Genomic DNA, 144,179 nt, shown 5'->3' on the forward strand with positions numbered 1-144,179 from the left:
GCCGAGCCCTGCCCCCTGCCCGGGATGGTCTCTGGGACCCTGCAGGGCTCCAAGGCTGACTGCGCCCGGACCCCAGCCACTTGGTCACAGGAGCGGCAGGAGCCTGGAGCCCTGCATGGGGCTGGCCCGAGTGGCCCTCAGCTGTCCACAGTGGTCTGAGAGGTCGCTCCTCCCTCCCCTCCCCTCCCCTCCCCTCCCCACTCCACTTCCTGCCCCTCCGCCTGCAGCCCTCTGGGCGGTGCTCCGAGAGGCAGCAATGATGGAGAGGCTGAGGCAGAGGCTTCTGAGGGGAGCCCATCCCTTGCTGAGGCCTAAGGGCATCCAGGAGTCAGATTTCCTGTCAGTGAGGAGAGTGGTCCCAGCAAGCCCTGTCAGCTTGGAGTCCCCTCTCCCCTGCCTCTGTGGCACGTCCCCTGGGGACCAGCTGCTGTGAAGACCCTCCTGCCCCGGGACCTCACGTGAGGAAGCCCCAGGTGGGGCTGCCCTCCTCTCTGCTCCCTGTGGCTCTGAGCCTGGCCAGGGGAGGTGCGCTGTCTGACCCCGAGAGGGACCTCTCGGCCTTGGGGATGAGCCGGAGTAGGTTCTGAGCAGCAGGGCCCTGGGGCATGTGGAGGGAGTGGGCCCATACCTGGGAGGAGGAGGCAGCTGGTACAGCTGCCCGGGCTCAGGCTGGACACACCCTCACCTCCCCTCGCCCCCGTACTGCCAAACCTTTCATCCCTGTGGTCATGGACACGAACTGCTTCCAGAAGGGGCCAAGAGCCCTTGGCAGGAGGCAGCCCAACTGTGATTACGCCTCGGGTTTCTAAGTGCATCTGAGCAAGTCAATGAACAGTTCTCCGCCTCCATTTCTCCATCTGTAAGATGGGTGTGATACGATGTCAGGTCAGCTCTTAGTGGCAAACAAGTAAACTGCAGCTCTGCCTCTGCAGCTGAGGTGACAGCTGAGGGCTGTCCTGTGTCCTCTGCCTGCTGGGGCAACGTCACCTCAGAGGAAGTGGGGAGCCCACTCCCTCAGGAACAGCCTGGGGTGGAGCAGATGGCAAGGTAACCAAGCCAGTGCCCTTGCCCATGGGTAGAGATGGAGGACCCTGGGGCACGGAAGCTTCCAGAGCTGAGCAGTCATGACATGAGGTGCAGGCCCGGTGAATCAGGACTCCCAGGGCCTTTCTTCTCTCCTAAACCCATTGTCTGTCAACGTTTCAGCAAAGGCCAGACCGGCCAGCCAGGCGCCCTTCTCCATCCTTTCAGACCCAGGGTGAGACCAGCCCTGTGATGAAGAGTGGGAGCCAAGCGTGGTGGGGCTGGTGTCCTCCATCAGCGTTTCTCTTTTTCTTCCCTGTGGTCACACCCGTGTCCCCAAGGAGCTTTGACGGTGCAGGAATCTCCCTTCCACCTTGACCACCTGGCCACCCCCAGCTGCCTTAGTCTCTGGGGCCGGACACCTTTTGAGCCTGTAGGGAGAGGCCTTGCCAGGAAAACAGTGCCCAGGGCAGGCAGGGGACACAGACCGGGAGCCGAAGGCCCCAGTGATGGGCTGGGTCACCGCGGAGGGAAAGGCTCCAGGTCACGGTGGCCTCTTGCTCTGAGGGCTGTGCACCTTCTGTATCCCTGACTGCCCAGGCATGGGGTGGAGGGGTGGCATCCCTCATGTGCCCTAACAGCCCGGGCTGTGTGTAGGGGGCCCTCAGTGTGTGTCCCAGCTTCGGGAGAGCTGCGATGGGAGGAGGAATTCATGGGACTGCTGAAAGAAGGAAGTCTGAGGTCAGACCTTTAAAAAAATCTCTTACCTAAAAGGGGGTAAAGCAGAGGGAATGTGTGTGTGTCCTATGGGGAGAAAGAACAGAGGTGGTAATTCCTAACATCGCTCTTTTACCCTCTTATCCTTAGTTTCCCTGCAGAGCCCGGGGGCAGCCTGGGGACCAGGCCAGGAGTGTAATTGTGGGGTGCACACCAGGGAGGGTTCCCCTCCAGCAGGCTGAGCAGGACCTGGTGAAAGGGTAGGGCAGCCTGGGGAGCCCCGACCCTCTGGCTGCCCCTGCTTCTCTCCTGGGAGCCAGCCATCCCCTCTCTCCCCAAGCCCCCTCCAAGCAGGACAGACCTGGAGCTGGCGATCTAGCATCCTTCCCCTACCAAGGCATCCAGCAGAGTTAGAGCTCACGGTTGGGGGCGGGGGCAGGGGGCAGACCTGCTTTCACATTCCCCATGGCTTCTGTGTTCCCGGCAGCCCTGGGCCTCTGCCTGCTCTGCCTTCCAAGCAGCAAAGATTAATCTTCTTAATGTGGCTATTATTCACAGTATTTATCACGCTAATAGATTTAGATTTGAATAGTGTTTTCATCTTTTCCAGCACACTTTCACATCTATTATCTTAATTTTTACCCTGCTGATAGGGTAGGTATTTTTACCCCTGTTTTGTAGTCAAACTGGAGCACATAAAGATTTGCCTAAGGTCACATAACTGGTTAATATGTATCAGTTATGGAACTAGATGTGTATCAGCCATGCCCATGCAATGGGCCTCCCCATCCATGCCTTTCCTCGTGCCCCTGGCACTCCAGATGCAACCTTTCTGAACCCCAACATTTTCTTCTTTCGTAGGGATAGACACAGCATATAAATGTCTCCCTCCCTCCCTTCATTTTGGAATACTACCGTGGACTTTGTAGGGGAGTCCTACCTATAAGACGGGCAGTCCTGGCCATCCTGGAGCAGACCACCCAGCTAGGCAGACGGGCACAGGGCAAGGCCATCAGAGGGGACGAGATGCCACAGAGGGCAAGGCCAGAGAGAGGTGCGTGTCTAGGGCCACGGGGTCTCACTGCTCACCCCTAAGCATTCAGGCCCACAGCTGCTCTGTTGGGCTGCAGGTTCACGGTCCCAGCCATCCGGCCCCCAGAGCCCTGCATGCCTGCCTCACAGCTCTGCCTTCCAGAGTTGGGGTGCCCTCAGCTCACCACTGGTACAAACCACCTGAGTATCAGTATGGTGGCTGGTGGCTGGGAAGGTCTCTGACCTGGCCCTTGTTCTTGATCCCTCCTCCCTTCCATGGAAGCCAGAGCATAAATGCATTTCCAGAATGTGTACTCAGACCCTGCCCCGTGCACAAAGTTCTGGGCTTCTCACATGTGCCAAGGCCATGGGCTGGAAGTACATAAATGTCCTCTCAGGCCTGTCCAGCTGCCCTAGCCAATCTGGGTGACCCTCTCTGAGATTCTGGGCTCTTCAAGACCGGAGCCTAGCCCAGCCTGACAGGCCCCTGGAAGGGGCTTGTGGTACAAGTGATGGGTGGCTACCATCCCGCCCAGCGATGATGAAACTGATCTCTCTGAGAAGCCAAGTCCGAGTCCCCTGTGCTTTGAGATCTCTTCTCTCCCACGCCTGGGGCCTTCGTGCGTGGGCCAGGTGGTCTTGATGGGGCCAGAGGGGCTGCTTCTGCAGGAGCATAGGCCTAGGGACCCCCAGAAGAAGGAGGAAGGCTGGGCTCAGAGCCCAGACCCACTTTGGGTGGGAAAGTGTGAGACTCCGGTTGCCTGTGTGTGTTTAGACTCTGACCGTTACGGACCCCGAGCCAGGGAGCCAGACGTTCACGCTGCCTGCCATCCTGTTGGCCCTTGAGGAGGGCTCGGGGCCCCAGTGTTCTCGTTGGAGTGTGAGTTGTGGGCAGCCAGAGCTGCTTCCCGGTTGCTGAGCGGAGGAGAGCACAGGCTTTCCTGGCACTCAAGGGGCTCTAGCCAGCAGAGGGGCAGAGAGAGGGTGACTTTGTGCTGCAGCCATGGCAGCAGGACGTTTTAAACTTACTCTGCCTCCCAGAAAAGTGCTCTGGGAGAGCTTGAGGCAGCGCAGGCCGGTGTCAGGGCGGTCCTCCCGCAGGTGGACCGTGTGTGTGGGAGCCTCAGCCTCAGCAGCACCTGGCCTTGAACAAGTCCCTTCCTCTCCCTGGACCTCAGTTTCCTTATTTATAAACAGAGATTTGGACTAGAAGGGTTTGGGATGTCTTCCTGCAATTAGTGTCTTTGACTTAGACAGCTCAAGGCGTCGCACGGGGTGAGACGGCTCAGACCCCTCTTGGTCATGAGGCTGTGGAGCCTCCCCACCTTCCTGAGCATCTTCCCAGTGGTGGCCCCCAGCCAGACTGGCCGCGGGAGGGAGAGTCAGCTGTGAGCACAATTGTGTTAGAAGCATTCTCAGAGAGTTCTCTGCCCCTAAATATCTCCTACTGCAGCCTACGCGAATTCCAGTTGTCTGTAGGAGGCCCCTCTTATGTAGGTACGTAATTTGGGAGGATTCTAATGGTCACTTTAAGGGGGAGAACAGGAAAGGAAGAGTCCCCGGGCAGTGGCATAAGGGGAATTTTCATGACATCAAGTGAGGGGCAAGGTCCAGAGTATGACTTAGGGAACACGGCAGAGTCTTCCAGGGTGAGAGTTGGAGGGAGAAGAGGATGGCCAGCTCCACCGGCTCGGCTTCACTGGGGCAGGGCCCTGCAGGGCAGCCTGTGTGCTGGAGGGGGAGCCCGCAGATCCAGGCTGGACTCTGGTGGCCCACGGAAGAGGCCAGCCTTCTCTGTCCCTCCTCTCGTTTCTTGTCTTCTGGGCCGTGCAACTGCTTGCAATCTCATCAAACAGAGCCAAGGCCTAGGAGGCCAGAGCTGTGAGTTGTTCCCACTGAAGCTCTTGGCCTCCCGCAGAGCAAAGCTCAGTTCCCCAGACTACAGCTGCAACTCCAGAAAATAGGTGTTACCTTCGGCAACTGAACCAGGTGAGCTGTATGATGTGACTCGTCAAAGAATCATCCCCAAGACTTGAAAGTACTCAAAGTGTACATTTTGAAATGTAAATTTATTTTTGGAATTATTTTTAAAAATCACCTTAGGGGGAATTCCCTGGTGGTCCAGTGGTTAGGACTCTGCGCTTCCAATGCAGGGAGAACAGGTTCGATCCCTGGTCAGGGAACTAAGATCCCACGAGCCTCGCGGCATGGCAAAAAAGAAAAGAAAGAAAAAGAAAGATTGCCACTTTCTCATGCCTCTGTTTTAAAGGTCATTTTTTCAGGGAGGCCTTGCCTAACCATCCCATGTAAATTAGATCTTATGTGGCCTTATTTTTTTTTTTTTTAATTTATTTATTTATGGCTGTGTTGGGTCTTCGTTTCTGTGCGAGGGCTTTCTCCAGTTGCGGCAAGTGGGGGCCACTCTTCATTGCGGTGTGCGGGCCTCTCATTATCGCAGCCTCTCTTGTTGCAGAGCACAGGCTCCAGATGCGCAGGTTCAGTAATTGTGGCTCACGGGCCTAGTTGCTCCGCGGCATGTGGGATCTTCCCAGACCAGGGCTCGAACCCGTGTCCCCCGCATTGACAGGCAGATTCTCAACCACTGCGCCACCAGGGAAGCCCTTATTTATTTATTTTTAAACACACACTTATCTGATCTTGTTACGTGCCTGATACTGTTTTAAGGCTTTGCAAGTCTTGACTCATTCAAGTCACCACAACTGCCCTGTAAGGTATTCTTATTTGCTCTATAGTTACAGGGGACACCAAGGCACAGAGAGGTCAGGGAACTTGCCTAGGGTTGAACAGCAGGTGAGCGGCAGAGCTGGCATTCAATCCCAGGCAGTCTGGCTTAGAACCAGTGGTCTCAGCATGGTGTTCTGCTGGCCCCAATCCGAGCTTTCGGTGCACTCCGTCCGTCGTCCCGTAAAATGCTGAGCAACTCACCCTTGCACCCACTTTGCTTTGCATAACGGAGCGCATGCTCAGATGCATGAGGAAGGGGGAAGTTGTCCATCATCCAACTACCTCAGCACAGTAATTTTGGTAAGTTTGACAGATTGTAGATCTCCAGACCGTGGGTTGGGAACTGCCCCTGCCAGTCCTGTCATCATCGCCTTTGCGAGGACAGAGCAGCCGGCTGTGCCCACACACCTGGGGTGAGAGGTGGGCGAGGTGCCTCACGCCTGCCTCGTTCCTGATCGGCCTCCGCCCGGCGCTCTTGCCTGATCTTGCCCCTGCTCACTTCCCCGCTGTCTCTCCGAGCCTCCTTATCACTGTCTGCCTGTCTCGGCCACCTCTCTTTTTCCCATCTGTGCCTCCAGACCCTCTCCAAAGCCACTGGGGTTTGAGTACATGAAACAGAAGTTTTATTTTACAATCACTAGCAGGCGGTATAAAACAAACATTAACACAGCTGGCAAAAAGTGCAGGCAGCTGGGTATTTGGGATCCTAAAAATCAGGATAAAGTTGAGTGATCTTTACATTGTGGATTCAGAAGCTGCTGGAATTCTGAGTTCTAGCCGATCCCTGCACTGGCTGCCCCTTGGCGGTGGTGTTGCCAACAGGTGGTTTGAGGCTTTGGGTACCCTCCCAAGTTTCCATCACTCCTGAATGAAAATAGTGTTTGCTATGAAAATACAACTACAAAATGAATCCCTGCACCCACTTCCATCCACTGCCCATAAGCCCTCTCCCCCCGCCCCCACGCCCACCCCAGTACCAACCCTGGAGCCTCCAGAGCTCCTGGCGGGAGCCATCTGTTCTCTCCGTTTGGATAGTCATCTTGCCTTGGGCCTTTATCACAAGTGAGGCTCAAAGGCTCAGTTTGCTCATTCATTCACTCACTCATTCACTGATTCATTGCTGGTCCCAGGCTCAAGTTGACAGTTATCTCACACACATCGCATGGGCAATACAAAGCAGTAGAGGGGACCCAGGAGGCAGGGTTCCTATCTCAAGGAATTTCAGAGGCCAGCTGAAGAAACAACCTGTATGGATGAAAAGTTAAACGGCAGTGCAGGGGTTAACCGACACTTCGTTGGCAGCACTGTCTATCAGAGGCGGATGTGATGTGTTTCAAAGGCACACATGACAAATATCAAGAACTGAGTCCATAGGCAGGAGTGGAGGAGGAAGTCAGGCTTTGTGGAAGGGTGGATTTGCTCTGGGCCTGGAGGATGAGTAGGAGATGGACAGCTGATGAGTACGGGGAGGGCATTTCAGGCAGAGGACCAGCATGGGGCATGGCCGGCACAACCAGAAGTACGACCTGGTTACATCATAGTACACTGTGATAAACGGGGCAGGCGGCACGTCTGACGAACATGCCTAGGGTTGGCGGTGAGTGTGATGCTGAATGTCACGGATGCCCACAAACTTAAAAATAAAAATTGCTTGGGAACCCAATTGTGGTACACAGCACACAAACCAGTGTGGGAGAAAACCACACATGGAGCCATTCTAAGACACACTCAGTAAGAGGAGAGTACAGATTGACGCGGCTCACAAGTGATCAGATGTGGGCTGCCATCCTGGGGCACTCCCAGGTCACGGTGGGATGGAGGCTGGAGATCCAGCATCTTCAGGTGCCAGGGTCCCCTTGGTAAGTGACTCCAGGCCTCACCTGTGCTGGGCCAGCTGCAGGGCCCTTCCAGTCTCTGGTCCGGTGCAGAAGTGACTTGGCCTTGGTTTCAGAGAGGACAAGCGTGGTGGTCTAGGCTGGTCTGGGCATACGTCTCCTTTAGTAGCCCCCTGGGTCAGTCTCTCCCATAGCCTGTTGGTCCTCACAGATCCCTGACCCCCTTGGAAGCCCAGAGATGAGTATGATCTACTTCAAACAGTGGCCTAATGCTGGGGCTTCTCTGTCCCCTGTCCCACCAGAAACCAGTGGGTTCCAAGAACAGTTTTCTAGCCCAGCCTGAACCTGCCAGTCCAGTATCAGCATAGCACCAGCCATAAAGTGAGCACCAGTAAATATTTGCTGCTGGAATCCCCACTCCTCACACCACTGACAGCTGACAGCCTCCTGGATTCCTGCCCAGGCAGCTGCACCCTCTCCCCCACCCTCCAAACCTTGGCAGAGGCCGTAGCTGCAGCCTCTCCTCGTTTGCTGATGTGGAGGAGCCGCCTCCATTGGTGTCCTCATTGTGGGTATACTATCCACAAGCACCTGTTGCCAATTTCTCCCCACCCGGGTCTCGGGGACCCAGCCTCCTGGGATTCCCACCTTGCTGGCTGGCCCCCACGGTGGCTCCTTGGGAAGAAGAGCTTTCCATCAAGGGTGGAAAACCGACAGGGAGACCTAACTGGGGGAGAACTTGGAAAGAGGAGCAACAGCATTGTCTGTCCAGGAAAAGAAAGCTGTCTGAAATACAATTCAGTGTGTCTGTCTCTGTATACGTACATATGCGCATCGAAGTTTATGAGGCATCTTTGCATGAATGTGTGGGTGTGTGCTCCTATATTGGCCACATGGATTTTTCCTACTGTCCTGTCGACTTTTGTCCGTGTTAGCATGTCTCGGGGTTTGGGGTTTGGGAATCTGATCTGGGAAGGGGGGATGAGCAGCCCCGTGATCCCTCAGCACCAGAGGCCCTCCCGTGGAGGCAGAGCGACGATGTAGTGTTGTTTAGGGCCTTGCAACATCACATGAGAAGTGGAACCAGGTGACCACGGAGGTCCCTCTAATTCCGATGAATCTGATTCCAGACCACTTTGCATAGCAACCCAGACATAATTAAGTGGTTGTTGATGTGTTTTGAAGGTTGTTGTTTGAGGCACATCTCCCAACCTTTCTGTGTCTCAGTTTCCTCACCTGTAAAATGAGGGTAACGATAGTACCTATAAAGGGTTGCAGTGAGCGTGGAGGGGATAGCATGTAGGAAGCTCTTCGTGGGTGACGCGTGGTACGTGTTCAGTCAGTGCTGGCGGTCGTGGTGAAGGTCAACCTTCTGGTTCTTGTTGGAGAACCCCATCCAGGACACTTCGGTCCTCAGATGGCCCATCTGGCTCTGTGGGGTCAGTTTCAACTGTCTCCCCAGCTCCCAGCCTTGCTCCTGACCTAAAACTCCCCTGATGGAGGGAAGCGCTCCCACCCTTGAAACTCCATCCCATAGTCGGTTCAGCTGGACATCAGGGCAACCCTGGCCAGACCCCACTCCCACCCTGATAGGTTTGGCCTCACCCAGGGTCCCACCCTGGAAGGGACAGACCTTCCAATCCCAAACTCGGAGGCACCATTGCTTCCTGCCCGGCCAGGGACACTCTCCTTTATTCCCTAAACTACCTGGGGTCCAGGATATGTCCCCGTGCTCCCCGTCCAGGGAGGGTGAGGATTCTGGCTGGCAGTGGCTCAACCTCCGCTTTCCGGTTGTGCAAATGACACTTATGCAAACAAAGGGCTCCTACTCCCTTTAAGCGGGCTTCCTTCCCGGAGAAAATGGCGAGGCTCACTCCCCTTTGTGCTGGTGGAGTGAGTCCCTTGCAAGGTGGGGATGGCCCCACCTTGCAGCTGCCCACCCTGGGGGGCCTGAAAATTAAAGTCTGAGAACTTGGAAGGGATCATTAGCTCCAACCCCATCGTTTCAAAGATGGGAAAACTGAAGACGGGAGAGAGGAAGAAAGTTCCACTGTTAAAGAACACTGGTTGAGGAGGATGTGCTCACCCCGACTCCACCCCAGGAAAAATGACTGCAGCGTGCTCTCAATTGTTCATCAGTTTTGCCTTTTTCTATGAGACTTCTTTTTTGAGAGGCCTGAGAATCTCCATGCAGTGCTCTTTCTGGAAAGGGCATTTTATTTATTTATTTTTTTATATAAATTTACTTATTTATTTATTTTTGGCTGTGTTGGGTCTTCGTTTCTTGTGCGAGGGCTTTCTCTAGTTGCGGCAAGCGGGGGCCACTCTTCATCACGGTGCGCGGGCCTCTCCCTGTCGCGGCCTCTCCCGTTGCGGAGCACAGGCTCCAGACGTGCAGGCTCAGTAGCTGTGGCTCACGGGCTTAGCTGCTCCGTGGCATGTGGGATCTTCCCAGACCAGGGCTCGAACCCATGTCCCCTGCATTGGCAGGCAGATTCTTAACCACTGTGCCACCAGGGAAGCTGGAAAGGGCATTTTACTTAGAAGATTTTACCTTTATTAGGAGAGAAAACTTGGCAGCCCTACGTTGCTGCATCTCTGCTCCCAGACCTGGGAAGATGGGAGCCCTGAGAGCCTTGTTTCTCTCTGGGGAGGGGTCCCTGGGGGAGAGGAGTGTAAGAGGGGTGAAGGGAGGAGAGAAATGATGGTCCTTTGGCTGCCTTTTTTTTTTTCTTTTTTTAAAATTAATTTTTATTGCAATATAGTTGATTTACAATGTGTGTTACTTTCTGCTGTACAGCAAAGTGAATCAGTTATACACGTGCATATACACACTCTTTTTTAGATTCTATTCCCATATAGGTCATTACATAGTATTGAGTAGAGTTCCCTGTGCTATACAGTAGGTTCTTATTAGTTATCTATTTTATATATAGTAATGTGTATATGTCAATCCCAACATCCCAATTTATCCTTCCCCTTTCTTTCCCCCTTGGTAACCGTAAATTTGTTTTCTACATCTGTGACTCTGTTTCTGTTTTGTAAATAAGGTCATTTGTACTATTTTTTAGATTCTACATATAAGCGATATCATATATTTGTCTTTGTCTGACTTACTTCACTCAGTATGACAATCTCTGGGTCCATCCATATTGCTGCAAATGGCATTATTTCTTTTTTTTTTTTTTTTACACACACACACACACACACACACACACTGTATTTTATTTTTACAAGAGATAAATAGACTGACAGCAAGCATTGTACATGGATGACCACAACAAAAGCAACAATGATTGCAATTACCAAACATGAAACACACTCATACTATGTCATAATATTGACATTCAGTCCAGTAATCCTCCACTGTAACAGCTCCTTTACTTTGCAGTGAAAATTGATTTGTATATTCTTTGCCTCTGAGTCCTTGTGGGATTTTTTCTTTTTTTAAATTCAACCAGAAAGTCACAAAAATTATACTCATCCTCATCAATTCACTCAGTCCCATGTAATTAATTTTTTTTTTCATCTTGATCTTTTGTTAGCACTTTTATGAGCTCATCAGTTTTTCATTAGAGTTCTGAAAATGCTTATTCATTCAGTTCAGCAGTACAGTCAGGTACCAGAAACCTGTACTTGTCAGAGTCTTTTCCATGAATTTCCTGAAGATGAAACCCTTTTATAGGAACATATTTACAAAAGCATCAGAGTACACCCAGAACTGTCTGTAAATGACAAAAGACTTAAAAATGACCACGGTTAAAGATTTGATGAAAGTTCATAATAATGCAGTTGACAAGAAAATTAGTTATTTCTGAGATATACATTTTAAAGTAATAACTAGGATTATGACTTATAACATTATACCAGAACATATAAGATTTTTAGAAATTTCATGTAATGTCTGAAACATTTATATTAACATATTTCCATACAAATAATCCAATGAAAGTTTAGTATTAGTTGTTTTGTTTGTTTGTTTGTTTATACTGCAGGTTCTTATTAGTCATCAATTTTATACACATCAGTGTATACATGTCAATCCCAATCGCCCAATTCAGCACACCACCTTCCCCACCCCACCGCAGTTTTCCCCCCTTGGTGTCCATATGTCTGTTCTCTACATCTGTGTCTCAACTTCTGCCCTGCAAACCGGCTCATCTGTACCATTTTTCTAGGTTCCACATACATGCGTTAATATACGATATTTGTTTTTCTCTTTCTGACTTACTTCACTCTGTATGACAGTCTCTAGATCCATCCACGTCTCAACAAATGACTCAATTTTGTTCCTTTTTATGGCTGAGTAATATTCCATTGTATATATGTACCACAACTTCTTTATCCATTCGTCTGTTGATGGGCATTTAGGTTGCTTCCATGACCTGGCTATTGTAAATAGTGCTGCAGTGAACATTGGGGTGCATGTGTCTTTTTGAATTATGGTTTTCTCTGGGTATATGCCCAGTAGTGGGATTGCTGGGTCATATGGTAATTCTATTTTTAGTTTTTTAAGGAACCTCCATATTGTTCTCCATAGTGGCTGTATCAATTTACATTCCCACCTTTGGCTGCCTTTAAGAGGCCTCATAAACCTGGAGCCTGGGAGAACCTGAAAGAGGTAAAACCTGAGATGCTGACTCAGTAAGAGTTATAGGCCCATTTGCGTGACATTTCAAGGGTGATGTGGCTATGTGTGGCTTGATGTAGTAGAACAGCACTTGTTTCTGACCTATGCCTCCTAGATCGCTCCTTCTGGTACCCCAAAGCTTGCTTAAGCACTTCCTGTTTGTCTAACACGTCATGACCATCTTACTATGTTCCTCATGCTGAGCACCTGGAGTTCAAATATGGAGCCAGTTGAGGCCCTTGGAAGGTCAAGCCCCTGGCTTGCAGGTAGGTGGATGTTCGGAAGGCATCACCCAAAGATGAGCCCATGAGTTCTCCTAACCTGGGCAGAGAACCAAGTTGCTGTACCTGCTTACATGATCTATTTTCTAGCTACAAACAGCTAGCATTACTTGTCCTAAACATCTGGCATTACCTACCTGCTTAGTTACCTTGCCTCTGGCTTCAAACAGCTGTTGGGTCTACCCACTCTCCACCTCCTTCCACCTGGAAGGATCTGGAGGCACCAGATCCACCAGTTCTGATGTCTTTAAAAGGATCAGCCTGGGCAACAAGGCTCATTTGGGAGCTGTGATATTCACGTTGACTCTAGTGAAAGTCCAACAGCCAATCCCCTTTTCGCCTCCAACTGGACACCATGAAGGCCTGCGTTCCCCTGATAGTGGCCGTGCTCTGCGGCCTGGCCTGGGCTGGTAAGTCACTACTGGTGGGGATGACAGGAGTCCTGCCGAGAGTTGGGGGACTTGGGAGAATGTGAGGGTAGTGAGAAAAGAGAGAGCCAGCTCTGTCCTAAAGCCATGGACACCTTAGACCAGGCCTGGTCTGAGGCAAGGAGTTGCCTCTGGAGTGGATTGGGCTGTGTGAAGGGAGCTGCAGAGCTGATGGACCGATGTCATGGAAGCCCCTTCTCGATGACTTGGAAGATTGAGCCCCAAGCATCCCTTAGTCTAACCTGACTTTTGATCTCACCAAGGTTTTGTTTTCTGGGGCCACTGTATAGCGTAAAGCTGGGCTGTGGCTGACTGGGTTTGAGTGGCCTGGTCGCCCTTGGTCACTTCCTCTGCTACCTGGGGGTGGGTGAATTGTCTGGGTGGGACCTTTCCCTGGGTAAAGGCTTAGGAGGAGGGAAGGCTCCGGGGAAACTGGAAGAGCCCCTGACCAGGAGGCAGGTCATGTGGTCAGAGGAATCAGTCTTGTCCCGTGTTAGAGGACCTAAAGCAGAGAAGGGTCCTGGCCCCCAGGTACTAGCGATGCAGGGACGGGACCCGTGGCTAAGGATGGGAAGATTTTCCTGTTCAGCAGCTGGCAGATGCGGACACTGATGTGTTAATTAGTGGTTACTGGGTGAGTAGGGAGAGTGCCAAGGGAGGGGCTGGGCTGAGGGATGTGGGGGGAATCCTCTGCCCAAGGAGAAAGAATCCCACCCAGGTTTTTCCTACATAGGACTGTCGTAAGGGTGAAATAAGATAATGTACAAGAAGCACCCTACATGGAGTGAGATCTCAATAAATTGGGTCTTTGATTATGATTGTGCTTATAAAGATAAATACATATAAAATAATTTATAATATTTATAAGTATATTTAGAACATATTAATTATATTAATATAACAAGTATGTATTTATATAAAATAATTTATATAAACATAAAATTTACTCTTGGAATCATTTCCAGTCAGGTTGTGGATAAGGAGACCCCTAACAGTATTCCTAAATGGAAAATGTTTGGAGGGGAAAGCCATTCCTAGGCCTCCCATGCTGGATGGGATCGTGTACCCCCTCTCCAGCACACGTGGCAGAGATCTGGGCCCGGGGTGGTGCAGAGCGCTTGGTAGGGAGTGAGGGAGGGTGTGAGAGCCTCTAGCTTACTGTGAAGGAGTGGTGTGGGGTTGAGGCATTCCACTCTCAGGAGAGGAGAGCAACTGGAGACATTTGATCCTTGGGGGACATCCCTGAGGGCAGAGGCCAAAGTGGCTTCAGAAGGGCAGATGGAGCCCTTGCCCCTGGGGCTGGTGGTCTGATCCTGCTGTGGGACTGATGGGGAAGAGAGGGTCCAGTGGGTGATGCCTCCTTCTTTCCTAAAGTGGGAGGAAGAGGCTCGGTTCTTGCCTGTCCTGTCCCAACATCTCAGAACTTAGATGCAAGAGTATGAATAGCATGGGAGCCAATCTTAGGTCCCTGGTTGTTTCAAGTGAATTGAAGCAAGAATCTGGTCCTGGAAGTGAATCTTCTTGGTTGGCTAGGTGTCCATGGAAACAGCATCTGAGGCCCCCAGAGAAGCACAGATGTAGGAGTCCCCAACCATCAGAGGGGCTGAGGGCTGGCATATAGGGATACCCAGGTTTGGGACCAAGTTTCTTGGTGGGCAGTGTGGTCAGGGACTGGGCGTTGAGGCATACTGAAGTGGTGGAGCGTACGGAGAAATTTAGCATTTCGTGTAGGGATGGGGGGTGGTGATAAGCTCTTCCCGGGGAATGGAGAGGGTACCTCTGTCCAGGAGAAGAAAGGCCAAAATGGAGTAAGGCAGAAAGAGAGAGTCAGAGAGATGGGGCAGAGGATTACTGGAGCAGTGATTCAGGCGCCTGGCTGGTGAGCGAGGCGCACATAGAGTGTTTGTATGAACCGGAGGTACCGGGTGGGATCGCTGGAGTGAGTAGTCAGGGTGACACTCTGACATTCACCTGAGTGTCCCCAGAACAGCACGGGGAGGTACCTATGAGGAGAAGTGCCTCCCACTCCTCCCCTCCCCCCTCAAATCCCAAGGTCCTCTTGAAGCACATGGTAAGGTTTACAGGGAAGTGTGAAGGACCCCTGGCCTGGGGTTCCTACTGGGGACAAAGTTCTTGAACAGAGATGAAAAAGTCCACTCAGCCAGGGCCAGTGGGGCGGTGTCCTCTTGAGCTCTACAGAGCTGACTATTCACTTGCAGCCCTTCTCGACTGGTGCCAGCTGCTGGAATGGAGTGAATTCCTTCCTTGGACTCTGCTGACCTGGCCCATTAAGAACGTTGCCCTGATTTGTCTGAATTCTCTCCCTTTGGACTCTGGGTGTACTGCCAGGCTGACTGAGCAGGCAGCTGACACAGCCTTCCTCCTGGGCTGAAAACTTCTCCTTAAGGTCTTTGGATTTGGGTTCCAAGGGAGCATCATTTAAGATTCAGGGGGAGTTCCCCTAGGCTTGGAGGGACAAGTGGCCTTGGGCCTGGTCTCTTTTAGGGACAATCCACTGGATCTGCCTTTCTGGCCACATTGGAAGCCCTTTACACAGTGTGAAGTTGCCTCAGGACCTGGGTTAATCATGATGTGACGCCTCTTTGATGTAAAGAACACAGACTCATAGCGAAGATGTCAGCTAGAAACTGTCAGCAACGTAAATGCGCTGACACCCCAGCCCAAGCGATGGCCCAGCTGAAACCCAGGGAGGGAGTCAGCTAGATTGAGTATGTAGACAGGGAAGACTGCTCCAGCCAGTCTGGACACTTGCCACCTTGAAGATGGGCATGAAATACTGACCGTTTATTTATCTAACATCTAAGTGGTGCTACTATGTGTCATGCAGTGTCCTAAGTGCTTTACAAAAATGAACTCATTTAATTCTTATGAATAGGCTATGAGATGGGCTCCATTATCACACTTTTACAGAGTAGGAAACTGAGGCACAGAAGGTCAAATAACTTGCCCAAGATCACGTAGCTAGAAAGCAGAAGAACCAGAATTCTGGCCTCGAGCAGTTTGGTGCCAGAGTCCGGGTTCTTGGTCTCTCTGCTGTGCCACCCTCATTAGCGCAATATAAACCCTAATCCCAGAATCCAAACCAGTGACTAAACCCATATCTCCTTTCTCCACCTCCACCCCAATGCAGGCTAAATTTCGATGCTATACCTGTGTGGAATCACAACCAGGACCAAACCCCAAATCTAATCTAAGGCAAAATTGGGATTATTTCTCCTCTCCTAGTCCTGACATATTCTTCAACCCTGCAGTTTTAAACCTATTCCCATTCCTTACCCAAACAGCAACCCCAAATTGTTATTTTACCAATAATTAACTCAAGCCCAAATCCTAACTTTAGCTCTTAATCTAAACCTAACCCACCCCAACCCGGGCCCCAATTAGGTTTCAGTTTCTTCATTCATACAAATTCCAGTGTTAACTGTGACTCTGACTCTATCTTGACATTCTCCGTAACCCACAGCCTGACCCTAAACCCAGTACCCACTAAATCCAAACCTCAGGAACCTCAAATGGAAACAAAGGCTCTGTTATCACCCTTAAAGCCCAGAGTGAAAGGAAAGAGCGCCCAGCCAGCTGTCGCTCTGGCTCACCCCCTCCACTGTCTTTGCTGTGGCAAGCTTGTTTTTTTAGGAGTGCTGGTGGGTTTGTACCGTTTCTTTCAAAATTTCTTGTCTTATGCCCCTTGTGACCAAAAGCTGGCTTCTGCAAGCCATTTGGCTGGAGTAAAGGATGTGGTCTGTGGTTACGTAACAGATCTTATTACAAAGTCCAATTCTCACCCACACCCACCTTATTCCCCACCCTGAGCTAAACTAATCCAAACTAGAAGAGACAGAAAGACGTGACACAGGGGGGAAGAGGGTGCAGAGGAGACCAAACGAAGGGGAGGGAAGAACAAAGAAGCAGAAGACATAAAAGGGACAGGATGAGAGGCAGAAGTCAGAGGGGAGAAGGCAGGTGGGATCATTGGAGCGAAGGTGACTCACCATCCTCTATGTGACAGGTGAATGGTGGCCTCTGGGCTATGCCCAACCCACAGACCTCTTTCTTCGGTCTGTCCGAATTTTTTAAAATTGGAAACTTTCACATAAAAATGAAGGCTTCTTTTGAAAAACTGGAGGCTCTGGCAACACGGAGCCTGCATCTCAACATGGCAACAATTGGCTGGAGCTGCTAGCAGCTGCCAATTTCAGGCAGGGCATCGTTCCCAAGTTTGTCACCGTCCCCACCTCTTTCTACTGCCTCCCTGCTTCTTGACTCATTTGTGTTACAGGTCTAGCCCCGGTTGGCACCTGACGTTGTGATCCTGGTCTGTATTATTAGTCAGTGGGTGGCGGGTGGTGGGTGGTGGGGACGAGGCTTATGCTGTGTATGGGAGGCTGTGCATGTACCTCTCCCTGGCAGCTAGCAATGACCTTCCCTACCAGGTGGGGCCCCTGCCCCTGTCTGTGAACCCTCCTGCAGAGGGTGCCTCGATGAGGAGAGTAGGATCCCCGTAGAGCTAAGTTTGTGACCTTTACTGCCCATAGGCCAAATGGAGTCATGCGCATCTCGCTGTAATGAGAAATTTGACCGGGGTGCTGCTTGTCAGTGTGACCGGCGGTGTCCCCGGCACGGGGACTGCTGTGAAGACTATGACCGCCTGTGTATAGGTGAGGTTCCTTGTGGGATGAAGGGTCTAGGAGGCACAGCAGGCCAGGCCATGACCATATCTAGCCTGCCTGAGGGGCTGCTGGCCAGGGCATCCAGCCGTCCAGAGCAGGGTTCCAGACTGATGACTGGGCTCAAAGGGCCCAAACAAGGACCCTGACAAGCAGAGCAGGGGTCAGGGCTTTGGCCACCACTCGTCCTGGGTATTCTAGGATGTCTCCAACATAAGACCCCGACTTCAAATAAAGTAGATGTCATTTACCTGGAATATCTGTCTGAACTACCAGGATTAATAATATCTGGAAAATTTAAGTAATTCCAAAAAAAAGCAAAAGGATGAAAATATCATTTTAGCATGTATTACATTACCAATTATCATTTGCAAACGTAAAAAAATGGTAGCGAACTGTCCCAACTTGCATGCCACCAGGAAGACCACATGGCATCAGTAACTGTCACAATTCATACCACTCTTCCTATTGCGTGTTGCACGTCTCTGACCCGTCATTCCCAGGCCAGAGGTTAAATGGGACATGCATCACCCGCAAAAGCCAGTTGTTCTTCTGCCACTCCAACTACACAGTTTTAAATTTGAAAAACTCATTTTGAATAATTCCCTTGTTTGGATGCTTCCAATATTTTAGAATCCCAGATAAATGGTCTTCTGCTTTGTGACATGAAGCCTTGCTAAGTTCACTGTCAAACCATGTGCCCCACGGTAGGTAACGGCCAGCAAGACCACTGCATATGGTTGTGCAGGTTGTGCACTGCACAAGGGCCCCTGGTTGAGAAGGTGAGTTGGACCAAAGTTGAATTTGTATCCTTCTCGCTAAGCCATGTGTCTTGGTGAAGAGCCGTGACTGCTGAGAAAGGAGTACCTTTTCCTAATTTGCCCAAGAGTGGTTTCTCCTGGCCCAGCAATGTGCCCTCAGAGCTGCTTCCACCCAAAGGAACGCTGATTCAATTTACACAAAAAACACCACACGTACTAGCAGTTCTGCTTATCAGACCCAGGCAGGGAAACCCAGGCCCAGAGCTCAGTGCCAGAATCAGAGCCAACCCCCCTTCTTTTTTTTTTAAATTAATTTTTATTGGAGTATAGCTGATTTACAATGTTGTGTTAGTTTCTGCTGTACAGTAAAGTGAATCAGTTATACATATACATACATCCACTCTTTTTTATATTCTATTCCCCTATAGGTCATTACAGAGTATTGAGTAGAGTTCCCTGTGCTATACAGGAGGTTCTTATTATTGATAGTTATCTATTTTATATATAGTAGTTGTATAGGACAATCCCAATCTCCCAATTTATCCCTTCTCCCCTTCCCCCTTGGTAACCATAAGTTTGTTTTCTATGTGCCGACCCCTCTTCTGCTGTCCTGTGCCCCACGTGGCAGACACACGGAGGCCTGTGCACCTTGGACAATCAGGCTGGCATTTCAAGATAGAGACGATACTCAGCCTAGCAGCCATTTCATCACTGTCTCTGATGTGCAACTCAGAATCCTTTTCCCACAGAAAAAATATTATAAATGATGGTTGAGACTCTAGATCAGCTCACAAAGGTCTATTTAGCATAAACGGTGGCTGAGTTAAGAACCCTGTGGATTGTCAGCACTTAAAACACAGCCTGGCAGAAAGCAAATGATTGGGAGATGTTTGTTGACTGAATGAATAACCTGCCCCACGGTTCTGATGGTAAGAACACGATACTATCTGGTGACCGCGCTGACAGATTCTGAAGCACTTTGTAATAGTGTTGGGTTCTGGGGGGTGGTGTAGGGGTAGAATTTATTCCACTCTGTGATGAGAGAGGAGCTCAGAGTCCCCGGCAACATTCATTCCCTCCTCTTCCTCCCCAGCCCCGCTCCACCCTTCTCTGCCCAGAGCCAAGGTTGCAGTCACTCAGCTTGCAGGCAAGGGAATGGGCCAGCAATAGGAATGTGCTTTTCTGAATGCGCCTAATTCCCAAATGCAGCCTTTGTGGCCATTGTCAAGCGTAATTGTGAAGGAAGAAGGGAATTTGGTATCTCAGGAAACAGTTCTTATTCCATGAGGTCTGGGAGGAGTTCACCCTTGACTCTGGGAGTTATTACAGGTAAGGGATGTTCCTAAGTGAGGGTCTTGTCATTTGGAGAGTTCAAGCCTATCCATCTATCAATTTACATTAAATAAAAGTCATCCCAATCTCAGAGTTTTCAGCCCAGAAGAGACCACCTCCTGCCCACCACCTCCCCTTTCTACAGATGAGCACACTGGGTACCAGAAGGGTAAACGGTGAGGAGGGTTGTCGCCTGGGGATGTTCTTTCACTTCTGTGAACAGTTTTCAATCCCCCTGTCTTACATTGTCAGATTTTCTCCTCCTTCACCTGGTACTTGTTCAATGTACCCTCGCCCCTGTTTTGGATTTTCTTCCACTGCACATGTTTGTCCCCGAAGCTGGGAGGACTGAGAATCAGTGCTAAAGAGGGGCCCCTCGGGGATGTTTGGTGACTTTACTTCTCTGACGTACAGCTGATGAGGACCCCAGAGAGCCAGAGCCATTCCTGGAGCTGGAAGAAGAGACGGAGGGGGCCCCGGCTAGCGGTGAGGCTGCCTCCCCAGAGCGGGCCCTTCGGGATAAAGATGAGGGACATGGGAGGATGACGAGGAGGGGGCGGCCATGTGAGCGGCCACAGGCCCAGGCCGAAGCCAGATGGGACCCCAAATCCAGCACCTGGAGGTGGTGAGAGGGACTCGCTGGACTCTTGGGGTCTGGGAGGGAGGAAGCCCCAGGGCCTCAGTGACCTGGGGGGTCGGCAGGAAAGAGTCCGAGGCCTGCTGAGAGGGAGAGGGAAGGAGAAGAGATTTTATTTTTAGAGAGGGAAGATTATAAAAACAACAGGCCAGCAAGCAGAGTTCGGCACCAGAAAGGACTTCCTGACTGTGAAGGGTGTGCACCAATTAGGCTTGTTTGTTTTCCTTCCCTGGAGTTCTTTAATAGGAAGCATCAGGAAAGCAAGGCTGGGGGGCCGGGGTGGGGGAAGGGAGGAGGTTCATGGAGTGGGCACGGCCTGGCCGCTGCGAGGAGCGACCCCTAGAGGTCAGCCCAGGACACACCTCCCCTCTGTCCTCTCAGACTTGTACTCGGCACCCAACTCCTGCCGGGGCCGCTGCCTGGAAGCCTTCGACAAGCACCACCTATGCCACTGCAACGCCCGCTGCCCAGAGTTTGGAAACTGCTGCGAGGATTTCGAGAGCCTGTGTGGCCATGGTCAGTCTCCTGCTCCCTTTAGCATAGCCCCAGAGGCAGAGGAACTAACTCTCTAGAGCAATAGTTCTCCCCGTGTGGTCCCTGGACCGGCACCAGGAGCATCACCTGGGAATTTATTAGAAATGGAAACTCTAGGGCTCACCCCGGACCCATCGAATCAGAAACTCTGGGGGTGGGGCCCACCAATCTGTTTTCACAAGCCCTCCAGACAATTCTGATGCATGCCAAAGTGTGAGAAACTTCCTAGGGGCAGGGGGCAGTGTGGATATTTCGTGGACATTCTGTGGGCAAGGCCATGTGCCGAGCTTAAGGATCCTTTAGGCCCCTAGGCCCCTGCCCTGCAATCACTAGGGCGCCTGACTGCAGCCCCTCTCCCCCGCTGCTGGCTTCTGGAAGGTGCCCAGGAGGGGATGCACACAGACAGCTGCTTGCCCCCTGGCCTCCCTCGGGCTCTGAAATATCCCTCCCCCAATTCCTCCCAGAGGGCTTCTCCCACATCAGCGATGCCATAACCAAGGAGGAACTGCAGAGCATCTCTGAGAAGATCTATAGGGCAGACACCAACAAAGCCCAGAAGGCAGACATTGTTCTCAATAGCCAAAACTGCATCTCGCCCTCGGAGACCAGCGACCAAGTAGACCGCTGCCCAGAGCCGTGAGTTCCCTTCGAGCCTCTTCCTGCAGTCTCTCCCCCAGCTTTGCTCTCTTTGGTGCCTCAGCTCTTTTCTCCTCAAGGCAGGCAGGACCAAAGGGAGAGGGAAAAAACAGGTCTCCAGAGACAGATAAAGCCATCTGAGGACCTGTGGGGATCCATATGGGAGGGTTTCTGGGATTGGCTGGGCTGAGAATACAACTGACCTTCCAAGAGATGAAGTGGAAGAAAAGAGGGACCTCATGCATTGTCCCCAAGAGTATGTGAGGTCCCCACTCTGCCTCTGAACCCAACCCTCTCAGGCCTGCCCCTGCATCTGGAAGTTCCGGAGGGGTTTCTGTTCCGCGTGCAGGCCTCTCACTGGGCCTCCCTTTACCTCCCCCAGGCTCTTCAGGTATGTCAGTGAGAAGCTCTTCTCCAAGCCGACCTACGCTGCCTTCATCAACCTCCTCAACAACTACCAGCGGGTCACGGGCCACGGGGAGCACTTCACAGCCCAGCAGCTGGCTGAGCAGGACACCTTCCTCAGAGACGTCATGAAGACGGCCGTCATGAAGGAACTCTACGGCTTCCTCCACCAGCAGAGTAAGTGAGGCCGTGAGGCCTCCCCCAGGCCCCGAGAGAGAGGGAGGCCCTGCTGAGGACGCGTTGTGCCCGCAGCGGGCCAGGCACCCCTGGGGGCTCCACGTGGGCAGGTTAAGAGAGCAGGTGGGGACTAGGTGGAGGCCAGGGTACCTCTGGGAGGGGACAGAGAGGAGCCCAGAAGAGACCACAGACCCAAGCAGGAGCTGAAAAATCCTCTGTCCGGCTTCGAAGTCAACCCATCTTTTGACCTAATCTTAGCCGCCTGGTTTACCCCCCACTTGCTGCTTCAGTCTCTGGGTTCTCCGCAGGCCGTGAGTCATCCCGCTCCCCCCCACCCGCCAGGGCACTCCTCTGCCACCTGAGTTGATCCCAGACTCAGCACCACTTTGCAGGCACATAGGGTCCCTGCCCCTGCTCCCTCATCGGGCACTAAGTCCAGGAAGGAGGCCGGCCCATTCCACATTTTTGCTGGGGAAACAGCAACAAAAAATCAACAAAGGTTCAGAGGGGGACGTTACACCGGGAAGGGTTCTGGTTGGAGAGACTCCAGATACAGATACATGTGAATCAGACCAAAAAAGGTTTGGGCCGGAGGACTTCTTGGCATGCGGTGTGTTTGTTAGTGTCCTCCAGATTCCTTTCCTGAACTCCGGGCAGCTGGGCCTTGCCTGGGGGTGGCTCCGTCCCGGTCATCCCTTGCTGGCCGTGGGATCGCCTCACTCGGAGCCGTTGCATTCCATCCTCCGGTAGCCCCGTTAAGAGTTAGTAACACTGTTTTTAGGTAAAGCCGGTGACACACAAGCAAGCCCTGTGAAGAGGGCGCGATCCTGCACCGCCCCCTGGTGTTCTCTTTGTAGTAAACACAGGAGAGGATCTTGGAGGTCGAGACTGAGCCCTAGTCCTGGCTGTTCCACTACCCACCCGGTCTTCACCTCTCTCCCTGTGCAAATCCCACTTATCCTTAAAGTTCTAGCTCACATGCCACCTCATTTATGAAGCTGCACTTGCTGCAGCTCACAGCTGGCTTTCAGAGTCTCTTCAGAGGTCAAGGGTTTGGAGTGTGTCCTAAAACAGCCTTGGGCCGGAGAGACTTGGTTTCACTTGCTAATGACGCATGTGATCCTGGGCCTTTTGACCCTCAGACCCCATCTGAGCCTTGTCTGTGCAATGGGGTCTTGGGGGATTCATGCATATAAAGCACTCAGTGGAAAGCCTGGCATCCGGTAAGCTGTAGCCATTCAGATTGTGAAGGCGTTCTCTGTTGTATCGTGTGTTCTTAGTCTTGTTTTCCAACAGTGTGGTTTTTAAAAAATATTTATTTATTGCATTTTATTTTTATTTTTGGCTGCGTGGGGTCTTAGTTGCGGCACACGGGCTTTTCGTTGAGGTGTGCGGGCTTCTCTCTAGTTGTGGCATGTGGGCTCAGTAGTTGCGGTGCGTGGGCTCTCTAGTTGTGGCACGCAGGCTCAGTAGTTGCCCCTCGGCATGTGGGATCTTAGTTCCCTGACCGGGGATCGAACCCCCCATCCCCTGCATTGGAAGGCAGATTCTTAACCACTGGACCACCAGGGAAGTCCCCCAACTGTGTTTTAAGTCCTTGAAAGGAGGGAACATGCCTGGTATCTCTTTTGTGTCCTCTACACACAATTCTGGGCAGTGAACCGTTGACAGTTGATAGCTCCCTAATTCAGATCCCCAGCCCTGACATTTCCCTGCCTGTCTAACTGGCATCTACTCAGAACTTAGTGTAAAGGGAACTCACGGTTCCCGCCTCTTCCTCCAGACCTGCTCCTTCCTCATCTTCCCCATCTCATAAATAACCCCATAATTCATCCAGTTGCTCAGGCCCAAAGCCCAGGGCTTATATTTGATTCTTCTCTTTACCTCGCCACTCCCCACCTCCATCTCCTCCACCAGGAACGCCTGGTACCAACCTGACGTGAAGAATCAACGAGAGGACTGAAAGCACTCAAACAGTGCCAGGCACACAGAACACACTCAGTAAATCTAAACTATTTTTTGTTATTATTAAGGTTTGACTGAGCTCCAGCCTTCTTTGCATGGGCCCTCAGCTCTTTAAACACCAAACTCAAGGTGTCCTGGAGCCTTTGCACTTGCTGTTCCTTCTACGTGGAAGGCTCTTTCCCCCAGGTCTTTGCACAGCTGCCTCCTTACCCTTCAGGTCTCTGATCAGTGCTACCTTCTCAGAGAGGCCTTTCAGAAAGCTCCCACCCGAACCCCACCTCCAGGCATCATGGGATAATCTGCTTTATTTTCTTCATAGCACTTATCTGAAATCATACTGTTTATTGTTTATTTGTTTATTATCTGTCTCCTCCACTGGAATATAAACTATAAAGACAGGAATCTTGTCCTTGTGATTCCCTGATGAATCCTCAGCCTTTAGATCTGCGCCTGGCACAAAACAGGTGCCCCATAGAATCTATGGCATAGATAACTGCTGAGCGAACAACTGACTACATTTGTTGGCTGAACCCACCTGTCTCTTGTCACGCTGGAGCAGGTGGCCCTTCCTTGCTTTCCAGGACCTGGCCCTGCCTTCCCCTCTCCTCAGTCCTCTGTGTTCCTCTCCCAGACCGCTACAGCACAGAACAGGAGTTCGTCAACGACTTGAAAAACATGTGGTTTGGGCTGTATTCAAGAGGCAAAGAAGAGAGGGACTCAAGTGGCTTTGAACATGTCTTCTCAGGTGGGATTACTCTGCTTGGGAAGAAAGAGTTGGAGGGATGAAGAGAGATGCTTCCCTCAGGCGCAGGGCAGCATCAGCACTGATGAATCAGCAGTCAAGCCAGCTCGCAGGGCAGGGCACGTCTACTCCCTGGCCAAGAGGGAGGGGACTGAGGGGCCATTTTTGAGGACCGGTTTCTTCTGGAGTATCGGAGGGAGAAAGAAGCCCAGATACCGGGGCTCCCGAGGTGCACACATAAGAAGGGAGATGTGGTTGAGGCCTGTCTACCTCTCAGTGGTCCTCTCCTTCCAGGGCTTGGTCAGCTGCTTCCTAAGGAGGCCATGATCTTTTTCTGCACTGCCCCACCCCGTAAAGCTCCCACCCGGTCTGGCTTGCTCCTAGGGAAATGGCTAGAGGAGTATCTCAGATTGGCCCTGGGTCAGCAGGGAGAAGGAACTCTCCCAAGGGCTTCAGCTGAAATGGGAGTTGTGTGTGTGTGGGGGGGCGGGGGGGCGGGGGTGGAGCTTTCTGAGGTGAGAGTTAGGGATGTGAGGGACTCTGGGAAGTTGGGGTGGACATTCTAGGAATCAGAGACTGGAGAAGGGGTACAGCCTTGGCACTGGAGTGGGGAAAGAGGTCGGAGGGGAGGCCCAGATCACCCACCTTGATCTGTTTATTACAGGTGAAGTCCACAAAAGCAAGGTCACTGGCTTCCATAACTGGATCCACTTCTACATGCTGGAGAAGGAGGGCCTGGTGGACTATTACAGTCACATCTGTGACGGGCGTGTGAGTACTGAGTGCTGACCCCGTGGGCTGGAAAAGCCTCGTCAGTACCCAGATGTCCCGTCCTCATTCTGAATTCCAAACAGGCAGACTTGTCTCCCACCCTGACCCTCTTGGCAGCCTAACGGGGATCGTGAATAGGACTTCCCTGTTTGCTGGAAAGAGGGTTTAGCCAGCCAGGACGCTTCCAAACAGTGAAGGCTCCCGAGCTGCAGGGGGCAGGCGGCAGAGGGCATCCTCTCTGGATGGGAGAGTGTGGGCAGGGGAGAATCCTTAGAGGGGAAAACCAAAGACCTGAATTTCCTTAGAATGTGGTGTCAGCTGAAGTTTCAGTCTGACTGGTCTGGGTTAAACTTCTTACATTTTTATAAAAAAAAGAAACCTTTGCTGCCCTGAGCCTGGAAATAATTTGGGGGCAATAAACTGTCCTTCTCTTCCGCATGTGAGGGCCACAGGGAACGGTTATGTCCCTGCTCCCCTGGCGTCGGGCACGTGGATGCTGACTGTGGCCTTCCTGGGAGATGCGAGCTGGCGGCTCCAGAGAGAGGGTTTGAGCAGGACTCAGACACCCTAGCAGGGCAGACTGCATCCTCTGTCGATTTAAAGAATCCAGTCTCCCCAGAAAGCTCACACAGGCCGCCACGGGCCCTCGACAAATCCTAGCCAACCCTCTGTGCGACTCTGCACTGTGGCACTCACCAGACCCCCTTTGCCGCCCTTCTCTCCGCAGTGGGATTCTCACCCCTATGTGCTGGCCTTGCAGTTCAGCTGGGACGGCTACTACAAGGAAGTGGGTTCAACTTTCATCGGCAGCAGCCCCGAGTTTGAGTTTGCACTTTACTCCCTGTGCTTCATCGCCAGGCCAGGCAAAGTGTAAGTCCTGGTGGCTCAGGAGGGCTTGGACAAATCACTGTTCTGGGCCTCGGTTTTCTGTCTTGGAACGTGAAGCTGTTGATCAGATCAGTCGTGTGGCTGCCAACCTTCATCCCAGCGGCAGAACCACATCCCCTCCCTCCTCCAAGTGCAATCGCTCGCAGGAGCTTAATACACAAAACAGTTAGAAATGGAGTTGCCCTGGGGCTGCAAGCCTCTGTATTTGGCCCCTGAGGCTGTTTGGGGGAACCCTGGAGCCCCAGAGGGTACAGTTAGAAACCACTGGCCCTCATCTTCTCTAACATTTGAGGACTCTGGGTCCAACCACTTCTGAAACCCTAAGCAGACATTTCATTTCTGGGGGTTTCAGCTCTAGAATTGGATTTGAGAATATTCCTGTAGGAAAGATGAGGAGCAGTATTCTCTAAGAAGACAGAAAATAAGACAGATTTTGAAAGGGCCCTCTTGCACGTGGGGAGCCAGAGGCAGAGGCTGAAGCAAGCTGTGGCAGCTCCCTTAGAGGCTAAGACAGGGTGGAACCCTTCTGCGTGGGCTGAACTTGATCCTTCCAGCTTGGGGACGGAGGTGGAGTGAAGCAGGTCCCTATGATTTGCTGATCTTTCCCCACAGGTGCCAGTTAAGCCTGGGTGGACATCCCTTGGCCATCCAGACCTATACCTGGGACAAGTCAACCTACGGAAATGGCAAGAAGTACATCGCCACAGCCTACGTGGTGTCTTCTACCCGATAGAGCTTCGAGCTAGAAAGGGGCATGAGGGCAGTGAGAGCTCTTGTCGGACTGAGATGCTATTTGCTCTGTGCTGGAGGGGGAGGGAATGGAGGAGACTGGGAGGGACTCCCCAATCCAGAAATGCCCATATGAGAAAGAGAGAAAAGATACAAATTAGAGAAACAGTCAAATCTTTGTCCTCCAGTATTTTGGAAACAGAAAGTGGGGACCCTCAATAGCTCTTTGCCCTGCTGGGAGGTGGAACCGTGAATAAGTCCTTGAGGTCTCCAGGCCCCATGTTTCCTTTTAATGCAAAGGGAAGGGGTTTGCCCCATTTCCTCTTTTGGGGGTTGGTGAGAAGGCAAACCTGACGACATTCTTACGGTGAAGATGTCTTCAATTGTTCTTAGGAAGAATGGCTGATAGAAATTCAAGGTTACCCTAATGGCTGTTATTGTACACAGCTCTGCAAACTGTAATCACCCCCATACTGGGGCCTCAAAGAAATCAGGCTATGGAGATCAAGGGTGGGTATTTGGTCTTTTCTAGAGTTAGATCCTTTCAGAACAGGGTCTGCGAGAGGGTAACGGCTGATGCAGTGAGTAGGCTGGAGCGGCAGTGGACTCCTCCAGGCCTGATTTTTTTGTAGTCAGCTAGGTAACTGCAACAAGAAACTTCCTAATTGTGGATATTTAGTGCAGTTACAGAGCTGTATTTTGATTCCAAATAGTTTGTAAAAGAGTTCCCCTCATAGGAGGAAGATTTTGCATCAGAAGAAGAAAGGAACCTATAGCTTGGTGTCACTAACATAATTATTTTAAGTCTAATTCAGCAGCCATAATTTGCATAAGCTCTTAGGATGGAAGACAGGGAGACTGGGGCTCCCTATTTCAACTCAATTATGCATTTCTCCCCGAATCACATTGGGAACCAGATGCTGTCCCACAGGGCAAGGCTTGAACTATGCTTTAGAGTCTTGAGTCTCAAGTCATTTAAGAAAACTTGAAATGTGTCTCTTCTTTGCATATGGCCCCCCCTCAACTGTCTGTCTCCCAGCCTTTTCTGTGGAGCAGAGCTGGGAGATGCTTCTGGCTTTAGTGGCTCTTTGGGATGACCTGGAGGATGTGGTATCTTGGTAAAGTTCCTGACTCACCTAGTCTCTCTAGCTAAGATGGGTGGAGAATTCACCTGGTGGATTTGTAACGTGAAGGGTGGAAGGAGAGCCCTTCCCGCTTCTGGTTCCACATATAAGGAGCCTGGAAGTCACCATTCCATCCTAACAACAAGTAAAAACTGAACAGGGTGAAAAACCAACAATTCTTCTTGGATCTGTAAGACAGGGGAGAACACAGGCAAACTGCTGCCCTCAAGACTGGAAAGACAGGTGAATGTAGGAAGACACAGAAACCAGTGCTGGGGTACAAAAACCTGAACTGTAATTGATAATTGCTGGAGGTTCAGTGCAGTTGGCTCTGAGAGTTAAAAACTCCAGGGGGCCCAGTCACAGGGTGCCTGCACAATGTTGGAAATTTACCTCCAGGAGCCCTCAGCCTTCCCACACAGGTGTGAGAAAAGAAACCATTTTGAAATACTCCAGAGCATTCTGTCCTTCTTAACAAAGTCTGCCCTGAGGGGAAGCTAGTTAGCCAGAGCCTAAGCTGCTGGGGTATTGTCAGAGCCTAACTGACAGGAAGGGAGAGACCCAACTCTAGCCTTCCACGTAGGAGAAGAGAATTACCCAACTCCAGCCCCCTTCTAGCCATCCTCTCCACACAAGCGGGGAGAAACACTTGTGAAGTTCACAGTACAGAGGCGTAGGCTGCCTGAAGGACAGACCTACAGAGGACTACAGAATGCTTTCCCTCCCCTCACACCTCACCACCACATTACTAAAGGCCTATTTACAGCACTTTCTTTTACTGGTACATTGTGTCTGGCTATCAAGAAAAAACTGTTACCCCAAAACGGGGTTCCCCTCTTGGTGGGTGTCGAGCCAAAAGACAACCAAGCCAAAGATCGGAAGGAAGAAGGATTTATCACTTGCAGCCAGTCAGGAGAATACTGGGGATCTTTCCCAAAGCAGTGTCACCCCAAACAGCAAAACTGGGGAAGCGTTAAGCTAAGGGTCCATGCATATTCATGGAGGGGCTTGGGCTGTGTGACAGAGTCCGAGCTTTAGTTGACTGAAGTCACGAGGGTCAGAAAAGGTCAACAACATCGTCCCTCAGTTTCCAGCTGATCTGGTGGTTGAGCTCTTCAGGCTAATCTTTACCACTGAAACAGAACCGGGAGTTTTTACCACTGATCTTTGCTATCTTTTTTTTTTTTCCTGATCTTTGCTATTGTTACTTCTCTTGCCTGATAACAGTCCTTTGTTTCTGCATTCTTTTGTTCCCTTAAGGTCATTAAATACTCAGACCTGTTCAAGGGCAAGCACGGTGGCCAGGCTTAGATTACAGAATGGCTTCGGCCCCAAGTGGCTTCTCTTCTGTCAAGAAAGCCATGCCTGGTTCTCTTTCTCTGGGGACTCCCTACCCTATCTGCTTGCATACCGAAAGGCAAAAAACACAATTTGAAGAGATAGAGCAAATAATCAGAACCAGACATGGCAGGAATGTTGTAATTATCATACTAGGGATTTAAAACAACTATGATTCACATGCTAAGGGCTTTAAGGGATAAAGTAGATAGCATGCAAGAACGGATGGGCAATGTAAGCAAAGAGATGGATGTTCTAAGAAACAATTATTGGGCTGCACCCCGCAGGCCTGCAAGCCCTGTACTTGCCCAGCCTGAAGGCTGAGGAAAGAGCCCAGAGCCAAGGACAGAGACATCAATGGCTTAGTGGATAGGGGGATCTTACATGTCTGAAGCAAGGTCCTGGAGCAACACCCCGCTCTGTGCAGCAGGTGGCAGGCAGCAGTATTCACTACCACGGGGGTGGGTGGGTAGAGGAGAGGGAGGTTACCGGTGATACAGGGAATTGACCTCAGCACGCCCCTCACCGCCCCTCTATGGTGGCAACACTAGTATGATGGGGAAACTATCATAGTGGAGACAGTGTGATCTAAAGGTTAGAACAATCACTAGCTGGGACCTGGGGCAAGTAGCAGACATTTACTGATTAGGCTCTATGATTAAGAGGGAAGGTCAGTCATGTGAGTAGCGTGTAGGCAAGGCAGGGACTGGTTGAACAGGGATGTACAGAGAGCAAGAGAACAGCCATCTTGGGTGGCCTGATCATACATACAACAATCAAAAAGAAATGCCAGAGATAAAAAACACTGTAATAGAAATGAAGAATACCTTTGATGGGCTTATTAGTAGACTGGACTGCTAAGGAAAGAATCTCTGTACTTGAGGATAGTTCGATAGAATCCTGAAAAACCAAAAGGCAAAGAGAACAAAGACTAAGAAAAACAGAACATTCCAAGTACTGTGGGACAACAACAAAAGGTGTAACATATACATAATGGGAATACCAGGAGAAGAAGGGGCAAAAGGAACAGAAGAGATATATTTTTTTAATTTTTTTTTTTTTTTTAGAAGGACATTTATTTATTTATGGCTGCATTGGGTCTTCGTTGCTGTGCACGGGCTTTCTCTAGTTGCATTGAGCGGGGGCTACTCTTTGTCACGGTGCGCAGGCTTCTCGTTGCAGTGGCCTCTCTTGTTACAGAGCATGGGCTCTAGGCACATGGGCTTCAGTAGTTGTGGCGCACAGGCTTACTTGCTCTGCGGCATGTGGGATCTTCCCAGACCAGGGCTTGAACCTGTGTCCCCTACATTGGTAGGCAGATTCTTTTTTAAAAAAATTAATTAATTAATTAATTAATTAATTTTGGCTGTGTTGGGTTTTCATTGCTGGGCGCAGGCTTTCTCTAGTTGTGGCGAGTGGGGGCCACTCTTCGTTGCGGTACGCAGGCTTCTCATTGCGGTGGCTTCTCTTGTTGCGGAGCACAGGCTCTAGGTGCGCGGGCTTCAGTAGTTGTGGCACGTGGGTCAGCAGTTGTGGCATGCGGGCCCTAGAGTGCAGGCTCAGTAGTTGTGACGCATGGGCTTAGTTGCTCCGTGGCATGTGGGATCTTCCTGGACCAGGGCTCGAACCCGTGTCCCTGCATTGGTAGTCGGATTCTTAACCACTGTGCCACCAGGGAAGTCCCTGGCAGGCAGATTCTTAACCACTGCACCACCAGGGAAGTCCCCAGAAGAGATATTTGAAGCAATAATGACAGAATTTCGCCAGATTAATGTCAGATGTCAAACCACATATCCAGGAAGCTCAGAGAACACCAAGCAGAATAAATCCAACCAAAAAACTATACGTTGGCTTATCACTTTCACATTACAGAATATCAAAGATGAAAATGCTGAAAGAAGTCACAGGAAAAACACACTGTATCATCTATAGAGCAACAAAGATAAGAATTACATCTGACTTCTCAGAAACCATGCAAGCAAGAAGAAAGTGCTATGAAACATTGAATGTGTTGAGAGAAAAATGCCACCAGCCTAGAATTCTGTACCCTGCAAAATATCCTTCAAAAGAAGTGAAGGAGAAATAAAGACTTTCTCAAATAAATAAAAACTGAGGGAATTTGTTGTCAGTATACTTGCCTTGCAAGAAATGTTAATAGAAGTTCTTTAGAGAGAAGGAAAATAATATAGGTCAGAAACTCGGATCTACGTAAAGAAAGGAAGAGTGTCAAAGAAGGATTAAGTGAAGATAAAATAAAACTTTTATTGTTCTGATCCTAAATCTAACAGATAACAGTTTGTTCAAGATAATAATAGTAACAGTGTATTTGATTAGATATACTTATGTGTGTGTGTGTGTATGTGTATATATATATATACACACATACACACACACACACACACACACACACATATATATATATATGAAATGAATGACAGGTACAAGGGAAAAGAGGAAGGAATTAGGATTATTTTGTTATTATAAAGTACTCACACTATCCATGAAGTGGCACAGTGTTATTTGAAAGTGGACATGGATTAGTTGCAAATGTATACTGCAAACTCTATGGCAACCACTAAAAAAAAAAGTTAAAAAGATGTGTAACTGATCGGGCTTCCCTGGTGGCGCAGTGGTTAAGAATCTGCCTGCCAATGCAGGGGACACGGGTTCAAGCCCTGGCCCGGGAAGATCCCACATGCCGCAGAGCAACTAAGCCTGTGTGCCACAACTACTGAGCCTGTGCTCTAGAGCCCGCAAGCCACAACTACTGAGCCCACGTGCCACAACTACTGAAGCCTGCACACCTAGAGTCCGTGCTCCGCAACAAGAGAAGCCACCGCAATGAGAAGCCTGCACAGCACAACAAAGAGTAGCCCCCGCTCGCCGCAACTAGAGAAAGCCCGCGTGCAGCAACGAAGACCCAACGCAGCCAAAAATAAATAAATAAATTAATTAATAAAAAAACAAAACAAAACAAACAAACAAAAAAGATGTATAACTGATACGCTAAGAAAGGAGAGAAAATGAAATCATATAAAATACTCAATTAAAAGCACAAAAGGCAGAAAAAGAGTAGAAGACAAAATAAGGAACAAAGAAGAACAAGGGCAACAAATAGAAAACAGTAACGAATATGGTAGATGTTAACCCAACTATATCAGTAATCCCTTTGAATGTCAATGTTCTACATGTACTAATTAAAAGACAGAGGGACTTCCCTGGTGGCGCAGTGGTTAAGAATCCGCCTGCCGGGCTTCCCTGGTGGTGCAGTGGTTGAGAATCTGCCTGCCAATGCAGGGGACACGGGTTTGAGCCCTGGTCTGGGAAGATCCCACATGCCGCGGAGCAACTAGGCCTGTGAGCCACAACTACTGAGCCTGCACGTCTGGAGCTTGTGCTCCTCAACAAGACAGGCCGCGACAGTGAGAGGCCCGCGCACCACGATGAAGAGTGGCCCCCGCTCACCGCAACTAGAGAAAGCCCACGCACAGAAACGAAGACCCAACACAGCCAAAAATAAATAAATAAATTAATAAATAAAATAAAATTAAAAAAAAAAAAAAAGAATCCGCCTGCCAATGCAGGAGACATTGGTTCGAGCCCTGGTCTGGGAAGATCCACATGCCGCGGAGCAACTAAGCCAGTGCGCCACAACTACTGAGCCTGTGCTCTAGAGCTCGTGAGCCACAACTACTGAGCCCGCGTGCCACAACTACTGAAGCCCACGTGCCTAGAGCCTGTGCTCTGCAACAGGAGAAGCCATCGCAATGAGAAGCCCATGCACGGCAACAAAGAGTAGCCCCTGTTCACCGCAACTAGAGAAAGCCCACGTGCAGCAACGAAGACCCAACGCAGCCAAAAAAAAAAAAAGACAGAGATTGTCAGGGTGAATCAAAAAACAAGACCCAACTATACATTGTCTACAAGAAATCCACTTTAAATATAAAGACATGTACAGATTAAAAGGAAATGGATAGAGAAAAATATACCATGCTAATACTAATCAAAAGAAAGCAGGAGGAGCTATGTGAATTTCTGACACAGCCGACTTCAGAGCAAGCAAAGTTACCACAGATAAAGAAGGGCATTCCGTAATGATAAAGGAGTCAATTCTCCAGGAAGACATAACAATTCTAAACTGTATACACCTAACAACAGAGCATCAACTACATGAGGCTAAAACTGATAGAACTGAAAGGAGACATAGATGAATCTATTATCATAGTTGGATATTTCAATATCCTTCTCTCAAAAATGGACAGATCTGGCAGTAAAAAATCAGTAAGGACATAGTTGAACTCGACAACACCATTGATCAACTGAATATAACTGACATCTATAGATTACTTCATCCAACAACACAGCATACACATTTTTCTCAAGTTCATATAGATCATCCACCAAGATAGACCACATTCTGGGCCATAAAACACACCTTAACAAATTTAAAAGAATAGAAACCATACAATGTCTGCTTTCAGACCACAATTAGCAAACTGAATCCAAAACAATATAGAAAGAATTATACACCACCGACCAAGTGGGACTGATTCCAGGTCTGCAAGGCTGGTTAAACATTCAAAAATCAATTAATGTAATCCAGTACATCAACAGTCTAAAAAAGAAAAATCACATGATCACATCAGTAGATGTAGAAAAAGCCTATGACAAAATTCAACACCCATTCATGATAAAAACTCTCAGTAAATTAGGAATAGATGGGAAACTTCTCAACTTGATAAAGACTATCTACAAAATAACCCAGAGCTAACATCACACTTAATAGTGAGAAACTCAAAGGTTCCTGCTAAGATCAGGTACAATGCAAAGATGATCCCTTTCACAATTCTTTTTCAACATTGTACCCCAAGTCCTTGCTAATACCATAACGCAAGAAAAGGAAATAAAAGATATACAGATTGGGAAGGAAGACATAAAACTGTCTTTATTCACAAATAACATGATCATCTATGTAGAAAATCTGAAAGAATCAATGAAAAAACTCCTGGAACTAACAAGCAATTATAGTAAGATTGCAAGATACAAGGTTAATATACCGAAGTCAATTGCTTTTCTATCTACCACAATGAACAAGTGGAATTTGACATTAAAAACATAATACCATTTACATTAGCCCCTCAAAAATTAAATACTTATGTATAAATCTAAAAAAATATACACAAGATCTATATGAGGAAAACTACAAAACCCAGATGAACAAAGTCTAAGAATAATGAAATAAATAGAAAGATATTTCACGTTCATGGATTGGAAGACTCAATACTGAAGGTGTCATTTCTTCCCAACTTGATCTACATATTCAGTGAAATCCCAATCAAAATTCCAGCAGGTTATTTTGTGGATATCAACACGCTAATTCTAAAGTGTATATGGCATGGCAAAAGACCTAGAAGAGCCAATAAAATATTGAAGAAGAATAAAGGAGGACTATATTACCCAACTTTAAGACTTACTATAAAGCTATGTAATCAAGACAGTGTGGTGTTGGTGAAAGAACAGACAAGTAGATCAATGGAATATAATAGAGAGCCCAGAAATAGACACCCCTAAATATAGTCAACAATCTTTGACAAAGGAGCCAAGGCAGCACAACGGAGTTAAGGTAATCTTTTCAATTTTTCAATCTTTTCAACCTGTCAATGATGTTAGACCAACTGGACATTCACATGCAAAAAAATCTAAACACAGACCTTATATCCTTCACTAAAATTAACTTAAAATGGATCATAGGGTTTCCTTGGTGGCACAGTGGTTGGGAGTCTGCCTGCCAATGCAGGGGACGCGGGTTCAAGCCCTGGTCTGGGAGGATCCCACGTGCCGCGGAGCGACTGGGCCCGTGAGCCACAATTGCTGAGCCTGCGCATCTGGAGCCTGTGCTCTGCAACAAGAGAGGCCACGATAATGAGAGGCCCGTGCACTGCAATGAAGAGTGGCCCCCACTTGCCGCAACTGGAGAAAGCCCTCGCACAGAAACGAAGACCCAACACAGCCATAAATAAATAAATAAATAAATAAAAATCAAACTTAAAAAAAAAAAAAAAGGATCATAGACCTAAATGGAAAACACAAAACTATAAAACTCTTAGAAGATAACATAAGAAAAAAACCTACATGACTTGGGGTCTGGTAATGCCTTTTTATATATTTTTTATTTTTTAAAATATTTATTTATATTTTGGCTTCGTTGCTGCGCGTGGGCTTTCTCTAGCTGCGGCGAGTGGGGGCTACTCTTTGTTGTGGTGCACGGGCTTCTCACTGTGGTGGCTTCTCTTGTTATGGAGCACGGGCTTTAGGCACGCAGGCTTCAGCATTTGCAGCACACGGGCTCAATAGTTGCAGTACGTGGGCCCTAGAGCACAAGGGCTTCTGCAGTTGCGGCGTGTAGGCTCAGTAGTTGTGGCTCGCAGGCTCTACAGTGCAGGCTCAGCAGTTGTGGCACACAGGCTTAGTTGCTCCGCGACCAGTGGGCTCTTCCCAGACCAGGGATCAAACCTGTGTCCCCTGCATTGGCAGGTGGATTCTTAACCACTGTGCCACCAGGGAAGTCCCTGGTAATGCTTTTTTAGGTACAATATCAAAGGCAAAATCCGTGAAAGAAAAAATTGATAACCTATACTTCATTAACACTAAAAACTTCTGCTAGAATAAAAACCATATGATCATCTCAGTAGATGCAGAGAAAGCTTTTGATAAAATTCAATATCCATTTATGATCAAAACTCTCCAGAAAGTGGGCATAGAGGGAACGTATCTCAACATAATAAAGGCCATCTATGATAAACCCACAGCTAACATCATACCCAGGGGTGAAAAACTAAAAGCATTCCCTCTAAGATCAGGAACAAGTCAAGGATGCCCACTCTTGCCACTTTTATTTAACATAGTTTTGGAAGTCCTAGCCACAGCAATCAGAGAAGAAAAAGAAATAAAAGGAATCCAAATTGGAAAGGAAGAGGTAAAACTGTCACTGTTTGCAGATGACATGATACTATATTTAGAAAATCCTAAAGATGTCACCAGAAAACTACTAGAGCTCATCAATGAATTCGGTAAAGTTGCAGGTTATAAAATTATAACACAGAAATCTCTTGCATTTCTATACACTAACACAACTATCAGAAGGAGAAATTAAGGAAACAATCCCATTTACCATCACATCAAAAAGAATAAAATACTTAGGAATAAACCAACCTAAGGAGGCAAAAGACTTGTATGCTGAAAACTATAGGACGCTGATGAAAGAAACTGAAGATGACACAAACAGATGGAAAGATAAGCCGTGTTCTTGGATTGGAAGAATCACTACTGTTAAAATGGCCATACTACCCAAGGCAATCTACAGATACAATGAAATCCCTATCAAATTACCAACGGCAATTTTCACAGAACTGGAACAAAAAATTTAAAAATTGGTATGGAAACACAAAAGATCCCAAATAGCCAAAACAATCTGGAGAAAGAAGAATCGAGCTAGAGGAAACATGCTTCCTGACTTCATATTATACTACAAGGTATAGTAATCAAAACAGTATGGTACTAAGGACTTCCCTGGCAGTCCAGAGGTTAAGACTCCATGCTTCCATTGCAGGGGGCATGGGTTTGATCCCTGGTCAGGAAACTAAGATCCTGCATGCTGTGTGGTGCAGCCAAAAAAAAAAAAAAATACACACAAAAAAACCCAGTATGGTACTGGTACAAAAACAGACACATAGATCAATGGCAAAGGATAGAAAGTCCAGAAATAAACGCATGCACTTATGGTCAATTAATCTATGACAAAGGAGGCAAGAATATACAATGGAGAAAGAACAGTCTCTTCAATAAGTGGTGCTGGGAAAACTGGACAGCTACGTGTAAAAGAATGAAATTAGAACATTCTCTAACAGCATTAACAAAAATAAACTCAAAATGGATTAAAGACCTAAATGTAAGACCGGATACTATAAAACTCCTAGAGGAAAACATAGGCAGAACACTCTTTGACATAAATTGCAGGAATAGTTTTTTGGATCCGTCTCCTAGAGTAATGGAAACAAAAGCAAAAATAAACAAATGGGACCTAATTAAACTTAAAAGCTTTTGCACAGCAAAGGAAACCATAAACAAAACAAAAAGACAACACACAGAATGGGAGAAAACATTTGCAAATGATGCAACCAATGAGGGATTAATTTCCAAAATATACAAACAGCTTATACAGCTCAATATAAAACAAACAAACAAACAACAGAATCAGAAAATGTGTAGAAGACCTAAACAGACAGTAGGGAACCCTCCTACACTGTTGGTGGGAATGCAAATTGGTGTAGATAGTCACTATGGAAAACAGTACAGATGTTCCTTAAATAACTAAAAACAGAGTTACCATATGATCCAGCAATCCTACTCCTGGGCATATATCCGGAAAAGACGAAAACTCTAATTTGAAAAGATGCACCCCAATGTTCACAGCAGCACTATTTACAATAGCCAAGCCATGGAAGCAACCTAAATGTCCATCAACAGATGAATGGGTAAAGAAGATGTGATACACACACACACAATGGAATACCACTTAGCCATAAAAAGGAACGAAATAATGTCATTTGCAACATGGATGGACCTAGAGATTATCATACTAAGTGAAGTAAGTCAGACAGAGAAAGACAAATATCATATGATATCACTTAAATGTGAAATCTAAAAAAATGATACAAATGAACGTACTTACAAAACAGAAATAGACTCACAGACATAGAAAACAACTTATGGTTACCAAAGGGCGAAGAGTGGGGAGGGATAAATTAGGAGTTTGGGTTTAACAGATACACACTACTATATACAAAACAGATAAACAAGAACCTATTGTATAGCACAGGGAACTACTGGGTTGGCCAAAGAGTCTGTTTGGTTTTATTCTGTACCATGGCTCTAGTAGTGCTTGTCTTTAACTTCATTCGAAACAATTTTGTTAGATTATATTGTGACAGCATATCAGCATGCATTTAAAAAAAAAACTTATCAAAATTGGTGAATTTTTGTGTAGCCATTTTAATACTGAAGTTGGAAGAAAAATAGCAACATTTTCAGCATATTATGCTTTATTATTTCAAGAAAGGTAAAAACGCAACTGAAATGCAAAAAAGATTTGTGCAGTGTATGGAGAAGGTGCTGTGACTGATTGAACGTGTTGAAAGTGGTTTGCAAAGTTTCATGCTGGAGATTTCTCGCTGTATGGTGCTCCACCGTCGGGTAGACCAGTTGACGTTGATAGCGATCAAATTGAGACATTAATTGAGAACAATCAACGTGGCTATACCACATGGGAGATAGTCGACATACTCAAAATATCCAAATCAAGCGTTGAAAATCATTTGCACCAGCTTGGTTATATTCATAGCTTTGATGTTTGGGTTCCACGTAAGTTAAGTGAAAAAAACCTTCGTGACCATATTTCCGCATGCGATTCTCAACTTAAACATAACGAAAACGTTCCATTTCTAAAACAAATTGTGATGGGAGATGAAAAGTGGATACTGTACAATAATGTGTAACGGAAGAGACCATGGGGCAAGTGAAATGAACCACCACCAACCACACCAAAGGCCAATCTTCATCCAGAGAAGGTGATGCTGATGCTGTGTATATGGTGGAATTGGAAGGGAGTCCTCTATTATGAGCTCCTTCCAGAAAAACCAAACGATTAATTCCAACAAGTACTGCTCCCAATTATGTATATAACTGAATCACTTTGCTGTACACCTGAAACATTGTAAATCAACTATACGTCAATTAAAAATAAAATTCTGCTCTGGGAAAGACAATATCAAGGGAATTAGCAGACAAGCCACAAATGGGGAGAAAATATTTGCAAAAATATTTGATAAAGACTGTTCTCCAAAATATAAAAAGAATGCTTGAAACTACAAAAAGTAAACAACCAATTAAAGAATGGGACCTTAATAGACATCAACCATCAATAGACCAAAGAAGATATACCGATGGCAAATAAGCATATGAAAAGATGCTCCACCGCATATGTCATCAGGGAAGTGCAAATTAAAACAAGACACCATTACACACCTGTTAGAATGGCCAAAATCTGCAACACTGACAACAGCAAATGCTGGTGAGGATATGGAGCAACAGAATCGCTCAGACATCGATGGTGGAAATGCAAACCAGTATAGCCACTCTGGAAGACAGTTTGATTTTGTAACAAAACTAAGCATATTCTTACCATATGATCCAGCAATTGCACTCCTTCATAATTACACTCCTTCATAATTACACTCCCAAAGGAACTGAAAACTTCAGTCCACACAAAATTCTGCAAATGGATGTTTTTAGCAGTTTCATTCATAATGGCTCAAACTTGGAAGCAACCAAGATGTCCTTCGGCAGGTGCATGGATAAACTGTGGTACATCCACAGATTACAGTTTTAGAGTTGCTATGAAAAATGACAGAAAGTTCACTCATACAGGAAGCAGAAGCACAAAATATTAAAAGCTATTTCTTCTTAGCTCTGAATGATATAATTCAGAGCTAAAAAGAAATGGGCTATCAAGCCATGTAAAGACATGGAGGAATCTGAAGCTCGTATTACTAAGTGAAAAAAGCCAAACTGAGAAGGCTCCATACCGTATAATTTCAACTATTTGACATTGTGGAAAGGGCAAATCTATGGAGACAGTAAAAATAATCAATGGCTGCTGGGGGTGAGCGTGGAGGGGGAGAGATGAATATGCAGAGCACAGAGGATTTTTAGGGCAGTGGAAATACTCTGTATGGTATTATAATGATAGATATATAGCCATTAGTCATTTGTCCAAACCCACTGTACAACACCAAGAGTGAATCCTTAGTTAAATTATGGATTCTGGGTGACTATGATGTGTCAATGTAGGTTCATACTTGGTAAAAAATGTACCATTCTGGCAAGTGATGTTGATAAAGGGGGAAGGCTATGTATATCTTGGGGTAGGGGGTGTATGGGAAATCTCTGTACCCTTATCTTAATTTTATTGTAAACCCAAACTGCTCTCAAAAAATAAAGTCTTTAAAAAAAAAAAAGAATGGAAGGAGCCCTGCACATAGATTCTGAGGGGATACATGGAGACTGGTGCTCCCTAGCCTTGATAACCAGCCCCCTGGACCACGTACACAGGGAACATAAGGACGCCTCTGGATGCAGCTTCTGTGGTTGCAGAGGTTGACCAAACTGAGGGAGGAGGAGTGCCAGAGAGATATAAGGAGACTTCTCACCTGTAAAGAGATTATTTAGGCCACAGATGCTAGGAAAATGCCAGGTATGGAGGAGTGCCTCAGGCAAGTTACAGAGTGCAGATTTAAGAAATAGGGCCTACTCTTACCCTTCCTCAAGGGAGGTCACAGTCAAATGAGCAAGACAGGGGGTAGTAGAACAGGCCATCACAGGTGCCAGCTCTGAAGTCAGACTGCCCAGGTACCTCACCAGGCTCTGTCACTTGCTGGCTGTATGGGCAAATTTCTTAATTATTCAGGTCAGCGTCCTCATCAGTAAAATGGGGATAATATTACCATTGTTGTGAGATAAGGAATGTAAAATAACATGCTTATTTCTTATAATAATTCTTACTTGTCTTCCTTATTATACAGATTTCATTTTGCATTAGGAGAGGCAGTTTACCTTCCCTGCTATCAACCTTAACCTTTATCTCCTGGTGCCCAGTACCTGTGCTCCTTAGAGACGTCTTCAGAGGTCTTCCAGACAGTCAAGTGGGAGACAGGGAGAGATGTAGGAGAGAGTTATTAAATCCCCGGGTCTGGACCTTAGCTTTACAGGAGGGAGAGACAGGAAATAACATTTGTTGAGCTCCTACCATGTCCCAAGCTGTGCTAAGTAGGCCGTCTACATACATTTTCTTACTCCAGTAGGTATTTTTATCTTCTCCATTTTAATTTTAATTTACATTAAGCCTCAGTGTACAGATTACATTCAGATTACATTTTCAGTAAGTGGAAGAATCAGCATTTCAGAATTCAACCTTTTTCCTCAGGTTATAATGAGCCTGGATTTCTAGCAGTATCGACTCATTCATTCACTATTCTTTTGACAAATACTTATTAAGGCCTTTAAGATAGAGGTTACTGGTTGCCCCTCAGTATCTGCTCCCTTCCTCTCCTTCCTTATTTATTGAATTCTTGTTTTTAGATGAGCACATGACTGCCAATAGTAAAAAACCCTCAACCTCCCTTGCAGAGGGAAGGCTGCCATTACAGGCATAGTTTTTTGTAGGACAGTGGGAGCCTCAGGATTAGGTGATGGTGGCCATCAAGACCATCTGACTAACTCCTCTCACTTTGATTTTGTACTCACCAAGCAACAACTGATTATTATGTGAAGAGAGAGAGAGAGGGAGAAAGATGTGAGAGGGTCTATGAGGTTTTACTAGAGCAGCCAGCTGGCCCCCTTCTCTCTCATCTCAGTTGACTCTGCCAGAATTAATTTTTAAAGACAGAGTTGCTTTGCGACTTCCCTGGTGGTCCAGTGGTTAAGACTCTGCACTTCCACTGCAGGGGGCACACGTTCCACCCCCAGTCGGGGAACTAAGATCCAGCAGGCCCTGCGGTGTGGCCAAAAAAAAAACCAAAACAAAACCCATAAAAACCCCAACAGAGTTGCTTTTGTTAAGAACATCTATAAATCAATATCTGTTTTAAAATTATTTATTATTAGATTAATTTTAAAACACACACAAAAAACCCCTTAAAAGTCAGTTTTCTGTCCGCCAGCACAAAAAGCAAAAGAATCATTCCCTTAGCAAATATTTTGGTGACAGTTAATGATTTGACTACTATGAGTTTAAAATACAAAGATACCAAATAATTATACAGTGGGAAAGATGTGCTGATGACTTTGTAAGGAAGGTCCCCAGGGTGGTTTTTCACTGATCCTTACCTGGATTAGTGGGTCCCAGCCTCAACTGCACAGCTATATCTTGTGCTTTTTAAAAAATCAGGATGTCCAGGCTGTGCTGATTAAATCACAATCTCTGGGGAGAGGTCCTAGAAATCAGTATTTTTTCCCCACACTCCCAAGGTGATTCCAAAGTTCAGCCAAGCTTGAGAGCCACTAATCTGAATTTTTGGTCTAATGTTTAAGATCATAGAGCTATTTCAAATGGAAAGGTTTGTTTGTTTCTGTTTGTTTTTGTGGGCTTTTAAAATTACTTTTGTTTTACAGTTTTAGAGTTGCTATGAAAAATGAGAGAAAGTTCACTCATACAGGAAGCAGAAGCACAAAATATTAAAAGCTTCATATTCTTTTTTCTTTGTGGCCAGGGAATTCTAAAGACAGACCTTAATACTGACACACATCCAAGAAAGACGCAGAGATAGATACATTTAGAAAAGGAAAGAGTTTACTTGCAAAGGTGCAAGGTAGGCAGACTGAAAAACTGGTTTGCCGAATACAAGAACTTAAAGAAAAAAAAAACTACTACAAAAATTGCTAGAGTTACTAGTTTACATAGCCTGTTTACGGTAGACAAACAGTAACTTTCTCACATGATTATCATACAAAGGTTGTAAAATACCATTACACGCAGCAAGGCAAATATTAAAATTGAGGGGAATCCAAGGAACTATTCAAGGCGTTATTATTTGGGGAATCGGAATAAGTCTGGATGATCCTGCAGTTTTTGGATTACCTAGTGTGAAGTTTGGTCATACCGGAAGCAGGCAAAGCAGCAGATTTTGCTTTAACGCACCTGTCAACGCTCTAGGCTGGTTCTACCCCGAAGAGGGCACAGTGTATCTGACCTTCTGCGCACGCTCCGTCCCGGCTCCAGGGGGCGGGGCGAGGGCACGCGGGGACTTGTGGGAAAGCCCAGGAAGGCGGGGCCCGGCGTGAGTCACTGCGGGCGGGAAGCTGCGGCAGTGGGGACGGTAACGGCGTGTTGAGGTGAGCCGGCTTTGCGGTTATCACCGGCTGCAGCAGCGAGGAGGCTTTTGGGGTCGCCCTGCGGGAGGAGGGGGTGCGGCCGTGGGTCCCGGGTGAGGCGGAGAGGGCAAGGGCGGGCGGCAGGGCGCGGCGTTGGGGTGGCGCGGCGGTTTCCAGGGTAGAGGCGCACCGGGGAGGGCGTTCCGGGAGGGGTTCGCCCCGAGCAGCCCGGGCCTGGACGGACAGCCTTGCTGTCGGTCTCTCCACCCCGGCTGCCCGGATTATTGGGCAATTTGCGGTGGTCAGGACCGCAGATCCACCCTCCCCAGGAGACCTCGGTGGGGCCCGCCCCCTTTCGGCGTGGGTGTGCAATGCTCGCCCGGATATTGGGTATGAAAGTGATACCCCAGGCGCTGGAAGTTTCTGGTTGCCTGCTTGGACGCAGGTTCCGTGGGAGCAGAGGTGATAGGTGAAATGGAAAAGGTTTATTTCCCCGCCCCCCCCCCCACACGTATCTCAGTGGTTTGCTGCGCTTTTATCCACATTTTTGAGTCCCTCGGCAAAACATTGTACTAGCTTTGTTTTTTAATGAGATATACGTATGTGGTCAAACATGGGCACTGCCTGGAAGAAGCTTAAGTTTAGTTTACTTTCTGACGCAAGGCCGGGGGGTCAGAAGACCTATATGCAGTTGCAAACATCTTTTCTCCTCCTAAACGAATCCCTTTTCTCATCTCTTCTATCTCTCCCATCCTAACCAACCCCCGCCCCCCTGTCCCCCCTGTACACACTTAAGCTTTGAATTCCCTCCCATCTTTTTGGGGACCTTGCCCCATCACGCATTCCCTTTCCTATATCTTCTTTTACTTTGTTCCTCAATTCCCCCCCCCAATACTCGTGGGCAATTTTAGGTTATGAAAGGCAAAATTATGCTAATCCCCATATAATCTCATTTACTCTGCTCATTTTATTTCTGTCCTTAAAAAAAATTCCCCTTAAAACTCTAAATAATCTTTATATGACTAAATATAATGCACTTTATTTCCTCCATGTGACTTCTGTGGCCTTTGACACTGCTAACTTTCCGTCTTCTTGAACTCCTGAAAATTCTCTTCTGTGACAGTACTCCAAGTTTTCCTCCCAGCTCTCTAGATGCCACTGCCTGATTTTTACTGTGTTGGCATTTCTTCCTTGTTTTGTTCCCTAGATATGCGTTCTTCAGGCTTCCCCCAGCACCCCTCCCCCCATTGTCACAGTAATTAAACATATCCAAATCTCATGATTGTAGCTTCTACCTTTATGCTAGTGACACCCAAATTTACATTTCTAGCCCTCTGTAACTACATACTGGCTATGTCCTGATGTCCCATAAGAACTCAAATTCACCTTATCCCAAACTGAAAAAAATCTGGCTTTACACTTGTTCTGCAATTCTGAAACCTCTTTTCCTTTTAAAATTGTGATTCCTGACTCAAAGTGGTACCACTACTCTTACCAGGCTCCCAAACCAGAAATCTAAAACTTTGAGTCCTTCTCTTCTCACCAACTCCTCAATCTAATGAGTCATCATGTCCCTTTTATTTTTACCACCTTAATGTTTCCCATAGCTTTCAGACTGTAGGTCAGATCTCATGGCCTGGCATTTCCTGATCTGTCCCATATTTGCCTTCTCTTCCGTCATTCTCCCTCCCAGTCCCTCATTCTCCTGGCCCACTCCTCCACATTAATCACTTGGCTGGCCCCTTTTGAAACATGGCTTAATTTCAGCACCTCTGGGGACTCTTTCCTTGAACCTGCCACCCTACTGTGTGATTTATACCTGTCCTTTGTGGTCAGCCCCATAGCATCTGCATGTACCTCTAGCACAGTGGTTCTCAACCAGGGGATATTTGAAAATGTCCGGAGACATTTTTGGTTGTTCCAGTCCAGAGGGAAGGGAGTAATACTGGCAACTAGTTAGTAGAGACTGGGGATGCTGCCAACCATCCTATAATGCACAGGACAGCCAACCTACAACAAAGAATTATCTGGCCCAAAATGTCAGTAGTCCCGAGGTTGAGAAACCCTGCCTAGCATAATATTTTGTTACTCAGTACTTAGATTATTTTGTTTTCTCCTCCACTAGAGAAGGGACCTTGTCTTGTTTTTGCATCCCTAAATCTTTTTTTTTTTTTTTTTTTTTTTTTTTTAGAAAGTACTTGAACTGTGTTTTTAATTTATTTTTTAATTTTTATTTATTTATTTATTTATGGCTGTGTTGGGTCTTCGTTTCTGTGCGAGGGCTTTCTCTAGTTGTGGCAAGCAGGGGCCACTCTTCATCGCGGTGCGCGGGCCTCTCACTATCGCGGCCTCTCTTCTTGCGGAGCACAGGCTCCAGACGCGCAGGCTCAGTAGTTGTGGCTCACGGGCCTAGTTGCTCCGCGGCATGTGGGATCTTCCCAGACCAGGGCTCGAACCCGTGTCCCCTGCATTGGCAGGCAGACTCTCAACCACTGCGCCACCAGGGAAGCCCTGCATCCCTAAATCTTGATACAGGGCCTTTCACATAGCCAAAGTTCAATAAATGTTGAAAAAAAAAAAGAGTAAAGGAGGTAATTAGGCTAAACTTATAAACTCTAGAGATGAGCAGCCAATCTGCTACCATAGGCTACTTGCTAATTTTCAGTGATTTCCTCCCTGTTGCCGTTCATTCACATTGCATGGATGCCCAACCTATCTGTTTATTTTGCATTTGTTTATTCAGCAAACATTGATTGACTCATTTTAAACATAATATACTGATATTTTCTTTCTTCTGCATCACTTTAGGTTCCTTTCCTTATGTGTATCTTGGCCATTTATGAAGAGGTAAAAATCATTAATTAGCTGGGTTTCAAAAAAAATAAACCAAATAATTTTATTTAATTCTTATCAGAGGTTGGTTGATAAAAAGTGCAGGCCACAATGACTTCAGCAAGTAAAGCAATTGAATTACAACTACAAGTGAAACAAAATGCAGAAGAATTACAAGACTTTATGAGGGATTTAGAAAACTGGGAAAAAGATATTAAACAAAAGGATATGGAACTTAGAAGACAGAATGGTGTTCCTGAAGAGGTAAATTTCTTAATTAAATTCCTACTTTAGCATCCAGCAAAACTATTTATTTTAAAGTAAAGCACCACCTTTAAAATGTTTTGTGGAACTACTGACTGAAGTGATTTGCTTTCTGCCAACATTTTGAAAAATTCCACTTTTTAAAGTCTTTGTAATAATTGTATTAACTATATTAAGACATTTTAAGGCTTAGTGAATAGTTACTGAAAGGAAGACCATGTGATAATTCTTAAGGTAAATGAACAGAATCATAAAATATGTAGGTTTGTATATAATTATGTATATCATATATAATTATATATTTAGTGATATATTAACATATAGTATTGCCATAAAAACTTAGGTAGTACCTAGGCTCAACCAAATGGTTTTCTTAAGACAGTTCATTCAAATATGGATAGCCTTTTCATACTGTTTGTAAGGATGTGGAGGCAGTGCAGTGTGCCATTGTACTGCTGCTAAATCATTGTGCCAAGGCTGAAGATCAGGCAGTTTTTGAATTTAGGATTGCAAATCCTAAAATGCAAAGTGTATAATTAAAATTTCTAGGTAATAGCAATACTTTTCTTATGACTGAACAATGTTCAATATTTGTCAAAGGATGAATTAAACTTTTCAGGCATAAGTTATCATTATAAATGAGTGAATTGGTATTTCTAACCACTTGAAAATTAAATTAAAAATTACTTTTACTTGAAAATATACTTTAGTGAGAATTTTAAACATCGCTAGTTATACAGAAAAGTAAAAGAGCAGTCTTAAAACGTTGTGTTCTTTTCCCTTCCTAGAATTTACCTCCTATTCGAAATGGGAATCTTAGGAAAAAGAAGAACGGCAAAGTTAAAGAGTCATCTAAAAAAACCAAAGATGAAAACACAAAAAACAGGATAAAATCTTATGATTATGAGGCATGGGCAAAACTTGATGTGGTAAGTTAATCTGGTTATATGCTTCTTAGTATTTGAGTAAAATTTTCTTGGAGTTAGTTAAGAGTCATGGATTAAATGAAAAATAATGTAGAGTTCTTAGGACCTGTGTCTTTCTCTTATAGACTGTTTTGTGTGGAATGAAAACTTAAATACCTAGCTGTTCAATTAACTAGATTATTTTTTCTCCTACAGTCCTCTTTCAGTGAATAGTGGCTAAGACAGCTGGATTCTTTTCTTTTTTCCTATTTTTTCTTTTTTTCTCCTTTTGCACAAATAGTACATAGAGATCCAGTGTACTCTTCACCCAGTCTCCCCTAATGGTTACATCTTATTTAACTATAGTACACTATCAAAACCAGGAAATTGATATTGGTGCAACAATGTATGTATAGTTCTTTGCCATTTTATGACCTGTAGATTTGGGTAACCACCATTGCAATTAAGATATGGAAATATTGCATCACCACAAAGACCTCCCTTATGCTATCCACCTATAGTTGCGCCCACCTCCTTCCTCCTCAACATCTCTAACCCTTAAACAGCCAGAATTCTAGATAGTAATAATATGAGAAAAGAAGGGCTCTACCAACTTTTTTTTTTTTTTTTTATAGACTGAAGGACCTGTAGAATACTGGCTAAAAGAGAATGCCTTTGGGTTTAGTCTTAGGGCTAGGGCTGCGTGACAATAGAAGTAGGGCTATCTTGATTTCAGGAAGGGTGGGCTTCACCCTTCTAGGCTTGTGTGGTGCATGCCTCCCATCTCCCACACATGAGACACAGTGTAGCTGGAGAATTAATTACTCTGCCTTATAACCCTCTACCCAGTATTCCAAGCAGCCACTGTCAGGCCAACCTGTGAACAGGAACCTGTTGGCCAGCCTTATTCTAGACTCTGACCCACCCTAAGGGTTGATTTAGTTAGGTTGATTTGGAATACACACTCTCTTTTAGTCTTTTTAAAAGTGTTCATTATGTAATATTTGATTCATACAAAATAGTTTGTAGAGATACATGTTCTAAAGCATGATAATAAAATGAATACATAAACCCACCACCTAACATAAAGAGAATTTTTCCAATCCCATTGAAGCTGCCAGGGTGCTCCTTCCCTGTCCCATCTTCTTTTCTCCTCTCTACCTTCAGAGGTAACTACTATTCTGATTTTTATGTTTATTGTTTTCTTTGCACTTTTTTGTTTAACATTTTTATTGAGGTATAACATTCATACAGTAAAGTCCCAAAATCTTAAATGTACAACTTCCTGAATTTTCACTCATGTACAAAACTGAGAAACTACCATCCAGATCAAGATATAGAACATTTCTAGTATCCCAGAAACCTCCCTTTTTGGTTGATTACCTCCCAAAGGTGGCCACTGTTGTGATCTCTAATATTGTAGATGGGTTTTGCCAGTTTTAGAATTTCTTGCAATTGTATCATACAGTATGCACTCTTCTCTGTTTGGCTTCTTTTGCTATTATTGTCTGAGATCGATCCGTACTGTCAGTAGCAGTAGTTTGTTCTTTTTCATTGCTGATCAGAATTCCATTGTGTGAATATATCACAATTTGTGTATCCATTCTCCTATTGATATACACTGAGTTGTTTGCAGCTTGGGGCTGTTATGAATAAACCTGCTATGAACATTCTTGTACATGTCTTTTGATGGATATAAGCACCTGGGATGGTATTTGCTTGGTCATAGTTTGTATATGCATTTAGCATTAGAAGATACTGCCAAATGGTTTTTCAAATTAGTTGTATTTCTCTTTTTTTAAAACATTTATTTTTAATTAATTAATTTTTTAATTGAAGTATAGTTGATTTACAATTTAGTTTCAGGTGTACAGCAAAGTGATTCAGTTTTGTATGTATATGTACACACACACTTATCTGTACTTTTTCAGATTCTTTTCCATTATAGGTTATTACAAGATATTGAATATAGTTCCCTGTGCTATACAGTCGGTCCTTATTTTTATGTTTTATATATAGTAGTATATATCTATTAAACCCAAACTCCTAATTTATCTCTCCCCCACTTCCCCCTTTGGTAACCATAAACTGTTTTCTATGTCTGAGAGTCTGTTTCTGTTTTGTAAGTGAGTTCATTTATATCACTTTTTTCTTTTTCTTTTTTTCTTTTAATTTTTATTTTATATTGGAGCATAGTCAATTAACAATGTTGTGTTAGTTTCAGGTGTACAGCAAAGTGATTCAGTTATACATATACATGTATCTGTTCTTTTTCAAATTCTTTTCCCATTTAGGTTATTACAGAATATTGAGCAGAGTTCCCTGTACTATACAATAGGTCCTTGTTGGTTATCTATTTTAAATATAGTAGTGTGCACATGTCAATCCCAAACTCCCAATCTATCCCCGCCCCCCGACCCTTCCCCCCGATAACCATAAGTTTGTTCTCTAAGTCTGTGAATCTGTTTCTGTTTTGTAAATAAATTCATTTGTATCTTTTTTTTTTTTTTTTTTAGATTCTGCATATAAGCAATATCATATGATATTTGTCTTTCTCTGTCTGACTTACTTCACTTAGTATGATAATCTCCATATCCATCCATGTTGCTGCAAATGGCATTATTTTATCCTTTTTTGTGGCTGAGTAATATTCCATTGTATATATGTACCACATCTTCTTTATCCCTTCCTCTGTCAATGGACATTTAGGTTGCTTCCATGTCTTGGCTATTGTAAATAGTGCTGCTAGGAGCATTGGGCTGCATGTATGTTTCAAATTAGAGTTTTTGTCTTTTCCGGTTATATGCCCAGGAGTGGGATTGCTGGATCATATGGTAGCTCTATTTTTAGTTTTGTAAGGAACCTCTATACTGTTCTCCATAGTGGCTGCACCAATTTACATTCCCACCAGCAGAGTGGGAGGGTTGCCTTTTCTCCACACCCTCTCCAGCATTTATTATTTGTAGACTTTTTGATGATGGCTGCTCTGACTGGTGTGAAGTGATACCTCATTGTAGTTTTGATTTGCATTTCTCTGATAATTAGTGATGTTGAGCATCTTTTCATGTGCCTATTGACCATCTGTATGTCTTCTTTGGAGAAATGTCTATTTAGGTCTTCTGCCCTGGTTGTATTTTTCTTAATGAAACCAAGGCTAATTGAGTCCAGAGAGAGCGCACATTATTATTTAAATAGTATGTCATCTGCTTTAGTAATGTCTCGATGTAAGAGAAGTATGATTTTAGGTCTTGAATTTATTACTGCTGGAAATGATACTTTCTGAACATATGATTTATTCTCTGCTGAGTATTATTTAGCCTGCTTTCATTTTTTGTAACTTTACCCCCTTCTGTGTAGCCTTTTCCTTTTCATAAATTGGAATCTTCTTATAATGCCCTTTCCTAAAAGGCATCATGTCAGATGATTTCTTAGAGAGTTGCTTTCTACAGTCATTTATTCATTCAACAGATATTGATTGGACTCCTGCTTTGTGTGGCCAGTGCAGTCATGGTTGTTCCATTCTAGTTCAGACCTGAGCAGCGGCGTTAGTGTTCTGCTGCTGTTAGTTTTCTACACATGTCTGCGTAACAGGGTTGGACAGTCTTGGCTTTAATCTTGGTAGGCTGGTGGAATTTCTAGAATCTTCATGCTAAAACACATAGCTAAATTTCAGTCTATCTTTGAATGTTCATTCAATGAAACTAAGCATAGGTCTTATTTTGTTTTTTAATTTATCAACAAGTTTTTTCCTACATAAATTATTTAAAATAGTATATTGTTAAATACAGAAAGGATTTTGTTTATATATTAATTGTTTTTGTTTACATGAGTTTTTTTAAAATATAAATTTATTTTATTTTACTTATTTTTGGCTGCATTGGGTCTTCGTTGTTGCGCGCGGGCTTTCTCTAGTTGCGTCAAGAGGGTGTGCTACTCTTCGTTGCAGTGTGCGGGCTTCTCATTGTGGTGGCTTCTCTTGTTGCAGAGCATGGGCTCTAGAGCGCAGGCTCAGTAGATGTGGCTCACGGGCTTAGTCGCTCCGCAGCACGTGGGATCTTTCTGGACCAGGGCTTGAACCCGTGTCCTCTGCATTGGCAGGTGGGTTCTTAACCACTGCGCCACCAGGGAAGCCCTGTTTACATGAGTTTTAATGAACTCTTTAATGGTTACTGGTTTAGAATCTCTTACTAGGGAGTTCCCTGGTGGCCTAGTGATTACGATTCTGGGCTTTCACTGCCGTGGCCCGGGTTCAGTCCCTGGCTGGGGAACTGAGATCTCGTGAGCCAAGTGGTGTGGAAAAAAAAAAAAAAAAAAGAAAAGTCTCTTACTAAAAATCATTCTTTTATTATATGTGCTAAAAAAAAATGATTAAAAAAATACTGATGGGGTCCATGAAATGATTCATTACCGTGAAAGGAATGTGTGAGTCAAAAGAGATTGGGAATTGCTGGACTAGCATGTTATGTATTTTCTTTGGTAGAGTCAGCTATATATTGGAATACACTGAGAAACAGTATAATATAGTCATTGAGAGCCCTCTGGAGGAGGCAGACTGCCTGGGTTCAGATCCTCATTTGGCCACTTACTAGCTGAGTGACCCTGAGTGAGTTAACTAACTGCTATTTGTCAGTTCCTTCAAGTGAAACACATGGGTAATTATATCTACCTCATAGGTGGCTGTGAGAGTCAGGAGTTAATTGTGCTCTACAAGCAGTTTTTGTTTTAAAAATAAGAGAGAAAAGTTTTTAGATAAAACCTTTCTCTGCTGTTGGATGCAATTACACAGATTTGGGGTTATTTGCAAACTTCTCTTATGTAAAGGAATAATACTTCGCTGCTAATAGTTTGTGATTTAGGGGTGATTTTTAGACTCTATTGACTTAGCTTACTTTATGAATTCAAAGTCAGATTCTCTAAGTAGTTTGGATCTTGGTTTTCTAAGCAAGAATTCCCTTTTCTCTGGATTTAATCTTAAGAATGAGAGGTTATTTGAGTTGCTTTTGTAGGCCTTTAGGTCCTTAGATTGTAACAACTTAATGTTCTGTTGAATGTTCTTTTTGGGGGGGTGGAGTTTATCTTCTTTTTTTAATGGTCATGTAATTATGAACACTGTTTCCCTACTTTTGATTTCAGGACAGTATCCTTGATGAGCTTGACAAAGAAGAGAGTACCCATGATTCTGTGTCTCAAGAATCGGAGTCAGAAGAAGATGGGATTCATGTAGATTCACAAAAGGCTCTTGCTCTAAAAGAAAAGGTACTCTTTAGGTTAGCCGTTGGTTCCTTCAAGTAAGCAGGATATGTAGAAAATCATGTCCATACCAAGATTTCTGCAGCATAATTTAGGGGGTGTTCAAACTTTAAGCTGTTATTGGCTATATCCCTATCAGGAGGCAGTATAGCTTAGTGGTTAGGAGTATGTGCTCTGAAACCAGATTATCTAGGTTCAAATCCTGTGACAAGTTCTTTAAATTGCCTGTATGTACTCAGTTTTCTCAGCTGTAAAATAAGATTAATATTATTACTAAACCTCAATGGGTGGTTGTGTTATTAAATGAATTATTATATGTAAAGTGCTTGGAGCATACAGAGAGTTATTCCAGGGCTTTAAGTAGTAGACTGAAGTACTAATCAAATCAGCGTGTGATTCTTGACATGGACATTATATCCCACTCCTCCATATCACAGACCATCTTTGGTTGCTTTTTGGAACGTTCAACATCTCCCTGAGGAATGCCTCATTATTGTAAAACTGGCTATATTGCTTTTCAAAGAGGTGGCACTCTTTCAGATTAAAATTTATCTTTATGCCTTTCTTTTGTTACATTTCTGTGGGTTCTTATTGTCAATAAAAAGTATATAATGCTAGGTATTTTACTCATTTTTCTGCCAGGGCTCTTGGATTGTGACCAAACTATGACTATATAGTGAATTTTAGCACTTGTAAAAAGACCACTTTGCTTAATTCCCTTGCCTTTCCTGTGAGCCTTGATCACATGGCTAATGAGATAGGAAGAGATGGATAATAATGAAAGACAATGGCTCTGGAATTCTGTGCCAGTATATATCTGACTTGTATGCTTTTTCAGGGCAATAAATACTTCAAACAAGGAAAATATGATGAAGCGATTGAATGCTACACCAAAGGCATGGGTGCTGATCCATATAATCCTGTGTTGCCAACAAACAGAGCATCAGCATACTTTAGACTGAAAAAGTAAGGAGTTTCCATAATGTGTGTGAATATTTTATGTGTATATGGAGACTTTAAAAAAAAAATCTTTCGTGATAAAATGTGTGGGAATGCTTGAAAAAGTTTTACATTTCTTTTCAACTATAAATTTTTATAACTCACTCCCTTTTATTGAGTTCTTTTACTTAAGCCATTTTAAATATTCAGGTGCTCAAACCATGCTCCCGTAGCTCACTTTACTGAGGTGTTCCTCCTCTAAAAGTTGAGTAGTGATGCTCTTTACCTAATTCACAGACGAAAAAAAGTTAGCTGTGTAAAAATGTTTTATAAATTAATTTTGCTCCATTATTTTGAAAAATTATTTATCCACTATTTAACACAGAGAACTTTTATTATGGTAAACTTAAAATATGTTTCAACATTTGTTTAAGTCATACCCTTTAAATAAATACTTAATGTTGAAGAACATAAATGTGTATGGTCTTAATCCTAAGCAGGGAACTGACCTATCATAAGAAATTTTAAAAAGACAAATACCATCAAGGAGGACATTCTTACTGTTTTAATTATTTGGAAATACGAACTATATTGGTGTCTGAATTTTTACTGTTTTAAATAGCATATTTTTAGATCTTTGAAACTTGTGCTATTCATATCCTGACAAATTAGGGGAATATTTATATTTTATAATATTTGATATCTACACTGTGTAAGTGATGAAGAATAATTTTAAATAAACCTGCATGAACCTGCCACCCAGCTTAAGAACCAGAACATTATTTTTGAAGCTACCTTTGATATTCTTTTCCATATCCTGACCCTTGTCCCTCCCTGTAAACCACTGTCTTGAGTTGTATATCATTCTTTTGATTTAAAAAAAAAAAAGTTCATTATATATGTATGTATCTTTAAATAATATATTGCATAACATTGCTTATTTTTGAGCTTTAGAAGTATTTCATACCGGATGTAGTCTTCTGTGGCTTGTCTATTTCTTTGAATAGTATCTTTCTAAGATTTGTTCGTATTTTGCATATAGCTGTAGATCTCTCATTTTCACTGTTATATGCAGTTCCTTTTTAGTAATATACCATTATGTATCCATTCTCCGGTTGCTGGATTGTTGGTTTGTTCCTTTCTTCCTCTCTTTCCTTTTCTTCTCCCCGCTTTCTTTCCCTGCCTTCCACCCTCCTTCCCTTTCTTATTTAACAGTGATACTGTGAACACTCTTGTACCTGTTTCTTGGTGCTGGGTCATAGGATGTGCACAGGTTCAACTTTAAATGGTGGTGACCAGTTGCTACAAGGGTAGTTGTAACATTCCCATTAGCAGTGTATAAGAATGAATGTTCTGTATCTTTACCAACACGGGTATAATTGGGCTTCTGAATTGTTTTCAGTCTAGGGGGTGTAAAATGGTAATTCACTGTGGCCTTAACTTGCATTCCCCAATTTCTAATGAGGTTGAGCATCTTCTTATATGTTTATTCACCACTTATTTTTTTTTTTTCTGTGAAATGTCTGTTTTATCTTTTGACCATTTTTCTGTTAGGCTGTTTTGCTGTTGATTTTTAAGAGTTCTTTATTCTAGATACTAATTCTTTAGTGTTTATTTATAATAATTATCTTCTCTCAATTTGTAGCTGATCTTCCTTTTTTTATGGAGTCTTGGTGAGCAGAAATTTTTAATTTAATTTTATTTTTAAAAAATATATTTTATTATTATTATTATTTTTTCGACCCCACCATGTGGCATGTGGGATCTTAGTTCCCCAACCAGGGATTGAACCTGTGCCCCCTGCATTGGGAGCTCAGAGTCTCAACCACGGACCGCCAGGGAAGTCCCAGAAATTTTTAATTTTAATGTGTTTCATTTATTGATTTTTGTAAAATGTTGGCACTTTGAAAAATATGATTTGTTAAAGTAGTTTCCTTCCCTGAGTTCATAACAGTCTCCTATATTTACTCCTAAAAGTTTTACTTTTCACGCTTAAGTCTTTTTATATATGCTGAAGGTAGAATTCCAATTTCATATCTTTTCACATGAATATCCCAGTTGTTTCAGATCTATTTGTTGAATATCCATGCTTTCCCCATGGATCTGCAATTCCACTGTTGTCATATGTCAAGTTTGCACGGATCTCTTTTTCATCTCTCTATTCTTTACATTGATCTGTTGCCCATTACTATAACCATTCCACACTGTCTTTAATTATTATAGCATTATAATTATAATAAGTCTTGGTATTTGGTATAGGGCATTCTCCTACCTTATTATTCTCTAGGAATGTTGGGTATTTTTGAACTTTTACTTATCAGTATAAATTTTAGAATCATCTTGTCAAATTCCTTGAAAAATTTTGATTACAATTGCATTGGATTTATAGATCAGTTTGGAGAGAATTATATTGTTGTGTTTTTGTGTCTTATTATAGATGAATGTGAAATTGCTCTATTTCTTTGATGTCTTTGAAGGCAGTCTTGTAATTTTCTGCATATGGATCTTGTACATCTTTTGTTAGATTTATCAGTTTTTTGTTGCTGATCTCTAGTAGAGTAGCCACCTTGCTAAACTTGCATTATTTCTAACAGTGTCTCCAGATTGTTTTGAGTTTTCTTGGTAGACCATCGTATCATCTGAGAATGTCAGTTTTGTTCCTTCCTTTCCAGTTCTTTTGGCTGTTGTTTCTTTCTTACGGAACTATATTGGCCAAGACCTCTAGCACAGTACTGAGAAAAAGCAGTGATAGTGGGCATTTTTGTTCTTTGCTTTAAAGGGAGTACTGCTCATGTCTCACCATCAGGAATTATTGATTTTAGTGGGCTTCAGTAAAAGGAGATGGGAAACATGCCTTCAATTGGGAAGTAAATTCCCTTTTCAGAGATTTCAGAAACAAATTTTTTGAAGTTTTAGTTTAACAGATGATTTTTATTAACTTTATTTTTTTAAATTGTAGATTTGCTGTTGCTGAGTCTGATTGTAATTTAGCAGTTGCCTTGAATAGAAGTTATACAAAGGCTTATGCAAGACGAGGTGCTGCTCGATTTGCTTTGCAAAAATTAGAGGATGCCAAAAAAGGTATTAATATTTTCCAAGTCATCATTATCTAAAAAATTATTGAAAATTTTAATTTAACTGATGCTGTATGGAGAATAATAGAGAATCACAGTTACTACCTTCAGAGATCTATTATTGAATAAAACTCATTTTTGCAATTTAAAACGTGTCTTGATATTTTGGGAAAAGAGCATGTTATTTGCCACCAATTAGACTTTGGTTCAAATTCTCATTTGACCATGAGCTGTGTGACCAGGGGAAGGTTATGTATCGTCTCTGATTTTCAATTTCTCATCTGTAAAATAGGGATTAAAACATCTTGTTGGCTATTGTGAGGCTAGAGGTAATGCATGTAAAGCCTTAACACATTTTTATTTGTAAATTCTAAGCCTTCCATTATTCCATAAAATAGGTTTGCATAGTACAAATCACAAAATCTGAATGAAGCTGATGTCTGAAAGATTGTGCTCCTTCTTGGTTTTATGAAGTATAACTATGATAGCAAGTATTCTTCCTGGGGCTGGTAGAAGAAGGTGATCTGTCACAAGGATTCTGTCAGGGTTTTGTCTGTCCTGGGGGAATGGAGGAAGTCCAGTGGCATAATGTTAGTGTTTCTTAGTTCCTCTTAATTTTGCTATAGGATAGTTACCTATTTGTCGCATGTAAGCAAATGATTGTTGTTCTATACAGGTTTTTTAATCTCATATATCTTACAAATATTCTTTATCTTCTGTTTTACTCAGATTATGAAAAAGTATTAGAACTGGAACCCAATAACTTTGAAGCTACAAATGAACTCAGGAAAATTAATCAGGTAAACTATAGTTATTTAAATTAAGTACGTTACTTATTACTTTTATTTGATAAAGTAAAGGTTTTTGCATAGACTTTGTACTACGTAACATAGACATTTTTCTACTTTTAATTCTTTGTACTATAGAGTTTTTTACTAAACAGATTTGTAAGCTAGAGGTGGTATAATGGTATTTAAAGATTCTTAATTAGTTATTATCTTAAAAAGTTGTCTGAGATATTTAGAACTATTGCTGCTTCACTTTTTCCTAGATGTCAGAATCATTTTTCTTTATCTCACTGATTTTTCTTATTTGGCTTGTGCTTTGATTTTTGTACTTTTGCATATTTCTTTGATTTCGTATAGTTTTAAACTTGCTCCATCTTTATGGTCTATATAGCAAAAATAATACTAATTTTTTAACAGTAAGAAAATAGATACTTAAATGTAAAATTTGCTGTCAAATGATACTGAACAGTTACGTATTCCTTTTACTTTGCTGTTGAATCAGTTATAATTATTTTGCCATCTGTTGAAACTTTGATAAAAGAGTGACAATGATTGGGGAAAGTCTGCCTTTAAATATTGCCATTACTTATTGCACATAAAATCTGTTGGTAAATACATCAACTTGATTATAATTGTGAACTGTATTGTATATTTTTGTGTTTTGTCCTAGGTCAAATAATGACTATGAATATTAAATTTGAGAAATTTGGTGATGTGGTCTCAATTACCTTGTTTATTTTTGAAAATTGTTCCTAGAACAGTGTAGAAATTCAGTAAATATTTGTTGAATAAATAAATGAACAACTATCTTTAGTGAATATTACTTATTTGGAATAAGATGCACATTAAATTTCTTTGCTTTTTATTTTAGTAAGTAGAAAGATTTTGAATTGGCGTAAATATTAATTATTTGAAATGTGGCAGGAATTCTAATATATTTGAATAATTTATTGTTTTAAAATCAAATATGTATGCATCTTCCATTACTTGTTTTATTTTAGCTGACTGCTATGTCTCCTAGGCTTTAACTTCCAAAGAAAACTCATATCCAGAGGAAGCTGATACAATGATTAAGTCAGCTGAAGGAGAGAAAAAACAAATTGAAGAGCAACAGAATAAACAGCAGGCCATTTCAGAGAAAGATCGGGTAATCCAGGATTCCAACAAATATATGTTTTTCTGAGCTTACTCTTAGCTTTTTGTGTATCAGTTAAGTTTCTGTCTTTCCTAATATTATATTAAAATTCTTCTTCAGTAGAAACTGAAACTTAAATATACTAAAACTTCTGGGGCCTACTAATTAAAACTTTGAGTAATTGATGACTTAATACATAATTTTAAAAGAGTATTTAAGTTTAGGAAACAAATTATTTTTGAGCATTTTAACATATATTTACATATAGTGGTTATAAATTTAACATACAAATAAATTACAATTCATTCTTACTTATTTTTCATTAACTCCCACTGAACTATTTCTGATCAAAATTTCTTTAGAAATCCTGAGTTGAGATTTAATTTAACATATTATAGCCTTTCATGGACCCACAAAAGATTCCTAATAAATACTTATGGAATGATTATTGATTGTGATATATCTGATTCTGATTATAAATAAATGCTACAGTGAAATCTAGTATACACATTCCAATACAGTTTAATTTATCCTATGTTTAGGCATATTAATGTTACTGGAGAGTGAGGTGTACAGTCTGGTACTCTGTTCTTTCACAAAAATTATTTGAGTTTTGAAATTCTTTTGTACAGATTCTATTTTTTATGGCTGTGCCTTGTGGCTTGTGGGATCTTAGTTCCCTGACCAGGGTTCGAACCAGGGCCCTCAGCAGTGAGAGCGTGGAGTCCTAACCACTGGACCACCAGGGAATTCCCTGTACAGATTCTAATATAACTAAAGAGTATAATATTCGGGCCTATATTTATTTATTTATTTATAAAATTCTATTTACGTATTTATTTTTTGGCTATGTTGGGTCTTCGTTGCTGCGCGCGGGCTTTCTCTAGTTGCCGCGAGCGGCAGCTACTCTGCGTTGCGGTGCGCGGGCTTCTCATTGTGGTGGCTTCTCTTGTTGCGGAGCATGGGCTCTAGGCACACGGGCTTCAGTAGTTGTGGCGCACAGGCTTCAGTAGTTGTGGCTCACGGGCTCTAGAGTGCAGGCTCAGTAGTTGTGGCACCTGGGCTTAGTTGCTCCACGGCATGTGGGATCTTCCCAGACCAGGGCTCGAACCCGTGTCCCCTGCATTGGCAGGTGGATTCTTAACCACTGTGCCACCAAGGAAGCCCCTGGGCCTATATTTATTAAAATGTGTTTTTAATTTAAGCTTTGTCCAGTCTTTAATTAATAAAATAATGGTTAATGCTGCAAGGTAATATAGTAGCATACTTTTTTTTTTTAGTACTGAAAAGAGATTAACGCCAATATAAAAGCAATCCAAACAGATTCTAAAATATGTATCATGGATTTTTAGCAATTAAAATATAGTTTAATTACTGATATAATGATGGGTATACTTGCAGTGTTGCTAAAGATTTGAATTCAAATAATTTTTTTTTTTTTGCATTTTCTTTTTTTATTCTCCATGCTTTTTTCCAAAATGATAGGGGAATGCATTCTTCAAAGAGGGGAAATATGAAAGAGCAATCGAATGCTATACTCGAGGGATAGCAGCAGATGGCGCTAATGCCCTTCTTCCAGCTAACAGAGCAATGGCCTATCTGAAGATTCAGAAGTAAGTATTGGTTACTTTTAATTCTTTTCAAGATGAAAAATGAAATTTACCATAAATTGGCATATTAGCTAAATAATAAATTTAAATTTAATTCATTTACTCCTAAGCATTAAAGTTAAATGAGAGGGAGAGAGAGTGTGTGTGTGTGTCATAGTACATATTCAGTAAAAGTTAGCTCTAAAATATTTTTCCAGTTTTAATGCTCTGGCATTACACAGTTTAACACTTCTTTAATTTCTTTATGTTATTCTGAATTAGTGATTTGAAAGTTATTTTTAACCTCAGAACCCTTTGGGCAGAATCTTATCTAGAAGTGTATACATAATATAACAAAAGGGAATTGCTGTCATTGAAACTGCTGATTGATTACATATACAACTAAAACTTGGTCCTGTGATACTAACCACATATTTCTCGATGCACTCAAGGGCTCCATGTTGGACAGTCAGCAGGATAATATCTGATGACAGAAACTATGTCTTTGAATCTGTTGTAATAATACTTTACACACTAGTTACAGAATTAAAAAATCCTATAAATATTATAAGTAAGGATTCTAAACATTTTTGGTGCCATAGACCACTTTGGCTGCATGGTGCACCTTTCTCAAGATAATATTTTTAACTGCATAATTATACATTTAGGATTACATAGGAAATCAACTATGTTGAAATAGAGTTTTAAAAATATTAAAATTTGTGATACATTGGTATACATACTTTTAAAACTTAACAGTACAAAATGAGAAACTGTTTAAAATGCAGGCAAGTTAAAAATAAAAAATGCAGGCAAGTTAAAGTTAAAAAATGTTTTAAAGACATATTATTGTGAAAGTTTGAGTAAAGCCACTAGAATTTGGGGGTGTTCTTTGACACATCTTCCACATATTGATCAACCAGTATGTCTAGAGAATGCCCAGAAAGCAGCACAGATGATTACATTATACCAGTGTGATAACATATGGCTTCATTCTTTGGCATCTGAGTGACTGCTAGGGACAGAGTTGCCTGGTAGTTGGCCAGCTGTGTCGTAGGAGCATTTATAAACGGGTACTATGATCACATGCAAACAAACAGCAGGTTAAACTACCACTGTATTCCTGAAATAGTTGTGGTATCTCAAAGATACCTGTAACAAATGTAATGTGATATGAAAGTAACTGATTTTTACTGGTGACAAAGTCATAGGTACTGTTTTTACTACTGTGGTTTGTTATCTACAGTTGTAATTGAAAGGAAAGCTGCATTTCATTTAAAAGTTAATGAAAATAAGGATACAGTATTTTTCCCATCCAAGTTTTCAGATCTCTCACAGGATCTCAGGCTAGGAACCTCTATCACAGAAGAAAATTTTGATTGTATATTTAACCTCATTGAAACTAATAGACACATTAGAAGTGTATTATTTTGATTAGTCAGAGTAAAGATCATTGCATATCTTACTAACTTAGGAAAATTTAGAATTTTGCTATTCCAGAATTGCACATGATTTAAAAATTGTAAGGCCTACATTTTTAGGTTTGACTAGTGCCAAGAATAATACCTTCTAATAGGTGATTATATTTACATTTATGAGAGCTCTCATTTGTTGTGTTTTATTGCTTTAGTTGATAACCACATAAGTATATTATGACAAGTTAACAGTATTTTTTAATTTGAAAGAACTATTATGTGACTTTTTAAAACATCTTTAGTGGAGTATAATTGCTTTACAATGGTGTGTTAGTTTCTGCCTTATAACAAAGTGAAGCAGCTATACATATACATACATCCCCTTATCTCCTCCCTCTTGCGTCTCCCTCCCATCCTCCCTATCCCACCCCTCTAGGTGGTCACAAAGCACCGAGCTAATCTCCCTGTGCTATGCAGCTGTTTCCCACTAGCTATCTGTTTTACATTTGGTAGTATATATAAGTCCATACCACTTCTCACTTCGTCCCAGCTTACCCTTCCCCCTCCCGGTGTCCTCAAGTCCATTGTCTACATCTGCGTCTTTATTCCTGTCCTGCCCCTATGTTTTTCATAACCATTTTTTTTTTTTAGATTCCGTATATATGTATTAGCATACGGTATTTGTTTTTCTCTTTCTGACTTACTTCACTCTGTATGACAGACTCTAGGTCCATCCACCTCACTACAAATAACTCAATTTAGTTTCTTTTTATGGCTGAGTAGTATTCCATTGTATGTATGTGTCACATCTTCTTTATCCATTCATCTGTCGATGGACACTTAGGTTGCTTCCATGTCCTGGCTATTGTAAATAGAGCTGCAATGAATACTGTGGTACATGACTCTTTCTGAATTATGGTTTTCTCAGGGTATATGCCCAGTAGTGGGATTGCTGGGTCATATGGTAGTTCTATTTTTAGTTTTTTAAGGAACCTCCATACTGTTCTCCATAGTGGCTGTATCAATTTACATTCCCACCAACAGTGCAAGAGTGTTCCCTTTTCTCCACACCCTCTCCAGCATTTATTGTTTCCAGATTTTTTGATGATGGCCATTCTGACCAGTGTGAGATGATATCTCATTGTAGTTTTGATTTGCATTTCTCTAATGATTAATGATGTTGAGCATTCTTTCATGTGTCTGTTGGCAATCTGTATATCTTCTTTGGAGAAATGTCTATTTAGGTCTTCTGCCCATTTTTGGATTGGGTTGTTTGTTGTTTTGTTATTGAGCTGCATGAGCTGCTTGTAAATCTTGGAGATTAATCCTTTGTCAGTTGCTTCATTTGCAAATATTTTCCCCCATTCTGAGGGTTGTCTTTTGGTCTTGTTTATGGTTTCCTTTGCTGTGCAAAAGCTTTTAAGTTTCATTAGGTCCCATTTGTTTATTTGTGTTTTTGTTTCCATTTCTCTAGGAGCTGGGTCAAAAAGGATCTTGCTGTGATTTATGTCATAGAGTGTTCTGCTTATGTTTTCCTCTAAGAGTTTGATAGTGTCTGGCCTTACACTTAGGTCTTTAATCCATTTTGAGTTTATTTTTGTGTATGGTGTCAGGGAGTGTTCTAATTTCATACTTTTACATGTACCTGTCCAATTTTCCCAGCACCACTTATTGAAGAGGCTGTCTTTTCTCCACTGTATATGCTTGCCTCCTTTATCAAAGATAAGGTGACCATATGTGCGTGGGTTTATCTCTGGGCTTTCTATCCTGTTCCATTGATCTATATTTCTGTTTTTGTGCCAGTACCAAACTGTCTTGATTACTGTAGCTTTGTAATATAGTCTGAAGTCAGGGAGCCTGATTCCTCCAGCTCCATTTTTCGTTCTCAAGATTGCTTTGGCTGTTCGGGGTCTTTTGTGTTTCCATACAAATTGTGAAATTTTTTGTTCTAGTTCTGTGAAAAATGCCAGTGGTAGTTTGATAGGGATTGCACTGAATCTGTAGATTGCTTTGGGTAGTATAGTCATTTTCACAGTGTTGATTCTTCCAATCCAAGAACATGGTATATCTCTCCATCTGTTTGTATCTTTATTTTCTTTCATCAGTGTCTTATAGTTTTCTGCATACAGGTCTTTTGTCTCCTTAGGTAGGTGTATTCCTAGGTATTTTATTCTTTTTGTTGCAGTGGTCAACGGGAGTGTTTCCTTAATTTCTCTTTCTGATTTTTCATCATTGGTGTATAGGAATGCAAGAGATTTCTGTGCATTAATTTTGTATCCTGCTACTTTATCAAATTCATTGATTAGCCCTAGTAGTTTTCTGGTAGCATCTTTAGGATTCTCTATGTATAGTGTCATGTCATCTGCAAACAGTGACAGCTTTACTTCTTCTTTTCTGATGTGGATTCCTTTTATTTCTTTTTCTTCTCTGACCGCTGTGGCTAAAACTTCCAAAACTATGTTGAATAATAGCGGTGAGAGTGGGCAACCTTGCCTTGTTACTGATCTTAGTGGAAATGGTTTCAGGTTTTCACCATTGAGAACAATGTTGGCTGTGGGTTTGTCATATATGGCCTTTATTATGTTGAGATAAGTTCCCTCTATGCCTACTTTCTGGAGGGTTTTTATCATAAGTCGTGTTGAATTGTGTTGAAAGCTTTTTCTGCATCTATTGAGATGATCATATGGTTTTTATTCTTCAGTTTGTTAATATGGTGTTTCGCATTGATTGATTTGCATACATTGAAGAATCCTTGCATTCCTAGGATAAACCCCACTTGATCATGGTGTATGATCCTTTTAATGTGCTGTTGTATTCTGTTTGCTAGTATTTTGTTGAGGATTTTTGCATCTATGTTCATCAGTGATATTGGCCTGTAGTTTTCTTTCTTTGAGACATCTTTGGTTTTGTCTGGAAGAGTTTGAGAAGGATAGGTGTTAGCTCTTCTCTAAATGTTTGATAGAATTCACCTGTGAAGTCATCTGGTCCTGGACTTTTGTTTGTTGGAAGATTTTTAATCACAGTCTCAATTTCAGTGCTTGTTTTTGGTCTGTTTATATTTTCTGTTTCTTCCTGGTTCAATCTTGGAAGGTGGTGCCTTTCTAAGAATTTGTTCATTTCTTCCAGGTTGTCCATTTTATTGGCATATAGTTGCTTGTAGTAATCTCGCATGATCCTTTGTGTTTCTGCAGTGTCAGTTGTTACTTCTCCCTTTTCATTTCTTTTTTTTTTTAATTTATTTATTTTTTAACATTTTTATTGGAGTATAATTGCTTTACAGTGGTGTGTTAGTTTCTGCTTTATAACAAAGTGAATCAGTTATACATATACATATATCCCCATATCTCTTCCCTCTTGCGTCTCCTTCCCTCCCACCCTCCCTATCCCATCCTTCTAGCTGGTCACAAAGCACTGAGCTCTGGCTAATGGTTTATCAATTTTATCTTCTCAAAGAACCAGCTTTTAGTTTTATTGATCTTTGCTATTGTTTACTTCATTTCTTTTTTATTTATTTCTGATCTGTATGATTTCTTTCCTCTTGTTAACTTTGGGGTTTTTTTGTTTTTCTCTAATTGCTTTAGGTGTAAGATTAGGTTGTTTATTTGAGATGTTTCTTGTTTCTTGAGGTAGGATTGTATTGCTATAAACTTTGAATTTATAACTGCTTTTGCTGCATCCCATTGGTTTTGGGTCATCGTGTTTTCATTGTCATTTGTTTCTAGGTATTTTTTGATTTCCTCTTTGATTTCTTCAGTGATCTCTTGGTTATTAAGTAGTGTATTGTTTAGCCTCCATGTGTTTGTATTTTTTACAGATTTTTTCCTGTAATTGATATCTAGTCTCATAGCGTTGTGGTTGGAAAACATACTTGGTGCGATTTCAGTTTTCTTAAATTTATCAAGAGTTGATTTGTGACCCAAGATATGATCTGTCCTGGAGAATGTTCCATGAGCACTTGAGAAGAAAGTGTATTCTGTTGTTTTTGGATGGAATGTCCTATAAATATCAATTAAGCCCATCTTGTTTAATGTATCATTTAAAGCTTGTGTTTCCTTATTTATTTTCATTTTGGATGATCTGTCCATTGGTGAAAGTGGGGTGTTAAAGTCCCCTACTATGATTGTGTTACTGTCGATTTCCCCTTTTATGGCTGTTAGCATTTGCCTTGTGTATTGCAGTGCTCCTATGTTGGGTGCATAAATACTTACAATTGTTATATCTTCTTAGATTGATCCCTTGATCATTATGTAGTGTCCTTCTTTGTCTGTTGTAATAATCTTTATTTTAAAGTCTATTTTGTCTGATATGAGAATTGCTACTCCAGCTTTCTTTTGATTTCCATTTGCATGGAATATCTATTTTCCATCCCCTCACTTTCAGTCTGTATGTGTCCCTAGTTCTGAAGTGGGTCTCTTGTAGACAGCATATATATGGGTTTTGTTTTTGTATCCATTCAGCCAGTCTATGTCTTTTGGTTGGGGCATTTAATCCATTTACATTTAAGGTAATTATCAATATGTATGTTCCTATTACCATTTTCTTAATTGTTTTGGGTTTGTTATTGTAGGTCTTTTCCTTCTCTTGTGTTTTCTGCCTAGAGAAGTTCCTTTAGCATTTGTTGTAAAGCTGGTTTTGTGGTGCTGAATTCTCTTAGCTTTTGTTTGTCTGTAAAGCTTTTGATTTCTCCATCGAATCTGAATGAGATCCTTGCTGGGTAGAGTAATCTTGGTTGTAGGTTTTTCCCTTTCATCACTTTAAATATGTCCTGCCACTCCATTCTGGCTTGCAGAGTTTCTGCTGAAAGATCAGCTGTTAACCTTATGGGGATTCTCTTACATGTTATTTGTTGTTTTTCCCTTGCTGCTTTTAGTATTTTTTCTTTGTATTTAATTTTTGATACTGTGGTTAATATGTGTCTTGGTGTGTTTCTCCTTGGATTTATTCTGTATGGGACTCTCTGCGCTTCCTGGACTTGATTGACTATTTCCTTTCTCATATTAGGGAAGTTTTCAACTATAATCTCTTCAAATATTTTCTCAGTCCCTTTCTTTTTGTCTTTTTCTTCTGGGACCCCTATAATTCGAATGTTGGTTCATTTAATGTTGTTCCAGAGGTCTCTGAGACTGTCCTCCATTCTTTTCATTCTTTTTTCTTTATTCTGCTCTGCAGTAGTTATTTCCACTATTTTATCTTCCAAGTCACTTATCCGGGCTTCTGCCTCAGTTTTTCTGCTATTGATTCCTTTTAGAGAATTTTTAATTTCATTTATTGTGTTGTTCATCATTGTTTACTCTTTAGTTCTTCTAGGTCCTTGTTAAAAGATTCTTGTGTTTTTTTTTAAATTAATTAATTAATTAATTTTATTTATTTTTTGGCTGTGTTGGGTCTTCGGTTTTTTTTTTTTTTTCTATACGAGGGCTTCCTCTAGTTGCGACGAGCGGGGGCCACTCTTCATCGCGGTGCGCGGGCCTCTCACTGTCGCGGCCTCTCTTGTGGCGGAGCACAAGCTCCAGACGCGCAGGCTCAGTAGCTGTGGCTCACGGGCCTAGTTGCTCCGTGGCATGTGGGATCTTCCCAGACCAGGGCTCGAACCTGTGTCCCCTACATTGGCAGGCAGACTCTCAACCACTGTGCCACCAGGGATGCCCTAGTTCCTTGTATTTTCTCCATTCTATTTCCAAGATTTTGGATCATCTTTACTATCATTACTCTGAATTCTTTTTCAGGTAGACTGCCTATTTCCTCGTCATTTGTTTGGTCTGGTGGGTTTTTACCTTGCTCCTTCATCTGCTGTGTGTTTCTCCGTCTTCTCATTTTGCTTAACTTACTGTGTTTGGGGTCTCCTTTTCGCAGACTGCAGGTTCGTAGTTCCTGTTGTTTTTGGTGTCTTTCCCAAGTGGCTAAGGTTGGTTCAGTGGGTTGTGTAGGGTTCCTGGTGGAGGGCACTAGTGCCTGTGTTCTGGTGGATGAGGCTGGATCTTGTCTCTCTGGTGGGCAGGTCCACGTCTGGTGGTGTGTTTTGGGGTGTCTGTGGCCTTATTATGATTTTAGGCAGCCTCTCTGCTAATGGATGGGGTTGTGTTCCTATCTTGCTAGTTGTTTGGCATAGGGTGTCCAGCACTGTAGCTTGCTGGGCGTTGAGTGGAGCTGGGTCTTAGCGTTGAGATTGAGATCCCTGGGAGAGCTTTCGCCGTTTGGTATTACATGGATCTGAGAGGTCTCTGGTGGACCAATGTCCTGAACTTGGCTCTCCCACCTCAGAGGCACAGGCCTGGCACCTGGCTGCAGCACCAAGACCCTGTCAGGTACATGGCTCAGAAGAAAAGGGAGAAAAAAAGAAAGAAAGAGAGAGAAAAAAACGAAATAAAATAAAATAAAGTTATTATAATAAAAAAATTAAAAAGTAATAAAAAAAGAAAAGAAAAAAAGAAGAGAGCAACCAAACCAAAAAACAAATCCACCAATGATAACAAACGCTAAAAACTATACAAAAAAAAAAACGGACAGACAGAACCCTAGGACAAAAGGTAAAAGCAAAGCTATGCAGACAAAATCACACACAGAAGCATACACATACACACTCACAAAAAGAGAAAAAGGAAAAAAATATATCGTTGCTCCCAAAGTCCACCTCCTCAATTTTGGGATGATTCGTCGTCTATTCATGTATTCCACAGATGCAGGGTACATCAGGTTGATTGTGGAGATCTAATCCACTGCTCCTGAGGCTGCTGGGAGAGATTTCCCTTTCTCTTCTTTGTTCGCACAGCTCCCGGGGTTCAGCTTTGGATTTGGCCCCACCTCTGCGTGTAGGTCGCCTGAGGGCGTCTGTTCTTCGCTCAGACAGGATGGGGTTAAAAGAGCAGCTGATTAAGGGGCTCTGGCTCACTGAGGCCGGGGGGGGGAGGGAGGGGTACTGATGCGGGGCGAGCCTGCGGCGGCAGAGGCCGGCATGATGTTGCAACAGCCTGAGGCACGCTGAGCGTTCTCCCGGGGAAGTTGTCCCTGGATCACGGGACCCTGGCAGTGGCAGCTGCACAGGCTCCGGGAGGGGCGGTGTGGAGAGTGACCTGTGCTCGCACACAGGCTTCTTGGTGGCTGCAGCAGCAGCCTTAGCGTCTCATGCCTGTCTCTGGGGTCCGCGCTGATAGCCGCGGCTTGCGCCCGTCTCTGGAGCTCCATTAAGTGGTGCTCTTAATCCCCTCTCCTCACGCACCCCGAAACAATGGTCTCTTGCCTCTTAGGCAGGTCCAGACTTTTTCCCGGACTCCCTCCCGACTAGCTGTGGCGCACTGGCCCCCTCAGGCTGTGTTCACGCAGCCAACCCCAGTCCTCTCCCTGGGATCTGACCTCCGAAGCCCGAGCCTCAGCTCCCAGCCCCCCGCCCGCCCCAGCGGGTGAGCAGACAAGCCTCTTGGGCTGGTGAGTGCTGGTCAGCACCGATCCTCTGTGCGGGAATCTCTCCGCTTTGCCCTCCGCACCCCTGTTGCTGTACTCTCCTCTGTGGCTCCGAAGCTCCCCCCCACCCCCGCTGTCTCCACCAGTGAAGGGGCTTCCTAGTGTGTGGAAACTTTTCCTCCTTCACGGCTCCCTCCCAGAGGTTCAGGTCCTGTCCCTGTTCTTTTGTCTCTGTTTTTTCTTTTGCTCTAGCCAGATACGTGGGGAGTTTCTTGCCTTTTGGGAGGTCTGAGGTCTTCTGCCAGCGTTCAGTAGGTGTTCCGTAGGGGTTGTTCCACATGTAGATGTGTTTCTGATGTATTTGTGGGGAGGAAGGTGATCTCCACGCCTTACTCTTCCGCCATCTTGAAGGTCTCCCTATGTGACTCTTATTTGTATCTTTTTCTAGTGTGTCTTTTAGATTCAGTTAATATCAGAAGTTTTCTCTGCTACATAGTGACTGCTCTCAGATATTATAGACTAGATGAGGAACAAGGAAAATAGCAACTCTTTCAAACAGGAGTTTGAACTGAACCGAGATCTAAAGGGATAGTATTATTAGTGAGGTGAAAAAACAGGTCGAGTGTCCTCGTGCAGGTTCAAAGGCACGGGAGTGGGAAATTCCATGGTACCTCTGGAAAGGACAAGTGGTCCATATGATGGCTGGTATGCAGGGGCAGTGGCAGAGATAAGGCTGGAGCGTCATGCAAGCCCCCGACTTTGTGCTCTGCAGACTTTATTGTAAAAAATGTGGGGACCATGCAGTTTCTTGAATGGGTGAATGATATAATCAGTCAAGTAGAAAATATACTGGTTGGGGCATGGACATGAACACACACAAACATGTTCTTTCTCTTGCTGAAAAGTGAATTAAAGAATTCAGAGGTGTTTAATCTTTTTCATACTAGGTCTTGTTTTGAAGGTAGAATGGCATTCACTTAGGCCTTGGGAAGAATGTGATCACAGAAGATTCTTTTTTAAAAAAACATTCTTTATTATGAAACTTTTCATAATAAACTCTATGTACCATATCATCTAGTTTTCACTAGCCATACCTTTTTTGTCATATTTGTTTCAGCTTTTTTCCCCCCTGAATTATTGTAAAGCAAATCGAGATATTATGATATTTCATCCCTAAAGGATGTTTCATACATAACCACAATACCATTATTATGCCAAATAAATTCACAATAATTCATTAATGTCATTTTAATATATATGAGGGTCTCAAGTTTTTTCTGTTGTTTGTTTTTTTTTAGCTTTTCTCAGCTTTTTGTTGTCATAAAGCAGTACTCAGACTGAATTAATTGCTGGTTGCATGACTGAGTAGAATTTATGAAAAGTAGAATATATGAAAAGTATTAAATGATATGCTTTCACGTATATAATGAATCCTAAGTTTTGTGTGTGTTGTTTTCCTTAGGTGATGTGTACTGTGGGTAAATATTAATGAAGTTTGGAGATTTAATGCCAGTTACAATTTTTAATATAGTACCTGTACATACTGAGAGTTGTAGGGGAGGTACACTGCCAGCAGTGGTGTTCTTTTGTCTGCTCTACTCATATTTTATCATCATTGATTTCATCCTTCCAGCAGACTCATTCCTGACTTTCCCTTAATCTGATACCTTCTCTCTCCTCACCAGATGGTTCCAAAGTTTGGTGAGAATAAAAAATTTAAAAATTAGTCTTTTCCCTCAAACACAGATTTGGGAGCTGGTAATTGAAATTATATGTATATTTTTATATTAGAAACTCAGTTTATATGAAGTTTTCTGTAAGCTACATTTTTCTACTTGGTCATTTTATCATGTTTAATAGGTATGAAGAGGCTGAAAAAGACTGCACACAAGCTATTTTATTAGATGGCTCATATTCTAAAGCTTTTGCCAGAAGGGGAACTGCAAGAACATTTTTGGGAAAGCTCAATGAGGCCAAACAAGGTAAGACTATTTTTATAACACCCGGCCCTCACTCTTCCTGTTGACACTCCTGTTATAGAAGCAGAGATTTGCATAGCCTTCCCATGGTCCAAGGATACAGAACTTAGAGAAGTACATTTTCTTTCACAGTTTAGATCATGAATAGGTTTGTAGATTTGAAGGAATTCAGCTTCCATAGTGGACCTGTTTATCTTTTAATAGCATACAGTACAATCTGACCAAAATTAATGAAAAATTCGAATTATAGGTGAGAAGGAAAAAAGCAAGAAAAAGGCAAGAATGAAAAGGGAGTCAGCAACCAGGAGGTAGAGGATAATATGAGACTGTAGTGATGCCCCCACTTTTTTTCTTGTTACTAGTTATTCTTACTTTTTCATGATCTTTTAAGTATTTATTCTGTTAGTCATTTTGAAGAACCCACTTACTTCTCTTGTGTGTTTTCTGTTTTACATATTTCTGCTTTTTATTTCCTTCCTTCATCTATCTTTTGGCTTAATTTGCTGGTTTTCTAACTTCTTGACACATCAATACTTATATAATTGATTTTCAGCCTTTGTGTTTTGAATGTTCATTTAAATCTGGCAGTTTAAGTCTGGCTTCAGCTGTAACCCATGCATTTTTTTATTATGGTAAAATAGACATAACATAAAATTTACTGTTTTAACCATTTTTAAGTGTACAGTTCAGTGGCATTGAGTACATTCACATTGTTGTGCAACCATCACCATTACACATCTCCAGGACTTTTCATCATTCCATTCTGAACATTCTACCCATTTGACAATAACTCTCCATTCCCCCTTCCTCCAGCCCCTGGTAATCAACATTCTACTTTCTGTCTCTGAATTTGACTATTCTAGTACCTCATGTGAGTAGAATCATACAGTAGTTGTCCTTTTGTGTCTGGCTTATTTCACTTAGCATGTCTCTAAGGCTCATCCATGTTGTAGCATATATCAGACTTTGATTCCTTTTTAAGGGTGAATAATAGTCCATTATCTGGCATTCTCTTAGATTCTGTCTTACGTTTGGTGATTACCCTGTCATTTGCTAACAGTGTGAGTTTCAGTAAGTTAGATGACCTCTAGATCAAAGCCTCAGTTGTTTCACTGTAAAGTGGAGTTGTAGTCATGGTTACATGAGAATTCATATAAAGCAACTATAATAGCAGTTGGTAAATGTTAGTTCTTATTATTGCCCACCAGTTTCCTAGCATCCTGAGTAAAACTTCTTGAGATACATATGGGGTTACTAACTAAATATATCATTTCTTGAACTCCATAAAGTATTTTCACTAATTTATTATATTTCTTAAAAATTCATTTTAGATTTTGAAACTGTTTTACTTCTGGAACCTGGAAATAAGCAGGCAGTGACTGAACTTTCCAAAATTAAAAAGGTATGCATTCTTTCCACCAAAATATGGTCTTATTTTCTGAAGCATAAACACATTTATTTGTTGCGTGATTAACTTGAGAATATTTTGATAGTCATGATTACAAATTTATTTTCAAGGAATTAATTGAGAAAGGACACTGGGATGATGTCTTTCTTGATTCTACTCAAAGGCAAAACGAGATAAAACCCATTGATAATCCACCTCATCTTGGATCAACTGTAAGTAAAGCCCTTTAATTTTTTCCCTTGCTATTTAAATATCAGTGTTCTATTAATAAGAGCTGAAAACAAATGTTGAATTAGTAGACTCTTAAAAGAAATGTTGAAATCTCTTCCTAGAGCCATTTTTAGAATCTTTAAAAAGTACTTCTTAGGAATATTGACATAATCAAGTTGGGGAAAATTGAGCTGTTTAAAGTTCTGGGGTAACTTTTTAAAGTGACTTTTAATTTAACACTAAATATTTCTACATATTTTCTGGCTTTAAAGGAATTTGGAGCAGTTTTATGTTTTGTAATTAAATTTTTTTTTTTTTTTTTTTAAGTGTTTTATTTTTATTTATTTATTTATTTTTAAACATCTTTATTGAAGTATAATTGCTTTACAATGGTGTGCTAGCTTCTGCTTTACAACAAAGTGAATCAGTTACACATATACATGTGTTGCCATATCTCTTCCCTCTTGCATCTCCCTCCCTCCCACCCTCCCTATCCCACCCCTCTAGGTGGTCACAAAGCACCGAGCTGATCTCCCTGTGCTATGCGGCTGCTTCCCACTAGTTATCTATTTTACATTTGGTAGTGTATATATGTCCATGACACTCTCTCACCCTGTCATTTTTATTTCTATTACTATTCTTATTTGAGATTGGGATTTTATTACAGTAGTCTTGCATCTTCTGTGGGGTTTGATCTAAAGTTAGCACTTCGGCAAAAATCTAGTACAGGCATACCTTGTTTTATTGCACTTTGCAGATACTGCATTTTTTACAGATTGAAGGTTTGTGGCAACCCTGTGCTGAGCAAGTCTATCAGCGCCATTTTTCCAATAATATTTTCTTACTTTGTGTCTTTGTGTTACATTTTGGTAATTTTTGCAATATTTCAAACTTTTTCATTACTATCATATTTGTTATGGTGATCTGTGATCAGTGATCTTTGTTACTATTGCAAAAAGACTTGCTGAAGGCTCAGATGATGGTTAGCATTTTTTTTGCAATAAAGTAGTTTTTAATTAAGGTATGTACTTTTTTTAAGAGATAATGCTATATTACACACTTAAAAGAGTACAGTATAGTGTAAACATAACTTATATGCATTGAGAAACCAAAAGATTTATGTGACTTGCTTTATTGCAATATTCACTTTATTGTGGTGGTCTGTAACTGAACCTGCAATACCTCCAAGGTATGCCTGTATAGGCAGAATTATTCTTAAGAATATACACTGCACATTGTTTTTGGTATACCATACTGTTTTTCATTAAGTCTAACAAAGCCAGTTTTTTCCTGCAATATTGGAACAGAAAGAGTAGCTGGTAGGACTTCCCTGGTAGCGCAGTGGTTGGGAGTCCGCCTGCCAATGCAGGGGACACGGGTTCGAGCCCTGGTCCAGGAGGATCCCACATGCCGCGGAGCAACTAAGCCCGTGCGCCACAACTACTGAGTCTGTGCTCTAGAGCCCGCGAGCCACAACTACTGAGCCCACGTGCCACAACTACTGAAGCCCGCACGCCTAGAGCCTGTGCTCCGCAACGAAGAGTAGCCCCCGCTCACGGCAACTAGAGAAAGCCCGCGCACAGCAGTGAAGACCCAACTCAGCCAAAAATAAATAAATAAATTAATTAAAAAAAAAAAAAAAAAGAAAGAGTAGCTGGTAAAATTCAGTGGTTTGTTTTGTTTATACATATATATATATGTGTGTATATATATATATATATATATATATATAAATATCTGTCAGAGCAGATATTTTTATCCTCCTTTTACAAAGGAAGAAGGTGTGGCAAAGAAAGTTTGTGTTTTGCCAAGTTCATAGTTCAAGTTAGTAACAGATAGAGGAATTCTTTGTTTAATATTTTTCTTGGGTTCTTATTTTGACTTTATTCTTGAATTTTCTGAGATAATAATTGTTTCCTGTGCCAGGCATAAATCTTAGTTGCTTTCATACATTTTCATACATCATGTTCATTTTCATACATCATATTCACTTGCTATTATTCTATTCTTAACAATAAAGGTGATTAAATGTTTAATCCAATGTGATTTAAACTTTTATTTCTTTGTAAAACTTTGTCTCAAAAGTTAAAAACAAAGCCTTTGTCAGACTTTTGCTGTCCATAATTATAAAGACATTACCACGTGGTAAATCAGATATCTGTATATGGAAGAATGTCCCATTGCCAGTATACCCTAAACAGCTTTTATAAATCTGTTGGGTTCTCTTCTCCCTCAGTTTAAAAATCAGTTTATGTTAATAGTTGTGAAAATACAACATAAATTTGAATCTTTTGTGGCTGGATCTCAAAACAGAACACCTTCATGATTGAGAGATCTGGGGTAAACCATTTTGTAACTGATCCAACAGAAACAAAATCATTATCCTAGTGGGAAGGGGAAAAAATTGCTATTTATTTTTGTAATAGGTCTCCATTTTAAAAAGTGGGCATTATTTAAAAAATAGTAGGTGCAGTTTGGTATGATGCTTTTGAGTTGATTTGAGCCCCATTTCATAAGCTTTAAAATTTTAGGCAAGTGTGAACTCTATGTGATTCTTACTTTTTCTACTTAAGTTGAGAATAACTCACAGGTTAGTTGAGATCAAAGGAAATAATGTCCAATAATGCTAAGGCAGTTTCACATAAAACAAATGTTAATTTCCTTTTCAGTCATATATGTGTGAGGCCACCTGGACACTGAGGAAAGTGGTCAGGAAAGAAAGGAAGGCCCAGGAGGTGGAGGAAAAAGAGTCCTGGGGTTACTTTATTCAAGCGAGAGGCTCGGTTGGGGTGTCCTGTGCTTGAGGGCTTGCAGCGGGGAGTACTGTTAATATATATTCTCTAGAGAGACTGTAGGAGAACAGTAATGTAGGTCAGCTGGGCCTGGGGTTCCTAGGTAGGATAGTAGTAAATGAGAGTTTGTCCTGATCTCTTGGTCTCCACTAAAATATTTTATTATTTTCATTTTCCTGTTTTCCCATATCAAAATTTCACCTTTCTGCTTGGTGCTTCGTCTCTTTCTCCTTTTCTGTTTATTCTTGTTTTTTTTTTTTTAATAATTTATTTTATTTATTTATTTATTTTTGTCTGTGTTGGGTCTTCGTTGCTGCACACAGGCTTTCTCTAGTTGCGGCAAGCGGGGGCTACTCTTCGTTGCGGTGCGCGGGCGCCTCATTGCCGTGGCTTCTCTTGTTGTGGAGCACCGGCTCTAGGCACGTAGTTGCCAGTAGTTGCGGCTCGTGGGCTCAGTAGTTGTGGCTCGTGGGCTCTAGAGCACAGGCTCAGTAGTTGTGGCGCATGGGCTTAGTTGCTCCGCGGCATGTGAGATCTTCCTGGACCAGGGCTCAAACCCATGTCCCCTGCATTGGCAGGCAGATTCTTAACCACTGCACCACCACGGAAGCCCTCTGTTTATTCTTATTTCTCTTTTCTTTTTCTTGAAATGGTATAATATAGAGTTAAATAAAATGTTATGCTTCTAAATCTTAATTTAAAAAGAGATGAATTGATCCTTTCATATTTTCTTACATCTTTCAACTGTAGTGATATTTTTTGTGTTTCACTCCTGTTACCAGCATACTGTCATCCCCTCATCCCTCCCAGCCATCAGTAGCATTGAGCAGCTCTCAGTAGCCACTGGTCTACCCTGAAAGAGATCATCTGTTAGGAAATTTATTAACTAGGATCATGTTTGCACCTCTGTTGTCAGTGAAAGGATTTGGTTTTAAATGGAACTGTATTGATACAATTCAGTAGTTATAGTCTATTTTTTATAGTCTGTTCTTTAACACTATTTTTTAACACTAACACATATCCATTCTTGGTCAATATCTTGATAGAAAACTATTGATGTTGATAGTTACCAGCAAAGCAAAGGCCTTAGATTAACATGATTATCCTTAAAGATAGAACCGCTAACAGGATTCTGTTAACAGACTTTTAATAGCTTTTTTATTTATGTGCATTCATCTAGTAACACTCAGTTGTTACCATTAGGTCTTTTCTTAGTTATGCTAATGGAATGCCTGGTTTTAACAGAGTTTAGTATATATGTCAAAAGTTTTTATATTTACAGCTTTTTTATTTAAAATTCAACTGTACAGTTGGAATGAAAACGAGTATATTGAAGAATGTCTTTTATTAAAAAGTAAAGAGTATTACATGTAAACTTAGGAAGAAATTGAAAATATTTGCCACCTGTTATGATTGAAATAAATAGTGAATGCTATTTATTTTAATAAATTAAAAACCATTATTGTGGTCAAGTACTTACCAACTTTGTGTAAATTATTTGGCAAATCTTTAATTCTAGGCTGGTTTTATCCAGCAGTTAGAGGATGCAGTTAGGTTTTTGTTTTTGTTTTTTTAAAATATTTATTTATTTACTTATTTGGCTGCATCAGATCGTAGTTGCAGGATCTTTGTTGCGGCATGCGGGATCTTTTCTTTCATACAGAATGCAGGTTATTGCCTGGCCTTGTTCTACTTGCCTTCAGCCCACAATACTGATGTCACTTGGTCATATTTTTTCTTGGCTTTGTTGCCTCTAGGATAAACTTCAAACTCCTTGATATGGCACACAAGTCCCTTTATACAAGTCTCTACCTCTCCTCCCCTTGCACCAGCCCTACTGGACTTCTCACCTTTCCACTGGCCATGCCATACCCTTCAACACTGCATTCCTGGGTACTTTTTCTGTGAAGCCCCCCGATGTCAATTTTTATCTTCCTTCCTCTGTTTTTTTTAGCACTTTGTACCTGTACCTTTTATAGTGCATATTCCATTGCCTTGTAATTATTTATATATGCATCTTCTTTCCCCCATTTAGACCTACATATGGTAGTAGTCTGGCAGTATGACTCCAAATTGAATTTACTTACAACTGGGATATTGGCTGTAAAAACACTGTAACCTTTTAATTTGTGTCCCTAAAATAGGAAACCTTTGTATGTTGATGTAAAGAATTGATTTTAATTGTTTTAGAAACCACTCAAGAAGCTTATTATTGAAGAAACTGGTAATTTGATACAGACTGTTGACGTGCCAGATAGCACTACTGCTGCTGCTGCTCCAGAGCGTAATCCTATTCGTCCAGCAAAGGTAACAGCAGCCACTGGCACAAGTAAGAAGAACTCAAGCCAAGATGACCTTTTGCCCACAAGTGATATCCCAAAAGCAAAAGTATTGAAAATAGAAGAAATCAGTGATAATTCAGCTCAGCAGTGAGTAGAAATACTTTTATTTGATAGTCGTCTAGAATGGTAATAATCCCACTAGAAAATTGATATTGCTGATGAGACTTCTGGTTTGTACTCATCCCCATAGTTTTTTGAACTATACAACTTTACATTGTAGTTTTTCTTTTAACTGTAAGAGAGGTTTTGCTGAAGGAATGATCACTATTCCTTTACCACACTGAGGACTTTAGAAATAAGAGAAAGTATCTTTTTTTAAAAAAATATTTTAATTTTATTGGAGTATAGTTGATTTACAGTGTTGTGTTAGTTTCAGGTATATAGCAAAGTGATTCAGTTACACATATACATATATTCATTCTTTTTTAGATTCTTTCTCAATATAGATTATCACAGAATATTGAGTAGAGTTCCCTGTGCTATACAGTAGGTCCTTGTTGCTTATTTATCTTATATACAGTAGTTTGTGTATGTTCATCTCAAGCTCCTGATTTATCCCTCCCCCCCATGTTTCCCCTCTGGTAACGATGTTTGTTTTCAATATCTGTAAGTCTGTTTCTGTTTTATAAATAAGTTCATTTATGTATTTTTAAAAAAAATTAGATTCCACATATGAGTGGTATCATGTGATATTTGTCTTTGACTTACTTCACTTAGTATGATAATCTCTGGGTCCATCCATGTTGCTGTAAATAGCATTATTTCATTCTTTTTTATGGCTTGGTAATATTCCATTGTGTGTATGTACCACATCTTATTTATCCATTCCTCTCTTGATGGACATTTAGGTTGCTTCCATGTCTTGGCTGTTGTAAATAGTGCTGCAGTGAACATTGGGGTGCATGTATCCTTTCAGATTATCATTTGCTCCAGATATATGCCCAGGAACGGGATTGCTGGATCATATGGTAGTTCTGTTTTAAGTTTTTTAAGGAACCTCCGTACTGTTCTCCATAGCAGTTGTACCAATTTACATTCCCAGCACCAGTGTAGGAGGGTTCCCTTTTCTCCACACCCTCTCCAGTATTTATTGTTTGTAGATTTTTTGATGATGGCCATTCTGACTGGTGTGAGGTGATATCTCACTGTAGTTTTGATTTGCATTTCTCTCATAATTAGTGATGTTGACCATCTTTTCATGTGCATTTTGGCCATCTGTATGTCATCTTTGGAGAAATGTCTGTTTAGATCTTCTGCCCATTTTGATTGGGTTGTTTGTTTTTTAGACATAGAGCTGCATGAGTTGTTTGTATATTTTAGAGATTAATCCCTTGTCATTTGCTTCGGTTGCAAATATTTTCTCCCATTCTGTGGGTTCTTTTCGTTATGTTGATGGTTTCCTTTGCTGTGCAGAAACTTTTAAGTTTAATTAGGTCCCATTTGTTTATTTTTGTTTTTATTTTCATTATTCTAGGAGGTGGATCAGAAAAGATATTACTGCAGTTTATGTCAAAGAGTGTTCTGCCTGTGTTTTCCTCTAAGAGTTTTATAGTGTACAGCCTTACATTTAGTTCTTTGATCCATTTTGAGTTTATTTTTGTGTATGGTGTTCGAGAATGTTCTAATTTTATTCTCGTACATGTAGCTGTCCAGTTTTCCCAGTACCATTTATTGAAGAGACTGTCTTTTCTCCATTGTATAGCCTTGCCTCCTTTGTTGTAGATAATTGACCATAGGTGTGTGAGTTTATTTCTGGGCTTTCTAGCCTATTTTATTGATCTATATTTCTGTTTTTGTGCCAGTACTGTACTGTTTTGATTACTCTAGCTTTGTAGTATAGTCTGAAGTCAGGGAGTCTGATTCCAGCTCTGTTTTTCTTTCTCAAGATTGCTTTGGCTGTTCAGGGTCTTTTGTGTTTCTATATAAATTAAAAATTTTTTTGCTCTAGTTCTGTGAAAAATGCCATTAGTCATTTGATAGGGATTGCATTGAATCTGTAGATTGCCTTGGGTAGTATAATCATTTTGACAGTATTGATTTTTCCAATCCAAGAACATGGTGTATCCTTCCATCGGTGTCATCTCTGATTTCTTTCATCAGCATCTTATAGTTTTCACAGTAGAGGTCTTTTGTCTCCTTAGGTAGGTTTATTCCTAGGTATTTTGTTCTTTTTGATGCAATGGTCAATGGGAGCGTTTCCTTAATTTCACTCTCAGATCTTTCGTTGTTAGTATATAAGAATGCAAGAGATTTCTGTGTATTAATTTTGTATCCTGCAACTTTACTGAATTAATTGATGAGCTCTAGTAGATTTCTGGTAGCATTTTTAGGATTATCTATGTATAGCATCATGTCATCTGCAAACAGTGATGAAAGTATCTTGAACAAATTGATTTTGTGCATTTTCTTTTCTAGAACTTCAGTAAATGTTTCACTTTGTAATTCAGGAAGAATTTTTAATTTTTTATAGGGAAGCTTCATAAACAATGTAGAATTTAAGCATTATCATTATTCTAGCCATTAATATTTAAGATATTCATGGGCTCTTTAAATTTTGTTCGGAATTTTTTAAAAAGTCATGCATTTTCTTAATGATGAGAATATAAAAGACATAGATTAGTAGTTTACTTTGGGGTGTTGAAATTTTATTCATATATTTTTGCATTGCTACTGAACAATCCTATTAAAAGGTTTTTTTGTTTTAAACTTTGAACTTTAGTAGTTCTGTTTAGAGTGATAGTATAGATTGTGGGAAAACTAAGTAGGCAGGTTTTTTTTTTTTTTTTTTAAAGGAGGAAGCATTTCTTCCTTCTTGGAATCTTTCTTGAAACTGTTGTAATTCACATAATTCAGAGTGAAAGGTTGACTTGTGAGTATATGTGATATAATAATGCAGTGTATAGAAATGTTTTGTCAAAAGGTGGCCAGGCTATTAGCCCAGCTAATGAGAATAGTCATTACGTAACCAGCATCTGAAAATTTGCACAAGTATAATCTGTCTTGCCAAAAGTATACATATATTATCAGCTGAAAGAATTTACTACTGGCAGAATATAAATAGAAATACAGTATGAATAAAGTCAGAAGTTTAAAAATCTCTGTTGATGTTTCCTTATATAAGCTTTGACTATTTGTGGTTCTTCTCTTTGTTTTTCTTTTTTATTATTATTATTTATTTATTTTTGGCTGCCTTGGGTCTTCATTGTTGCTTGCGGGCTTTCTCTAGTTGTGGTGAGCGGGGGCTACTCTTTGTTGCAGTGCATGGGCTTCTCATTGCGGTGGTTTCTCTTGTTACAGAGCACGGGCTCTAGGCGCGCGGGCTCCAGTAGTTGTGGCACGTGGGCTCAGTAGTTGTGGCTCGCGGGCTCTAGAGCGCAGGCTCAGTAGTTGTGGCGCACGGGCTTAGTTGCTCTGCGGCATGTGGGAATCTTCCCAGGCCAGGGATCAAACCCGTGTCCCCTGCACTGGCAGGCGGATTCTTAACTACTGCGCCACCAGGGAAGCCCTGTGGTTCTTTTCTAATTGTTTGATGCCTCTGAAATATTTCAGACCTGAAGTCAATTTGAAAAAGGATGTATGTCAGTCTTTGAGTGAGAAGATTTCTATAGAGGTAGACAAAACACCTGCTCAGTTTATCAGGACTGCTCTTCCTCCAGTTCCTGCAAACTCATTTCAGCTTGAATCTGATTTCAGACAACTGAAAAATTCTCCAGATATGTTGTATCAATATTTGAAGGTAAGAAAGAGGGAGGAAGCTGGTAGTTCTCCTGTAAGTTAGAGGTCAAAGAACCTCTTTGGTCACTATATAATAATAGTGCTATATTTGCTTATAATATGATTGTAGAAAATGCTCTTATCCCTTTCCTGATACAAATATATCAGCCTGGTCAGACCATTTTAAATATTTGCAACCAGTGAACCTCTGAAAAAGGTTCTGTGTTAAATTTTGTTTTCTAAAGTAACTTAATCTAGTTTCATACATCATGACTTAAACTTAACTCTTCATCCTTCAAGATGAGGAAAGAAGCTAAAATACATTGAGTGCTTTCTGTGTGCCAAACAATGCTTGCAATGTTTAGGCCGTCAGTCTCCTGAAAATGAGCTTTTATTTGCTCAAGGAAAAGAATTAACTCATATGAAATTTACCAAATAATGGATTTTTAGCATTGTCTTTTTCAAGTAGTTCTGTTTTTTAAACTCTCTAATTCTTTTTATTGCTCCTTGAGAGCTCTCTTTCATTTCCTGTTTCTGTTGGGTAGTACACATCTCTCCATGAGATTTTTCTCTGTCTTGAACAGAGTGATTATTTTATAGTTCCTCTAACTTTCATTCTTCTATCATAGTTACATTTCAGTGTGACTCCATTATTATTCATTGAATACTAATGCATAATAGTTATTTTTTACTATGTTGAACTAAGCAATTATTATATAAATAATTTGTGATTGGGAATGTTGCCATAATTTAATTTTCTAACACCTTATATTTTTCCCAAGCAAATTGAACCATCCTTGTATCCCAAGCTGTTTCAGAAAAATCTAGATCCAGATGTATTCAACCATATCATTAAAATTCTGCATGACTTTTACATTGAGTAAGTAAGTTTAGTTATGCTTTCATGTTGTAATGCTCAGCTGTTTCTAGTGATTTGGGAAATTCATTCTTTTTGATGTCATATTACCTTTTATATAGCAAAATTAGCTCTCTTGTAAATTTAGCTGTTGCAGAAGTTGTAAAGAGACGACAAATACAAACAATGAAAAAGGAAATGATTAGGAGGAAAAAGGACTTCAAATTTTTTTTAGAGAAAGGTAGAGTATGGAAGTGACAAATATTATAGCAGATTAATAACATCTGTGCTGTGCCTCACATTTAAGAATATTACAATTTTTTCAGTTGACTTGATAAAATTCTTCATTTGGGCACTTAAAATATAGATATTATGCAGGGAAAAATGATACATGAAGACCTTATTTATATATAATTAGAAATATTATTTTAGTAAGCAGACTGAATGAGCTGCTTTTCATTGATCATTTGTTTTTTTATTTGTATTATTTCAGGAAAGAAAAGCCATCACTCATCTTTGAAATCTTACAAAGACTTTCTGAACTAAGAAGGTTTGATATGGCAGTGATGTTTATGTCAGAACCTGAGAAGAAAAGTGAGTTCTGTGAAGAAAGCTTTTTCATATCTCTTTATTCTTGTGTGTTCCTTTATTCAACAAATGATAGCAAATATTTATTGAATGTCAGTTATGTACAAGGTACATACAATTAAATTAATTACAATTAAGCTAATTAAATTGAATTACTATTAAATTAAGTAAAGTTAAATTTTTTGATTCTGACAACAACTTTGTGAGGTGTAGGTATGATTATCATTTTGGTTTTACAAAGGAGGAAACTGAAGCATACACAGGTAAGGACCTTGACCAAGGTTCCATAGCTAGGAAGCCAGACCCAGGAGTTAAACCGAGGTGTTCTGGGCTCTTCTACTTGAAAATGCAGTGATAGTGTAATGGTTGAGCTCCTGGCATGATGGAACTCGTGCAGGGTTCCTGCCACAGGAGCTTGCAACTGGGCGTGGGTGCATGGGAGGTCTCACTCATTTTTTGAGCTAATTTCCTTGAGTTTGTTTGATTTAAGCTGAATTCTCAAAAAAGTGCAGGAGTCAGATGAAGGAGGTGGGAATGTGCAGAGGTTTTGAGGCAGGAGAGAGCAAATTGAGCTCAGAAAATTAAAAGGAGTGCAGTGTGGCTGGATTGTAGAGTTAGAGGGTAAAAAGAGGCAGGTGATGAGCCTGAAGAGTTAGATTCCTTATTTATTTCTACATCTCAGTCTTTGGCATAAAGTGTCAGTTTTGGGGAACCCTAATTTAAGTAAAATCAAACTATGGAGAAACTTCAATTACAGTTGACCCTTGAACAACATGGGAGTTAGGGGCACCAACCCTCCACACAGTTGAAAATCCACGTACAATTTTATAGTCGGTCCACAGTATCTGAGGTTCCTCATTCACAGATTCAGCCAACCGTGGATCATGTAGTACTGTAGTATTTACTTTTGAAAAATATCCGCCTTTAAGTGGATCTGTGCAGTTCAAACCCGTGTTTTTCAAGGGTCAATTGTACTTGGAGTTTTAAGGCTATACTGTAGTTTTAGGAAAAAGAGAAAAATCATTAGAATGCAGGAGTACCAGTTTTTTAGTTTTAAAAATAGCAAAAACCATGATTTTCAGATACTTTCTGGACTAAACATACTTTGGGCTCCTTTTCTGTTTCTTCTTTATGTTTGTAGCAGTGACATTGAATCTGAATCACTAAGAAAAATACTCTGTATGTTGAACTTAGGGAAGTGGACATGTAATTTAGAGAGATTCCTAATAGGGGTAAACCAAAAGAAGTTTCTGCTTAACCTTTAATCAGAAACAGTCCCTGAAATTCCCTGAAAGTATTACTGTTTCTTATTACTATTCTGACCTCATTTTCTATCACTTTTTTTAGTCATTCTGCCCCACTGCACTGACTTTGTGTCTTTTTAATATACCAAATTGCCAAACTTCTTATGGCCTCAGGGTCTTTGTGTTTGACTGTTCCCCCTCAGCCTAGACTATCCTCCCCTGCCTCTTCCTCACTTCATTCAGTTTCCACCTAATAGTCACCTCCTCAGAGACACCTTTCCTCACAGGCCTACTCACAATAACTGCCTGCCTCCCTTTCCTCATCACCCTCTGTCATCTTACCTCGCTTTATTTTTCTTCATAATACAGAACTAGCTGACAGTATTTTAAGTATTTGTTTATTATTTCTCTCTCCCTAATAGAATGGAAGCTCCATGACAGCAGGAACTTTGTCTACCTTGTTCTCTAGGCCTCAGCGTGTAGAACAGTGTTTAGTACATAATAACCTCTTAGTCAGTGCATGAGTGAATGGATTTCTTGCCACTGTGATGTGATAACTTGAAGTGTGCTCAAAGAATGTGAGTTGATCCTTCAGACTGGCCTGCCAACAGTACTGTCTTGGTGGGGTCACCACTGTCCGCTAAGTTAAACATGGGAAGCACTTACAGTGGTTCCTGGCATGTAACTAAATATTCAGTAAATAGTAGCTGTTGTTGTCTTTTATTATTGTCATCATTATTAAAAACTGTTAGCTAGTTTTAATGTTGAGGAATGTATGAACTATAATCCCGTTTTCCATAGTGTTGAGTGTAGACCAGCCATTTCAGTGGTATGAAAGATAAAGATTTTAAATGACTCATAAGCAAATCTTTTTTTAATTTTTAATTGTTATTATAAAAATGTATATAGCTTGCCCATCAAACATGATTTTTGTGAATGTTATTGCTAATTTTTAATTTATAGTAGTGATATAAATTTTTCTTTTAAAATGATTTAAGTTTTGAAAAAGTTAATTGGAATATTAAATAAGTAAAAGTATACTTGTTACACAGGTCAAAAATCTTTAGGGTAGTACAGAATGAATTATGTTTAATCTGCGAAGTTAATGTCATTGAGGATGTAGGGGAAATTTTTTTACTGCCAAAGCAAAATATTCTGCTAAGAAACATCATTGGACTGCTGTATAATTTTCTGTTCTCAGGTTGGCTTTTTAAATATCTGAATTAGAATTTATAAATAATCCTAATGATTGCTTTATAATGTAAAAAATATTTAACAGATTTGATTACTCCCTTTAATTTTTGCTTTACTTTTTAAAAATGGAGATTAAAATGAATTTTTTTTCTTTTTCAGTTGCACGTGTATTATTCAATCACATAGGCAAATCAGGATTGAATGATAGTTCTGTTGAAGAACTCAAGAAAAGATACGGTGGTTGATTTCCATTTTTACTGAAATTACTGCCTTTGGATTTCATATGTAGATTGTTTTCTACTGAAAATAAAATGTTTTGCTTTTTAAGAAAATGATATCATACAGGAAAAGTACTGTTTTTGGACGTAAGCTAATTAAATATAAAGTGAATTGTGATTTAACTAGTGAGAAATATACTTAAGTGAACTATTTATAAGTTTTTTTCTGAAAATAAAAATATAAATAATGAGGTATACTTGTAAAGATCAGTGTTTTATGTCATTTTATTTTATTATTATTATTAAAAATTTTTTTAAATTTATTTGTTTTTATCTTTGGCTGCGTTGGGTCTTTGTCGCTGCACTTGGGCTTTCTCTAGTTGTGGCGAGCAGGGGCTACTCTTCGTTGCGGTGCATGGGCTTCTCGTTACGGTGGCTTCTCTTGTTGCGGAGCACGGGCTCTAGGTGCACAGGCTTTGGTAGTTGTGGCATGCAGGCTCAGTAGTTGTGGCGCACGGGCTTAGTTGCTCCGGGGCATGTGGGATCTTCCCCGGCCAGGGCTTGAACCCGTGTCCCCTGCGTTGGCAGGCAGATTCTTAACCCCTGCGCCACCAGGGAAGTCCTATAGGTCATTTTAAATGTTAAGTTTAGATACATTCTTCAGTGCCCCATAAGTGTTACATTTTTTAAAATATTTTCATGAGTTTTTGTAACCACATGACAAGGTTGCTTCCTTAGCATATGAATAAAGTTATATAGAGGAGTTAAGTAGATAGTCAGATTGTTTCATTATAAAATGTTTTCGTACCATTGTGCCAGTTCACTAACATAAAATTGCTTAGTTGCAGGATGTGTATTTTTAGTATTTATGTTGAAAGGAGACTTTCAGTTAGACTTTTTAAATAGGTTACTTGACAGCATACTTAAATTTCAATGCTACAGCTTTTTTTCCTCATCATATCCATGTTATATTTCAACTGAATGCAGATAATCTAAAGCAAGGTGTAAAAGTTTAAAAACTAGGAATGTTTAAAGTAGTAATTAGTGTATAGCTTGTGTGTACGTGGTTCATGTGAGTGTGGTGTCTGTGAGCTTTTGAAATCCAGGCTAGTGTTCTACTTATCCTTGTTCTGCATGGTCCCTGGCCCAGTCCTTTGCACATAATTAGGTGCCCACTTGGTAAATTTAATTGAATATAAAATTTAATTGAATTGATGGTAGGAATCAATTTTAGTAAATGTTCAAAGTAGCAACTTAGCAAATTTTGGGCATCCTGTAAATATTGCTAAAATCAATTTAATTTTAGAGGCTGTCATGTTAAAAAAATACTAGGTCACCATCCTATAGCTGTTAGCATCAATAAGACAGTCAAATTTAAGACTTTATTTTTGTTGCAGCATACATATTATTATGCCTACAATTACTTGAGGAATAATCAATCTGTTTAAAAAGATAATTTCCCCAGTTCATGGTATAACTTATTAAGATGATCATAATTTGTATAGCTCAATGTTTTACAACGTGCTTGGGGTTTATTAATGTTATATGTTGCTAAATATATAGTCTTATGATATATAAACAGGCAATGAAATTTTGTCATAAAGTATAGCTTATACATAATAATAATGAATTTTGAATGACTTGAATTTTTCTTAAGTCATTAATAAGAAGGTGATTTTGCAGGGGTTTTGCAGGTGATAGGCAGGAGGATGCTTATGGGGGCTTGGCTGTGGGGAGATGGTTGAGAGGGTGGGAGCCAGGTCATGAAGGGCCTTTAATGCAGTGACAAAGAAGCTAGTTTTCTGAAAGTGATGGGGAGCCACTCAAGGTTTTAAAGAAGAGAGTGGTTTGAGTTTTAAGATCATTCTGGTAGCAGTGATGAGCGGTGGATTGGTGATGGTGTGGCTAGAAACAGGGAGACCAATTAGAAGAATACAAGAATGCAGGAGATAAATAACATTTGAACTAACAATAATGGGTAACGTGAAGTACTGCCTATTTGCCTGACATTAGGGGCTTTATGTCTTTTTTCATTTAAATCCTCAACAAACCTAGGAGGTAGGTTCTGTTATCTCCACTTTACAGATAAGGAAATTGAGGCATATATAGGTTATGTAACTTGCCCATGGTCACCTGGTAACAGGTAGTCTGTATCCAAAGGCTACTTGCCCAACCACCATTCTGTACTATACTGACTGGTGCAAAGGGATGGAAGACAGGTTGAGTTTAAGATATCTTAAGGAGGGAGAATCCACAGGGCGTGGTGGCATTCATTCACGTCTATTCAAACATTTCTTGAGTGTCTATAATGTGCTGGTAGGTGACTAAGCACTGGGGAAAACACAGGCCCAGTTTCTGCCCTCCAGTAGTTCGCAGTGTAGCTGGGGAGTCAGATAAACCAGCAGTTACAGTACAGTGTCATGAGTGCCCTGATAGTTTGGAGAGGGCACTGGGGGAGCACGGAGGGTGCAGCTCTGAATCAGACTGGGTGGCACAGGGAAGGAGGAGGCAGTGTTTGATATGAGACTTGAGATAAGAGAACGATGGTCCAGGTGCACGATGGGAGGGAAGGGGTCCTGGCAGAGGGATCAGCATAGGTGAAGGTCATGTAACATGTCATGAGCCCCTTGACTTGCCCTGGGGGTTGTAGGCAATTCCATACACTGTCAAGGCTATTGTATGGGATAGAGTTTGAATTTGATTGGCTACAGTCTCCTTTCATTTGTTTTTGTTTTTGTTTTTTTTTAATTTTATTTTTTAATTTATTTTTGGCTGTGTTGGGTCTTTGTTGCTGCACGCGGGCTTTCTCTAGTTGCGGCGAGTGGGGGCTACTCTTCGTTGCGGTGCGTGGGCTTCTTATTGCGGTAGCTTCTCTTGTTGTGGAGCACGGGCTATAGATGCGTGGGCTTCAGTAGTTGTGGCACGTGGGCTCAGTAGTTGTGGCTCGTGGGCTCTAGAGCACAGGCTCAGTAGTTGTGGCACGCGGGCTTAGTTGTTCTGCGGCATGTGGGATCTTCCCGGACCAGGGATTGAACCCGTGTCCCCTCCATTGGCAGGCGGATTCCTAACCACTGTGCCACCAGGGAAGTCCCTCCTTTCATTTGTTTTTATTTGTTAATTTTTCGTGTGCGCGCATCCTGACTCCATACTAGATTTTAAGCTCCTTGATGGTCGTGACACTGTCATGTGTGTTCTTAGTGCTGACATTGGCCTTGTCCATGACAGAGGCTCAGTTAACGTTTATTGATGGATCAGTCTAGATTATTACCACCTTTCTTCTTAGATTAGGTTAGAGTTAGTGCATTTCTTCTCTCACTGTGGTTATTTAATGTAGGACCCTCATTAATCCCGGCTCTAGGAAAACAGTTTCTCCTTAGTAAGATTCAGTGATGTTGAAACCAACTCCACAAAGAAGCTATCGATTTAGTTTACCACATACCAAATCCTTTTTTGGGGGGCTGCTACTGATTGGCTTTGATTGCAGATATTTTGCTACAGCTAATCTTCACAGATGTGGTTAAAGAAATCTTGTTTTCATGCTTTTAAAAATCTGAAAAGGTAGAAAGTAGACTTTCAGGAACATTTGCTTTTGAAAAAGAGGTGAGAGATTCAGTTGTTTTCATGAAACGAGTTATAAAGCAGGTGGCATTAAAAAATAAAGCAGAATTTCTAATTCACTGGAGAATTACACTATTCACAACTTTTTCACAGAAATCACTTGGAAAATAGAAGAAAAATGAAACTATACATAGTATGGGTTATCCCCATATCAGTAGGATTAAAATCAATAATAATTTGGGGCAACAAAAGGACTTGATTAAAAATCCTTTTTAACATGATTGTTTTATTGAGCTTGTATAGGTATAAAAACTCAATTATTTCCCCTTGAAGCATGAGGATGGATAGCTTCACTTTAACTCAGCCCTAATGTCAGCTCATCTAGCCGTAAGACATTTAACAAGATGACTGATGTCTTTTACTTTTATACAGCAGTCCTTGTGGCCTTCTAATCCCAACCTGACAGTGGTGAGGAGGCAGAATTCCTTACATCTGAAAAGGGCTGCTCCTACTTGAGCACCTCAATATGTGGAATCCTTCATTAACTGATGCTTACTATGGAGTTTAAAAGTAAGCAAAAAAAGCCTCTGGGTAATTGTACTTCATAAATGTTCATCTGCTATGTATGCCCCACTAGATGCAACTCTTGTGGCGACTGTGGTTAACAGTGCGGAGGGCCTACAGAGGGCTTGGTGTCTTAGTTCTCCTGGGCTCTTCCTATCCCAGGATCCAGGGCCGTGGGCAGCTTATCTAAGAAGACAGCACTCCTTCACTTTGTGTTGACTTCTCTGATGGCAACCAGCCAAGCACATGGGAGATGGGAGATAGTAGATTCCCACGTAGCTTATGGAATCAGTATGGTGCTTTGGCAGTGACTGGCGCTGTGTTGACAGCTGCAAAGCCAGCAGGAGAGTGATGAAAGGCTCAATGGAGCTGGAGATGTGGGGAGCAGACAGGGAAGGTTGCAGGGAGAAGGTGGGGTCTGAGCGGGCCTCAAAGGACAGGTGGGATCTGGTTAGGTGGGGGAGGGGTGACGACATTCTAACTGTCCTGAGTTGCAGATGGGTAGTAAAATGGCAAAGTGGAAATTGCTGTGACAGCAGTTCCCTAATGGCACAGCAAAACCCAGTCCTGTTCACGCAGGAGAGGTCGCAGGGAGAAGAGCAGTAGTGGACTTGTCATTTGGTGTGTTTCCTGGAGGATCTTACATTTTACATAATGATCCTGCAGCATTTAAACTTCATGTTTTGAAATAATCAGCTTGAGTGGTCAGAGAAAAAAATCAAAGGGAACAGGCGGTCATGTAGTTGACATGGGTAAAACTAAATTTAGGCCTCATTAGAATCCTTCTTTTGTTTATTATCTCTGGGGAATAGTGTAAATGAGGAAGATATGCCTGAGTTCCAGTGGTCTAGTTTAATCTACTTAAACTAATCTGCTTCTTTACTGACCGACATTTAAAACCATCAAATTGGACATATTGATGATGACCCTGAGGCTGATGATGTGGGAAAATGTAGTTTCATGAAACCAAGGACATCCCTTGGGTGGTGTGGATCAGATGAAATCAAGATAAAATGAGCAACTTAATAAAGGTTGAGTATAGAAATAAGAAATATTGAAAAGTATGTAAAAATGTCATCAGTAATAAAAGATTCTCAGCTGCTAATACGCTACTGAAATACATCAAATGCTCTTCCAACCCCTGTCCGGTTGTCTTTCACTAATGAGCCTCCTGAGTTGCTTCCTGTCTCGGGATGGAGGCCTACTACTGTATTTGCATAGAGCAGAGCAGCTGGGCGCAGGATAAACGCTCACTGAATGGAAGGGAGTGGAGCTGGAGACAGCTGTTGCTGTATATTGTCCACAAACACCAGGCAAAAGTGATTCTGAATTAATTCAGTTTTACAAAAGGAGAGTTTAAAAAAAATAGCCATTCCTATAGCCAGAGTGGTGAAAACGCACGAGGGTAGATGACTCAATCACTCCATTAATCGTGTAGCAGAATGGAATTTGCAGCACCGTTTAGAATACATCTGGAATTTTGTCCCGAAGAATCAGGGCCATAGAGAATATACAGTTTTTATCACAACAATGTGCTCTGTGCTGTATAGTTTTCTTGACACTTAGTTGGTCCTATTTGACCTTTGAAACTTGAGATATTTAGGGCAGCACTTAGGTTAAATTATTTGCCCAAAGTCATGTGAATAGTGATATAACTCAGAACCCTGTGCTGGTTCCAGAAACCTCTATCAGGTCTCCTCACATGGAATCCAGTAATGATACGGACTTTACTGAGTCAAGTTTTACACCACGAACCACTGAGCGTGGACTCAATGGGAACTAGAATTAGTCTGCATATCAGTGGGATATAAACATGCAATGTGTTTTCAAGAGATGGTTTCCATAGCACATCACTTGGCTCATAATAGGAAGTTAATAAATATTTGCTGAATAAATGAATGAATGGATTCAAGTACTATAGAATGAGCTGAAGAATCTAGATGAAGAGCCTTTTAAGTTTGGCTCAAAGCACTTGCCTGAACATTAAAGACCTTTTCATCATCAATGGGGATTATTTCAGTTCTCTTACACAGGATTGTGTTCAGAGAGCTCCTACCCACAAACATTTTTTGAATACTAAACTAGTGTGGAAAGGGAATAGGAATTTTATGGAACTCTCTTATTGGTCCTAACAGTTCAAACAGACTAGTGATACTGTTAGCTACCATTTGTATGCACTCTGTTGTATGCTGGGCACTGTACCAGGGCTTTGCATATATCATCTCACTTAATGCTCAAAATATGCTCAGAGAGATAGGCTGTCCTGTGAAGCTGGGAGTCCAGCAGAGGTTAGACTGACTTAGACACTCTTATTTCTACGCTGCAGTCACAGCTGAACAATCTTCGTGATAACACAAAAGCAGGACCAGGGGAGAGGCAGGCTGGCAGCTGGGATTTCTTTATTACTGCCACCCCCTGGATCGTCAGAAAATAGCATGTACATGGCAGAAAGCATAGGAATCAAAATGAAAGTGAATTTATTGTTTATTGAGGTAACATTGGTTTATATATAACATTATGTAAGTTTCATGTGTATAACATTATGTTTCTACTTCCATATACACTATAGTGTGTGCTCACCACCAAAATTTTAGTTTCCATCTGTCATCATTCAGTTGACCCCCTTTACCCATTTTTCACACCCCAAAGCCAGTGCCCCATACTGACCATGTCAGAAGCCCCACCTTCCTACACCAAGCAGAGTCCCCTTTTCCAGTTTCACAAGGTCTTTCTAGGGACCTGTAGGATGTGGAAGGGTATTCTTCCTTCAGTACTTTAGTGCATGGGACCTGGATCTAAAATAAATATCAGACTGGGCTTTGAAGAGGAAGAGACGTCACAAAAATGCAGTCAGAACGAAGTGTGCAGAAATGTCTGTCTTTCCTTGGGCCAGAGAGAGGGAAGTACATGTTGTGTGTGTGTGTGTGTGTGTGTGTGTGTGTGTGTGTGTGTGTGCACGCCCACGTGAGCGGTGGGAAATGGCTGTGTCTGTATATGATACTCAAGTCTGTTTTAACTACCGGCATACGGGGATACCTGTTTCTCTTCTATTTTCCCTGCCTCCCAATTTCTATCATCAATAAATTGTTTTGATATTTTCTTTATAGAGTCCATTTACGTAATAAAATATAGTGATTTTGCTTTTTAGTCTCACTGGAATCATGGAATATGTATGTTGTGTGACATCAGAGCAAAAACTATAATAATAATGAAGTCAAGGCAGATCCTGAATTTTGGTAAAGGAGTGCATTTGCAGTGGCAAAAGGCCAAGTTGAGACCAAGAAGTTGTCACTGTTTTGTGGTCATTGGTTTGATATCCCAAAGATTATATCATGTTCCATCCTCTCTTTTCTACCCTTTGTATGAAGCCTTTTGTGAGTGCTAAACATCCTGGAATTCTCTGTGATTAGTTACTGCTCATTGGTCAGGTGGTAGTTTGTTAGGATGGCAAGAGGACCAAAGGAAAGCACTCATGTATTTATTAGCCAACAATAGATAGAGACCACTGATGTGCCAATCTGTTTCTCTAGCTACTGATCTTATTTTAGCACCAGGAGACTACAATTCAAGACCCAAGCAGTGTTATCCAGAGAGTCTTGCAAGGGTGGAAGCTCTGCTTGGTTGTAGACTTGATCATGTCCTCGGCTCTAGCCCTGGATTAGACAGCCACCGAGCAGTGCCAGAGGGCCCCTTGCCGGATACGTCTCCCCACTGGCTTGCTGCAGTGCCTGGAAAACCTATTCTAGACCTCTTGGAAACACAAACAGTTTTACTCGGCCCAGGCCTTATAATAATTTGAATTTGAGTGAATTGGCCCGTTAGCAGAGATAATTTTATCTAATAAAACCCATACCATCCTCATGCCTTGGAGAAGAGGATTCTGAAAAAATCCAAAGGCAGGCCTTGGGACACCAAAGCCAAGGTGGAGTTTAGGGTAATCCAGAAGTGAAAAGGGTGATCTAACTGGGGAAATGGAGGAGAAGAGTAAGGTAGGGAGCCTGCCACCTCCCACAGGCTCAGAGCTTTGCCTGAGTGGGCCCTGGAGAAGCTGAGGTCCTGGGCTCACAACTTGACTTGAGGATCCATGAGTCTCCAGGGTGAGCATTCTCCTGAGTCGGTTCAGTGCTACGCACTCCTGACTTATAGCTCTGGTTATTGTTACCTCAGTAACTGCTGGGCTGAGGTTACTGGAGGGTGAGGATGCTGTAAGGTGGCCCCCATCTGCCTTCAGTTCTACTGCAGACCAAACAGTAAGGCCATGTGAAGCCCCCAAGATGCAGAATCCAGAGAGGGTACCAGACTTAAATAGACTTAGGTATCATCACTAGGGCTCCAGCTCTAGGGGATCATTCATCACTTTGATGCCCCCAAATATAACCTGAGCTGCCTCCTTGTGTCACTGGAAGACACCAGGCTTTAATGGGTCCCAGCAACACCCAGCCCAGGGAGTGCTTACCCGTGCACAAGTCCATCCTGACTGCTTGTCAGCTCTTCTCTGGACGGCTGCTGCAGGCTTCCCTCACAGCCTCCAGGCTTCGCTCCTCCCCAGGCCGGTGTAACCCCACGTGTGGGCACAGGCCTCTCCGTTAGCTTCCCAAACTCAGCTGATACCAGAAGGCAGAGTTTAACAAAGCGTTACCGAATACTTGAGGATGCCATCAGAGCACTGGGGGACAGAAAAGAGAACAGGCATCCCTGCTCCTGGAGTCCACTGCTTCTTTGCACTGGTGCCCCTTCTCCAATACGAGCTGCCTAAGTCAGGTGAAACAAGCCCAGTTCCAAACCTCACAGTTTATGAGCAAACCTCATAGTCTCTGCAGAGTTTCACTACTCTCCGTGAAGACGGGCCTTACATTTGAAGGCTCAGCATCTCAGCCTGCAGCCTCTGCACTTGGCACTTGTGTTATTCCTGCTTTCAGGACTTCCCTTGACCAAAACCCCAATTGTGTTTCCCAGAACAATGGGAGAATCTTCCCAAAGGAAAAAGAAAAACCAGGAAACACACAAGAATGCAGAAATGCTTGTGAGTCCCCAAATGTTGGCTTTATTTTGATTTTGGTTTTGTCTGTTACATTGGGTACCTGGGATTGGACTTTGCCCTTTTGACTCACCCTATCACCTTCTTTCCCATCCGAGAAAGCCTGATTTGGATAATCAGAGTCAGTCAAAATGTGGACTTTTAGTCTGTGGTAAAAACTCCAGCCTGCAGTCTGAAATGCTACAGTCAGGTTGCCCTGCATATTTGCCATCTCATTTTTCATTTCATTTAATTGTCATTGTTTTTGATAGAGCAAAGCAGAACAAAGTTTTCTCTAATATCGACCACATGACAACTTTGATCACCAGAGAATTTTGAATCCAGGCTGGGTGGACATTCAGAAAAAGAGAAAATCATGTAAGGGAGTGCGGCTCCTTAGATGAACTTGGAAGACAGTTTTAACAGGTCACCTTAACTAGCTGTAAATGACCTGAATTCAGGACTAAGATTTTCATTACCATAGTGATCAATATTGATTTTAATTGTATTATCCTTAACATTTGTTAGAAGGAAAGCAAAAGTCTCATTTTCACCTATAATTACTTTTCATGGATCTGCTTTTTACTTGGAACTGTATTCATGTCATTTTTCAAGGGCTGCATTATTAGCTTTGATCCAGGAGATGGCAGTGTGCTTTTCATTTTGGGACTTGGACGTGAACTCTTACACCTTCTCCCATAAGCTTTCATGTATAATAGGGCTGGTGCATTGTGAAATCCATGATGTAATATGTTCATTGATCCACCACATTAAAACATTAATAAAAAATTAAATTGGAATACAGGAATGGGGTCATATTATAAAATCATAAAATTAATCTTATTTTTAGCAATCAAATAGTGAACACTTAATACTGTACTGGATATTCAGTGGGTAAATAGAAATATAAAAAGCCATTATTACTTTAAAAAGCTTAAAACCTAGATGTGGACTCACAAGGCTAATAAAAATGAAACAGAAGACAGTTATATGTCAAATGAATTAGGAGTTAAGAGATTTCTGTGGTCTAACATCAGCAAGAGGACTTCTCAAAGGGAGTGGTAATTAAAAGGATGAGTAGGGACTTCTGGATAAAGAGGGTGGATTAAGCACCATCATTTTCCTCCCTCTCCTCAGATCCTACTAAAATAATAGTAAAGGATTACAAATAAATAAATCACAAACAGCAAAAAGAAAGGCAACAGGGCATTAGGAAATAAGATATCAACAAATTTTGGAAAGATGAAGGTGGAGAGACTTATAAAAAGGATTTCCATGAAGGAACATAAGGAAAGTTTTTATCAAGTTGAAGAAAGTGCATTTGATTTCTATTTTTCTCAAAGTTTTTTTTTTTCAAATCAAAAATGGGTGTTAAATTTTTTTCAAATGCTTTTTTGGCACTACTGATCATGTGATTTTTTTTTCCATTAGCCTTTTAATATGGTGGATCATATTAGTTGATTTTCAAATACTGAACTAGGCTTGCATCCCTGGGATAAATCCCTTTGGGTCATGGTATATAATTCTCTTTATATAATGCTGAGTTCTATTTGCTAATATTTTGTTAAGAATTTTTTTTTACATCTATATTCATGAGGGATATTGGCCTGTGTTTTTCTTTCTCTCCCTTTCTTCCTTTCTCCTTTCCTTTCCTTTCCTTTCCTTTCCTCTTTCTTCCTTCTTTCCCTTTCTTCCTTTCTTCCTTTTCTTTCTTTCTTCCTTCCTTCCTTCCCTCCTTGTTTGTCTGGTTTTGGTACCAAGGTAGTACTAACTTCACAAAATGAATTGGAAAATGTTCTTTCCTCTTCTATTTTCTGCAAAAGATGGTGTACAAGTGGTGCTAATTCTTCTTCAAATGTTGGATCAAATTCTCTAGTGAAACAATCTAGGCCTGGAGATTTATTTTTTGGGAGTTTTAAATTACAAATTAAATTCCCTTAATATTATAGGGCTATTCAAATGATCTATTTATATTGAGTGATATATGCTAATTTGTGGTTTTTGAGGTATTGATCGATTTCTTCATTGTTTATTTGTGTGTATAAAGTTGTTTGTAGTATTCCCTTATTATCCTTATTATTTTAAATTTGTTGAGGTTTGTTTTATAACCCAGGATACGGTAAATGATTTGTGGGAACTTGAGATAAAACTATGGATTCTGCTGTTGTTAAGTGTATATTTTATAAATTCCTACCTGTTGGTTGATGGTATTGAGTTTTTCCATGGCTTTGCTGATTTTTTGCCTAGATATTTTATCAATTTTTGAGAGGAATGTTGAAGTCTCTAACTATAATTGGGAATCTGTCAATTTCTCATTTCAGTTCTATCAGTTTTTGCTTCATATATTTTGTAGCTCTGCTCTTGGTACCTGTACATTTAGGATTGCTATGTCTTCTTGGTGGATTGATTACTTTGTCATTATGTAATGTCCCTTCTTGTTTCTAATAATTTTCTTTGTTCTGAAATTTACTTTGCTTGATATTAATATAGCCACTCCTGCACTCCTTTGATTTATGTTAGCATAATATGCCTTTTTCCATTCTTTCAACCTTCTTATTGTTAGGACATAAGTCTGGCATTTTATTTTTTTGTTTTCTGTTTGTTCTATTTTTTTTCATTTCTTTTTCTCCCCTTGCCTTCCTGTGTGCTTCTGGAACATACTTTAAAATTCCATTTTGATTTATCTTTTCAAAAAAGTATATCTTTTAATATAGCTCTTTTATTGGTTTCTCTAAGTATTACATTATATATATATATACGTATATGTATACATAGATACGTGTATATATATTTATATATATATAAAACTTATTGCAGTCTACTGATGGTGTCATTTTACCAGTTCAAGTGAAGTATAGAAACCTTACCTCTCTTTATATCCCTTTACCCTTCCCTATTTATAATATAACAGTCTTAAATATTTCCTCTACATACATTTAGAACCATACCAGACAATGTTATAAATTCTGCTTCAAGCTTCAAACATAATTTAGAAAACTCAAGTGGAGGAAAGCCTGTTGTATTTACTTAGTTCCCTAATATTCCAAGGTTCCTCCTTGTATTGTTTTCTATCTGTTTAGAGAAATTTCTTTAGCTATTCTTTTTTGGTAGGTTTCCTGGTAAGACTTTAGCTTTCCTTTATCTTAGAAATTTTTTATATCCATGTCATTGCTGAAGGATATTTTCACTGGATGTAGGATTCTTGGTTGACAGTTCTTTTCTTTTGACACTGAAAAATATAATACCACTTCCTCTAGCCTCCATGATTTATGATGAGAAATCTGCTGTCATTGTTATTTTCCTACATGTGAGTTGTCATTTTTCTCTGGCTGCTTTCAAGATTTTTTCTTTGTTTTTAGTTTTCAGAAGTTTAATTATGATGTGTCTTGGTATGGATTTCTTCAGGTTTATCCTGTTTGGCATTTGCTTAGCTTCTTGAATCTGTAGGTCTTTTTCTCCTGGGAAATTTGGGAAGTTTTCAGCCATTATTTCTTAGAGTCCTTTTTCAGCCCTGCCATTTTTCTCCTTGCCTTGTGAGACTCAAATTACATAAATGTTAGATCTTTTTTAAAAAAAATAATCCCACAGATCTTTGAGACTGTATTTTTGTCTCTCTTCTCCGTTTTTCAGGTTAATTTCTAATGTTTTGTCTTTCAGTTCACTGTTTCTCTCCTATGTTTTCTCCTTTTGCTGTTAAGCGCATCCACTGAGATTTTTATTTCAGTCATTGTATTTTTCAGTTCCAACATTTCCATTTGGTTTTTCTTTATATCTTTTATTTCCTATTTTTATTTGTTTGAAGCATATTTGTAGTTGCTTGTTGAAACATTTTTATTGTGGCTGCTTTAAAATCAGGTCATATTAATAACTCTGAAATCTCGGTGTTGGCATCTATTATCTTTTTCATTCAGTTTGAATGCTTCCTATTTCTTTGTATAATGAATTATTTTATTGAAACCTGGACATTTTCATATTATGTATGAGGTTCTGGACCTTATTTAATCCTTATTTTAAAAACTGATTTAATCTGACACTTCTCTGGCAGCGGGGGTGGGGTGGAGTAGGAGAGTGGGGAGGAGCACCACCACCCTGTTACTGTCAGATGGAGGTAGAAATCTGTGTTCTCCATTCAACCTCCTAAGTGGTGGGGGTGGGGGTGAGGATTCCTCCTTACTGGTGGGTGGAGATGGGAGTGTTGTTTCCCGCTGACACTGTGGTAAGGGCAGTCTTTTTATTGCTGAGAGGTGTTGAAAGTCCTGATTCTCCATCAGGCCTCCTCCTTTTCTGACCCCATCCCAGTGGGGAGGGGGAATGGGTACCTCATTATTGCTGGGTGGGGGTAGAAGTCCATTTGTCCCATGTGGTCTCCATGAATACCATGAGGGTTGGGGTGTTTGTTACTGGCCAGTGGGGGTAAAACTCCTGGCTCCCTACTTGGCCTTTTCTTATACCAGCCCCTTGGGTATCAGAGCTCCTCATTAGAGCCTTACAAGGGTGGGAGACTAGGCTTCCTACTTGGTTTTGCTGGTGTGGATGAGAGTGGGGCCACAGATTTTTCTGCAGTGTTTGCCTGGAGTAGAATAGGTATTATCTAAAAGTTTCTGTCTTGGGACTTCCCTGGTGGTCCAGTGGGTAAGACTCCATGCTCCCAATGCAGGGGGCCCGGGGTTCAATCCCTGGTCAGGGAACTAGATCCCGCATGCGTGCCGCAAGTAAGAGTCTGCATGCCACAACTAAAAGATCCCACATACAGCAGTGAAAACTAAGACCTGGCACAGCCAAAATAAATAAATAAATATTTAAAAAAAAATTAAAAGTGTCTGTCTTGCTTGGCTGTTCCTTTCCTAGTCTTTTGGTTAGAGAGAGCAGGCTTTTGGGGGAATTTTTTTGGTCTGTGCCCCCTGGTGTTTCTGGATTGCTATCCTCATTAGCCCCACATTTGGGATATACGAGGCAAAAGGAAAGCCCAGGGTATTCACCACTGTGTTCTTTGGGTCCCAGAGTCCCTAGCTGATCTGCCTCCTCTCTACTTTTTAGAGTCTTCTCATATTTGATTTATAAATAATGTCCAGGATTTTTAATTGTACTTAGCAGGAGAAATAGGGGAAAGTACACCTACTGCTAGTTGTTTTAAAATATTTTCTGTACTTTCAAACTAATCTCACCCAGAAGCAAGTCAAAATCTCCACATCAAGCTTGGATCCTTACTTTCCCTCATTTTCCACAGTCAGTCCTCTTGGCTCTATCTCTGAAACATATTCAAATCCTCTCCTCTCCATCTTCGCTTCTATCAGCCAAGGTCAAGTCAGCCTCTCCTTCCTAGACTACTACAGTCAGGAGCAAGCACTTGTTAGAGTGAACTTTTAAAAACATAAGTCACTTCACGTCACTACCCTGATTAAGAAACTCTAACTGGTTTTTCATTGCACCTTGAATAAAATATGAATTCCTTATCCTAGTCTATTAAGTCCCCAAATAATCTACCCCATACCTACCTCTCCAACCTCATCTCCTCCACTCCTCTCTTAAGTAAAAATGCTCTCATCATACTTACCTCATTTTCCTCTCATATGGACTTCTAACTTGTACCTGCCTCAGGGTATGAACTTGCCATTGGAGAGCTCAGAGTGCTCTTTTTCCAGATCTTCACAGGTTTTCTTGGTCACGTGGATTCCAGCTTAAACATCACCTCCTCTGAGAAGCCTCTCCCACCACCTCCCTTGCCCAAGTAACTTTCTGTATCAACACCCTGTTTAATTTTCTTCAAAGCATTTTATCACTAGTATTTTTTGTTATATTTATTTGTGTACTAGCCATCAGCTGTCTTCTCCCTCTGAGATATAAACTCTATGACATCAGGGTCATTGCTTATCGTGTCTACTGAGATTCCCTGAGGGCACATTATCTAAATAATTTTTATCGAATGGATGAATTTAATCAATTCCTAGTGAGCTAATTATGTACAAGGGTTTATATTGGGTGCAAGATAATATTTTACATCTGACATATCATTGAATCTGAACGCTGATGTTTTGTTGTAGACATCTTTGTCACCTCCTATAAAGGAGGAAATGGAAGCTTGAAGAGAGCCAGTCCTTCCCCCAAAGCTGATGAATTTGATTCCACCAACATTTACGGGGGGCACATTTACATGCCAGGCACAGTGCATGATACCAGGGATACAAATGTGAATAAAGCAGGGCTCTTGCCATCTAATTGCTCACAGTCTGGTGTGGAGGCAGAGCACAAACCGCTAACTGTACTATAATGTGCTGTGTGAATAAACTGTGGTAAGCCTTATGCCAAAAGTAGGAACAAAACATTAGGAGATAAAGAATTGTGTGACTAATTTTGCTGGATGGTTGGATGAAGACTTTGAAAAGCTTTACAGAGTAGATGGCATTTGAGCTAGGCCTGCAAGGATGAATAGGCTTTTGCCAGGTGCAGAAAGGGTGATAAGAGCTTTCCAGACAGAGAGAAGAGGAGATGTGAAGGCAGAGGGGCTTGAAAGAGGACACATCCTGGCTAGTTAGCTATTTGAGAGCAGGCTGGACTTTCACAGCACTTATGAGAGCGTTAAAGTGAATCAGGCTGCAGGACTGAATGAATAGACTTTCATTCTTTTCTGAGTTAATGAAGTTTTGATCTACCTCCAAGAGTCAGTAAAAGTTTGCTTTGTCTAAAATTTTATTTCCAAAGCTTTATGTAGTTTTTCTTCAATCAGCCTCTTCTATTTGAGTGAACTATGGTAGCACCATGAAGAAGGGGAGATAGGGCATGGTAAACTCACAAACAGCCCTGGTTTGCCTGTTCTGCAGGCTTGGTATAGGGTGATGTGCTGTAGTTAGGAGAAGGTTCTCTTACCCTCTGCCAATATGACCACATAGCATGAAATCTCAGAACTAGAAATTCTTTGCCATGGATTCAGCCTTGCTGGCTGGAACACAAATATCCCTGGGAAGAGAAACACATAAAACTGTTAATGGGTATTAGCACCTTCATGAGAATGAATGTGTGAGCATCTTCGCTCTGTGCTAGCCAGTGTCCTTAGGGAACCAAGGGGATGGGTGTTTGGTTGTAGGGGAAGGACGAGAAGGTTGAGTACTGAATTATGCCAGATACGGAGCCAGGGGCTCTGGTGCTTTTTGTATTTTAATTTTCTCAACACTGTTCTCTTAATTTTGGAGACTGGCCCAGTGAGGCACATAGAGGTTAGGTAGCTTGCCTGAGGTCACACTGCTAGCGGTAGTAAAGCTGGAATTCAAAACCAGTTCTGCTTCTAAAGCTATGCCGCCTCTCTACACCTGCTTCTTGCAGTATAGCATGACGTCACATGGGGGTGGGGCAGTGGTGAGCATGGTAGGAAAAAATGATAAAGATGTAGAGTGCGGAGGTCCAAGTTCACTCAGGTCACAGGCACACTTTGGGCTGAACCTGAGAAGAGTACTGCCTCCCTAGGCCAGGTGTTGTCTCTTTGACCATATCTATGTGCTATCTGTCTACAGCACTTGGAAGTGTAGAAGCATTGTCTGGATAGGCTGATAAAATTCTCAGCAAAAATAAGAACATGCCAAACGACTATTTAAAGGGGCCTGCATGCTTGCTTTGTACAGTGAATCCGTGGCTTGGAGATAATCAGAAAACCTTTTTCATCAGATGGCATATCACAGACGAGAAAAGCAGTGTGAAGGAAGAGAGTCGGGCAAACAGTGTCAGCTGCAGACCGGCTGAAGCCCATCGTCCCCCATCCTTGGGAAGGCTGGTGTGATTCTTCACCAAGTTCCCTTCCTGCTCATGCTCAGGGCGCCTTGGAAGCAGCAAGCATGGCCCTGCAGAATCTGTCACCCCAAAATGAGAACTACACTGCACAGGGAAATGGCATCCTCCCATATGTTACACACGTTTTGTCCTCCAGAGATGGAAGAGGATCGTGCGTGTAGCCAAACAAGGAAGCTGTTACGCAGATCATGAGTAGGGGCACCGCACACACGCACCCAGCAATGACACATTCATCTCCTACTCCTTATACAGGTGTTCCACAAAATGCAAAAAGCCTTTGATTTGTGGTTCTCCATTTCTGCTGTGTCTCTGGAGTTTCTAGCCCCCAGTCAGGCTCGCAGGGGAGAGCAGAGGTGGGAGGAAGAACACTGCATCCTGGGTCGATACAGAATCCACCATTCTGTTCCTCCTTTCTTAGAGCCGGAAGCTGGGTATTGTTCTGTCTTTCAGTGACTATTACATGTACCTTGAACACATCGCTAAGTGCTGTAGAATCGGTGGTAAAGGAGAAGTTGGCTGTTTATTACACTGAAAATAAAACCTCACTTCCATAAAGATGCAGACCTACTAGAGAATGGACTTGAGGACACGGGGAGGGGGAAGGATTAGCTGGGACAAAGTGAGAGAGTGGCATGGACACATATACACTACCAAATGTAACATAGGTAGCTAGTGGGAAGCAGCCGCATAGCACAGGGAGATCAGCTCGGTGCTTTGTGACCACCTAGAGGGGTGGGATAGGGAGGGTGGGAGGGAGGGAGATGCAAGAGGGAGGAGATATGGGGATATATGTATATGTATAGCTGATTCACTTTGTTATAAAGCAGAAACTAACACACCATTGTGTGTAAAGCAATTATACTCCAATAAAGATGTTAAAAAACAAAACAAAACAAAACAAAAAAACCTCACTTCCAGCATCAGGTAGAATCTCCTTGTTCACTTCACCTTAGCCACATGAGCCTCCTTTCTATTTCTTGAACACACCTTAAGCCTTTGCCTGGCCTTCTCTTCCCTCCTCATCCTGCAGGTCCCAGCCCAAAGGTTACCTCTTCATTGAGGTCTTCCCCACACAGACTGAAGTCACTCTTTTCCTCCCGGCCACACACCTGCTTTAGTCATTCTCTAGCTAGCATATTTGCTTCATTTATTGCAATCTTAGCCTTTATCACTTTTTGGATTATCTTTTTCATTTATCAGTTACTGTTTCTTGTCTGTTTTCTAACCTCTAGAATGTTAGTTTCTTGCAAATGGGACCCTTGCCTGTTTTATTCCTAGCATATAGCTTAGAATAATCTGTAGTAGTTGTTCAATAAATATTTGTGAATGAATGAACAACACTGTTGCTGCTTTTGGGCTTACAGTCTGAAGAGGCGGTGTAGCATCAGAACTTAGACTCAAGATTCAGACAGCCAGGAGTTTGAATTCTAGCTCTGGCGCTAATGACCCAAAGTTTCAGAACTTCAGATTTTTCATCTTTAAAAAGGAGATAATAACAGCACTTACTTCACAGAGTTGAAGTGAGGATTAAATGAGATAATTTGTCTAAAGTGCTTGGCATTGGTTTTGCAACATACTCAGGGACAATAAAGGTTGTGTTTTATTATTATGGGGAGCAAATCTATAAATGTAAAGAATGCAATAAAATGTAATAAATGGGATGAGGGGGAGGTGAAGGGCAGTTGCCTCATTGACATCTAAGGTGAGACCTGTTTCAGACAGATTTCATTGAGGAGCCAGATCCATCTAGTGACACCCATGACAGAAATCAGCAAACCACTCTGAAGGAGAGACGTTAGTGACGAGGGTCCTCACTGGCATCACGGTACCAGAAGGATCATACCTGAGCTCTCGTCCACTTACCTACAGCCCGAGAATCAGGCTCTTTGTTACAGGGGAGGCAGCAGCCCCAAAGCAGTGAGCACGCTTTGATTAGGGATGCTGATGAATGACTTTAATAATGTGATGCCTTTGAGATCGCTTTCTCTCATTTGGAGTCTGGGTCACATATTGGAAGAAGCATACTAGCCTTTTATCTGCTGTCAGTTCAGATTTCAGGCTTCCTTCTGCATGCTCTATCTAAATTAAATCTCCAGCCCACTGGGGAGCCCTCTGGCTTTTAGCTCCTATTTTTGGAACAGTAGTCAAGACTTGGATCTCCCGAAAAGGAGGCCCCAGGCTCCTGCTGTGGCCGGGGCTCCCCCAGGCTCCGCCTGCTCTGCATATTCAGCCAGACCACAGTGGCTCTGAGAGTTTCTTTTTTTCTGCCACCGGGTAATTGTTCAGCAAGTGACAGCAGTGGTGTCCCAAAGCCAAGCCCTTGTCCATCAGCATTTCCAGGACCTCCCCCACAGGCTCTGAAGCCAGAGGTCCAAGGACAGCTGTGGAGGTCCTGCCTTTCATGCTTGTCTGACTCTTTTTTGGATGAGTAAATAGACTCCCACAAAGAAGGACATGTAACAGCAAGCTAGAGATCTGCGGGGGTAGTAATGGCTATGGAAGCTCAGATTTATGTGCTGGATTGAGAATGTTGTCAAAGGTCAGCTGTGAACAGTCCTGGACCCTGTTGCTATTTTCAGTAACACGTGGGTAGAGCTGGGGTGGGGTGGGGGGTAACTGATGGTGCTTTTTGACTGACTGTAGTTACTAGTTAATGAAAGTTGCCAATGTATTTTACAATTTCTGGGTTCATTGGGTTGCTCACATCATACCTTTAGTTTGACTTTTCTTTTTGCTGGAGAACACCCTTTAGTAGTTTATATATAGAGAGAGTGTGGGTGGTAAAAAAAAAAATCTTTTCATTTTTGTATATTTAAAATGTGTTTATTTTGCCCTTATCTTTAATGATCATTTAGCAGAACACATAGTTTTTGTTACATTTTCTTTTAGTACTTTGGAGACACTGTTCTATTGTCTTCTGGCATCCACTGTTGCTGCCGAAAAGACTGAGCATGGATTATATTCTGGAGACAAAGGAGATCCTTGACAGGGATTTGAGTTCAGATGTAATTTGGTGAGTCTGCTTTTAGAAGATTGGTCTGGTGCAATATGTAAGATGATTATATTAATTTTAATTGCAGAGTTGTAGACAGCAGTGTATTGGATGAAAAATGTTATATAAACATTTTATTTACAAAAGCATAACTCTTACATTATGTTGTGGCAGAAGACTATTTTAAGATACCAACAGATTTTTTTTTTCTCCCTGAATTTCCTTCTGTCTCTTTTGCATGTAAGCAATTAGTTGGTCCTGTGCTCCTTGTCACAGGGAAGCGGATGGGGTAGAGATAAGTGTGGGAATCCTTTTTTTTAGTTTATAAAACAATTTACTTTTACATATATATGTATATTTGTTAAGGTCATAATCATTATTTATGAGAGTTTGAATATTGGCCTTTACTATGTTATATAAAGTAATTTGTAGTGAAGTATGGATAAGAACACTTGCTTTTCGTGTTCAAGTTTGGTTTTCTTGGAATGTTACAAGATTATATTGTGAAATGTAATTTGGGTAATAATAGGCAAAAGCCTGCTTAGTTGTGGGCTACATACAGCCAGAAAAAAGTAAAAACAATAAAGCTTCATGGTTAAAAGTGAGGATTCTGGCCTCAAAATCCAGGGGTGGGAATTTTCTTGACTTTTTTTTTTTCAAAAGGCTAAACTCCAAGGAACAGGGAAACGATTCTGAAGAATAGATAAAAGTTCCGGGTCAGACACTGAAGGGAGGTGTGATCTCTCAGAGACTAGAAAAGAAAAATCTCCATCTTGTCCCCAGGGTGGGCAGAGGGGGGTGAGAGGTGGTGAGGGCAGGGAGAACCTGCACCCTGCTCCCAGTCAGAGCGCACAGCCAGGGCCTGCAGAGGCAGCCGGGCTCCCGGGCTCAGCGCAAGGAGGATGTGGCCTCCGGCAGCTCCCCAAAGGCCTGGGACTTCGCGTCCCTGCAGCATCAGCGCTTGGGATTCCACCAGCGCCTAACGTGAGCAGACAGCAGGGTCAGGAGAGGGGACACTGTCCCCACAGCAACCTGATGCTGGCTCGCATTCCAGGATTGTGGCTGAGTAGGAAGCCTACCCTTCCCTGTGTGTCTCCTTTGCTCTCACGCTATGACCTCACTCGCGACACTGCTGACACCAGATGTGGGTTTGTTTTTTCCCATGCCACGCAATTCTCTGATACCAGCCGGGTGTCCTACAAGTTAACTGACACCATCTATGTGGACATAGCGTCAGATCCTGCAGGTTGAGGTTTCAGTCCCACGGGACTGCCCTCCATCCACTTCAGCTGCCCATCGCAAGTGGGTGGTCCCCAGGTTACCCACAACTTCCATCCAACTTGGCTGCAGATCAGGGGTTCCCATGACCTCCTCCCCCTTGGATTTGAGTGTTTGCTAGAGCGGCTCATAGAACTCAGGGAAACACTTACTAACTTTAGGATGAGATAAAGGATACAGATGAACAGCCAGATGAAGAGATCCATAGGGTGAGGTCTGGGAGGGTCCGGGAGCACAGGAACTTCCTTCCCTGTGGAGTTGGAGTTGGGGTGCGTCACCCCTCCAGTACGTGGTGTGGATGTGTTCACCATTCTGGAAGGTCTCTGAACACCATGCTTTGGGACACAGGTGTGATCAATTCTTAACTCCATGTCCAGCCCCTCTCTTCTCTCTGGAGAATCAAAGGGCGGGGCTGAAAATTCCAAGCTTCTAATCGTGGCTTGGTCTTTCTGGTGACCAGCCCCCATTCAGGAGCCATCCAGGAGCCCACCCAGAGTCGCCTCGTTAGAACAAAAGACGCTACTATCACTTAGGAAATTCCAAGGGATTTAGACACTGTGTCAGAGACCAGAGTCAAAGGCCAAATATGAGAGCAAAAGATACTCCTAGGGCTTTTATCACTCAGGAAATTACAAGGGTTTTAGGAGCCAGGACCTGGGACAGAGACCAATGTTTATTTTTTTGATCACTTCACTATGGCGGCACATCCCAGGGAGAGGGTTGAGAAGTAGTGCTTCCACTATTCCAGGAGAAGGAGGATTTAAAATAGAAACTAAGTTGAGTTATAAAAAGAAAGGTATAATTTTTGACCCCAGGGTATATGGCTTGAGATTCATAGTGGCTACAAGGTTAATTTAGCTATAGTGACAAATATTAGTTTACTTGACTATGAGTATCTGATAGAGGCAGCTTTTGAAAACTGTCCATTTGCAGATCTGGGTGGGGAGTCTAGACCCCTGACCCCAGGCTGGTGGAAAGAGCCCTGGGCTTAGAGGAGAAGCCCTGCCTTATAGTCCCAACACTGCCACGTTGGGACTGTAAGGAAGGGCTTACGGTTGCCATGTACGTACAGAACACTCAGTTAAATTTGAATTTCAGATAATGAATAATTTATACTAAAATATTATTTGTTATTATCTGGAATCCAAACTTAACTGAGTATCCTGTGTTTTTTTCCCCCCTAAGTCTGGCAACCCTACTTTGGGCAGGTCATTTAACCTCTGGGAGTTTCAATTCCCTCATCTGAAAGACAGCAGAATGATACCCACTTGAGAGCACTGTGCTTAGGATCACGTGGGGTCCCTGCAGTGGGGCTGGGTTTCCCTCAACCCTCTTAGGGTCCCTGTCTGGGTCTGATACTGACCAGTGTTCTTCACCCTTCCCCAGTCAATAGAATTTGATAAGAGGCCAGACAAGAAACTCAGGCAAGGCTTTACTGGGGCCCCTGCAGGAGGGGAGTGAAAACAAGTAACAGGTTCCTTTGCTCTCTCCCTGAGGTGGGGTGACCTGGTTCTTTATACAGGGTGAGGGTAGGGGTGGGTCCAGGGTCCAGTGGCTTAGGTGGTCTGCCCACCCCTTTGGTGGCGTTGCGTGCAGGGGGCATGCGCAGTAACTGCTGTTACTCCTGACACCTGTTTTTGCTCCTGGCTCTTAAGAAGTGGCAGTTGGGTTTTTTTTTGGTCTTTTTGTCCATAATTTGCCCCAACAGCGCATGCACTCCGTTATTTTTGGTCCCTTATAAGTTCTTTGTATTTTGTTGCTTGAGGAGATGTGCGTCCAGGTGCAAGTGCTGCAGCAAAGGGTCTCAGGTCCCAGGTCCCAGCCTTTCTGAGGTCTGAAAATTAAACTGACACAGATTAACAAGAGAAAATTATACAGATTTATTTAATATAAATTTCATGTGGCACAAGAGGCTTCATAAGGAAATGAAGAATGGAACATAATAAACCAGTTAAACTGACTATTTTAATGCTGGGTTTGGTGAAGAGTGGATAGTCATGGAGAAATAGGATAGGTCAAGGAGTATGAGGTACGTATAGTAAACTGGGGAAGCTTAGCAAGGCCTGCTTCTTAGGATTCTTCTTGGGGTCCCTTGGTCTTCAGAGATAAGGATGCTCCTTTCCTCCAGGTAAAGGGAGGGCACTTTTCACAGGAGGGTTTTATGACCTGTTTCAGGGGGAAAAAAGACGGGGAGAAGTCCAAAGTGACCTTCTTGCTTCTTCGGTTTTCTCACACTCCTTCGGCTTAAAATACTCAATATACGAAGGTGCCATATTTGGGGATAGTGTGTCCTGAACCCCATCATTACTAATGGTTGAGATGATTAAGAATCTGCAGTCCTATGCACTCCTAGAATAGTTCTATAATAGTTAAGTCTGTGTGGAGTAAGATGAACTCAAGTTTTAATTCTTCTACTTAATAACCGTGTATTGTTAGCTGTCCGTAAAATGGGATATTAATGGTATCTACCTCATGGTGTACTTATGAGGCTTCGATGAGTTAATGGATGTAAGGTGCTTAGCCCTGAGCAAGGTACCCGATAAGTGCTCAATAAATAATTCTTAGTTCCCACTGCAGCTGTGCAAATATGATAACATTTTATCAAAGTGAATCGAGGAGACTTGGAAGTGAGTCATTGAACGGAGGATGACTTAGTGCTATCTCTGCACTCAGTGCTGAGGGGCAATGTCTTTTCCTTCCTGTTAGTTATCAGAAGGGGACAGAAATTGCCAAGTTTAGAAGGGGAAGAAATTTACAAAATTTTCTGAGTGTGTTAAGAGGCAAAGATAACACCTTTGTGAGCATTTTTGAAGAGTAAAGAATTTTCCTGAATCTCGGTGCATTCTATAAACTCAGAAGAAATCAACGGCTGATGCCTACATTTTACCCCAGGCAAAAACATCCCTCATATACAAACTGTGGATTCACTGCAGCCTTAGATGTATCGCTAGCCTGAGGCTAAAACTCTTCCTGTTTGAAAGAAACAGACCCTATCTGGGTCACAGCGTCAGTGAATGGTGAGCTGGCCTTGCCCAATTTCTTCAGATCCCTGAACACAGAGGGAGAAAAAAGAGAATTATCAAACAGAGCTTGTCAGGTGAGTTTCAGGAGGGGCTCTGATGTCTTTTAGTATAGGAAAACATTAAGATGTAACTACACAGAAAGGTAGAAATAAAAGCTAGATTTTAGTGACAGCAGCATCAGTTTTAAACAAGTTTTTGAGCCTGTTTAAGAAATATGAATATTTGTTTCGCTGTATCTCGTGTACTGTCAGTGATGACTTTTCAGGGACCTCAGAGACTTAATGGAAAAGTAAACTGATAAGCACGTGATTAAGCCATCAGACCCTGCAGCCATCAGGTAAATGGAAAACCCAGCTTTCCCCTCAGCCCCGTCTCTATGGCCCCTGAGCCCACCTCGACTTGAGGTGCAGATTTCTTTACAATGCTCTCTCTCTCTTTTCTCTCTTTCAGTCTTTCTCTCTGGTGTCTTCTTTACCGAGTTTTTCTATCCTAAAGCTTTCACGGTCCAATCTCTGTGGTGCTCCCTTGCAAAGTCATTTTAACATTTGGTAGGTTTAATTGCTGGAATAATTATGCCCTTCCCTGAACTGATGTGCTGGGGTGTGGAGTGGAATGAACAAGTGAATATCTGTTTATGGCACTTGAAGAGTGATAAACAGATTTACATCAAGCAAGCTGCATAGTCTGAAGTGACATGTAAGATGCCCCTGGGGAGTGACTGATTTTTTGCTTTTTTTTTTTTTCATTTGAAGTACCTGTCGTTTCTTTTCATTTCATATTTCTTCAGAGGCAATCAAGACATGTTAGTGAATATAAAATGCACAAGTCAAACATTTCTTTAAAAAGAAACTGCTTTGAAATAATGTAACCTGTAGAAGTCAGATATATTTTCTAACCTTATGAGAAACATTTGCTAGTGTAAAAGCCTTATTATGTAAGCCCATCTGCATATGCAATGGTAAATATTTCCTTAATACCATCAGTTGGTTAGGAAATAGTCTTACAGGTTGAAAAATAAATTATACCTTCTGTTGAAAGTATATATTTCTCTCCTTCCTTACTTATGGTTCCTGTAGCTCAAAATCCATGGTGGTCTGTGAAGTCTCCTGCATATATTAGTTTGGTTTCTCCGGTGAACCTCTGTTTGTTAGATTACCTTGTGGTTCTTAAGCCTCTTTCAGTTCGTTCTTGTCTCATTTTCTCTTTCTCTCTCCCAGAAAAATCATTTGGAAAATTTATCGCTAGTCAACATGTGTTGACTGTTTCCCATTATAGGCTCTTTGTGGTTTGGAATGTGGGGAGATATGAATTAAGCAGTGGGAGAGGCAGCCTGTGGAATGGACCAGGCTGACCTGGTTGAGCAGGTTGATGTAACCAGATCAATCATCTCATCACCCTCTCTCTCCGCTTCCCCCCATCTGCCCACCTCCTCCCACTGTCCCCAGTACTTCAGACAAAGGCAGTAGAAAGAGCATGAGCGTTGGCGTCAGACAGACCTGTCTTTGAATCCTGCCAACTCCTAAGCTGTGTGACTGGTCAGGCACTTGGTCCTGTAGGTCAGGGTTTTGTTAGCTGGAACATGAGCTGGGTGACCATATGCCCTGCCTTGCCTGGCCAATCTTGGCTTATGCTTTGTGTCCCGGCATCCTTATTAATAACGTCTCCTGGACTTCCCTGGTGGCGCAGTGGTTAAGAATCTGCCTGACAATGCAGGGGACACGGGTTCGATCTGGTCCGGGAAGATCCCACATGCCGCAGAGGAACTAAGCCAGTGTGCCACAACTACTGAGCCTGCGCTCTACAGCCTGAGAGCCACAACTACTGAGCCTGCGAGCCACAGCTACTGAAGCCCACGTGCCCTAGAGCCCGAGCTCCGCAACAAGAGAAGCCACTGCAATGAGAAGCCCGAGCACCTCAACGAAGAGTAGCCCCCGCTCATTGCAGCTAGAGAAAGCCTGTGTGCAGCAATGAAGACCCAACGCAGCCAAAAAATAAAAAACTAAAAAAAAAAGTCTCCTTTCACTGCCTCAAGTGCCCTGAGTAGATTATACGGTGACCCTAAAAATGAGGATAACTGTTATCTTCTGTTGTGGTGGTGAGGATGGCATTACAACCGTCTACTGTAGTGTCTGGCACATAGATCCTCGAGATGGTACCTTTCATTAGTAGTAGTCATTATTTGAAAGGAGGCTCCACCTGGTCTAAGTGGTTTACTTGATGTGGTGAGTCTGGACACGAGCTCAGAACTGAAAATTTCGTTTTCGTTTTCTACTATAGAATTCATTTAGGTTTTATGCTTTGTTTTAGAATTAGAATTAACTCCCACCTAGGTTTTTTAGGCTCTCAGTTAAATGTAGGGCTCACCAAATAAATTTACCAATGTCAGAAGAAGTAATGATGACTTTAGGTTGGAAAAGAGAAGTTAGGCACAATTTATTTCATTTTTAACAGGAAAACAGTGCTGTTTAAAACAAAAAAAACAAAAAAATAAAGCATTCCAGGGAAGGGTAGAATTAATCATAGGCATAGATTGCTTTCTTAAAAGTACTTCTCTTGGATGAGCTCTTTGGGTAGAGGTTGAGAGCTGAATAGCCTGGTAACAAAATCCAGAGGGCAGAAGTCCTTGGAAAGATGGGTGGGGTGTCTCAGTAGGGGTCCAAGTGATGCACAAGGTAAAACCCACATATACAAGAAGTTCTCTATCATGGAAATGGCAGAGGGATTTATGGGAAAAAGATTGTTAGGAAGAAAACCAAGGGTTGGCCCTGTGTGTGTCTTTCCTGGAGTCACGAACCAGCTGCCAGACATATTAACTGCACACTGTCATGTTCCAGACCCTGTACGAGGCCCTGGTAAGGTGGGGATGTGACACACGGTCCCTGCCTCAAGGAGCACAGACTATAGAGAAGGAGAGACACATGAACAACAGCAGTCCTCTGTACTGTGGTAAAGATGTGCTTGGTGGCTAGATTGGTTAACTGCTACAACAAACAGCCCCAAAGTGCTCAATGACTCACCACATAGACATTGTTTCCCTCTTCTGTTAGAGTAATGAGGTGTTGGGAAGGCAGTCCTCACACAGCTCCAGTGATCTCCATGGCCTTTGAGCTCTCTTCCAGATCCTCTGCATCCAGTCATCAGACGGAAGAAAGAGGACACTGAAGTGTTGCACAGGAAGACTTTCTGGGCCAGGTTTGGAAGTGGTGCCCACAGCCATTTGTCATAGCTTAGTCACATTGGCCCATGTAATGCTGTGGCCAGGCAGCCACTTTCTGGCAACAATTCTACACTATGGAAGAGGAACTTTAGTCTTTGGTGAACAGCCAACTGTTTCTGGGACTTATGCATGGAGAAGGAGTGTAATGGGAGCTTAGAAGCAAGAGAAACGCAAGTGTGTGCAGGGGGTCGGGGGGAGGGAAGGGAAATGATAGTAAAAACCTCTCAGGAGATTAACATTTAAACAGAGTTTGGGACGAGAAATAGAATTTAAGTCATAAAGAACAGTGGGGGAAAGACAGTTTAAATAGAAGAAACAGCATGTGCAAAAGCACTGGGGCACTCATTCATTCATTTATCTAACGAATCTTTATAAAAGCGCCTTTGAGGTGCAGGAATCACTCCAAATGCTGGGATGGCGCTATGTAAAAGACAGACAAGTTTCCCACTCTCATGACCCTATATTCTAGTGAAGGGAGACAAACCATAAATAAACAAGCCAGTAGGTACACAACTCAGAACATCAAAGAGCGTGTTGTGTGGGGGAACCGCATGTCTTCAAGTCGGGTTGGGGCAAATGGCACGTGGTGAAGGTGGAGGTGAAGGCAGAGAGAAATGATGAGACTGGAGAAGACAGACAATGCAGCCAGGAAAGGGCCTTTCGTGCATTAAGGGGCATCAGGCAGAGGAGACAGGCTCAGCTTTGACTCGTTGTAAGGTCTGGGGCGGGCTCGTGGCTGCAGGGAGGCCAATTACAAGGCTGTTGGAATAAATGAGGTATGAAATAACGAGGCGTTGGTGGAAACGAGAGCTACGAAGGAGGTACCATATGTAGCAGGGGTCCCCAACTCCCGGGCCACAGACCACTATCGGTCCGTGGGCTATGAGAAACCCCGCCGCACAGCAGAAGGTGAGCTCCGGGTGAGTGAGCGAAGCTTCATCTGCATTTACAGCTGCTCCCCATGGCTCGCATTACCGCCTGAGTTCCGCCTCCTGTCAGCATTATGGTGAGTTGTAGAATTATTCCATTGTATATTACAGTGTAATAATAATAGAAATAAAGTGCACAATAAATGTAATGCACTTGAATTATCCCCAAACCATCCCCCCCTCCCACCCAGTCCATGGAAAAAGTGTCTTCCACGAAGCCGGTCCCTGGTGCCAAAAAGGTTGGGGACTGAAGGTATATAGGACTAGGCAGTGGCGTCACAAGGACTAAAGAAACAGAGTCCAAGAATGACCCCTTGTCCCCTCCTCCCAGGTTTCCAGCAGAAAACAGGTAGCACGTGTCTCGTTGACTTCAGTCCAATCATTCTAGTTTGTGAACACTTTTTAAAAATATATTTGTACAATGTCTCTGTTCTTTTATTAGACAGTAGTGGGTACAAATTATTTACTTAACACTATTTGTTTTATACGTATTGGCTTAACTATTTCCATTTCTTGTTCCAGGTATTACCTGTTGTGAGGGGCATGTCTCCAGGGAAGGGTAGGCTTAATGGCATTGCTGTGAGAGGGGGGTGTCCACAGGGTCTGTTCCCAGTAGGGTGGGCCCCCCACTGGGGGGCATCATTGGACTGTGTCTGCCCAACATGACAGTCGAAAGGGGGAAAACGCATTTGAATATATGCTGATGTAAATATAAACAGTCCACTAGGTTATAGAATTCTGTAGTCACGTGTTGTATATGAGGGTTTTCGGAGCTTGGGAGAGGTCAGCTGTGCACCATGCAGGCTGGTCCATAGGGATCCAGACAGAGAAGAGAAATCACTGAGAAAAGACTGGCTTGTGTGAGTTCCTTATAATAGAAACCTCCCACTTCTCACAGCCTGACAGATACTTACTACACTCCTCTAATATGCCACTGTGTTAGGTGGCTGGGAAGGCAGCAGAGCAAACTTTGGAATCAGACTTGGGTTTAAGGCAGCGGTGTGCGGGAAGCAGCCTGAACAGGCTCCCAAGAGCCGATAGTGAAATATGCAGGAATTTTGCAAGGTGCATGTTAAACCCTTGGTAGCTTGAAATCAGCCACGGAATATTTACCCTGTGGAAATTGACAAGTGCTACAAATCAGGCCTTTATTTATTTGTTCATTTATTTTTGCCCAGTGAGCTGGTGTACCAGCATGCCACTGGAAGTCAGCTGCTACTTACTAGCTATGTGACTTCAGGTGAAAAATGTAACATTTTCTAGCTTCATTTCCTCATCTGTAAAATGGTGATTCAGTTCAATGCTATTCACCCCATAGCCTTATCTAGAGAGTTAAATGAAATAATGGTTGGAAAGCACTTTGTATAATGTCAATTCCATATTAAGAGCTCAAACCATGGTTACTATTATTGTTGTTGTTGGATGCTGTTAGATAACAGTATCTACATATACTGAGGACACAGACTGATTTGCTTGCACAGTAGGTGTTATTATCTCCATATTAAAGGTCAGGAAACTGAGGTTCAATGAAGTCAAGTTACTTGCTTGAGATTATAAACCTAGTAACTGATGGAAGTAAAAGCTGCCAGATAGCAGAGCCCATGTACTTTGCAGAAAGTACAGATTCCATCCTGCATCTGTGCTGGTTGCCGGTGGACTTTAAGGTTGCCTGACCAGGTTACTGGCCCAGAACAGCACAGGGAAGCACCTGGCAGCCTTCTGTGGGCTCACCCACCTCTGAGACAGGCTGGAACCACACCACCTGCCGCTTTCTTTCCACGTTATCACATTTCACTTTCTTTCATCCCTCAAATGAGACGACCCGACATTCTTCGTGACCAAGCTGGAAATCTAGCTAGTATTTTTGATTTGGAACTAAAATTTTTAAAGATAACAATGGACAGTTTAGAACTGATTCACTATTTTATTAGAAGTGAACAGATATATTTTGGGGAATAGGAAAGAAAAGAATATTGAGGTGACAAATGCAATTATTATTACACAGAACAGCTTTCCTGAAGACCAGCTCTGCAATCTTTATATGTTTTTAAATTAACTTACAAAGGATATGACTAAACATATCTACTTTGTTTGTGTCTGTGGCTCCTGGGGTTTTTAGCATACACTTTTATAGTAACTCTTTGTAATAGAAACATGGCTGTCTTCTAAGACAGATTTAAAATATTTCTCAGAATAAATATGACCATCAACTGGGAAGGAGACTGTTAAACGGTGAGTTTAGTTTCCTAAGGTGCATCATTAGTAGCAACTGTTTTATGTGTAAGAACTTCTCCCTTAGGGAGAAAAATGGAACCCCAGTAGTCAAGGCAGAACATTATGCCTATAACCTTCTGGATTCAAATGATGGGGCTCTAACCTGAATGTAATGAAAATTTCAAAGATGAAGTGAGTTGCCAGAAGTGCAACTCCTTAGAGCATAGAGGGAGGAAGGAGAGGCATCAGAGAGGATCCCAGGACAAGTCTACTCACTCCAGATATCCTGGAAACGAGACAGATGTGCTGCTGAGTCAGGGGTGCAGCGGCCTTCCCTCTGGGTGGCCCCAGATATCCCTGTGGAAGGAGCTGGGCTCCTACCCCTATGCCCTGGCGAAGGGAAGGGATCAGGAACTCTGGAGACTGACTTGTTTTCTCAGTGAAGCTGAGCAATGCTAGGCAGAGATCAGAAGCCAGAAATAAACGGTCCTTTAAAGTTCAAGGTGTCCAAGAAAGAAAGATCATCTCCTTTCTGCTGTGTGTGTTTATAGAGAAGAGGCATGCTAGATTTGAGTGTGAATTTAACACCAGTGCTATTAATCAATTGCTTATTCATTTTTTCAGTTGATTTTTGTTTTTTATTTTATTCTCTTTTTCCAGTTTTATTGAGATGTAATTGACATACAGCACTGTATAAGTTTCAGGTTTACAGCATTAATGACCTGACTTACATACATCTTGAAATGATGACCACAGTAAGTTTAGTAAACATCTGTCACCTCACCTCATAGATACAAAAGAAAAGGAAAAAAATATTTTTTCCTTGTGATGAGAACTCAGGGTTTACTCTCTTAATAACTTTCATATATAATGTACAGCAGTGTTGATTATATTAATCATGTTGCACATTGCATCCCTAGTCCTTATTTATCTTATACATTTTGCATATTCATTTATTCAAACTCACACTTCTTGAGCATCTACCATGTGTCAGAAACTAGGCTTGATTCTAAGGATCTAAAGCTGAATTAGGCATAATGTTTTATCTTCCAAACTCAAAACCCCAGTGGGAACAGTCGTTTAGACAAGTAAATTTAATACAGTGAGATAAGTGCTAATAGACGTATGTACAAAACACCAGGAGGGACCATGGTAAGACCAGCTCCATGAAGTTGGGGAAGGTTTGTTTCATAGTGGAGATGATATTTAAACAGATTAAACTTATCTTCCCTTGTCTGTCTAAACTCCAGTGAAAACCAGTAAACATAAACAATATTGACTAGTTCAGTGCTTCTTCTTAGCTACGCAAACCACAGAGGACAATGGAGCAGCTTCCAAACCTGGCACCCTGTGGGTGCCTGTGGGGCTTAACAGAATTTCTGTGACCTTGAAACATATGAAAAAACTCTCAACCACACTCACACACACAAAAACGCAAATTACTTGTCACATTGACGAAAATCCAAGACCCATTCTGTTTGTGAGGCTGTAGGGGAAACAGGTCCTTTTGTGTATTGGTGGTGGGAATGTAAACTGGTACTATGCAGGGGAATGTGGCAATACATTATAGGGTAATAAATTAAAGAAGCGTTTATTCTTTGACCCAGCAATTCCACTCCTAGAAATGTATTCTAAGCATAGACCTGCATAAGTGCAAAATTACACATGCACAGAAGTTATTCTTTGTGGTTTTCTTTCTTTCCCCTCCCTTCCCTTGTAATTGTTAAGCATCTGTGGGAAGGGACTTTGAAACTATGTAAATATCCTGTTTCTAGACAAACTTTTGATTAACTAATTAATATCGTGATTCCCTATTTTATTCATGGATTATAATTTGTCCTATCATTACTTACTTTGAGGCCCAAATTGTCCCAGATTGGACTAGTAGCAGCTTCTTTAAGCTGGCTTCTTTGTCCTTTTTATTTTATTTTATTTTTAAAAATTAATTAATTAATTAATTAATTTATGGCTGTGTTGGGTCTTCGTTTCTGTGCGAGGGCTATCTCTAGTTGCGGCAAGTGGGGGCCACTCTTCATCGCGGCGCGCAGGCCTCTCACCGTCGCGGCCTCTCTTGTTGCGGAGCACAGGCTCCAGACGCGCAGGCTCAGTAATTGTGGCTCACGGGCCTAGTTGCTCCGTGGCATGTGGGATCTTCCCAGACCAGGGCTCGAACCCGTGTCCCCTGCATTGGCAGGCAGATTCTCAACCACTGCGCCACCAGGGAAGCCCTCTTTGTCCTTTTTAGATGGTGTCATTATTCTTGGAGTATTTCCTTGCTTTCTGGCACAAGATGTTCTAATGTTGAACTTTCCCTGCCCCAGCCCTGGAATTGGTCCAAGGATCCCTGGTTCCTTTTCGTGGTGAATGGTGTTTAGAAACTAAGATTTATGTGCTAGCTGTGCCCATTCCGGTTGGGTTGTCACTGCTCTCAGGCTCTCTCAGTGGACAGATGGATATATATGTGTGTTTGTGTATATATGTTTACATCTTTATTTATTTCTATGTCTATGTATATATTTCAAAATTGAGTTTACCTTGATATCTCCAATTCCTATCTAATATCACAGGATTCATCCTAGTTTTCTCCTTATTATTTGTAACTCCCTTCTCTCACACTGAGAAACTTGGCTCCCATTTTCCTTAATATAGTCACGTATTTGCTCAATCCACCTGGTGTAACCCACTTCCCATCACTGCCTCTGCCCCTATGCAGATGCTCTCTCACTCCACCTGTGCTCTGATACTTGCATCAGTTGGAACCACTGCCCAGAGCCCTCACCTTGCTGGGGCTCCAGCACCCTGCACCAGGTAGCCCTCCCAGGTGAACCCCTCCTCACCCTGCTCGGGCTCTGATGACCCATGCCCAGCCCCTGCCACCTGTGGATGCCCTCCTTACCCAGCTTGGGCTCTGGCCCCCTGTTTTGGGCCATCACAGCAATGCCTACCTTCCTCCATAACCACTTGCTTTACTCTGACCTGCTAAGAGCTTTAGGACTGAATAGTTCAGGAAGGCAACGTTGGGAGGAGGAAGCGGAGGAAGAAAAAAAGTGGAAGCATTTAAATAATTTTTTTTTTTAATTACAAGATGGAGGAGACAGGGATGGAATCAAGACTCATGTACATTTTTATTTAATTCTGATTTTTTGACCGAGTGACTCTTTTAATATTCAAAAGGAGTATTCTTAAATTTGAAAATAAATAAATGTAATTATATATCAAATAGGTAACAAACATACCAAGAAAATCAAATTATTTTAAAAGCTTTAGAAGACAATATTTTAAAATTTATTTTATTGAAGTAGAGTTGATTTACAATGTTGTGTTAATTTCTACTGTACAGCAAAGTGGTTCAGTCATATATATATATATATATATATATATATATATGCATTCTTTTTCATATTCTTTTCAGTTCTGGTTTGTCACAGGATATTGAATATAGTTCCCTGTGTCATTCAGTAGGACCTTGTTTATCCATCCTGTATATAATAGTTTGCATCTGTTAACCCCAAACTCCCAATCCATCCTTCTCTCACCCCCACCTTGGCAACCACAAGTCTGTTCTCTATGTCTGTGAGTCTGTTTCTGTTTCGTAGATAAATTCATTTGTGTCATATTTTAGATTCCACATATAAGTGATATCATATGGTATTTGTCTTTCTCCTTCTGACTTACTTCATTTAGGATGATAATCTTTAGTTGCATCCATGTTGCTGCAAATGGCATTATTTCATTCTTTTTTATGGCTGAGTAATATTCCACTGTATATATGTATGACATCTTCTTTTTCCATTCATCTGTCGTTGGACATTTAGGTCATTTCCATCTCTTGGCTATTGTAAATAGTGCTGCAATAAACATTGGGGTGCATGTATCTTTTCAAATTATAGTTTTCTCCAGATATATGCCAAGGAGTGGAACTGCAGGATCATAGGGCAACTCTATTTTTAGTTTTTGAGGAACCTCCATTCTGTTCTCCATAGTGGCTGCACCAATTCACATTCCCACCAGCAGTGTAGGAGGGTTCCCTTCTCTCCACACCCTCTCCAGCATTTGTTGTTTGTGGACTTTTTAATGATGGCCATTCTGACTGGTGTGAGGTGGTATCTCATTGTAGTTTTGATCTGCATTTCTCTAACAATTAGCCATGTTGAACATCTTACATGTGCCTACTGGCCATCTGTATGTCTTCTTTGGAGAAATGTCTATTTAAGTCCGGAAGACAATGTTTTAACCTGCTTAGTGGGATATATTCTCAGAACAAAAAATCTCTAATTCAGGATTTTAAAACAAGTCATAATACTATTTTAATTAAAAAAAAAAAATCATACCAGTTAGCTGATTTATTTATTTATTTTAATAAATCTATTCATTTTATTTATTTATTTTTGGCTGCGTTGGGTCTTCATTGCTGCATGTGGGCTTTCTCTAGTTGTGGTGAGCGGGGCTACTCTTCTTTACTGTGTGTGGATTTCTCATTGCCGTGGCTTCTCTTGCTGCGGAGCATGGGCTCTAGGTGCGTGGGCTTCAGCAGTTGTAGCATGCGGGCTCAAGACTTGTGGCTTGCGGGTTCTAGAGTGCAGGCTCAGCAGTTGTGGCACACGGGCTTAGTTGCTCTGCGGCATGTGGGATCTTTCCGGACCAGGGCTCGAACCTGTGTCCCCTGCATTGGCAGGCAGATTCTTAACCCCTGTGCCACCAGGGAGGTCCCTGATGTTTTAATTTTGAAACTAATATATATTGCAAGATAAAGCAAATAAGTGATATGTTAATGTTGTTAGCAACTAAATTTTTAGTATAAGAGGAAAGCAGTGTTAAGTATAAAAATCAAAAAAGTTAAAGACCTCTGTATTGTTAAATTTGAATTGGAAATTTCAATATGAACATATGATTTAAAAATTTATACATGACTTTTTCCGGGCGGCCTGCTGGGTCCGTGCGGTCTCGGGGCCGGAGCCCGGGTCCCCGCCCGCCGCAGCAACCACCGCCAGCCGAGCCCCGCGCCCCGCGCCTCCGTCCTGGGTCGCGGTGGTTGGAGGTGCGCCCGGGTCCGCAGGACAGGCGGGCGCAGAGGTCGCTTGTTGGGGGGGTGGGGTGGGTGCGGCGAGGTTCCGGTGCCTCCGCGGAGCATCGCGGGCCTGCGGCTGGGGGCGTTGCGGCTTGCTATGCTCTCCGCACTTTCCCGGCTCTGAAGCCTCGAGAACACGGCTAGGCAGCAGTAGTTTAATGGGGAGTTTGCCTGCTGGGAACTAGGGGCCTGCTGGGGTCTCAGTTCTCGGCTGGCCCCGGAGCACGAGGTTGCCAGGCGTGTGACAGCAGCAGGTAGGAGTGACCTGCTGGTGCAGTGATGAGCAGGAAAGTATAGGAAGGACAGCGGCTGTTGGCTTGTGAACCTAGGCAAGAATGACCAGCCAACACAATCCAGACCAAGGTCTGTGGGCCCAGCTTGGTCCTGTGCGGCTGGTCAGTGGAATAGACCTGCAGGTGTGGCTCTTGTCACTCTAGGACTGGCTTCAGGACAGATCCTGCTGATGCGCCCAGGGCACCGCCCTCAGTTCTCCAGGAGAGTGTGCCCGACTCAGCACTGCGGCCACGCAAGTTCAGTCTGCTGGCAAGGGCAGTGGGGAGCCGGGGGAAGTCATGGCCTTGGGAATGTCCTCTGATGAAAAAGAACCTGCAGGCTTATAAAATAACTTGTGTGTGGAACGTTGGTGTGTTGAAAAGCAGTTCTGTGTGCTTTTCCCCCTTGGTGTGGATCAACAGTGCTGAGGCAGCAGGCGTGATACAGAAGTGTGAGCAGAGACCGTCTGGAATCCCCAGACTCCAGGGAAACTAAAGGTGACAGCCAGCCTAGTGAAGAGGACAGGAGTTGGGGACGGGGGCGGTGGCGGCAGCCCAGCAGGTGCCCCTCATCTCAGGGCCCTAATCCTGGCTCCAGCCAGCTGGCCAGGGGCGCTGCAAGGTCTTCTGGGCGAGTAGAGCCCACAGTCCTGAGCTGTTCTTCGGTCATCTCCCCTCATCCAAGGGGAGAAATCTAGATGAGATTTAAGAATTAGTGCTTTAAGAATGTGGATCTCATAGTTGAAACCTCGGAAGACATGTTTTCAGCACAGGGTGTTAAAGTGAACAGAAGGATTCAACCCCTTTTCAAGGAGGGTGTCTCCATGTGGCAGAACTAGAGAATAAATGGGTCTTGAATTTAAAAATATATATATATATATATATATACACATGTATATTTCCCCCTACCTCTATCCATTGGAAGGACCTAGAAGCATTAACAACTCAGTAGCAGTGAGTATCCCTAACACCCAGATTTTGATCTCTAACCATTATTCCCACTGAAAGGAATCAGGGTTCTTTTAGAGAAATGGCTGATTTGGGGTCAGGGTACAAGGTGAGACTGGGCTACATTTCTGTGCCAATAATTGGTTCTCGCTGGCCAGAGATGGGACAATTTGAGCTTCAGAAAGAAAGACTGCACTGGAATAAAACACTGAATAGATACAAATCTGCAAGTCTATAAAATGATACTCAGAAAAGAGAAAAACAAAGACAAAACAAAACAAACGAAATACCATTTGTCACCTATCCCTGACTCTGAAAAGTGATAATTTAAATAAATAATTATTTACCTTGCTTTTCCAGAAGGAGCAGTTGATGAGATAAATCTCCCTTTCTCTCTCTCACTCTTTCTTTCTCTCTCCTATTATCAGCTAATAAATGTTGGATGAATGTTAGAAACAAAAACATAATCATATTGCAACCCCTAATGTAGTAATTGATTGAGGCAAGAATCATCTGCAGATGAGAAAGCCATTATATATATAGTGATGGAGAACTGGATGCTCCAGTGCTGCTGAAGTATTACTCCACAGATTATCTGATGATTTAAAAAGAAAAATGGAACTTTACGATGGAGGCATGAAGCTGTCTCTGGCTTACTGATAATGGGTCAATTAGATATGATGTACTTCGCAATGTGTTGCAATATGATACAGCATCAGTAATGATATCTTGCCTAAAATGTTTAACCAGAATGTAATCCAGCCTCTATCTCCAAACTCCAGTTTACACGAAATGCTTGGGTGACTGGAATAAGCTAAATGACACTACAAATTTAACAGTTGGACAAAGTCAGAAAGTAGGCCATTCTGAGGAACAGCTGGCCTGGCCAAAGAAATGGGAGGGGGGCATTTTTCTGGGTTACAAGTGACTTAACAGATATAACAACCAAATATAATGTGGATTGGATCCCGGTAGGACTAAACTGGGAGTAACATATATTTTTGGAGCAATTGACAAAATTTGAATATGGATCAGGTATTAGAGGATGATAAAGGATTTTAATTAATTTGGCCAGCTGTATAATGGTATTGACTTTAAGAAGGAAGATGTTCTTGTTTTCATGGTGTCAATATAATTTATTGAAAACACTTTAACAAAAAGATTAATGAGGCAAACATGGTAAAAATGTTAACAATTATTAGTTTAGGAAATGGGTATGTAGGTGGTAAGTATACCATTCTCTTTTTTTCTTTATGCTTGAATATATTTATAATAAAAAAGTTAAAAATCATTCTGATTCCTAGGTCCCAATCCAGACTTACTGAATGAACATAAACCCTAGTTGGTATCTGCATTTTCTTCAAGTAGCCTATCTCAGTGAAGGGATGGATGAATGAATGTCTTCTTGCTATGTGTAATCCTTTTTTAAACAAATATTTATCAGGTCCTTACTGTGAGCCAAGCACTTTTCTAGGTGCTGAAGATTCAGCAGTGAACAAAACAGATACAAGGCATCTTAAACCCATCGAGCTTGGCACCCTGCCTTGTCCATAGTAGGCATCTTTAAAGCAAACAAGCAAACTTAAAAAAAAACCATTAACTATAACACAAACACAGAAAACCACATGAAACAGATGCACAGTTTAATGAATTGTTCGGCAGCACACCCCCGCCTCCCACAGGAGTTAGGAGTCTTCCATTCCCCCCGCACCCCAGTCACCACCACCCAGTCAGAAAGCCTCTTACCCCGGCAGGGTATGTTTTAGGATGCTATTAAGAATCAAAGACAAAGTTCAGAACGCTGCCCTTAAAATTCTTCTGAGTATGTCTCTACCCCCGCCCCCAAAGTGAGATTTTACATTTTTCCTTTGGTTCAAAAGGTTTTTTTCATCTCAGTTTTACAGAACAGTACAACTCAGTTATGCATTATTAACATGCAATTTTCACTTTATAATATCAAGGAAATGGAGCAGCTCTGGGGCAGACTCATTCCTGATTCACAGCTAATTCTGAGAACATAATGTCATAAAGGATCTTCAGAGGCAAACACATAATACTATCACGGTGGGATGAAGAAATTAAAACGTTATTTAAAATAACTTCAGAGCCGGCTTCAAACGAGTGAAGGTAAGGTCTCCAGAGACTGTCTGCAGTCATTATGCTTGTATGTATGTATGTATACATACATTATATTATGTATGTATTATGTATGTATTAACATACATACATTATGTATGTATGTATTAACATACATACATTATGTATGTATGTTAAACGGTGGCCGGAGGCACTGCTTGTTACCTGGGTTGGTCGAATCAAAATGAGAGATAAGCTTTTCTCCTTTTTTTTTTCCCCCCTTAACACTCAGAGAACTTTAATCTTCTCCCCATTTTATACGATTTTTTTTTCTCTTTTAATTTGGGTCTTCCAGACCCAGAGCTGAAAGAGTGTAAAAGTGGACCATGTGTTCCCTGCCTGACTGTTCTCAGAAAGCCCAAATCTTAGTAACAACACAGGGGCTGAAAAGTAAAGATACACGCGTTTCGTTTGGAAGTCGCAAAGCTCTAATACTAGGCGATTTTTAATGCACAGTAACGTGCCGTCTTCACCAGCCTGTTTTGTGCATTGAGTAAAATAATAAGCATGCAGAGCAGCTTGGGGTACACCCCAGGAGTGCAGGAAGGGTTGGGAAAGCAGCTGAGTTGGGGGGCAAGCGTTCCAGACCGGGTAGGAATTGGACTCCTCTTCCTGCAACTCTATCTCCTCCCTGGACGGCCTTGGGCCCATCTCCACGTGGTGAAGGCTCAGTCTCTCCACAGGTAAATGTGGGAGAGATACCACTTTCTCCCAGGGATGCTGAGGATTAATGGTGATTCTTACCATGGCCCTAGTGCTCACTGTGGGCTGCTCTGTCTTGACATCTGTCATCTCATGTGTTCCTCCCAACGTACTGCCCTCCTCATGTTACTCACGAGCAACTAGAAAATGTAGGAGACATAAGTTTTGTTTTTTTTTTTAAAAAGGGGCACTTTGCCATTTCCCCTCATCCCCACCCCATCCTCAGACAAGAGGCATATTGATTGCATACTGGGTCCTCCTTTGATAGTTTGAAACCTCTTTCAAGTTACTTGATCTCTCTAAACCTTAATTTCCTCACATATAAAATGGGGATTAAAATAGTACCTTTCTATTGGTTTGTAGTGAAGATTAAATGAGTTAAGGCATTTTTGTTTTTACTGGTGGTGACAAGTCTGGATTGTTATGGAAGGTCTCATCTGAGGCTCTGCTGCCCATGGGGCGGCCTTTGCTGTGCTGAGAGCTCTCCCACCTCATCCCTCCAGGTGTGAGCGAAGTAGAGACAGTTTTCTGCAGCTGGGGCTAGAGGATGACAGATGTGGCTTTTGGCCTGTGATGGAAACTCCTGCTACAGCCCAGGCTCCCCTCAGCAAGACCTGCAAAATAGCAGAGAGATGGGGAAAGCACAATGGTATTACTTTTCTCTATCTATCACTTCCTTTCTCTAGTTCATAAATTTCTCCCAGCTATTGCCTCTCAGCGGCTTCCTCAGGGTTTAGAACTTGACACTTCAACTTTTAATGAGGAATGATAGCCACATTTGGCTTTCATTGTTTTTCTCTTGTGCAAAACCTTTTATTTGTTTGCTTTCTGGAAGAAAAATAGAAGTGTATCATGTTGTCCATCTTGGGCTGGACATTAAATAAAAACAGTCAGATTGAAACTGAATGTCAGAAAAAGTGTTTAGCTTTGGCTGTGGGGTTTCGGACGTGACCTTCCTGGTGCCTGAGGACTAGGAAGAATTGCGACTCCTCACAGCAGGAGTACAGGCTGTTTCTTTATGGAAGTCTCTTAAAGGGCCTTGATAAAAGAAATTTTCACATATTGAGGATGGGGAAGTCATTCTTGTTTATACATGAGTTAACTTGAATCTGATGCTAACTAGAACAGCCTGTTTGTGGCCTATCAAACATACATTGTACATCTGCTTTAATTATTAACGAAAAGGGCACATTGACCAGAAGTAAAGAACATCCTTGTTAAAAATAAAGACATCCATTTGCAGCAACATGGATGGACCTAGAGATTATCATGCTAAGTGAAGTATGCCAGACAGAGAAAGACAAATATCGTATGATGTCGCCTATATGTGGAATCTAAAAGAAAAAAGAATGATATAAATGAACTTCTATACGACACAGAAATAGACCCATAGACATAAACATAGAAAACATAGACATAGAAAACAAACTTGTGGTTGCCAATGGGGAAGGAGGGGGAGGGATAAATTAGGAGCTTGTGACTAACATACACACACTGCTATGTATAAAATAGATAACCTATTTTATACAGTAGCAAGGACCTACTGTATAGCACAGGGAGCTATACTCAATGTTTTGTAATAACCTATAAGGGAAAAGAATCTGGAAAAAGAATATGTATGTGTATGTATATATATAAAACTGAATCACTTTGCGGTACACATGAAACTAACACAACATTGTAAATCAACTATATTTCAATTAAAAAAATAAAAAATAAGAAAATAAAATTAAAATAAAGACTAAGTTCCTCCCTTCCTGGGATGCAATGCTGGTACTCCTTCGATGATAGGACTCCCTTCCCCGATGCCAAGGCTGTACTGACTCACTGTGTACCTGCTGACCTGTTTTTTTGAAACTTTCAAGGAATGTGTCCCTGACTTGTTTGATGTTCTTTGTTCTGACAAGATATAAAACTGCTGAAAACCATCCTTCTCTGGAGCAGTTCCCCAGAGTCATCTGAGAGGCTGTCTTCCGGGCTATAGTCCTCAGTTTGATTCAAATAAAACCCTTTTCTATTCCTATTATAGATTGTTTATTGATTATTTTCATTGACAGCCTATTGTATCAAAAAGCCATTTGGCTCTGTTCACAGGTTGAATGCTGCCTTCATTTTCCTTCTCTTCTGGGTCCTCATTTGAATGCAGGGTATGTGCCCAAGGACTAGAGAGACTCAGGCTGCTCTGAGGACCCTCATCTCCCCTGAATGTCTTCTTTGCCCACTGACCTAAATTTCTGTCACCAGCCATGACCCCTAGAAGGCTACTGATGTAATGTTACATGGGAGGTGTTCTGTTCCAGGGTCTCAGTTTCCTTCCTTGGAGAGCATCGTGGGCACTGGCTGCCAGGCTCCTCAGACTCCTCCCTCCAGGCTCCCAGGCTCTACCCCTGTGGCCTCAGCACTCTCCTTTGACCACTTACCCCCAATTCTCCTCTCCCCCCGCAGCTGTATTTCATCCACAGGCCATTTACTGTTGAGTCTGCCGACTTTATATTCTCCTGGGAAAAGTACATATACTTCTCTCTTTGTAAAATACATTTTATAGATTAATTTCTTCCTCTTTCTTTGTAAAATTCCTTGGCATGTGAAATGTGCTGAAAAGTACAAGGTTTTTGATCTCCCTTCTGTCTCAAGGAATTAAGATTCCCACAAGGCTGCAGATATTTTTCCCCAAGCACTCTATGCTTTGGCAAAAACAAGCGGACAAACAAAACAAAAAAAGCACCCTTCTCAATTAGCTGTGTGATGTACTAACAATTCTCACTGAAAATGAGACACAAAAATTTCTTCCCCTTTCTTACAAATATGATTTTAAAATCACTTTGAAACTGTTCTTCTCTTTCTTCAGGTGAGATTAGAGTAAGTGTCTTAAAATCTATTTGTACATTTCTGATTACTTGTACCTCAGGTGTTTATGTATATGCCCATATGACCCAATATGTGTATGACTAATATGTTTAATTGGGCCCTTGTTCTTTCCCTGGGGATTCCTGTTATTCATTCATCCACTCAATCACTCTCTCATTCTTTCATTCAATAAATAATTTTGAATGCCTCCTTTATATTAGACTTTGTGCAAAGTCTACTAAGGGGATACTATGGAATACACACAACCACAGGCTAAAATACTCCATTTTTTTAGCCATCTGAGTATCTGAGTATCACAGGTTGAGTTGTCTAGAAGTAGACTCTGGAGTTTGGAGTATATAGAGTTTTTAAGGGATGGATTCTCCTTCCCGGCTGAGGTCCGGTGGTATCTGTACTTTTCTGAGCTTCAGGAGACTGAGTACTATTAGCTCTGCCCCTAACAAGCTGTGTGATCTTGAACAGGTTGCTTCACCTCTCTGGATTCAGTTTTCCAATGTCAAAACCTAGGAAAGAGAAGTACTACCTGCCATTTCATCAGAAGGGCATAGTAATAATGATGTTACTGCTTACACTTGTGTGAAGACTTCATTACTTGCAGAAATAGAAGATCTGTCTTCATGACACTGATATGCAGTAGGCTGGAAAGGAGATGTAATTCCAATTTTACAAATAAGAAAATAGTTTTAGAGAGCTTCTTAAGAAACTTACTTTGGTGGTCAATTTTACCTCAGTGAAATCATCAGACCAGGAATGTAAAATAGCTCCTAAATTCACTCAGGTATCCAATGGTTTTGGAAATAGAATCTTTACTTGGAAGGAAGGAGACTAATATTTATTGAGTGCTTACTCTGAAGCAGCAGTGGTAGGTCATTTTACCCGTATACTTTCATTGTGTGTGACCATGTTTCTGTGTTGTTATGTATTATCCCATTTTACAGACGAGAGAACTGAGGTTCAGTTACATGGCTTGCCCTAGCGAGAAGTGGAGATGGATTTAACCTTTGTCTTCTCTGACTCCAAAGCACAGAACTGCCAGGGAGCATGGAGTACAACCCTCAACTAGACTTTTCCAGTGGGGCCATCAAAGCAGGGCTTCCCTGAAACAAGAGTAGTCTTGACTGCGGTGTTTGTGCTGTCCCAGCCCGATTGTCCCAGTATCCACAAACCTTCTTTCATGAACTGCACATACTGTCTTTATGGAGATTCATGGAAACCCTGTGCTATTGTTACGGTTGATGTTTTAATGTATCTCTTCTCCAGGCCATATTTCTTCACATGGTAGTCACGTCATTTGAAAAAAGGTATTTAAGCACGCTTATTTATTAATTATGCTCCTTCAGACTGATAAACACAATCTGTTAGACAGGCTTGATCTAAAATTTATTTATTATTGAAATAGTACTGAAATTTCCTGGTTTCCTGGGTTTACGTGAAGTCTCGTGGTGTTGATATATTATCCACTTTAATATTTAAATGTTTAGTTAGGTTCAAAATAAATCATTTTGTCCCCCTTCCTAACTCTTACTTTGTCATAAAGTTTGTTTGGCTTACTGGCTGCTTAGATTTCCCTCCACAGCAAATCCTTTTGTAACTCCGTATTTCTTCCCCCAGAGTTAGAAATATGCACGGAGCAGGAGGCTGTGGGGAAAAGCAATTTGCAGTTCTTGGTAACTTTGGGCAAACCACAAACAGCATCAGAGAACTGAGAAAAGTTCAATCTCATGGGCAGTAAGCATAGTTGTTTATTGCAGAATCAGCATTGGGCATAATAGTCCAATAGACTTTTTTTAATACTCACTGAATTCTTTTTCATCAAAATCTTGAACTGTTTGATTCACTAAGGAAATATCATACTTAGGAAGTTACAGCTGAATCAGGTTTTCAAATGGATGCTTACGTGAAGTTTATTTCCTCTTTAGAAATTTTGAGCTTAGGAAGAAGTTGAGAGGAAATTTGGTTCCATCCTCTAGATAGAGGTCAAAAGATGAAGTAACTTGCCTAAGAGAACACAGCTGGCTGGGGCAGAGGAGGAACAAGACAAGGTCATTGACTTATCTTTTTTTTTTTTTTTTTGTACGGGGGTATAGTTGTTTCACAAGGTTGTTAGTCTCTACTGTACAGTGAAGTGCAGTAGAGTTCCCTCTCTTGACCTTCTGACAGGGCTATTGTTCTTGCTCTAAATGCTGCAAGCTCCCCTGTATAAGAAACAGGACTTCCCTGGTGGCGCAGTGGTTAAGAATCCACCTGCCAACGCAGGGGACACAGGTTTGATCCCTGGTCCGGGAAGATCCCACACGCCGCGGAGCAACTAAGCCCATGCGCCACAACTGCTGAGCCTGCGCTCTAGAGCCCGTGAGCCACAACTACTGAGCCCGCGTGCCACAACTACTGAAGCCCACATGCCTAGAGCCTGTGCTCCGCAACAAGAGAAGCCACCGCAATGAGAAGCCCGCGCACTGCAACGAAAAGTAGCCCCCACTCCCCGCAACTAGAGAAAGCCCCCGTGCAGCAAAGAAGACCCAACGCAGCCATAAATAAATAAATAAATAAACAAATAAATAAATCTATTAAAAAAAAAGATCATTAAAAAAAAAAGAAACAGGATATTCATATGTTGGTTAACAGAAAGTTACCACTCACCAGTGGTAACCTACACATGGGTGACTGATTATGTATTTTTATAATGCTACATACTTATAAAAAATTCAGGCAATATGAATGTGTATAAAAGGATATAAACGTGAAAACCTGCTACTTCCTGGCCTCCTTCAACCTTACTTCCCAGAGTTCACCACCAATAGCCTGGTCTGTAGCCGTCTGGATTTTTCTAGCCATATTTAAAGCCCCTTTCTCCCCCAGAACACACACAGTTTACTTTTAAAAATTAAAATTAAATTGTTTATATATACATAATCTTCTGTAATTTGCTTTTTCAACAGAAAACAGATTGTGGGCTTCTTTCCATGTCATTATACATAGCTGTACCTTCTTCCTTGTGTGGTGCTCCAGTGGGTAGAACAGAATACATTTAACCAGTTTTCTACTGATAGGAAACTTTGCCAGTTTTTAAGAATTACAAATCATGACCATGGAATATTACATTAGTGGGTCACAGCACCATCCAGTCTGCCTCTCCCCTTCCCTTGCAGTTGTAGGAGTTCCTTCTACCCATGTCTGATCGTCATTCAATCTTTGGTCTAATAGTTCCAGGGGCCATTACAGTCAGTACCAGCATCTGCCAGTCACAATGCAATGTGCAACTCTAAAATCCCACTGAACATAATTTGTGCTCCTGGAGTGATTCAGAGTTTTGCAGCGCTGCAGGCTCATTATTAAATGGCCATTATTCTGTAGAAATCAGACAGTGCTGGGTATTAGAGGCTTGGACCAAGAGAACATTAAAATCAGTCACCAGCATCTGCACACCTGAAAAACACTGCTGCTATTTCACTTTTTCTTTCTTTCTTTCTTTCTTTCTTTCTTTCTTTCTTTCTTTCTTTCTTTCTTTCTTTCTTTCTTTCTTTCTTTCTTTCTTTCTTTCTTTCTTTCTTTCTTTCTTTCTTTCTTTCTTTCTTTCTTTCTTTCTTTCTTTCCTTCCTTCCTTCCTTCCTTCCTTCCTTCCTTCCTTCTTTCTTTCTTTCCTTCTTTCCTTTTTGTTCTCTTTTTATTATTATTTTTTGGCTGCAACAAGTCTTAGTTGAGGCATGCGAGATTTTTCTTTGTGGTGCGTGGGCTTCTCTCTAGTTGTGGCGTGCAGGTTTTCTCTCTCTAGTTGTGGCACGCGGGCTCCAGAGCATGTGGGCTCTGTAGTTTGCGGTATGCAGGCTCTCTAATTGAGGCATGTGAGCTCAGTAGTTGTGGCACACGGGCTTAGTTGCCTGGCGGCATGTGGGATCTTAGTTCCCCGAACAGGGATTGAACCCACATCTCCTGCGCTGGAAGGCAGATTCTTTACTACTGGACCACCAGGGAAGTCCCTCTTTCTTTCTTTCTTTCTTTCTTCCTTTCTTTCTTCCTTTCTTTCTTCCTTCCTTCCTTCCTTCCTTCCTTCCTTCCTTCCTTCCTTCCTTCCTTCCTTCCTTCCTTTCTTTCTTTCTTTCTTTCTTTCTTTCTTCCTTCCTTCCTTCTTTCCTTTCTTTCTTTCTTTCTCTCTTTCTTTCTTTCTCTCTCTTTACCTCCCTCCCTCCCTCTTTCCCATCCTTTCTTTCTTTTTAAATATGAGAATAAAGGACCTTAGTATCTGAGATTAACAAACTTGAAAAATCCTGCATATCATCCCTTATGTCATTCATAACTCAACAGCCATTTCCTGCGTGCCTGCTCCATGCAGGTTCTGATCAGACACCAGGCTTCCATGCACATCACACATGGTTTTACCCCAGGTGCTCACAGTACAGACACTGACGCTTGAAAAGACAGTGTGTTCTTTGGTAGGTACTGGATGCTTTGCTAATATTAAAAAAAAAAAAAAGGAAGGAAAAACGTAAAGAAAAGATGAAGATGGAGAAAGAGGAGGAGAAGTGGGCGGCGGAGGAGAGAACGCCCTTCTGCACCCTGTGTTAAAAATGATTCAAGAAGAAAATTTAGGGGATGCAAACAAATTTTATTTAACACTTTATGAAACAGGTAGTCTCTGTTCTCAAGGGTCCAGAGAACTGGAAAATGGGGCAGAAGTCAGGAAACTTTTATAGGATAAAGAATAAGTAACAAGGAAGAGAAAAGGAGAAAATGAATAAGGAACAAGGAAATAAATATAGAGCCCAGAGCTGGCTTGGCGTGTGGGGATTGGCTGACTGGACAGACTGCATTTCTAGTCAAGTAGAGCCTTTATAGGGACATGACAGTTGGCTGAGTTGTGTTTGCTGATGTGGCATCTGGGCAGGAGCTGCTCCATCCTGGGCCCAGAAAGGTATTTCAACACCTGTATACCCAGAGCAGTGGTTTCACACTGTAGTGGGGATCAGAAACCCTGGGGTGCTTGTACTCAAGCCCCAGCACCTTTTGCCTAAATTATTAGGAAAGAAGGAAGAAAGGATGGATGTGAGGGAGGAAGGAGGGAAGGAGGAAAGAAAAAGAAAGAGAGAGGAAAGAAAGAAGAAAGGAAGAAAGAAAGAAAATAAGTCTTGAACAATCAATCCTAGCAATTTCCCTTTTGTCCCCCGTTTCCGCCGCCCCCCAAGCCCCCCACTTTCACTCTCTGGCTCTAACTCTCAAGAGCTTCACAGCTGGGCCCTGAGCGCCCCCTTCCCCTCCCCAGTGGCTTCCAGGGGCAACGAGGGGCCACATCTGCCGAAATGTAGTCTCTCTGCTACTCCTAGCCTGCTTTGCTTACTGGACTTCGCGTGTAACATTTCATTTTATCAGGAGACCCACTGCCCAAGAGCAAAGCAATACAAACCGAGTCTAACAGCTATTGGCCTGGAGGATGGAGTCGGGCACCTAGCCTGGCTTCTGAGAGGGGTCTCTCTGTCATCTGCCCACCATCTCCTTCCCCATTCCCTCCAGCTGCTCCTCAGGGGGATCCTCCTCTCTTTGGATCTTCTCTGGGTCTTTACCAAACACCTGCCACCATCCTGCTTTTCCTTGTGACAAGTGCATCTGGTCCCTGAGCCCTCAGCTCAAGTCCCCACCCTGATTCCACCTCCACCCACGCTGGGACCTGCCTCCCGAGAATGGAGCGGTTCCTTCCTGTGGGTGTTGAAACAAAAACAAAACCAGGCCGTGAGGCCTGAGGACGAGGGGCTTGGACTCGGAATTCGGAGCACCTGGGGTGAGCAAACTCTGGGGCTTTGTGAGCCTTTGTTTCCTCACCTGTAATTATTCCCATTTTGCAGGGTTACTGTGAGGATTGAATGAGATAGTGTTTGTCGAGCGTTTAGAACAGCACTTGTGCTTAGTAAGCACGTAAATGTTAGTTGGTATGTGCTTATTTTCTTTATTAGTATGATTAGGATCCCATCTCCTCTCATCTCTTCCCCCCCGAGCTCTCCATTTATTTATTTATTTATCTATCTATCTATCTATCTATCTATTTATGACTGTGTTGGGTCTTTGTTGCTGCGCCGGCTTTCTCTAGTTGCCATGAGCGGGGGGCTACGCTTCGTTGCAGTGCGCGGGCTTCTCATTGCGGTGGCTTCTCATTGCGGCTTCTCTTGTTGCGGAGCACGAGCTCTAGGCGCGTGGACTTCAGTAGTTGTGGCGCACGGGCTCAGTAGTTGTGGCGCACGGGCTTAGTTGCTCTGCGGCATGTGGGATCTTCCCAGACCAGGGATCGAACCCGTGTCCCCTGCATTGGCAGGCAGATTCTTAACCACTGTGCCACCAGGGAAGTCCCTCCTCTCATCTCTTTAAGGACACCCATCCAGCAATTCTTCCCCACATCCTGCCCCACCAATCTGACTCTATAAGATCACTTTCATACACAAATAGGTTGTTGTTACTCCCATCTTAAAAAACAAACCCAAACAAATTAAAAGACGCCGCCCCACCCTTCCCATTTTTAGCAAAGCTCCCTGAGGGTGTTCTCTCTACTCCCATCTAGATTCTCCTCCTTTACTTCTTTCCTGAACTCACTCGAATCAGGCTTTTGCTTCCCCTGCTTCACTGAACCAGCTCTTGCTGCCAAGACCACTATGACCTCTGCATTGTCAGTGCAGCGGCCACTGAGAAGTGTCACCCAGCTGTGACACAGCTCTCCCCTCCTCTGTGAACCACTTTTTGGCTTGGATTCTGGGCACCACACTCTCCTGATTTTGCTTTTTCCTCAGTTCAGTCTCCCTTGCCGGCTTCTCCTTAGTTTTCTGGCCTCCTAGACACTGGGATGCCCTGGGACTCAGCCTTTGACCCTTTTGCCTTTTCCATCTACACTGACTAGTGATCTCATTTGTCATTTGAGATCATCGACCTGCCCACACTCCTAAATTTACATCTCCAGCCTGGACTTTTCTCCTGAATTCCTGACTCAAATAATTATCTGCCCACCTGGTACCTCCCCTTGGATTCTAGCAGGCATCACAAACTTAACATGTCCAGAACTGAACTCCTGATCCCGCCCCGACTCCCAGCCAGCGCTCCACACTGTCTTCCCTGTTGGGTAAGGACAACTCCATCCTTCCATGTCAGGCTGAAAACTTTGGGGTCAAGCTTGACCATTCTTTCATCACAAACCTGGTTGCTTGTTCCTTAAAAAAATACATGCAGAATCTGACCACTTCTCACCACTACTACTGTTCTCATTCTGGTCCAGGTCACCATCATCTCTCCTACACACGCAGATTCCTGTAGTCTCCTAACGGGTGCTATGGCTCGGGACGCTCCACAGTTAAAGGAGAAAGGTTAAATCAGATAGCACCACTCCTCTGCTTTAGTCCCTCCAGTAGCTTCCCATGTCATCCTGCGTATAAGCTACAGTAGATAACAAAGGCCCTGCACAACATGCCTCCCTCCCAGCCCACTGCCTTGTGGCCTCATGAGTTCTTTGTCAGTCATGTCAAGCACGCTCCGACCTCAGGGCTTTGCACTGGCTGTGCCCTTCACCGGGAATACTCTCTGCCCAAATATCACATTGCTCTTTCACATCTCCTTCAAGAATTTGCTCAGATCTGTGCTCCTCAGTGAAGTCTTCCTTAGCCACTTTATTTAAAAGGACACCCCTTCCCCCAACTGGCACTCTCTTTCCCTGTTTTACATTCCCCTCCTCCACCATACTAATAGTACTTAGCACCATCTAACTATACTTATTTACAGTATTTTTTGTCAGTGTCTGAATTTTTGTTCCTTTTGTTCACTCTGGCACCTAGAATACTGCCTGGCACACAGTGGGCACCCAATAAATATTTGTAGAATGACGAATGAATAAATGAATGAATGAGGAAATGGGTAAAACAGGCAGATTATTTTGAGGGTTGTGATCTTTTGATGATTTGGAGCCTCAGTTTGCTGGTTAGGAAGCTCAGTTGTATTTGTACCCGTGGAAAAAAATCAGATTTGGAGGAAGGAGCTACAAGAACTAAACTCACAGGTGGCAAGTCTGTCCTAGACATGTGTTTACAATGAGCCGTACCTGGCCCAGATCCAGCTCCAGCCCCTAGAGGAAGGAGTGTCCTTTCTGGTGCTTACATCTGTTTAGGAGCCCAAAGAGTGCAGGAGGCTTCTGGATGCATGAAGAACTAGAGCAAAGAGAGCTGCTTATTCTCAAAAGACACTTATTGATGATTCACCTGTATTCATGGTTACTTTGGTCTAAAGAATAAGGAAATATCAGACGCTCTTTTCTTTGGATGATCCTGAAAAACTGCTACAACCTCTTACTTTCTGACGCTGGGTGTTCTGTGGAGGCCGTTGCCTCTGCTTGCATTTGCTGCAAGAACTTCCTTCATTTCATATTTCTCCCTTCAAATTACATGTCTTAAAGGTTACAGACTATCTTTCAATGGTTCTATTTCAGTTGGCTCTTCCCTAAGGGACCTATCTCTTAAAGCAGCGGTCCCCAACATTTTTGGCACCAGGGATCGGTTTCATGGAAGCCAATTTTTCCATGGACGGGGTAGGGGGGGATGGTTCAGGTGGTAATGCGAGTGATGAGGAGGGATGGGGAGCGGCAGATGAAGCTTTGCTCCCTCGCCCCCCCCCCCACTCACCCGCTGTGCAGCCCGGTTCCTAACAGGCCGCGGAGTGGTAGCGGTCTGCGGCCCAGGGGTTGGGGACCCCTGTCTTAAAGTCCTAGGGAAACTGTTTCAAATGTCATGGACACACTGACACCTTTCAGCTGAGATCTGGTAACATTCCTCATTGCTCAAATTCAATAAAATGGCAGAAGAATACCTTTTCCCATTGGAACTAGTCTAGAATTTTTCATACTGGTAAGCACTAATCCTTATTGACCTGAAAACTTTAACGAACTCCATAGATGTCTTAGTCCTTTCGGGCTGTTATAACAAAAGCCCATAGACTAGGTGGCTTGTAATCAACATACATTTATTTTTTATAGTTCTGGAGGCTGGAAAGTCCAAGAACAAGGTGCTGGCATGGTTGTGCTCTGGTGAGGGCCCTCTTCCGAGTTCATAGCCAGCTCTGTCTCCCTGTATCCTCATGTGGTAGAAGGGGTGAGGGATCTCTGTAAACCTCTTATATAAAAGCACTAATCACCTCCCAAACACCCCACCTCCTCATACCATCACATTTGGGGGTTAGGATTCAACATATGAATTTTGGGGGTGCACAAAAATTCAGACCAGAGCAATAGACATCATCCCATCTGGTTAGACTCAGAGAATATAGGACCCCATTTTTTAAAATGACAACTATTTCATGGACCATAGGCCTTTCACCTCAATGTTACAGCTCTCTTCTCTCTATCCTGCAGTTCTGGGTTTCCAGGGCCAACATTTTATATGAGGAACAAATGAGCTTCATCTTGGCCTGTTCATTCATGGCCACTGTGCACCCTGCACTTTGCTTGAGCTTTTACTGACCTTTCCTCAAAATGTGGCTCTATGACAGAAGCCAGCTTTGGGTCAGGCTGAATGAGTTCTATATGGATTCATATGGTTTTTTGATATTCATAGAAGTCATGACTGCTGTTTTAGTGAGGTAGCACCTCTATCATATCACATACTTATCATTTCTTTTTTTGTGATGGGAATAATTAAAATCTAGTCTCTCAGCAAGTTTGATATTTATATGACAGTGCTTTGTCTATAATCACTATACTGTGCACTAGGTCTCTGGGACTTACTTATCTACTAGTTGCAAATTTGTACCATTACACAGCATCTCTCCTATTTCCCCACCCTCCAGTCACTGGTAACCACCCTTCTACTCTCTGTTTTTATGAGTTCTGATTTTTTTAGATTCTGCATATAAGTGATACTATGTGATATTTGTCTTTCTCTGTCTGACTTATCTCACTTAGCATAATGTCTTCAAGCTCCAGCCATGTCGTCACAAATGGCAGCATTTCCCTCTTTCTCATGGCTGAATAATATTATATATTATACATAACATGTTCTTTACCATTCATCTATTGATGGACACATGTTGTTTCTGGTTTATCTTTTAATGATTCAGCTAACAATGTCCAGTGGCATAAAGTAGGACTGTGTTCTGCAACCCTCTTTTGTATAAGTTAGATATGAATGGTTTGAAGCTTACTTTGGTTAATTCAGATGCCTGTCCATTGGCCATAGAAAATAGTTGAATGAGTTTCTCCCTCTACAATAACATCAATGTCACAACCTGGAAGTGGCCCCTGGGTGACACATCCTGTGATCAGACCGCTAACAGAAAGTCTAGTCTTAGATCAGCTATTTTGCAATTAAAATAATTATTTTGTGGGTGTTCTCCAAATGCAGTGATTCTAAGTTTAATACTTCCATTCAACCAGCTAATTTTTTTTTAGTTATTTAAAGCAGTGGTATCCCAACTATTTTAATTACATACCTCATTAGTGACAAAATGTCAGCATGCTCTCCCAATCTGTATAGATTTATTTATAAATTCTATACACGTGCTATTATATTACTATGTTATCTATATTATAAAGCATACATAAAATAGCAGTTTAAAAAGATGGGATGAAGATGAAATGTGACTTTTTTCTTATTTTTTTCATTAATGGAACAATATGATGTTATGATGATGAATGTTCAAGCTGCTTCCTTTTAAAAATGTCTTGCTAATCCTGATGGCTTCATGTTTCCATTAGCTAATATCAAAGGCACAATAAAAACTCAAGGCAAGTCGCATCATTAATGAGAGTGGAGGTAAATCCATATTTTAAGTAGTCTTTTAATTAATTTTAAATTTGGAGATTGACTTCTGGTCAGATATGATGAATCCCTGTTTTACCTCATAATGCAGCTCCTAAAAACTTTGTCTAGTCTAAGAATCAGAGCAGTGCAGGCCCTGCCATTTTTTTTTGTTTGTTTGTTTGTTTAATAAATTTATTTATTTATTTATTTTTTTTGGCTGCGTTGTGTCTTCGTTGCTGCACGCAGGCTTTCTCTAGTTGCGGCGAGCAGGGGCTACTCTTCATTGTGGTGCGCGGGCTGCTCATTGCGGTGGCTTCTCTTGTTGCGGAGCACGGGCTCTAGGCGCACAGGCTTCAGTAGTTGTGGCACGCGGGCTCAGTAGTTGTGGCTCGCGGGCTCTAGAGTGCAAGCTCAGTAGCTGTGGCGCACGGGCTTAGTTGCTCCACGGCATGTGGGATCTTCCCGGACAAGGGCTCGAACCCGTGTCCCCTGCATTGGCAGGCGGATTCTTAACCACTATGCCACCAGGAAAGTCCTGCCATTTTGTTTTTGTTGCTTGTGTTTATTACTGACATTTCTTGAATCCTCTCCATTTTATGAAAGTTAGTTTAGTTGAAACTAGATGCTACATTCCATACAGCTGCTTAATTAGGCACATCTGAACTCCAACATGTGGCCATTTGGTGAAAGTGAACAAAAATGTGTCAAGTCTCTACCTAGGGAACTTCCACTTTTTCCCAAAGACACCCTGAGAGCCACAGGGTGGGGGGACCCAGCAGTCAACATCTAGCAAGCTGACCAAGCAGGTGAGGTGTCTGTCTCAGTTGGAATCTTTAAGTGCTACTAAAGCTTGACTCCTTTCATATTGTTACATCTAAATATATTTCTAATATTTTCTTCCTGCATGCCAGTCTTACATGGCCTCTATAGTGCACAGACTCTGCAGAGAGATATCTGCTACTAACTCATCCTGGGAAGTTCACTGGGAACCAGTGCTACTCATAAATGGATGTTTGAGAGCTGCTTCCCAAACTCCAGGCATTTACATCAGAGCTTCACAAGTTTGCCTTACCTATACATCATCTGTACTCTTAGTTAATTAACATTGATATCTGTATTAACTTACTTTGAAAACTGAAGTTTATTTAAAAAGGAAACATGGGGGCTTCCCTGGTGGCGCAGTGGTTGAGAATCTGCCTGCCAATGTAGAGGACACGGGTTCGAGCCCTGGTCTGGGAAGATCCCACATGCCGCGGAGCAACTAGGCCCGTGAGCCACAATTACTGAGCCTGCGCGTCTGAAGCCTGTGCTCCGCAACGAGAGAGGCCGCGATAATGAGAGGCCCGCGCACCGCGATGAAGAGTGGCCCCCGCTCGCCGCAACTAGAGAAAGCCCTCGCACAGAAACGAAGACCCAACACAGCCATAAATAAATAAATAATTAAAAAAAAAAAGGAAACGTGTCACTGGCATGAATGGAAAAATGCCTATCACTTGCCCTTCATCCTGTCTCACAAACCCCAGTTCTTCTCACCACAGCCTGCACACAGCCCCTCCTGCTGGCCTTGGTGAGCTCTCCACACCCTGCAGCTGAGAGCCCAGGGTGCTCCTTGTTCCCCTCCCTGCAATACCCAGCATTCAGCGTGGTGAGGAGAGACCTGGACAGGAAGTGAAGTGCATTGCATTGCCACCTGCTGAAGGGCTTCTCAGCAACTGGTCCACAGAGGGTGGGAAGGGTGGGTGCATGCTGGCAGCCTTGTACCACCGCAGATCAACTTGGGTATAGTACTTGGGTACTATACTTGGGGAACACATCTCTTTTTGCTTTACTTCTGGGAACTACAGAACCAAATATAAGACTCAGATATGGTCATGGCATTGTCCTTACGGCTTGCATATTTGGGGTGGTATCTCTTACCACCTCTAACCCTGGGTCTTGATTTTCTACTATCAATTATATTTTTCCTAGTCCTGATTCTTTGTTCTTATTTATGGTATGCTGGTATTTTTACATATGCATTCTTGTAGCAAGCTACCTCAAAGCTTGTGGAACAAGGACAGAAATACATAAAATATCTCACATGACATCCCCTGCCCACAATGTCATCACTGGCTTCACCTCTAGTGAGGGTATAAGTCTGTGTATCTTACGAATGACAGCACTCAGACAGGACTTGTCAGTGGATGTCTTATTACATTATATCTGCTTTATGACACTTTATGATTTATAAAGTCCACACAGAGACCATCTCATTTAGTCCTCAAGACAACTGTGAAAAGGACAGGTCAAGAGAATGTGGGAGATGAGCCAGAGGGCCAGTTCCCAGCCTGGGTCTCAAGATGCCATGGTCTTTCTCTCTCTCTCCCTCTCCCCCTCCCTCCTCACCTTCTCTGCTCTTTCTCTTCCCTGTTCTCTTCCCTCCTCCCCACGCCTCCCCTCCTCTCTTCCTCTATCTCTCCCCTGCCCACCCCTCAGCCCCCTACCATGAGAACAATCCTGGGTGAGCCTACTGAAGGACAAGATTAACTACATGAAGCAGAACCAATTTGTCAAGCTGAAGCCATCCTAGAACCACCAGCCGCCAAGTGATCCGCCAACTGACCCAAGAGGGATGAGCACAGCCCAGCTGAGCTCAGTGAAGCCTGTCCCAGATAAGCATTGATTTGCGAGAAATCATAAGAGGTTGCTGTTTTTAGCCACTAAGTTTTGGGGTGTGGTTTGTTGCCACATGGCAATTCGCTAACTGATATAGAGACCCATGGATTCAGGTTATATGACAGAGGTTGTTGGCGGCAAAGCTAGGAGTAGAATCAAGCTGCTTATTATTCCCTGTCTAGGAATTGTCTACCATACCAGACTACTGAATCCATCTACCTGCCTTCCCCTTGATGAACTGATCCTCTGTCCTCTCAGAAGTAACCTCTGGTGCAATCTACCCCTTCAGGGAGTCAACAAAGGCCACGTGGATGCATGGATGACATTCTTATGCAAAGGAGATCCATTTAGATTTTGTAAAATGAGTTTCTATTTTAGAAGACATATCAAATAATCTTTGGTTGTTCTGTAACTCTCTGGCATCTCCATCTGCCTGTTTTTTGACATAAAATTTTCATAAACCAAATCAAATTAGCTCTATTGATTTTTCATCTTAATACATGGCAGTAAAATGAAACACTACACACTGTCATCTAGAGGTCATGAGATACATCAGAGTGATTTCCTGATGTTGTTTTGACTCTGGGAAGCCTTCAGGGAATGTTTTGAGGTAGATCCTCCTCCCACCCCACCTTGACTTGATGCTTCACTTCTGACTGTTGTACAAAAGGTCAACCTACCGCTTGTACTAGGCTTGATTTCTAAGACCATGCTGATTCGCATGCTTTGTAAAATCTCATAGCAATATAGTAAGAAAGGTCACTTAACAATGAGAGAATTAACATGTTTCCTCCCCATGAATGAAGTTTGGTGTAAAAAGAAGCAAAAATAGTGCCAGAAATAAATTACCAGCTTATAAACATGTTTATTAAATGCATCATACTTGGAGCACCAGATGTGAGAAAGACAAAGACTAAATGCCAGCACCAGAGTCGCTAAGTAAATTATTTGGCTTGTTGATGGTAATGAGAGTCTGCACTTCGTGTGAGCTGCCATGAAATTGCATGTTTCTGCTGTTTTGTTCCTCAATGAACCGTGATCAACTCTAGAAATTGTTTGGATAAATTTTCCCCTTGGTGTTGATAGAAAAGATAATTCTCTGTAAAAGAACACCTTTAGAAGTCCCAATATTTTTTTCTGAATTCACAATTCTTATGTCTTAATTTTTGGTTGTTACACAGCAATAAATAAGTGAAATTGATTAATAAATGTATCAAATAGAATTTATGATTACCCCTGTCTCCCTTTTCCTCATACTTTGCAAAAAAAATATTTTTGATCTGAGTTATACTCAAGACTTAGAATGAGCAGAAAGAAGAAACTAGAAAGACGATTCTGTTTTGTTAGCATTTCCAAATCATATTTCTCCTGCAGAAATGGGCAAATCTCACAACAAAGCTGCTGATTTGATTAGGAAGACTACTAATTACATACTGTAGTGACATCCTCATGCACAATCTCCTATTCATAGATCTGGCATTCTTCCCATTTCTTGTTTAGAAAAATATTTTCTGGCTTGGTTGAGAAGAATAAGTCATTAGAAGCTCCAGTAAACAATTCCGTGTGGGGTGTCCATTTGAGCAAGCAGCTGTCCTTTGAAAATTGCCTTTATTGTTTGAGGCTCCCAATTTTGCAGTCAGGAGGTGGTATAAAATCAATTAAGTAAAAGGATCTCTAGGTAATCAGCTCTGAGAACTGTGGCCCCAGCTGCGATTATTTGCCGACTGTTGCAGCTTACTCCTTTATTCCTGTGTCACTTGTGCCCACGCGTTAGCCTTCACCTCCTGGCAGCAGTGTGGTCCTGCCCCGCTCCCCTCAGCTTCTTTTCTTCAAGCTGGTTCAGCCCAGGCTGCCATCTCCCTGAGTCTTATCCTGACTCCCACTCTCAAGAGATGCCAGGAGAATGCCCTGCTGGGTTAAGAGGTTGTGGCTTTCAGGTCCTCCTCACAGGCAGGTAGGAAGCTGAAAGGAAGTACCACAAATTGATGTTGTTGCTATGGCAACCAGAGCTGCTGCTCTGAAAAGCTGTTTAAGAGGAAAGCCTCCTCTGGTCTTTTGATCTATCTTTCTGTATCTTCCCCTTCCTTCACCTCTTATTAGGCACCTCGAGCAACCATGTCTCCTAACATCCCTGTACATGTCCTCCTAAGGAAATCATTCACACTGAGGCTTAAACAACTGAAGAGCCTTCATCCTTTAGTAAGGCACAAGTTCTTAAACCAAAGCTCATATTATAACATCTAGCATTCTAATTTTATGCTAGATGTTATATTTATGGGTGGGGGAAGTATCTTAAAGTGTAGGGTAGAGTTCATTCATTCATTCATTCATTCATCAAGCACTTATTAAATACTCACCAATAAGTACTGAAAAATGCTAAACACTGGGGATTCAGAGATGAGTAAGACACAGCTTCTCACAGTCTGGTGGAGGGGCAGGTATGAAAATAAATATCCACAATAAGGTATTGCTGTTGTCTGATAAATGTCTATCTGGGGTCTATAAGGCATGGAGGGGGCAAGTTGTTCTACTGGGAAGGGGTATGTGAGGGATTAGGAAAGACTCATGAAGGAGGTGAGTTGTGAGAGAGAGACAGGTGTGCAGTGAGCACACACATTATTTCAGAGGCCTCTTAAATGATCTCCTGAATTCATTGTCTTGGCTTGATTTATTGGCTAGTGGGTTGAGAGGCACAGAGAGCCTTTGTGAAATTTAGCATAAATATGATTCAAA

The 144,179-nt window shown here is 42.3% G+C and overlaps 2 protein-coding genes and 1 long non-coding RNA gene across 7 annotated transcripts; 2 read left to right on the forward strand and 1 right to left on the reverse strand.

Annotated features, from left to right (window-relative positions):
• Nucleotides 1–12,618: 12,618 nt before the first annotated feature.
• On the forward strand, nucleotides 12,619–27,005 carry ENDOU (endonuclease, poly(U) specific). 3 transcript variants are annotated; one of them, XM_061205685.1, is made up of 10 exons: nucleotides 12,619–12,673; nucleotides 17,245–17,361; nucleotides 19,884–19,955; nucleotides 20,488–20,622; nucleotides 21,105–21,276; nucleotides 21,659–21,858; nucleotides 24,455–24,568; nucleotides 25,230–25,336; nucleotides 26,064–26,206; nucleotides 26,837–27,005. In XM_061205685.1, the coding sequence occupies exons 1-10, from the start codon at nucleotides 12,619–12,621 to the stop codon at nucleotides 26,955–26,957; spliced, it is 1,236 nt and encodes a 411-aa protein (XP_061061668.1). In that variant the 3' UTR covers nucleotides 26,958–27,005. The 3 variants fall into 3 exon arrangements, with proteins under 3 accessions (XP_061061668.1, XP_061061669.1, XP_061061670.1); XM_061205686.1 differs by lacking the exon at nucleotides 17,245–17,361; XM_061205687.1 differs by lacking the exons at nucleotides 17,245–17,361; nucleotides 19,884–19,955.
• Nucleotides 27,006–40,644: 13,639 nt separating this feature from the next.
• LOC133101348 (uncharacterized) lies at nucleotides 40,645–43,242 on the reverse strand. 3 transcript variants are annotated; one of them, XR_009702619.1, is made up of 4 exons: nucleotides 43,109–43,193; nucleotides 41,131–41,232; nucleotides 40,790–40,910; nucleotides 40,645–40,682 (listed from the first exon to the last, which is right to left on the reverse strand). It is a non-coding gene; the product is annotated as an uncharacterized LOC133101348 (long non-coding RNA). The 3 variants fall into 3 exon arrangements; XR_009702620.1 differs by having other exon boundaries at nucleotides 40,656–40,910; nucleotides 43,169–43,242; XR_009702618.1 differs by having other exon boundaries at nucleotides 40,656–40,910.
• A 52-nt stretch (nucleotides 43,243–43,294) lies between these two features.
• Nucleotides 43,295–85,686, forward strand: RPAP3 (RNA polymerase II associated protein 3). Its single transcript, XM_061204950.1, has 17 exons — nucleotides 43,295–43,362; nucleotides 46,256–46,437; nucleotides 47,226–47,366; nucleotides 52,476–52,598; nucleotides 53,431–53,558; nucleotides 56,491–56,612; nucleotides 57,335–57,405; nucleotides 58,415–58,540; nucleotides 60,014–60,141; nucleotides 70,791–70,912; nucleotides 72,241–72,311; nucleotides 72,428–72,529; nucleotides 77,510–77,748; nucleotides 81,211–81,397; nucleotides 82,158–82,255; nucleotides 82,725–82,825; nucleotides 85,417–85,686. The coding sequence occupies exons 2-17, from the start codon at nucleotides 46,285–46,287 to the stop codon at nucleotides 85,500–85,502; spliced, it is 1,998 nt and encodes a 665-aa protein (XP_061060933.1). The 5' UTR covers nucleotides 43,295–43,362; nucleotides 46,256–46,284; the 3' UTR covers nucleotides 85,503–85,686.
• Nucleotides 85,687–144,179: the final 58,493 nt, after the last annotated feature.

Source organism: Eubalaena glacialis, chromosome 11 (genome assembly GCF_028564815.1).
Source record: "Eubalaena glacialis isolate mEubGla1 chromosome 11, mEubGla1.1.hap2.+ XY, whole genome shotgun sequence".
In the NCBI taxonomy this organism is placed as follows: Eukaryota; Metazoa; Chordata; class Mammalia; order Artiodactyla; family Balaenidae; genus Eubalaena; species Eubalaena glacialis.

Bases quoted from the DNA above. Each gene is read 5' to 3' on its own strand.
- ENDOU (XM_061205685.1), top strand. From the start codon at position 12,619: ATGAAGGCCTGCGTTCCCCTGATAGTGGCCGTGCTCTGCGGCCTGGCC. The intron at 20,623-21,104 runs GTCAGTCTCCTG...AATTCCTCCCAG, and splicing joins CGAGAGCCTGTGTGGCCATG to AGGGCTTCTCCCACATCAGC. The intron at 25,337-26,063 runs GTGAGTACTGAG...TTCTCTCCGCAG, and splicing joins GTCACATCTGTGACGGGCGT to TGGGATTCTCACCCCTATGT.
- RPAP3 (XM_061204950.1), top strand. From the start codon at position 46,285: ATGACTTCAGCAAGTAAAGCAATTGAATTACAACTACAAGTGAAACAA. The intron at 72,312-72,427 runs GTATGCATTCTT...TTTATTTTCAAG, and splicing joins AACTTTCCAAAATTAAAAAG to GAATTAATTGAGAAAGGACA. The intron at 82,826-85,416 runs GTGAGTTCTGTG...TTTCTTTTTCAG, and splicing joins GTCAGAACCTGAGAAGAAAA to TTGCACGTGTATTATTCAAT.